The 117983-nt window shown below is 45.7% G+C and overlaps 7 protein-coding genes across 17 annotated transcripts; 2 read left to right on the top strand and 5 right to left on the bottom strand.

Annotated features, from left to right (window-relative positions):
- The first annotated feature begins 14251 nt into the window (after positions 1 to 14251).
- On the top strand, positions 14252 to 20923 carry NDUFA6 (NADH:ubiquinone oxidoreductase subunit A6). Of its 2 annotated transcripts, XM_036864941.1 has the most exons (4): positions 14252 to 14430; positions 16494 to 16538; positions 19855 to 19970; positions 20688 to 20923. In XM_036864941.1, the coding sequence occupies exons 1-4, from the start codon at positions 14292 to 14294 to the stop codon at positions 20817 to 20819; spliced, it is 432 nt and encodes a 143-aa protein (XP_036720836.1). In that variant the 5' UTR covers positions 14252 to 14291; the 3' UTR covers positions 20820 to 20923. The 2 variants fall into 2 exon arrangements, with proteins under 2 accessions (XP_036720836.1, XP_036720837.1); XM_036864942.1 differs by lacking the exon at positions 16494 to 16538 and having other exon boundaries at positions 14259 to 14430; positions 20688 to 20906.
- A 1472-nt stretch (positions 20924 to 22395) lies between these two features.
- Positions 22396 to 25598, bottom strand: SMDT1 (single-pass membrane protein with aspartate rich tail 1). The gene is made up of 3 exons (XM_036864943.1): positions 25317 to 25598; positions 23716 to 23856; positions 22396 to 22648 (listed from the first exon to the last, which is right to left on the bottom strand). The coding sequence occupies exons 1-2, from the start codon at positions 25500 to 25502 to the stop codon at positions 23719 to 23721; spliced, it is 324 nt and encodes a 107-aa protein (XP_036720838.1). The 5' UTR covers positions 25503 to 25598; the 3' UTR covers positions 22396 to 22648; positions 23716 to 23718.
- A 316-nt stretch (positions 25599 to 25914) lies between these two features.
- On the bottom strand, positions 25915 to 31096 carry PHETA2 (PH domain containing endocytic trafficking adaptor 2). Of its 6 annotated transcripts, none has more exons than XM_036864940.1 (3): positions 30580 to 30900; positions 29087 to 29170; positions 25915 to 28275 (listed from the first exon to the last, which is right to left on the bottom strand). In XM_036864940.1, the coding sequence occupies exon 3, from the start codon at positions 28268 to 28270 to the stop codon at positions 27482 to 27484; it is 789 nt and encodes a 262-aa protein (XP_036720835.1). In that variant the 5' UTR covers positions 28271 to 28275; positions 29087 to 29170; positions 30580 to 30900; the 3' UTR covers positions 25915 to 27481. The 6 variants fall into 6 exon arrangements, with proteins under 6 accessions (XP_036720835.1, XP_036720834.1, XP_036720830.1 ...); XM_036864939.1 differs by lacking the exon at positions 30580 to 30900 and adding an exon at positions 30930 to 31096 and having other exon boundaries at positions 25944 to 28275; XM_036864935.1 differs by having other exon boundaries at positions 25944 to 28275; positions 30706 to 30744.
- A 2442-nt stretch (positions 31097 to 33538) lies between these two features.
- Positions 33539 to 42639, top strand: NAGA (alpha-N-acetylgalactosaminidase). Its single transcript, XM_036864933.1, has 10 exons — positions 33539 to 33678; positions 34103 to 34194; positions 35000 to 35135; positions 35684 to 35855; positions 36719 to 36896; positions 37226 to 37320; positions 38083 to 38244; positions 40113 to 40310; positions 41402 to 41545; positions 42010 to 42639. The coding sequence occupies exons 2-10, from the start codon at positions 34179 to 34181 to the stop codon at positions 42070 to 42072; spliced, it is 1164 nt and encodes a 387-aa protein (XP_036720828.1). The 5' UTR covers positions 33539 to 33678; positions 34103 to 34178; the 3' UTR covers positions 42073 to 42639.
- Positions 42640 to 61892: 19253 nt separating this feature from the next.
- On the bottom strand, positions 61893 to 92461 carry WBP2NL (WBP2 N-terminal like). The gene is made up of 7 exons (XM_036866738.1): positions 92400 to 92461; positions 81493 to 81601; positions 81091 to 81232; positions 80831 to 80923; positions 75917 to 76027; positions 67234 to 67684; positions 61893 to 61970 (listed from the first exon to the last, which is right to left on the bottom strand). The coding sequence occupies exons 1-6, from the start codon at positions 92459 to 92461 to the stop codon at positions 67299 to 67301; spliced, it is 903 nt and encodes a 300-aa protein (XP_036722633.1). The 3' UTR covers positions 61893 to 61970; positions 67234 to 67298.
- Positions 61957 to 65213, bottom strand: LOC118902822 (ATP synthase subunit f, mitochondrial-like). Its single transcript, XM_036867483.1, has 2 exons — positions 64961 to 65213; positions 61957 to 61970 (listed from the first exon to the last, which is right to left on the bottom strand). The coding sequence occupies exons 1-2, from the start codon at positions 65211 to 65213 to the stop codon at positions 61957 to 61959; spliced, it is 267 nt and encodes an 88-aa protein (XP_036723378.1).
- Positions 92462 to 94461: 2000 nt separating the features above from the next.
- On the bottom strand, positions 94462 to 117571 carry SEPTIN3 (septin 3). 5 transcript variants are annotated; one of them, XM_036866940.1, is made up of 12 exons: positions 113662 to 113845; positions 108925 to 109116; positions 106524 to 106652; positions 105765 to 105846; positions 104011 to 104148; positions 102594 to 102711; positions 101619 to 101714; positions 100312 to 100335; positions 99562 to 99661; positions 98288 to 98339; positions 97917 to 98010; positions 94462 to 95781 (listed from the first exon to the last, which is right to left on the bottom strand). In XM_036866940.1, exons 1-12 carry the CDS (start codon positions 113669 to 113671, stop codon positions 95716 to 95718), a joined length of 1101 nt encoding a protein of 366 aa, XP_036722835.1. In that variant the 5' UTR covers positions 113672 to 113845; the 3' UTR covers positions 94462 to 95715. The 5 variants fall into 5 exon arrangements, with proteins under 5 accessions (XP_036722835.1, XP_036722836.1, XP_036722834.1 ...); XM_036866941.1 differs by having other exon boundaries at positions 99562 to 99658; XM_036866939.1 differs by lacking the exons at positions 100312 to 100335; positions 113662 to 113845 and adding an exon at positions 116197 to 117571.
- Between the last annotated feature and the right edge of the window lie 412 nt (positions 117572 to 117983).

Genomic DNA, 117983 nt, shown 5'->3' with positions numbered 1-117983 from the left:
ATGATTATCTCAACAGATGCATAAAAAACATTTGACAAAATCAACATCTGTTCCTGAAAAAAATCTTCCAGCAAACTAGGAGTAGTTGGAACATCCTCAACCTGATGAAGGACATCTATGAAAAACAGAGCAAACAATATACCCGATGGTAAAATACTGAAGGTTTTCCCCTTAAATTCAGGAATAAGGCAAGGATGTTTGCCCTCATTGCTTCTATACAACATTGTACTGGAAGTTTTAGACAGTGAACTAAGTTGAGAAATAGAAGTAATTATCCCTACACCATCGGTAAACCTACCACACTCCTGAATGGGGCAATGATGTCAAAGAAAAAGCATAACATCAGACTTCCCTTACCATGCCTCATCTAGTCCAGTAATCAACCTAAAATCTGATTTATTATCACTTGTTGATTTTTTTTCCTGAAGTCAAATTGTATACTTTTAGTAACAGATTTCTAGAGTCAGAACCTCATGACTGCGATGATTCAGCCCTTTACATGTACAACTTACAAAACTACTTGTGTTAACATTCTCTCATCAATTTATGCTGCAAATTGCAAATGAGACAAAAACCTCTCACTTGCATCTATATCATAATTTTGCTCGTTGATTATACTAATGTTTTTCAAATTTGATACAATCAGCCATTAAAGGATGATCACTTCTTTCAATGAACCACAAAGATTAAAATTAAAAAATAAAAGAGAGAAGTAAAAGGTAACCAGATTGGAAAGGAAGAAATAAAACTGCCTTTATTTTGCAGACAACATAATTGTGTATAAAATCCTGTGGGATCATCCAAAAAGCTACCAGAGTTTAGCAAAGTGAAGGATATAAGATCAATATATAAAAATCAATTGTATTTGTTGTGAACCTAAAACTGCTCTTAAAAAAATGTATTAAAAGTCAATTGTTCATAGCACTGAACAACTGGGAATTGAAATTTTAAAAATACCATTTATTATAGCATCAAAAATATGAAATACTCTGACGAAAAATATGTGGAAGATCTGTACACTAAAAACTACAAAACATTATTGAAAGAAATTAAAGACCTAAATAAATGAAGAGATAAACCAAGGTCGTGAATCAGAAGATTCAAAATTATTAAAATGTGAATTCCACATTCAAACTGATCTATAGATTCAGTGTAATCTCAATAAAATTTTCAGCAAACTTTTTTGGTTGTTGAAATTGATATGCTGTTCCTAAAGTCCATATGGGAGTGCCAACGACCTAGAATTTTGAAAAAGTAAAGTTGGACAGTAATCAAGACAGTATGAGATTGCTGATGTCAAGATAGATGGAACAGAATAGAGTCTAGATATAGACACATATATTGTCAGTTGATTTTAGACAAAGGTGCAAATGCAATTCCTTGAAGTGAAGGAAGTCTTGACCCTTAAATCATATAATTTTAAATTGACTTAATGAGGCAAAAGTAACACAAAGGTTTCCATATGTATACATATCCTGGTTAAGATTTTTGAATGTAAAGAACAAGAAGACATTAAGGCAGGAAAAAAAAAAAAGGTTACCTAAAAAGAATAAAGAATCAGAAATCAGAATGGCATAAGAATTACCACATGAAATACTAAATGTTAAAGGACAGTGTAGTCATGTTCTACAGTTTTGAGGAAAAATGATTGTGACTCAAGAATTCTATGCTGAGCCAAGTCAGCTTTCGGGGTCAAGACAACAGAAAGGTTCTCAGGAGCCACTAAGGCCAGACCTCAGACTGCCATCTGTGTACGGTGCCTCTCTCTCCTACCTCAAACAACAGAGGTAAAAGAAAGTAGATCTTTAAATAAATCCATAATAGTGCTGGAAAGCAAAATGTGGTACCCTGTTGAACCAGGAGCCATAAGGAATCTCTCAGAAATGGAAGGCAGGCAGGATGAGGTTGACAGAGGAAACCAAAGAACAAAATATAGGCAGGAGAACATCACTGTGAGAGGCAGAGAGTCCCTGGGAGTCTCTGTCCGTCAGAGTGACAGATCTGGGGAGCAGGAGAGAAACTTATTGGGATGATTGGTTTGGGGATTCATGTGAAGCAAAAAGATGACTGACTTCCTCTCTTTCCCCACCTGTGGCAAGCAGACAAAAATAGATGCATCAACCACCAGGTGAGAGCAATGATTGTGAGGCCCCTTGCTGGATGACTGGTAACACCCAGCAGGAATGGGGACCCCCAGTATCCCAAAGTCTAACCACAAGTGTACCCTTCCTAGCAATGTCTTATCCTGACTCCATAGAGACTAATGCCACTTCACAGTAAATAAAACCATTCAAGGAGAATCCATCAGAGAATCTCAAAGACAGACTTGAGCACTTAGCCAGAACTTGCCAAATATTTGGAGAAAACCAACAGTAGAAAAGAGAGGCACAACACTATACAAACAAAAAAAACCTAATGACTAAGGAAAAGAGTTAATAGAGAAAATCAAAAGAGACTTTAAAGTAAATATTAAAATCCTCAAAAAGATAAGAGAGGATATGGCACCCATAAAAGTGAATTGTCTATTAGGGAAAAGAAACAGCTACAGTGGAAATAAAAATAGAGCTGGTGAAATATCGGCTTCCCACTAAGGCTTTTCAAAGACTTAAAAGTTTCAGCCGTGAGGGAGTAGCTGGTATTGGATTTACCTTCCCACAATAAACAAACACTTTGGCCTGGCCAAAGTGAAGATTTTGGTGTATACTCCAGGCATTCAGTTAAGACTCCAGAAAAGCATCACCCTAGGAATAAGGACTACATCTACAAGTATGGGCAAAACTAAAATACTTCCAATCAACTGAAACCTAAATTCAAGCCTCAAAGCCTGCCAAAACAAAACTTGATGTTCCTTTTTTATTTTTTTGTGGTTTTTAAAAAACGTTTATTTTATGTTGGAGTATAGTTGACTTACAATGTTGTGTTAGTTTCAGGTGTACAGCAAAGTGATTCAGTTATACATATACATGTATCTATTCTTTTTCTTGATATTCCTTTAGAGAAAAATTAACATAATCTACAACATATCCATGATGTCCAGCTAACAATAAAAGTTACTAAACTTTGGGACTTCCCTGGTGGCACAGTGGTTAAGATTCCACGCTCTTAATGCAGAGGGCCTGGGTTCAATCCCTGGTCAAGGAACTAGATCCCACATGCATGCCACAACTAAGAAGCCCATGTGCTGCAACTAAGGAGCTGATGAGCCACAACTAGGGAGCCAGCAAGCCGCAACTAAGACCCAGTGCAACCAAATAAATATTTTTGTTAAAAGTTACTAAACTTATAAAGAAGCAGGAAAAATTAACTGATAATTAAGAGATAAACAGTCAAAGAAGTTGACCCAGGGATAATCTAGATATTGGAGTTAGCAGATAGGGACTTTTAAAAATGGCTATGATTAGCATGTTAAAGAAAATAGACAAAAAGACAAAACAGACGAAGAGCTAGAGTAATTCAACAGAGAATTCAAATCAGTAAAAAATCAAATAGACGCTGTGGTAGGACAGCCTCTAAGATAGTCACTAATAACCTCCACTTCCTAGTATTCATTTGATTGTGGTCTGGATTTATTGAATAAATTTGGTAGAAGTGAGATGTCACTTCCAAAATAGGTTTACAAAAAAGACTGTGGCTTCCATCTTGAATACTGTACTCACTCTCATTCTCTGAACACTTGCTATGGGGGAAAACAGTTGCCTTATAATGAGGCAGCCCTGTGGAGAGCCCCAAGTGATGAGGGCCCAAGGCCTGCCAACAACCATGAAGTGGATACCACCTCACACTCTCTTCCCCAGCCCAGGTGAGCCCTCAATGATACCACAGTGCCAGTTGACTGACGACCACCTCATGAGGGACCTTGAGCCAGAGGCACACAACTAAGCCTCACCTGGATTCCTGGTCCATAGGAAACCATGAGATAATAAATGTTTGTTGTTTTAGCTGATAAGTTTTGAGGTAATTTGTTCATAGCAATAGATAACATAGACATTCTAGAACAAAATACAATATCTGACATTAAGAACTCACTGGACCGGGCTTCCCTGGTGGTGCAGTGGTTGAGAATCTGCCTGCCAATGCAGGAGACACGGGTTCGAGGCCTGGTTTGGGAAGATCCCACATGCCGCGTAGCAACTAGGCCCATGAGCCACAATTACTGAGCCTGCACGTCTGGAGTCTGTGCTCCGCCACAAGAGAGGCCGCGATAGTGAGAGGCCCGCGCACCGCAATGAAGAGTGACCCCCGCTTGCCGCAACTAGAGAAAGCCCTCGCACAGAAACGAAGACCCAACACAGCCATAAATAAATAAATAAATAAAAATTTAAAACTCTTCTTCAAAAATGAAGGCAAAATAAAGACATTCCCAGATACACAATTGACAGTAAATTTGTTGCTAGCAGATGTCTTATAAGATATACTGAGGAAAGGAAGTCCTTCAGGAAAAGACACCAGAAAGTAACTCAAATCCACAGGAAAAATAAAGAGCACTGCAAATAATAAATATGTGGGTTAGCATAAAAGATTCCATAAAAAAAAAAAAAAAAAAGAACTCACTGGACCAAATGGGTTAACAGCAGACACAGCAGAAAATAGAATTAGTGTGGGGAACAGGTACAAGATGCTTTGTGAGTAACAAATGTTCTGTTCTCTGATCCCCATCCAAAGGTCTTGAGTTTCTCTTAGGGTCTGAATATACATACACAGACTACATGTAAAGCATTCTACGTTCCCTGTTAGGAAAACTCAGCAGTATAAAGATGTCATTTTTTTTTTTTAATTTTTTTGGGGGCCACCCCCACAGCTCGTGGGATCTTAGTTCCCCCACCAGGGATTGAACCCACACCCTCAGCAGTGAAAGTGCAGAGTCCTAACCACTGGACAGCCAGGGAATTCCCAAGATGTCATTTCTATATTCAATTATAATCCATATTCAATGCAATCTCAATCAAAATCCTGATGATATTATATTATTTTTTTGTTTAGTTTTTTGTTTCCAGTTTTACTGAGAAATAACTGACATACATCACTGTAAAATTTTAACACATACAGCATGATGGGTTTATTTACATATATTGTGAAATAATTACCACAGCAGGTTCAGCTAACATCCATCTTCTCATATAGATACAATAAAAAGAAAAAAATTTCAGAACTTTCCTATGTATCATAGAGCAGTGTAAGCTATAGTCATGTTGTGTATTACATCCCTAGTACTCATTTATCTTAAAACTGGAAATTTGTACCTTTTGACCTCCTTTCTCTAATTCTCCCTCCCTCTACCCTCTGCCTCTGTGACTTTGGTTTTTTTGTTGTTGTTGTTTTTAGATTCCACATGTAAGTGAGATCATACAGTATTTTTCTTTCTCTGTATGACTTATTTCACTTAGCATGATGCCTTCAAGGTCCATCCACGCTGTTGCAAATGGTAGGATTTCCTGGTTTTTCATGTCTGAATAATATTCCATTGTATATTTAGACCACAACTTCTTTATCCATTTATCCATCAGTGGACACTTATGTTGCTTCCATGTCTTGTCTATTATAAATAATGCTGCTATGAACATGGGGATGCAGATATCTTTTCAAGTTGGTGTTTTCATCTCCTTTGGCTATATTCCCAGAAATGGAATAGCTGGATTATATGTTAATTCTAACTCTTAATTTTTTAAGGCGCCTCCATAGTGTGTTTCATAGTGGCTGTACCAATTTACAATCCCACCAACAGGGCTTCCTTTTCTCCACAACCATGCCATGATTTGTTATCTCTTGTTTTTTTGATGATGGCCATTCTAACAGGCATGACGTGATATCTTATTGTGGTTTTAATTTGCATTTTCTCAATGACTAGTGATGTTGAGCATCTTTTCATGTACCTGTTGGCCTTTCATATATCTTCTTTGGAGAAATGTCTATTCAGGTCCTTCGCCCATTTTTTAATTGGGTTATTTGGTTTTTCTGTTCGTTTGTTTTGCTACTGAGTTCTTTACATACTTTGGATATTATAACTAAAATAAAGGAGAAACCTTGAGAGTATCCAGAGAAAAACAAATCTAGGACCTATATGAGAAAAATCAATTTGAATGACAGCTAATTTCTCATTAGAGGCCATAGAGGCCAGAAGGAAGTGACACAATACCTTTCAAGTGTTGAAATGTCAATCCAGAATCCCATATCCATTGAAAATATCCTTCAGGAATGCTGGTGGAAATCAGGAAATTCTCAGATGAAGGAAAACCAAGAGAATTTGTCACCAACTGATAGGCTCAACTGACTTTTTTTTTTGGAGGTAAAATTGGTATATTACATTTTATGAGTTTCAGTTGTACAACATTATAATCTGATATTTGTATACACTACAAAGTGATCACCACCAAAAGTCTAGTTACCATCCATCACCATACAATTGACCTGCTTCACCCATTTCGCCTACCCTCCAGCTCCCTTCCACTCTGGTAATTACCAATCTGTTCTCTGTATCTATGAGTTTGTTTTTGTTTTATTTGCTCATTGTTTTTTGCTTGCTTTGTTTTGTTTTGTTTTTTAGCTTCTACATATGCGTGAAATCATATGGTATTTGTCTTTCTCAAGATCCATCCATGTTGTCACAAATGTCAAGATTTCCTTCTTTTTTCCTTTTCATTTTTTTCCTGTTCCATTGATCTGTCTGTCCATTTTTTATGCCAATACCATACTGTTTTGATTATTGTAGCTTTTAACTGAATTTTGATAAGGGTGCAAAAGCAATTCAATGGAGGAAAGCTGGCTTTTCAACAAATGGTTCTGGAGTAATCGGACATCCATAGGCAAAAACAAAACAAAACAAAACCCCTCAATCTAAATCTAACAGCTTATATGAAAATTAACTCAAAATGGGCCATGTACTTAAATGTAAAACATAAAACTCTTAGGAAAACAATCATAGAAAATCTTCTGGACCTAGGGCTAGGGTTCTTAAATTTGACACCAAAAGCACAGTCCACAAAAGGAAAAAAAATTATAAATTGGCTTTCATCAAAATTAAACGCTCCTGCTCTGTGAAAGACCCTGCAGAAAAGATGAAAAATCAAGCTACAGAGTGGTAGAAAATGTTTGCAAACCACGTATCTGACAAAGAACTAGCACCTAGAACATATAAAGAACTCTCAAAACTCAACAGGTAAACAATTTAATTAGAATATGGGCAAAAGACATGAAAAGCCATTTCACTAGAGAAAATATAAGATGGGAAATAAGCACGTGAAAGGATGTTCAACATCACTAGCCATAAGGGAAATGCAAATTAAAACAATAATGAGCTATTCCTATACATCTATCAAATGGCTAAAATTTAAAAGTTGCTTCACCAAAAGCAGAACAGGAACTGGGTCACTCATATATTGCTAATCGGAATGCAAAATGGTACAGCTGCTCTGGAAAACAGTTTAATAGTTTCTTACACAACTAAATATGCAACAAACACATAACCCAGCAATTGCACTCCTGGGCATTTATACTAGAGAAATGAAGACCTGTGTTAACACAAAAGCTGTACACAAATACGTACAGTTTTACTTATAATAGCCCCAAACTGGAAACAACCCAGATGTCCTTTAAGGGGTGAATGGCTAAACTGTGGTAAATCCATACCACGGAATACTACTCAGAAATAAGAAGGAATAAACCACTGATACATATATCAACCTGGATGAATCTCAAGAGAATTATGCTGAGTGAAAAAAAAAAAGCCCATCCAAAAGGTTGCATACTGTATGATTTCATTTATAAAACATTCTTCAAATAAGAAAATTATAAAAATGGAGTCCCCTTATTAGGGAGGGACTAAGGAAGGAAGAGGATGACATGAGGGATCCTTGTGGTGATGGAAATGTTCTGTACCTTGATTATAACAATGTCAGTATCCTTGTTGTGATATAATACTATTGTTTTACAATATGTTACCATTGGGAAAAACTGGGTAAAGGGTACATCTGACTTTTCTGTGTTGTTTCTTATACATATGAATCTATAATTATCTTAAAAGTTTAATTTAAAATGTGTAGTATAATACAGGGAAAATTATAAAAGCTGCTTTCCCTTCCCTATAGGGGCCAGAAAGAAAAGGCTGAGTATAAGGCGTGTGGCTGTGTATCTTGGCCCTGATGGATCAATTCCTGATACCTCCCCCTTGCTTTTGCTTCCATCTTGGGACCCCATGATCCCATATACCACTGGAACCCAAAAGACCCTCTGCTCAAATCTCTGACTCTAAGGTGGTGGTCTCAGGAAGAAGGATGCAACCATTTTAGATAGAAGACCTTTAAATCAAGGCCAAAAGTGGGGTGAGAGGAGGGATGGAGTAGAAGAACAACACCGAACCCACGTAAAAAATTCTGGGAGCTGGGACTTCCCTGGCACTCCAGTGGTTAAGACTTTGCCTTCCAGTGCAGGGGGTGTGGGTTCGATCCCTATTCAGGGAGCTAAGATGCCACATAGCTCGAGGCCAAAAAACCAAAACATAAAACAGAAGTAATATTGTAACAAATTCAATAAAGACTTTAAAATGGTCCACGTCAAAAAAATCTTAAAAAAAAAAAAAAATTCTGGGATCTAGTTCTCACTCCACTACCAACAGCACAAGTATCTTAAATGCTGAGGTCTTCAATTCAACCCAATTTAACATTCACTGGGCATCAACGACAGTGGCGAGAGGTGGCTAGGGGTAGTGGTTAGTCCTTAACCTATATGTACATCAATGTCCCCTACCAAAAACAAGTAATATTCTTTTCTACAGAAAATTGACATTTAAAAAAAAATCTTGGGTTAAATGTGCATAAAATCACCTTTAGAAATCTCTATTTGTATTAATCCATAACATATAATGTAAGTAAAAAACGGGGGCTTAAGATGCAAACACAGCATCTAGGCAATCCCCTGGGTGTATTCCAACCCTCCCACCTCAACAAGACTACCACCCTCCACTGGTTCTTGGTCACTAGGATCTACTCTGTAAACGTGTTGTAGGGATTGAGGCTAAAGAAAGTTAATGGGATTCTCATAATCTGATTAGTAGGCAAAGAAAACTGACATTTATCAAACATCTGTGTGAACCAGACACTCTTCCAGGCGCTTCATAGTATATACATTATCTCATTTAATCCTCTCAACCCTGCGTGGTAGCCATTGTTATGCCCGTTTTACAGATGCGGAAACCAACGTTCATGGAGGAAAGATAACATGCAGCTTGTAACTGGTATCAGGGACTGACAAATTCTTTTCACTATATGCTACATCGCCTCTAATTTTATAGAGGATATTTATTTTCTGTACTGTGCTGTCCCGTCCAATTTTCTAAAATCATTGTTTTGTTTTTTTTTTTAATTAATTTATTTCTGTATTTTTGGCTGTGTTGGGTCTTCCTTTCTGTGCGAGGGCTTTCTCTAGTTGCGGCAAGCGGGGGCCACTCTTCATCGCGGTGCGTGGGCCTCTAACTATCGCGGCCTCTCTTGTTGCAGAGCACAGGCTCCAGACGCGCAGACTCAGTAGTTGTGGCTCACGGGCCTAGTTGCTCCGCGGCATGTGGGATCTTCCCAGACCAGAGCTCGAACCCGTGTCCCCTGCATTGGCAGGCAGATTCTCAACCACTGCGCCACCTGGGAAGCCCAAATCATTGTTTTTAATAAGGACAAATAGGGTTTTTTCCTTTCTTAAGGTGATGAAAGGAAGAAGGCATTATTAAAATACACTGGACTTTACACATTTGAAAAATCATCAGACTTTTTTTTTTTTTTGGCTGCGCTGCGTGGCACGTGAGATCTTAGTTCCCTGACCAGGGATCGAACCCGCACCCCCTGCATTGGAAGTGCGGAGTCTTAACCACTGGACCGCCAGGGAAGTCCTGAGACCATTTTTTTCCAACAGCTTTATTAAGATACAATTTTCATACCATAAAATTCATTCTTCACCCATTTTAAGTGTACAATTCAATAAATTTTAGTATATTTACAAAGTTGTACCCTATCACCATGAACTAATTTTAGGGCATTTCCATCAGCCTAAACAGAAACCTTATGCTACATTTACTCCTCATTTCTACTCAGCTCACTAATCTACTTTCTGTCTCTATAGATTTGCCTTTCCTGAACCCTTCATACAAATGGTATCATACTGTATTGTTTTGTGTCTATCTTCTTTCACTGAGCATAATGTTTTCAAGGTTCATCCTGGCTGAAGAGTTTTCTATTGTATGGATGTACCATGCTTTGTTTATCCACTTAAAAAAAAATTTTGTTGGTATATCCAGTTGATAGACTTTGGGGTTGTTTCTACTTTTTAGCTATTGTGACTAATGCTGCTATAACAATTCACATACAAGTCTTTGTGTGGACAAACGTTTTCATTTCTCCTGGGTAGATACTAGGATTGGAATTGCTGGATCATATAGTAAGTCTATGTCTACCTGTTTAAGAAACTGCCGGACTGTTTTCCAAAGTAGCTGTACCATTTTACATTCCCATCAGCAACGTACGAGGGTTCCAATTTCTCCATGTCCCCACCGACACTGACTGTTGTCTGTGTTTTCTATTTTAGGCATTCTAGTGGGTGAGAAATGGTATCTTAATGGTTTTGATTTGCATTTACCTAATGAATGTTGAGTGTCTTTTCATGTATTATTGGTCATTTGTATCACTTCTTGAGAAAAACAGCTATTCAAAGCCTTTGCCCATTTAAAAAAAAAAAAGGCTATTTTTTAAGAGCAGTTTTAAGTTCACAGAAAAACTGAGTGCAAAGTACAGAGAGTTTCCATATACCCCTTGCCCTGCCCACCCTCCAGCCTCCCCCACTACCAACATCCCCCATCAGAGTGCTATATTTGTTGCAATGGAAGAACCTAGATTGACACATCATTGCCATCCAAAGTCCATAGTTTACATTCGGGTTCACTCTGTGGGTACGGACAAATATATAATGACATGTATTCACCATTATAGCATCATTCAGAATGGTTTCTGACCTAAAAACCCTGTGTTAGGCTTCCCTGGTGGCGCAGTGGTTGAGAATCTGCCTGCCAATGCAGGGGACACGGGTTCGAGCTCTGGTCTGGGAAGATCCCACATGCCGCGGAGCAACTAGGCCCGTGAGCCACAACTACTGAGCCTGCGCGTCTGGAGCCTGTGCTCCGCAACAAGAGAGGCCGTGATAGTGAGAGGCCCGCGCACCGCGATGAAGAGTGGCCTCCGCTTGCCACAACTAGAGAAAAAAAACCCTCGCACAGAAACGAAGACCCAACACAGCCAAAAATAAATAAATAAATTAAAAAATTTTAAATTAAAAAAAACCCCTCTGTGTTGTACCTACTCATCCCTCTTTCTACCCTAGTCCCTGACAACCAATGATCTTTTTATTGTCTCCATAGTTTTGCCTTTTCCCAGTATGTCATATAGCTAGAATCATACAGTATGTAGCCTTTTCAGATTGGCTTCTTTCACTTAGTAATATCCATTAAAGTTTCCTCCATGTCTTTTCATGACTCATTTCTTTCTAATGCTCCAGAATATTCCATTGTCTGAATGTACGACAGTTTATTTGTTCACCTCCTGAAGGCCTTCTTTGTGGCTTCCAAGTTTTGACAATCATGAATAAAACTGTTATAAACATCCATGTGCAGGTTTTTGTGTGGACATAAGTTTTCAACTCATTTGGGTAAATACCAAGGTGTGTGATTACTGGATTATACGGTAAGAGTGTGCTGGGTTTTTTTGTTTGTTCGTTTTGGGTTTTTTTGGCTGCCCCTCACAGCATGTGGGATCTTAGCTCCCAGACCAGGGATCGAACCCAAGCCCGCTGTGGTGAAAGCACGGAGTTTTAACCACAGGACTGCCAGGGAAGTCCAGAGTATGCTAGTTTTGCAAGAAACTGCCAAACTGTCTTCCAAACTAGCTGTATTCTCACCAGTAATGAGAGTTCCTGCTGCTCCACATCCTCATCAGCATTTGGTGTTGTCAGCTTTGCTTATTTTTAAATTGGACTATTTTTTTTTGAGTTGTAAGTGTCTTTTATATATTCCAGATACAAGTCCTTTATGGAATATACGATTTGCAAATATTTTCCCCCAGTTGTGAGTTGTATTAGAGACCTTTTTTTTTTCAATGAATAAGAATATTAAACACTAAGCTCATGACAGTGGTTACTCCTAGAGGAGGCAGGAGCATGAACCAGGTTAGAATTACACAGGTAGGTATCAGAGGTAGAGCACAGACTCTGGAGTCAGCTACCTGGGTCTCAACCCAGTATTGTCAAGTAACTTAGCCTCTGTATTTCAGTTTCCTCATCTATAAAATGGGTATAACAGCACTTATCTCACAGGTGTGTTTTGAGGCTTAAACAAGTTAATGTGCCTGGAGAATGTAAAACAGTGGTTACCAGGAGCATGGTACACATTACATAAATCTTAACTGTACTACAACTTCTTGAGGTGGGTACTGAAGTTCAAAAGTTCCCATTCTACCATGCTTTATCACTTACATATGTTACATGCTTTTTTAACTTTTGGGGAAGGCTTTTATTCTTGGTTTCTATTTCTTTCCACTACCCCATCTCACAGTTACCACATTTTTATATTTCAAAAGTGCTTTCTTAACTAATATCTAGTAGATGCCTTTAACAGCAGGCTATAGATACATTGTCTCATTTTTTTTAACATCTTTATTGGAGTATAATTGCTTTACAATGGTGTGTTAGTTTCTGCTTTATAACCAAGTAAATCAGCTATACATATACATATATCTCCATATCTCCTCCCTCTTGCATCTCCCTCCCACCCTCCCTATCCCAACCCTCTAGGTGGTCACAATGTTACACGCTTTCTTTTCATGCATAATTCATTTAAATGTACAAATACATTTAAAAAAATAATACAGGGAAAAAATCCAATTTTTTACCCTTTAAAATGGGTAAGACTGGGCTAGATGCAGGGCCATCCCCCATGCTGGCTGGGGTCCCAGAGCTAAGCTCAGCCCTGACCCCTGCTCCTTCCCCGAAACTCACAAAGTATCTATCAACTGCATTTTCAGAAATGACCAATGGACTCCAGGCAGGAGTCAGTTTGGGGCAGAACCTAAAATGGCAAGTGACCTAGGCTGCACCACCTCAGTTTCCTCACCTGTAAAATGGGGATGCTAACAGTACCTACCTGATCTATGAGATTAACGAAGACTAAGTAGAATATCCACGCATGGCCTGACATGTTGTTAGCTGTTATTTTTCCCTTTACCCTTCCAGGCTTCCCTTGATGTTCAGAGATATCCTCAGTAGAAAAATGCTGGGAAAGGGACTTCCCTGCTGGTCCAGTGCTTAAGAATCTGTGCTTCCACTGCAAGGGGCGCGGGTTCAATCCCTGGTGGGGGAACTAAGACCCCTCATGCCCTGCAGCAAGGCCAAAAAAGAAAAAGAAAAGAAAAGAAAAGAAAAATGCCAGGAAAGAGAGAGGTACCCAGAATGGACGACCTAAGGTTCCTTCCAGCCCCAAAATTCTGGGCTGTTTTTCATGGAGATCCAGAGTTTGGGATGAAAACGTCCCCGTCTAAAATAGGGCTGATGATATAACCCACCTCCCTGGGCTGTGGAGAAGGGCCGAGAAGCTCAGAAGCTCAAGGCCAGGAGAGCGCTTTCACGTCTCTACCGCGCTTCGAAAGAGTTGGTTTATAGGGGGGAAAAAAGTTATTGCGGAAAAGCCGCAGAGGTGCCAGGCCAACGCCACAGCAGCCCAGGCGCCATTATTTGCCTCAGCAGGGCCCACGGCCCGAGCGCGGAAGGAAGATCCACGACGTGCGTGCGGACTGGCGCTACTACACCAGCGCCCGGGGCAGTTCGCGGGCGTGACGCAGTGGACGCCAGACAGCAGGCACGCGCCAACTCGCGGCACAACGGCTGACCTGGGCCCGAGCGTCCCCTGGCGGCGTGGTCGGGCGACCGTTAGGACGTTCAACGGCCGAGCGTACGATTCCGCAGGTGAGCCTGCGCAGCCTCCACCTGCCTCTCACACAGAGAGAGGGAGAGAGAAGGGAGAGAGGAGGGAGAGAGGAAAAAGAGAAGAAAGAGAGAGGGGAGAGAGAGAGAGGGAGGGGGAGGGGGAGGGGGAGGGACAGAGAGGAGCGAGAGGCTTCTCAGCCAATCAGAGAGCCCCATAGCCGTTCTCCCGCCCACCAGTAGTTTAGGGGCGGGACTTTAAGTTTTAGCCAATGAGAAAAAAGATTCGTCCCTCGGCCGGCCTTACGGGTTGAAACGGGGTGAAGTTGGGAGGTGGTTTCTTTCGCAAGATGGCGGCGAGCGGCCTCCGCCGGGCTGGTGCTGCGGCCACCACCTCGGTGAAGCCCATTTTCAGTCGGGACATGAACGAGGCCAAGCGGAGGGTGCGCGAGCTCTACCGCGCCTGGTATCGGGAGGTGCCGAACACTGGTGAGAGGCAGCGGCGCACGCGGGGCCCCGGAGGCAGCCGCCCAAGGTCGCCGCCGTCCCGGCCTCCCATTTCTGCCGGGCCGAGCCGAGGTCACCAACTTGGGCAGAGGTGATTCCGAGCGCTTCAGGGGAGGAAGGTCACACGAGCCTTGGTGGGCCTGACCTGGCGGCGGCGGCGCCAGGGTCAGACCAGTCGTGCTCTGCGTCGGAACCGCGCTGCTAGGCGCCCTTGCCCTTTTGTCCCCCGTAATTCTTCCCGAACCCCTGGGAGGGAGAGCAAGGACTGTCAGTGACAAACTCACTTTATAGGTGAGGCAGCTGAGGCACCTAGAGGCGAAGTGATCCGCGCATGGCCCAGAGCCAGCCCCTGGTGGATCTGGAACCCAGAGTCAACTCTAGAGTTCCTGAATGTGTTTACAGACATCCATTAGGTTATATAAACAAAGGGGCGGTGGGATTTGAGCGATCATCTGGTTCCCACATCCCCCACAGAGAAAGAAGCAGAACCGGAGCAGGGAAGTGACTTTCCCAAGGTCATCCAGTAAGACAGTGGTGTCTTTTCCAGTCCCTCCGGGTGAGGTGGCTCCCTCCCCAGTCTCCGAAGTCTTTTTACCTAGTTCCACAGGCCCCTAGTATTCCTTAGGAACTCCTTCCCCTGCCCCCCCCCAACCCCGGTGTTCGCTTAGATGTCAGAGAACCAATCTGTTCACCCGAAGGATTAAAATATAAGCTCCCCGGGTTCAGAGACTGTTTTTTCATCTTGGCATGCCCCTCAGCGCTGCCCAGTGTACCCGATGAAAGAAAACTTGGGGAAAATCCCATCTGAACTGTCAAGGGCAGTACAGATGTCAGGGACTGTCGATATTTGGTAATTTTGTTGATTTGATTTAGTGTGTTTCATCGTGTTTTTAAGTGAGCTGGAGCACCGTAGCACCCCTTAGGGCTGCCACTTCCTTGCCTGTGTGTGAGAAGCAGTAGAATGTGGTGGTTACTGGACTTGCCTCCACTTTCCCCTTAGTAGCTGTGTGACCGTGAGCAAGTTGTTTCATCTCACTATGCCTCAGTTTCCTCATCTGTAAAATGATAATATATAGTACCTTCTTCAGAGAGTTGCTCTGTTAAATAGGTTTATGAATCTGAAGTGCTTAGGATAGTGTCTGACACTTACTTAGACACTCACTAAGTGCTGGCTGCTACTGCTGTCTTGTTATTATTGTTACTGTTATGTGTAGGGCTTACTCTCCATGCAGAACCCAGCTCTTTAATGTACGGGAGCTGTGTCTGCTTCACAGTGTCACTTGTCTTCAAGCTGACTTTTTGAGAGGTTGCCCATGACCATAACTTAGACCCACAGGATACATGGGAGGGAGAAACCGGAGTGATCGAGGGCGGGTTCAGGGACTACAAACTCACATGCCTTCAGGGGACAGATGGATAATAGGCGTAGGGGAGTGACAGTAGCTTGGGTGTGTGTGTGTGGAGGGTGTATTCAAATGCAGATGTTTAAAAGCAGGTTTGCCTAGCAGAATACTTCTATGATTGCCCAAGAATGCTTTCTTGTTGCAGGGAGGAGCAGGGGGTGGGGAACAAGACCCAGATGGCAGAAAGAATAGTTGGCAAAGAGTAAAAAAATCAGTGACTGAGTTGAGGATAGAACCCAGGTATCTAGCTCATTCAAAATCAACACCCTCCAAGACTTTCCCTCAAATACTGTTTGAGAAGATAAGCCCACAGTCAGAAGGGTCCTGAGAAGAGGAGAAGGCAGGGGGTTATAGGAGCCTGTAGAGCAGGGGGAGGTTGGCGGGGGGTCAGTGGGGTGGTACACCCTTATGGGGAGGATCAGTGATCTGTAGCTTGTCGTTTGCTCAGGCCTGTGTACACTGGTGTCATGACATCCATCATTGGGGATTCCAGCTGAGGATCCAAACTAAGGACTGGAAATAAGTAAAAGTATTGATAATAACTAACATTCATTGAAATGCATACATATGGCCCAGCACTATGCTAAATGCTTTACATTGCCTCATTTTAGGGTGGGTTCTAATTATTTCCCTGTCTTACAGATGAGAAAACTGAGGCACATAAACTTGTCTCACATCACACCATTAGTAAGTGGAAGAGCCAGACTTCAGACCCTGATTGTCCAACTGTTGAACTTGGCTCAGCTTCTGCTGTAGTTTTCCCTGAATCTCACAGGACCCAGTTATGCTGCGCTTGTGGAACAGAGTGCCATTTGCCTGGGTGGTTGCCTCCGCATGGGACCACAGGACAAAACTGCCTTGGATTCCCTCCTTTGAAGAAATACTACATGCTGCTTGCTGGTTCCAACATAACAGGAGACTTTCTATAGAAACTATTCATTTGTTTAATTTCCATTTCATTGGGTACCTCTTGTACTACAGGGTCAGTACTAGATGCCTAGAGAGAGATGAAAGTGACTAAAACACAACCCTGCCTTCAAGGGTCTTATGGTCTAGTCAGGAAGATAGGCATATATAACCAGATCATTAAAACCCAAAATATAATAGAGGTATGGGAAGTAAGTGCTGAAATGTTAAATAGTTAACATCTGTATCGATGCTTTACTGTTTATAAGATGTTGTCACTTGATTTTCGCCACATTCCTGTAAAGGAGTTAGGTAAGAGGTTATCGTCTTCCCTATGTTGTAGATGCAGAAATAGACTGAGGAGGCTGCACCCCAGGCAAGGTGCTAGTTCATGATGGTGTGGAGACCTTACCCAGCTTGTTTGACCCCAGGTCCCGTGCTCTTTTTTCATCACACCATGCTGCCTTCCCATCTGAGGATCTCCCGGCGCTTGGTATGAATGCTGCCAAAATGAATTGGAGCAGACGGCTGAGAACCAGATCAGCGTCATCCTTCCTAACCTGTCAGAGCCTCCCTGACTCAGAAAAGCCTTAACAGTAACTTGAGGAAAACACACAGACTATGGAAGTCACCTTCATCCAAAAGGGGCACTTCCATATCTTCTTTTTGTGCCTCTCAGATTTTTTCAAATTGAAATTAAAATATTCAGGATTCAAAGATTAAGCCAGGAGTCTGAGTTGAGAAAGAACAGTTGGAAATGACTTACACCAGGGCTTCTCAACAGCGGCATTCGTGCTGGATAATTCTTTGTTGTGGAGACTGTCCTGTGCATTGTGGGATGTTTAGCAACATCCCTGGCCTCCACCCAGCGATGCCATTAGCATTCTCCCCGCTAGTTGTGATAATCAAAAATGCCTCCAGATGCTGCGAGATGTCCTGGTGGGCAGAAGTCGTCACTGGTTTGACAACCACTGATTTAGACCAAAGGACAGTTCAGTGGGCTATAGCTTAGGCTGTTCCTGTTTGCCTTCCTGCAGCCTTTCTCACTGGCAGAGGGGGTGTGTTCAGGGGGTTGAGGTGGGAGAAGGATGACTAGGACAAAGCTATGAGTTTGCCTCTTTAGAGACAAGGATTCTTAACCTGGGAAGATGGGCATTCAGGGATCTGTGAACTGACATTGTAGGCAACTTTGCATTTGTGCCTGTGAATATTTTCCTGAGGAGAAGATTCATACAGCCAGTGTGCTGGTGTGTGGTTCAGGAGACCTTGTGGAATGGGAGTAGGTGGACACCAGCTCCCCCAGTACGCACAGAGGCACCTTGCTTTTGTCTCCCAAGGTTGGGCAGGATTCTAATATGAAAACGCAGGGAAGGTAAGCACTGATAGCAGGGGAACATTCCTCATACTCCTTTCCTTAAAAGAGCACAAAATTGTAAATTAAAAAACAATAAGCAACCTGGATTCTAGGCCCATGTTTGCCAGGGACCAGTAGTCTGACTTAAGGCAAGTCCCCACAGGCCTCTAGTGGTAAGATTCTAAATTCCAGGATCCATATTAGTTTGCATTAATTTGTGTCTCTGTCTTCTTATGGTCCCTTTGTTTGCTCTTTTCTAAAATTCCAAATATGATATTGTGGTGTTTAACAGCTAACTCTCTGTCAGGAAATCTAGATTTATAGTGTTTACCATTTTCAATGATGTAAGTACTCCCACCACGGTTGATTTTGAGCTATCAAAGTGAAGTCAGTGACGGCCGATTTGGGAAGAGATGTGTATAATTGGCTCACCATGGCAGCCTGCTCCGGCACACCACTGGATACTGAGTTCTTTCTCATGTGATCCTCTGTCTTCTCTGTTAACACTTACCTACAAAGCTGGGATGCAGTTTCTCCTATTAGATTTCTGCTATTGCTTATTCTTTGGTTGAATCAGCCTGGCATGATCTCTCCCTCAGCAGAAGCTTTATTTTTCTATTGCTATCACTAAGTTATGAGTATAATTAAAGATTCAAACTTGGTTGTTGATTAATTCAGTCACTAGATAGCCCTCATGGTTTTCAGAGCTGGTTGTGATAGTTCCATAGACTAGAGTGGACATGTCACAGGAATGGCCACACCACAGGGTATCCTCACCAAATGAGCCCGCTGCTCTCCTCAACCACAGTGCTCATTCTAGCCTGTGAGTCTTGGTTATGCTGTCCCCTGAGCCTCGTGTGCCCCTCTCTTCTGTCCTTATTCCACATACCACACAAGGCCCTGTTCATGTCCTTGCCATCAGCAAATCCACTGAAGGCCAACTGCCAGAGGATGAGAATAAAATCACCTGATTTTCAAAGGACGTCTATATGCCTTGTCAAACTCCCAGGTCACTGAGTCTGTGCCACTATTTTAGCACTTAATCAGGGATTGCTGAATATTGTGATTTTAATATTTGCACTCATGGATTTAAGACCTAGAGAGCAGGAGCTACATCTTAAACTTCTCTCTTTCCTCCAGGTAACCTGATACGGTAGTAATTGTTTGCTGGATTGATGCCTTTCCCTACCTGCACACTCAGCAGTCTCCCTCAACTCTTAAGTTTGCATGGTGCACAAACCTACACCATATCACTGTACATTCATTTCAACCATGTCATCTTTTGTCAGTTGTTATGCTAACATTTATTGAGAGCTTATTCCATGCCAGGCACTGTTCTCTCATAGAATCCTCACCACAGCTCTGTAGTTATATGTGCTGTTGTCGTCCTTATTTCACTCACAAATAAAAACACTCAGGCATAGAGAAGTGAACATGCACAGAATCATGTAGCTGATAAGTGACAGAGCTGGGATTTGAACCCAGGTTGTTCATACTCTTGAACTGTGCTATACTGCCTCTTCAAATGCAGTGGGCTTGTCTCCCCAAACAAATTTACGCTCTTTGAGAGCAAGTGCCATATCTCACACTTCTTCACATCCTCAAGCACCTAGCTTAAGGTCAGGCTAGTATTTGGTGAATGGAATAGACGGGCAACCTATGTGTTCAGTGACTAGCCGTTGACTCAATTTTTTTAAAAACACGTTTTAACCATCTCTACCCTGAATCATGTTTTCTCTTTAGTGCATTTATTCCAGCTAGACATCTCTGTGAAACAGGGACGGGATAAAGTCCGAGAAATGTTTATGAAGAATGCCCACGTCATAGACCCCAGGGTGGTTGATCTTCTGGTCATTAAGGTAACTGACTCTCCCTGACTGATTTAAAAGAGTAGCCAACTTGTCCAGAGCTTCTCAGTCTTCTCAGATGAACATTTTATCTCCAAGTTTAAAAGCAACTACTAGGTCAGCAACTGTTACATAGTGTTTCAAAGGAATAGTTCAACTTGGAGGTTCTCACCTGGTTAAATAGATTATAAGATTATTCAAGGGAAAATCCACTGGGGCTTACATTTTAAAACTAAAAACAGAGGAAAGTTTGAACTCTTCTTGAACCTCATCCCTGGAAGTTACTGCTTCACCTGGTTGCCATTTTTCAGCCGGAAGAGCAGGCCATGGAGTCAGATCCTGGGCCTGATTCTGTCTCTCTGGTCCACCTCATTAGCGTCAGTGGCAACTTCAGCATGGGCCAGTAAATAACACGGAAAGAATGTTAAGCAGGAATGTAAATTAAGCCAGTCAGGTTAGGCAGTCAGGGGGCAGAGGCCTGGTGACCTAAAGTCTCCTCTTGGAACCAGTCAGCCAGAGAGTTAAGGAATATTTGAAAGGTCTCAGAGATTACTTAGTCCAACCACCTCAGTGTCCAGATGCAGGAAGTATGGTCTAGACACAGTATGTTACTTGCCCAAGGTCACTCAGCAAGTCAGTGCCAGAGCAGAGAATCGAGTCCTGGCCTTCAGTGTTGTATTCCTTCCACTCAACCACTCTGACTGAAGACCTCTCCCCTCACTTGTGCAGGGAAAGATGGAACTGGAAGAAACAATTCAAGTGTGGAAGCAGCGGACACACGTTATGCGGTTTTTCCATGAAACAGAAGCACCAAGGCCAAAGGATTTCCTGTCCAAGTTCTATGTTGGGCACGACCCGTGAAATCACTCAATGGAAAAGTGCATGTTGATATTTAAATATTTTAGAGCACAAATAAACTCAATATATGATGGTCATTTCATGATAGAATTCCATTGGTGAACCAATGAGAAGCTCTACTTCTGCAGTCTCACTTTTTGTCTGAACAAGTTGAACACACCACCTGTTCTTTCCCTTCTCCTGAAGTGTGGTGTTTCTAGTAAATTAGATTCTCTTTTCTCAGAGCCTTGCATGTTGGTAAACAGGAATGGTGAGGCCATCTGCTCAGAAACTGCCGTTCTGGGTATGATGCTGGATGGCTTTGTTAACTTAGCTGTTTCTACAGCCCCCAGGATTGGATATTTTGGTGTAATGGCACAGATCATCCAAAATCCGCCAGCTCTTGCTATTGGAGGAGGATCCGAGCAGCACTAAGAGGCCCAGAAGTAGAGCTGACAAGCTGGGCTGGTTTTCCCTGGGTTCTGAAGAAAATGGCTGCTCAGAGGCCTAACCCCCTATCCGCAACAAGCACTGGTCCTTAAGATGAAGTTAACTTCCTTCTCAATCAGGCATCCTGCTAGGGACACAGCTGTTCAATGCACGCACAGAAGTATTCCCTTTGCAAACTGGAATGTAGCTCTAGCGACGAGAATAAATCTTGACCCAGGTTAAAGACCTGATCTGTTTGCTTTGGATGGTAGTCTTCTCTGTTCCTTCCCTGGACAGTCTAAATGCTGGAGAAAGGGGTTCAGTATCTATAGGTACAGTCACCCTGAGGATTCCCAAATTTTTCAGCACCAACAACCCCTTTATTATTATTTTGTTGTTGTTTTTAACATCTTTATTGGAGTATAATTGCTTTACGATGGTGTGTTAGTTTCTGCTTTATAACAAAGTGAATCAGCTATACATACACATATATCTCCATATCTCCTCCCTCTTGCATCTCCCTCCCACCTGCCCTATCATCCCACCCCTCTAGATGGTCACAAAGCACCGAGCTGAGCTCCCTGTGCTATGCGGCTGCTTCCCACTAGCTAGCTGTTTTCCGTTTGGTGGTGTATATATGTCCATGCCACTCTCTCACTTTGTCCCAGCTTCCCCTTCCCCCTCCCCGTATCCTCAAGTCCATTCTCTAGTAGGTCTGTGTCTTTATTCCCATCTTGCCCCTAGGTTCTTTATGACCTTTTTTTTGTTTTTTTTAGAGTCCATATATATATGTGTTAGCATACGGTATTTGTTTTTCTCTTCCCCTTTATTATTTTCTCATGTAAGGAAACCAAGTTTTGAAAGAATTCTAAAAAGTGGTATTTCTCAAGGAGTTTTAAACAATCAAAAGCTTCTTCTGATTGCATGTAGGATAACTAGCCAGTGTTACTCAACACAAAAGCTTGAGCCTTTAGTTAGCCTGTGTAGCTGTTGGGCTTTTGTAAATAATGAAAATTGGTCCCAGGTCCCCATGATTACCTGTGGATCCATAGGGGCCTGGAGGCCCTGGGTTGTAAATCAAAGACCTATTTGTTCAGCTGATAGAGATAGGACAGCAGCGTGAAGAAACTGCAACTAGAGCCTACTTGTATTGAGAAACTTCAGCCATCACTCAGTCCTACAGAGCTGATGTTTATTATGTAGATTCATAATTTGATTATGCTCAGTGGACAGCACATCTCCAGGAACCTCCCGGAGCCTGGGGATCTGAGCTATGGTCACAGACCATGCAGGAGGCTTCACTGGGGTTGAGAGGCTGAGGGCTTTCCCTGGGCCCATCTGCTGATTGATAGGGAAGGAGGAGAGGCTGCGAGCATCACCATTTCTTAAGTTAGGGCTTTCTCCTTTCTATACTTCTCCATGCCCTGCAAGAAAGGAAAGCAGCAGTGAACTGGGTGACAGAGCCTTCCTCTTACCATATACTGAAAGAATTCCATAGAGTGGTTCTACCAAACATGGCAGGAGATAGGCAGTTTTGAGTACATTCAATTATTCATTCATATATATACTGAACATTCACCAGAGACCAGGCACTGGGGGCCTAAAGGTATAAAAAGACATGTTCCCTGCAGCAAGAATATGGTCAAGTAGAGTTTAGGGTATATCTTAAGCATATAATACTGGCTGTCACAAGAGGTACTGGTCAGGAGACAGAGCAGTCACTTTCAAATGGAGGAAAGACTTCATCAAATATAATGAAGAATTGGTGGAAATGAGACAGAGCAGTGAGAAATAATCTTTCAATTGGGAGGAATAATGGGCCACTGGGAGTGGGTAAGAGTGAGTAACTCAAGAGATAGTGAATATTGGGGATAGGTATGTGGTTGGGAATATGGAAGATAAGGCTGGAAGAACAGGTGTGACCAGATCATCGCAAGCCTTAAACGCCAGACTAAAGAGTCAGGAGGGTCCTTGTTTATAACAGTAATGCAGCCAGCCAGCACATATTAGGGCACAGGAAGTCAGCACAAGAAAGCTGAATGGAACTGGCACAGGGGAAGGGTTTGTGAGCAGTGTATGAACCGGGCGGCAGTGCCTGTGTACAGGCTGTGCTGGTGCAGAGCTTGGTAACCAGAGCTCACTGATGAGGGCCTGCGGTTTCTAAATTTCAATGTGGAGCTGGTGAAATGAAGTTGTTTGTGGTGGGTGTGTAAGGCATATTAAATTGTCAAAATTTGTGGGTTGAGAAAATTGAGGGTACATAAAAGGGCAAATAGAAAAGGCTGGCTGGGATCCAACCTGGTTGGAAGAGACGCCAGTGAATTTGTAAGTCAATAAGATAGTTTCCTTCATCCAGCATAGAGAAAAGGTGACATAAAAACATTAGTCACCAAGAGAGTCAATGCATTAAAAGTCTGTGCTTCTGCTTCGAGTGTCCAGATTCTGCTACCAGGCTAAACTGCATCACAGTTGCATCAAAAGCAAGTCTTACCTGTTAGTCGTCGTCATCATCATCCTCTGGAACAAAAATATCATGCTCCTCAAGTAGAGCAGCAAAGTTCTTGCTAATTAGCGTCCCGACATAGAGAAAGGGGATCACAACGGAGAACACACGGAGAAGGCCGAAGGACATCTGCAGAGGGTCAAAGTGGTGGCTGTGAGCGCCAGAGCCCACTCTAGTAGGACCACAGAAGGCCTGGCCCTCTCAGGGGCATTCCCTCCTGTGGACCTGAGATCCATCATAAGCAACTTGATTTTAAAGTCCTTGGAAAAGTTCAGAGCAAGAAAAAAAATTACAAGAAGAGATAAAGTGATTTTATGGCCATCAAACTGTACACTGGAAAGAGAAGTACAAGGCACTCTTATGGACATCTAAAAGTTAGGGCCCAACCTATTAATTACTTGCAGATACTCATAAACGGGTGAGGAAGTACTAAGAGCTGGACTAGGGAATAGAGTTCAGCTCTCCTTGAAGAAACTACTAAATACATGAAAATAGATTACAAAAAAATGAACATGTACAGTGAAGGGATATTCTATACAGTTCTTTAACTGGTTCCCTGGTGCCTGAGAAATGTGATTTCACTACATTAAATTTTAGAAATATGTTTTGAAAATTGAGCATGTCTTTATATTAAAAGACTAGCTATTTAAATGGACTGGCGGAGTTTCAGTAAAATTTCAACATTTCCTCTCATACTTTCCTACGGAGTTCCAAAAAAAAGTTTTTTTTTTTCTCTTCAGTTGTGCCTCTTTAAAGGCAGCTCTTCCCAACATGACCGTGCTTCTTGCTGTGAAACAACCCTGAACTCACCTTGTGTGAGCTTGCGTCGGCCAGACTAGCTTTAAAAGAATGTTTTGTAACTCTCACACAGCGCTGGAGTCAAAAAGCAAACTTACTTGGTATAAGGGACTGTTCCTATTTTACTGAGAAAACTCCAAGGGTACTGAGGGCATGTGATAACAGTGGTGGGAAAAAATAGGATCTGGTGGGAGTTGTAGCAGCAGGAAATCTGAATTCCAGAACCTAAGTCAGCTGCTAGCTTTGGACAGTGGCTTCACTAGTCTGGCCCCTGATTCTTCATTTGTAAAAACACTGATAGTAATAATTCTCTGCACACCCAATCACATGAATTAAATACTAGGTCAAAACTCGCAAAAAGATAAGGTCTGTCCCACTTACCCTTTATTTACAAAGTCATTCCACAATTCGTTTTTCATCCCATCAACTCTATGGTAGAGAGGTTACATGACTTGTCTATACTGGATGCATAAAGCGGAGTCTTGTGGCTCCGGAGAGTCAGGGCACCGCACTCCTCACGATGAGCTTGTGCAAAGTGCCGTCTTTCTCCGCTCTTGCCCCCCATCTTCTGTCTCCACGCACCCTACTTAACTCCCGGATCTAACCCGACCATTTCCTCCCATTTGTCAAAATTAGCAGCGCATTAGCGCAAAACTTTGTCCTTGATCCGTCTTCCGGTCTAAGGCGGTCGTTCGACTGGCCTTTGCTCCTATCAATCAGCGTGAGCCCGCACACACTCCCCACAATGATAGTCCTCGGCCCCTTCGCCCCGCCTCCAGGCAGACACTCACTTTCACCGGTTTGGGCAAAATGGCGCCGCTGCGAGTAACGATGACTGACCTCGATGGTACCGGACTCCGAACTAAGCCGCCCCGACCGGCGGAGACATCGCCACCTTTCCCCAGGTTCAGCCCGCTCCGGAAAGCCCCAGATCCGACGGGTGCCAGCGCCAGCCAGCGAGCCGCTCCGGACGCCATCTCCCAGCTCCCCTCCTCGTCCGGCAACCTGCACCCCACCACCCGGCCCCCGTGCCGCCCTCTGGAAGAACGCCGCCGGAAGCCTCGCGAGGCTTTAGGGAGCAGACGAGAGGTCCAGCTCACAGACTTGCGCAATGCGCCTAGTTCCTGTTGCGGCCCGACATGGTGACGTCAGGAGGATGACCCCAAAGGCCCGGTACACCCCTCATTCCGGGCCTGGTGGGCGGGGCCACCTGACTGGCGTTGTCCTTGTGAAGCCTTCAGATTTCTGGCATTGTTGCCGCACCCAGGACCGCCAGGGCGTGGCAGAGCAGGGGGTTGAAATGAGAAACCACTTTAATTGAACTTCAAACTATTGTATTTTTTTTTTTAACAATTTAAAAATACAAATTTATTACTCGTGCTACTTGAATGATTTTGGAATTTTATTTCATGCCAAGGTATATGTTATGTATAGCTAAATGGAAAATATATCTGAAAAGGGGGGAAATGGGGGCTTTCACACAAACTGTCCAGGTGATTGCTAAAGTAAACTTGAGCCAAAATAAGTAATAAAAAACCATAATGTTTTAATCGTATAAAAAGCACTGTAACAATAGGAAAGATAACAAAAAGCCAATAGTGTCTGTGTATAAAACAAGACGCATCGGGGCTGTGGGGCTCCCATACAGGGCTGGGAAGGTGGCCCCTCTTCTTGGGAAACAGGCCTGGCTTCCTAGGAACTGGTCCAGGACCCTGGACGGCATGTCAGCCTGCTGGACTTAAGAGGCTCTGAGCCCAAGCCTCAAGCTCAGGCTGTCCAAGGCCCCAGTAAGGGAGAGAGGCTAAGAAGGGGGAGACTGTGTATATTGGAGTAGGGGGATGACTGGACCAGGCTCTGCATCTTCCATCCAGCCTCCGCCACCACACCCCTAGGCTATCAGTCTGATCTGGCCTCTGGCTCTGTCCAACCAGCCACTTTTCCTCTCAGAACAATCGATAAAGCAAACGCTTGGTGCCATGCTGGTGAGAGTAGGAACAAGAGGATCTTGGCAGGTACACACTGGGTGCCGAGCAAGACTGTGAACGAGTTCCTAGGGGGTTTCAGGATCAGGAACATCTCTCTGGGAGTCCAGCCAAGACAGAAGAGTTTATCACAGGGTGCCAGGAATCCTGTGCCCAAGCTCCTAGAATGCCCAGGACTGAAAACCAAAGTAAGAAACTGGCTTTCCCAGGGAGCCTCACTGCCTCCCCACTTCAGCTTCCTACTTGGCAGCTGAGGACAGAGTACAGGAAGGATTTCTGCTGACATATAAAAGCTACTGGCCCTCCTGGGGCAATGGTGACCAAGCACTGTCTGTTGATAGGGCAGCCAGGGAAAGAAGATGGGGCCCTAACACTTTCGGAGCAGGATAAATCCCTCTTGACTGGCTAAGTGCCCTCTCCCTCCAAAGGGTCCTGTCCAAATTGCAGAGTGGGGGTCCCGTGCCCAATCTTCTCATCACTCAGGATGAGCCGGGCCCCAGAAACCCCCATAACACAGTAAACCCACTTTTTCTGACAGTATCAGTCCCTCAAGCCAACACAGCAGTCAACTTCTGGTATTTATACAAGATTCCCCGTGTTGGAAATTGTGTCTGTAGAATCGTGTGTAGGTGAAAGGCAGAGCGGTCTGTGGTCATGTAATATGCCCCACTTCCTCCATTTCATTAATATCCCCTGAGAGAAGGGCAGAGTCAGGAGACCTAGGTCTGTGCCTGCTGAGCAAGCCACCTCTCCTCTCTGGCCCTCAGGAAATAAAGGGGTTGAAAGTTAATGATTCCTCAGTCCCCTCTAGGCGTAAGGGTGGATTTGGAACCTGGAGCAAGCCTAAAAAGCAGGAAGGGGAGAACTCACATCCAACAGCAACTTCAGAAACCAGTAAACATTAAACTCTTGAAAAAGCACTGGCCCTGGTGTCCTGACCAGCAGGACAAGGGCTGAACCCGAAGGGCCCAGGCTCAGGGCCTATCTTGTTCCTCGCAATCTGGCTGGCTCCCCTGGGCACTCTGCAGCCACGCCCGCCTCAGCTCCATAATCTCCTGGCCATACCAGTCATGTAGAGTAGAGAAGCAGGAGGTCTCCGGGGACACAGGGCTCTGCCTCCTGCCTAGGAGGAGGCTGGCAGGGCCCTGCAACTCCCACTCAGCCAAGCCCCGCCCTGCTGGCCTGCTGCCCCCTTCTTCCACCAAGCCCATAGGGCTGCAATCTCTGGAGAGGGAGTGACCATTCGCCAGGCCAAGAGACCAGTGGTCAGGAGCCTGGGGCTTACAGCGGCTGGGAATGGCCTTCCAGGATGAGTGGCGATGCAGGTCCAGGCTGTGGCGGGCATCACGCAACTGGCTCTCCAGCTCACGCACCACCAGGCGCATGTAGCCAAAGCTTGCCCTGGACAGTGCCTTCACCCAGGCCTCCTGGGCCGCTGGCCCATCTGCCGCGAGCAGGTGTGGGCGCACTCCAGGGGCGTCGAAGCGGATGGCAAAGGCAAACTCTTCAGGCACGGGAGCCTCGGCCAACTCCACTGTGCAGCCCTCCAGCACCACTAGGCTCAGTGGGGCCCGGCCCTCTCGACTCTCAAAGGAGAACAGCAGGTTGCCTTTAAGGACAAACCAGCACCTTCGGCCAGTGCCACTGGGGGTGGGTGGAGTCCCTGCGCCCCCCCAAGTGCGCAGGAAGCCTGCGTGGTCTGCTGGGGAGTCGCTCAGGGCGTAGTGGGCCACACTCCTCTCGTTCAGCTTCATGGCTCCCATAAGAACTGTGAGGTGAGAGAGGTGGAGACAGATCAGAGAGGGAGGCAGCCCTTGTGCCCCGGTGGGAAAAAGAGCACTGGCTCTGGAAAGACCTGGGCCCCAGGCCTGTGGGCTCTTCTCATTTGCTGTGCCCTGAGGCTCTCAGTGTCTTCCTCTGTGAAATGGGCTAGTCTCCCCTGCCTTTTCTCTCAAAGCGCTGTTGTGAGGATCATGCAAAAAACTGGACATCAGAGGACTCAGAGAAAAGGATAATGCGACTGTATCAGACCAGGAGGTATGGCAGGGCTTTGACACAGCTGTTTAAAACCCAAAGGAAAAGTCATCAGCTGAGCTGAAATGGACCCCAAACTCATAAAAACCATCGTGCTTAAACCATCCCCTAATCTGAGGGCCCCTTAGCTCCAACCCTGAAGCCAAACATCCAGGGTTTCTGTGACCCCCATGGACCCTTGCTGGCCTTTCATTTGTTAATGGCACAGCTGTCCTTTAGTAGCCTTCAAGGCCAGATAGGGCTGGGGTGGGGCAGGCCTGCCTCATTCCTCCATCAGTGTGGGTTCAGACAGGGACCTGCTCAGTAAATAAGAGCGAAGTACAAACACAGGGCATGATTGAGTAGGATCAACCTCAACCAATGAACGTTGGTGCCCCATAGGTCACAAGTGGCATCTCATCCAACTGTCCTCCTGACTCACAGAAAACTGAGGTCAGGACAGTGAAGGTGAACTGCCCACGGTCACGTGGCCAGTGAGAAGCGGAGCTTGGTCTCCTGATTCCCTCACACCCTTTGGGGGCAAGTCTTGGCAATGACCCACTTACCAGCAGAGCTCACTGGGCAGGGGCAGGGGCCTCTCTTGTCTGGCCACACGGCTCAGCCCTTTGACCACGTGGTTTCCGGGGCACCTGCAAAAGAATTCTCAAACCCAGTCAACCCATCCTAAAGGATGAAAGCTCCTACTCAGGCTCTGGGGCCAAATGAAACCACCACCTCCTCCAGGAAGCTTTCCCTGACCCCTGATAGTTGCCCCCCCCACCACCACCATCACGGGACCACCCAGGCCCTGCACTTATGAGCAATTTAAGGAGCTGAGTCCCATTGTCCTGATCATCACTCTTCAGACCTCATTGCCCTGCCCTCTAATGCTAGGTCAGAGTTAAATGCCCTCATAGCTTCTTGCTTTTCCCTTCTAGCACTTGTCACAGTTTATTTGTGGTCTTTAAGTAACCTAATCTGAGAGGCCTGTCCTGATCACCAAGGTGGTCTGATCTAAGGTGACCCAACTAGCACCCCCTCACTTCTGTTTTCATTTCCTTCATCCCGCAATGATCTCCTTTGTGTTTACACTGCTGTCCCCAGCCCCAGAATGTCTAGGGCAGGACTGGGCTTGGCTCCCAGTGGAACCCCCAATATCCAGCCCCTTGCAGGGCTTGGGAAGGCCCTCTGAAAGGATTTGTTAAAATAACTGTGACTACAACAGTGGACAAAATAAAGTCTCTCCCTCCTGGAGCCTACATTTCAGCGGGGGAGACACGCTGTAAAAAAAAAAAGACAAAAATAAATAATAATTAGTGAATTTTAAAATTAATTAAATAATAACGTAAGGACCGGTCTTGACAAGGGCTATGGAGTGAAGCAAGCAGGGTCCTGAGATGGGGAGGGGCCATTCTCCGATGGTGGTCGAGGAGAAGGAGGGGGAGAACACAGATGTTTCCTCGAGGAGTGGCCTCAGCTCCGGGGCGCGGAGAGGGGATCCGGAGCCCACCGAACTGTCTCCGCACCCCCTCACAGGGACAGGCGTCTTCTCCTACCCACCTCCCCGCTCCGGGGATGCGAGGCCCGGACTTCAACCCCGGCGGGAAGCCGGTGCACCGCGTTTTTCTGAATTCTTTTGTTAGAGGAGCGGCGGGCTGGGGCGTGGGACCCACTGGCCGGTGGCCACCGCCGTGAGCCCCTAACCCGCTGTCGCCCTGAAACAGGGTGGCCTCACCAGGAACTCCTCGGCGAGCGCCGCAGACTCCGGGTGCGGCTGCCGCCTCGGTTTCCCCATCGCGCACGGAGCTGTCCCGCCACGTCCCCGCGGGCCACGCCCTCCCGGAGGCCGCCTCCTCCCGAGCCCGCCGGGCCCGCTCTCACCTCCGCGCCCCCGAAGCCCAGGAGGGCGACCCGCGGGGTGGGCTGCGGCCGCGACCAGGGGCGATTCCGGCTCGGGACCCCACGCCTCCGCCCGTGCCGCTAACTTGGCCACGGGAGCGAAAGACCCCGCTTGGGCGGCTCGAGTTACCGCCCCCGCCCCTCCCCGCCCACGACTCACTAGGCCTCGCGATCAGCGAAGCCGCCCCGCGATCCATGCCCGAGGGAAACTGAGGCCCAACAGGCCGTGACCCGCCTGAGCCACAGTGCTGGTCAGTGGCGGGAGGCCTCGAACGCAGAGTCCCACCTCAGGCCGTCCGGGGCCCTCGGACCCAGTCCACCTCCCAGAGAACTCGGAGACCTTCCCTTCCCCCCTCCAGTCCCCCTCTCCCCGCCCGGCCCACTTCTCCCGCAGAGCCAAGCCTGGGACGGCCTCGGCCCAGACGCCTCCTCTGGGCGGGCTCCTATCCAGCCCGCGAGGCCCGGCCCAGCTTCCCAGCCACCCAACCCGGCCCCTGGAGTCGCCCGGACCTCTGCTTCTGGGGATTATCCATTTCTGCTTCCGCCACTCCCGCCGGCCTGAAACGCAACTTCAGCGGCCAGACTCTGCCTGGAGTCAGTCGACAGCTAGGCCTGCAGTGAAGGTTTCAGGAGTGCACAACCAAACGCAGGAGGCTAGGGTTTCCCAACAGCCCTGGAAACCGGTGAGCTCAGAACATCTGCCCATGAATTTGCTGGTTCCCGCGTCAGAGTTCTGCCCTTGCAGTTCCTGCAGCCTAGAATGCTCTTCCTTCTCAACCCTACCCCTCGGCTCTAACTCCTCAGGGCTCCTTCACATCATTTAGGTCTCAGCTCAAATGTCCCCTCCCTGGCCATGAGAAAGTAGCCTACCTGCAGGTCTCTGTCACATCCATGGGTTGTATTTTCATTATAGCACTAACCACTTATAAAAAAGGCTTCCCTACATTCATGCTTTTATTTCCTGTTTATTATGTCTCCCCCATTAACTTTTATTCAGTTAATAATAGAAACCTTGGGCTTCCCTGGTGGCGCAGTGGTTAAGAATCCACCTGCCAATGCAGGGGACATGGGTTTGAGACCTGGTCCGGGAAGATCCCACATGCCGCAGAGCAACTAAGCCAGTGCACCACAACTACTGAGCCCGCGAGCCACAACTACTGAAGCCTGCGCGCCTAGAGCCCATGCTCTGCAACAAGAGAAGCCACCACAATGAGAAGCCCGTGCACCGCAATGAAGAGTAGCCCCCGCTCGACACAACTAGAGAAAGCCTGCCCACAGCAAGGAAGACCCAAGGCAGCCAAAAAATAAAATAAATAAATAAAAATTTAAAAAGTAATAGAAACCATAATAAATGTGTTAGAAGGCAATAAATTTTGTGGAAAATACAGAGCAGGGGCAAGGAGACTGGGAGTTTGGGGGAGTAGGGCGGTTGCAATTTTAAAAAGAATGGTCAGGGTAGGGCTCACTGAGAAGGTGACATCTGGGAAATACTTGAAGGAAATGAGGGAGCCAGTCGTGCCAAAATCTGGAGGAAGAGTATTCCAGGCAGATGGAACAGCTAGTGCAACGGCCCAGAGGCCTGTTGTGTTTGAGGAACTGCAAGGGCGGGGAGGGGTGCAGGGAGGAGCAGCAGGAGGTGGGGTCAGAATGTGCGGCTTGGGGCTTTGTAAATCTGCGAGAGCTGATTCTCCAGGCTGAAATGAACACGGTCTTGAGCTATGTTTTAAAGCAGCGGTCCCCAACCTTTTTGTCACCAGGGACCGGTTTCGCGGAAGACAATTTACCCACGGAAGTGGGGAGCGGGGGCGGTCGGGGGATGGTTCAGGCGGTAATGCGAGAGACGGGCAGCGGCAGATGAAGCTTAACGTGCTTGCCCGCCGCTCACCTCCTGCTGTGCGTCCTGGTTCCTAACAGCCCGTAGACCGATACCGGTCCGCGGCCCGAGGGTTGAGGACCCCTGTTTTAAAGGATTTCTCTGGCTGCTAAGGAGAGAATAAATGTGGGTGGAAGCAGACCGGTGAGGAGGCTGCTGGAGTAATCCAGGCAAGATGTGATGGGGGCTGGGAGAGTAGAGAGAGGTGGCCAAGTTCAGGATGGGTTTTGAAGGTAGAGAGTGCAAGGTTTGCAGAGAGGTTGGATGTAGGGAGTGAGGGAAAGAGGAGGCAAGGAGGACTCCAACGTTTTGGCCTGAACACCTGGAAGGAGAGTTGCCATTACCTGAGATATGGAAGTGGCAGGTGTCTGGGGCCAGTTATGTTTGAGATGCCCAGTGATCATCCAAGTGAAGGTGCCAAGAATGAAGTGCTTGGTACCTAGCGGTTGCTCAATAAGTATTTGATGAATGAAAGAGGAAGGAATATGCAAAGTGCCTGGATAAGAATAATGGGTGGTCCAAGTGTCAGGTAGGGAAGGAGGGTCTCCTGGCTTTGAAAGAGCTGTGTCCTCCACCTGGTTTGCTTTCTCCCACCCATCCTCCTCGTGGTGCCTATTCATCTTCCACTACTGTTTGTGAGCGGCTTACTACGGGCCCTGCTTCAGGGCATTCTCCCATTTTTCTTAAAAAAGCCCTCAGCAGGGGCTTCCCTGGTGGTGCAGTGGTTGAGAATCTGCCTGCTAATGCAGGGGACACAGGTTCGAGCCCTGGTCTGGGAAGATCCCACATGCCGCGGAGCAACTAGGTCCGTGAGCCACAACTACTGAGCCTGCGCGTCTGGAGCCTGTGCTCCGCACCAAGAGAGGCCGCGATAGTGAGAGGCCCGCACACCGCGATGAAGAGTGGCCCCCCGCTTGCCACAACTAGAGAAAGCCCTCGCACAGAAACGAAGACCCAACACAGCCAAAAACAAATTAATTAATTAATTAATTTAAAAAAAAAAAAAAAAAAAAAAAAGCCCTCAGCAGGTATTCACGCCACAGCTATTTATTGAGCGTCATCTACAGTGCACTATCCTCGCCTTCAGGGAACCCAGCAGAGGTGAAAGGACTAGCTTCACGTGAAGCCGCGGTTGGCTCGTGCCTGCCTCGGGGGCGCGCAGAGCCGGAGCTCGAAGGAGGTGGGGCTTTGGGAGGTTCCGAGGGCTTACTGGGCCGGTAGAGGGCGGGGCGGGACGTTGCTAGGGGGATTCTGTTAGGTTCTCCGGGGAAGGTTAGCCGCAGTGAGGCCCCGCCCCTCTGGAACGCCAGAGGCGAATCAGGTGACTGAGGTGGTGGCTGGTTCCGGAGACCGAGGCAGGCGGCAGTTCTGCGGGAGTTGGAAGGGGTGAGTGTCAAATGTGGACGACTCTGGTTGGGGTCCCCGTGCTGGGCCGCTGGGCCTGCGGTCTTTGGGGACGAGGGGCGGCAACCCAGACTCGGAGGGAATGCGGAGCCTGGTCCCGGCCCGCCGCTTCCGTTCTTCCTGGGCGTCCTCGAGCCTGTCGCTGCCTCTCTCTGACCCCAGTCTGGCAGAGGGCCGCCCTTGGGCGCTCGGGGTTCCCAGCAGTGCAGAGGGGGTGCGGTCTAACGTCCAAGATGCCTTGTTTAGTATTTCCTCAGGAAGAACCCAGGCTCGGGGAAGTGATGGCTGGGGGAGGGGGGGAGCTGTGAGAGGGCGTGGGGACCCAGTGTGGGATCCACACCCAAGGTTAAGGGCAGCAGGGCTAGCCAGGCAGTAGTGACCCCAGTGCTTTTCTAACGTTTCTTAGCTTCCAAAGCCCAACATATAAAGCTGGTAAAAGCAGAGCAGATCTGGTCAGGTCCTGAGACGCTGAGTCCAGAGCGATGTTGCTGAAGACAGGTACCTACACGGACGGGGGTGGCTTTGGGAGGGTAGGTGACCAGTTGGGGGTGGGAGCTACCTGGAGGAAGTTCCAGTCCTGTGGTGTCTGGGCCTCCTTCCCTGATGTGGGTGTGTGGGGAGACATGTTCCTCTCTTATTCTTGGAAGTGGGCCAGGAAAGGAGGAGGTGCTCCCCACCTAGGAATCAGTTCCCCTCCAAAGGGGCCTCTTCCCTGCTCACCCCCTCTACCCCAAAGCACAGAGGCCCTATCTTATTAACATCAATATGTAATGAGAACAGCCCTGTAAAGTCAGTACAGTGATTCCATCTTGCAGATAAAGAAACTGAGGCCCTAGAGGGAAAGTGAGCTGGCTGGGTGCAGGTCCAACCGGCTGACCTCTTAAGCCCTTCTGAAGCCTCTTGGGTGTCTCTGGAGAACAAAGAGCCCTGGATGGGACTCAGGAGACCTGGCTACAGTGTACTGTCAAGTTCTGTGTGAATGGAGTGGGAGGAGCTGGTCAGGGTGTAGAAAGGATATGACCTCAGGTGTTAGTTTTTGATAATTCCAGCACTGCTGTGGTAACAGCACAGTGGGAATCTGGGCCTCAAACACGTCGCCCCACCCCAGGCACCGTCTGGCCCACTCACAGCACTCCTGGAGCCAGGAGTTGCAGGAAGAGCCCATTCCACCTGAAGCGCAAGAGTCTAGTTCCCCTAATGTGCAGGCCAGCAGCCTCTGCAGGGCTGGGCAGCATATGGATGGGGTGGGGTGAGGGCTGGAGCTATAGGAGCCACTCACAGTTATCCTTCCAACCCGCTGCAGTGCTCTTGCTGGCCTTGGTGGCCCAGGTGCTGGTTCTGGAGAATGGGCTCCTGCGGAGGCCACCCATGGGCTGGCTGGCCTGGGAACGCTTCCGCTGCAACACTGACTGTAACGAGGACCCAAAGAACTGCATCAGGTGAGTAGGGTCTGTACCACCCGACAGGCTTGCCTAGGGCCCTCACAGAGTGGGAGCAGGGAGTGGGGGTCAGCTAGGAAAGAGGGCAGGGTTAGAGCCCCACATCCCAGAGAGAAAGCAACCAGAGGTGACTTTTGAGACCTCTGACACTCAGCTTCATGACCAGCTTGGGGCCTCTGTGGTGACCTCAGGCCTGTGGGACAGGGACCCTGTGGTGGATGCAGCCCCTGAGATAATGGAAAGGAGAGAACAGTTAAGGGCCAGGCCAGACCCCACGTGCTTCCCACTGGCCCAGTCCTGCTTCTTGGCTTGGGGGCCAAATCACTCCTCTTGCTCTACCCTGCTCATGGCTCATGACATAATCCTTGGTATCCCTTACACTTGTTACCTGGCTTAGTCTTCAGCTGACAGCAAGGCCATGGTACTTGTAGGCCGGATTCACGCTCAGAGCATCTAAGAAGTTTGAAAAGCTCTGAGGAAGGTGGGGTGGGGTTAAGGTTAGGCCTGTGCTGGGCCACTGAGCAGCCCTGTCCCCTACCCCTCGCCAGTGAGCGGCTCTTCGTGGAGATGGCTGACCGGCTGGCACAGGATGGATGGCGGGACCTGGGCTACGTATACCTTAACATCGATGACTGCTGGATTGGTGGACGTGACGCCAAAGGCAACCTGGTGCCTGATCCCAAGCGCTTCCCCAACGGCATGGCCTTCCTGGCAGACTATGTGAGCCCCACCCCAGCCCTGCCCCTTGGCCTGGGGGCCAGACCACTCTTTCCACCCCATCCGACTTAGGGCTCATTTCTATAATCCCTGCTTGAGAACTCACAGTCTGGTGGAGGAAATAGATTCATGGACAGGTAGTTTTGACCCACTGTAGTGGGTGAGAGCAAGGAAGGACATCTTATTCAGCCTGGGATTTCAGGAAGGTTCTCTGGAGGAAGCAATTCTTGAGCTGATACCGGAGAGATGGCATTCAAGGCAGAGGGAATGGCAGAAGCAAATGCTTAGAGGCCAGAAACAGCCCATGCAAGGTGTGTGTGTTGGAGGGAGGGGAAGTATCATGGTTGGCAGAGGCCAGGCCAGCAAGCTGAGACCCTTTCCTTTGGGCTTTAGGGAGTCATTGAAGGTTTTTTTTTTTTTTTTTTTTTAAATTTATTTATTTATTTATTTATTATTTTAAATTAATTAATTAATTATTTTTTGGCTGCATTGGGTCTTCGTTGCTGTGCGCAGGCTTTCTCTAGTTGTGGTGAGTGGGGGCTACTCTTTGTTGGGTGCGCAGGCTTCTCATTGTGGTGGCTTCTCTTGTTGCAGAGCGTGGGCTCTAGGCTCGTGAGCTTCAGTACTTGTGGCATACGGGCTCAGTAGCTGTGGCTCACGGGCTGGCTTAATTGCTCCGCAGCATGTGGGATCTTCCCGGACCAGGGCTCGAACCCGTGTCCCCTGCATTGGCAGGCAGATTCTTAACCACTGCATCACCAGGGAAGTCCCATCATTGAAGGTTTTAATGGGGCCTGGTCAGATGTGCCTGGGAGGCGGCTCCTTGAGGTCCTGCCTGAGCCCAGTGTGTTCTCAACCCCCCACAGGCTCATTCCCTGGGCCTGAAGCTGGGCATCTACGGGGACATGGGCAACTTCACCTGCATGGGTTACCCAGGCACCACGCTAGACAAGGTGGTCCAGGATGCTCAAACCTTCGCCAAGTGGAAGGTGGACATGCTGAAGCTGGATGGCTGCTTCTCAACCCCCGAGGAACGGGCCGAGGGTGGGTCCCACAGCTGGCTGGGGGCCATGAGGTAGACAGGGAGGGGTGGCCATGGAGGGCCCCGCAGTGCCCATCTGTCTGTATGGCCCTAGGGGGTGGGTAGCGTTTCCCAATTCCCCTCACCCAGGGCCTAGGGGGATCTTGGCTCCCAGACTCCCTAAAGATGGGATGGTACCATGCCCTACCCGGGAAGTGTTTGCAGCTCTGGGTACAGGGGAAGCACCTCCTTGAACCGTAGTTTCCTCCCATTTGGTGGGAGGTTTGGGCTGAGGCCCCAGATTTCATCTTGTGTCTCTTCATCCTAAAACGTGAGGGTTGGACTTCTCCAGGGTACCCCAAGATGGCTGCTGCCCTGAATGCCACAGGCCGCCCCATCGCCTTCTCCTGCAGTTGGCCAGCCTACGAAGGGGGCCTCCCCCCAAAGGTAAGCCATTCTGTGCACCCATTCTGTGCAATGCTCCTCATACCCAGGAATCCTTGCCTTCTGTGCAGTCAGGGCTCCTCTCATCATAGTTGCTCACATGCTGATTTGTAGGTCTAGGAAAGGGTCATAAGTACCTGAGGGGGCCTGAGGCAGCCCAGGGTCTTAGTGGAGACACTTGTCAGGTGGGCTGAAGGGATGGGTATCCAAGGCATGGGAACCATATGTCATGTGCTGACACAGCACCCAACAAGCAGTCAGAATCCTGGGTTTTGCCGAGTAGGCTAGGAGATCCAGAAGGCTGGTGAGGCTAGGCAGGCGGGGCCTAGCCTCTGAAAGGCCTTGTGGGCATCTCACCAGGGACCCTTCAGCATGTAGGGTGCTAGAAAGGGTGGAATCAGACCTGCAGACTGGAGGGAGAACCCTGGCAGAGGGTGGGACTCACTGAGAGAACACGGGGGTGGGTGTGTGGTAGGGAAGGTTATGAGTACACCAGCCTGGGTCCATACCCTGGGCTTGGCCCCAGCTGGCATGAGAGGGAGGGGTAGGCTTCTGGCACCAGCGCGCATGGAGGAGAGGCCTGGGCAGCCCCAGAGCAGAGCCACTCCCTCCGAGGCCTTCCTCATCCTGAACACGCTCAAGGTCTGTTCCCTTCCCCCTTCCCTACCCTCTGTGTCTCCTGCTGAGGCTCCCCAGCCCCTGTGCAGGGCCCCAGGCAGCAGAGTGTGACTCTGCTGTTGGACTCTGCCTTCCCCCCAAATCCAGGTGAACTACACTCTGCTGGCGGACATCTGCAACCTCTGGCGCAACTATGACGACATCCAGGACTCCTGGAGGAGCGTGCTCTCCATCCTGGACTGGTTTGTGACCCACCAGGACATTCTGCAGCCGGTGGCAGGCCCTGGGCACTGGAACGACCCAGACATGGTACCAGCATGGAAGGGGATGGCCCAAGGCCCACTGCCCTATGCTGTCTTCCTGGACGCTCATTGCCAGGTTCTAGATCAGCATCTCAGAAACGTGTCCTTGAACCAGCCATGCTGGACTTGCCTTGGGGGCTTACAATTCTGTTCCCAGGGCCCCACCCCACCTCTTGGCTCAGAATGTTCAGAGAGGGCCTGGGAATGCCCATTGTTAACAGTCTTCCCAGGCGGTTCTGATGTGTCTTGAAACTTGATCTGTCGTGACTCTTGTGTAAGACACTATTCCTCCGTAGGGTGAAGATCACAAACAGTCCACACTCTCTTGCCATTCCCTCCCTAGACGCTTTGCCAGGTCTGCCTCTGACCCCTCTTTCAATGCTCCGTATAGTGTTACTCTCCACAGGCAGAACTGGCCTCTCATACCTACCTCACTCATAGCCCTGATCACTTAAATTTCTTTGCAATTTATCTTACAGTTTTATAGCTATCTCTTCATTTAGTCTACGAGTATTTACTGTCAGTGATGATTATAATAATTACAAATACTAGGCCAGATGGAGAGGTGCCTGGAGAAACAGAAATTGACCTGCTTTAGAGTTCCAGCTCCAGCTCTGCCGCTTACCTTGGGCACGTGACTTAATTTTTTCTGTGACTCAGCTTTGTCAATTGGAAAATGGAAATAATAATAGTAGCTACTATATATATAGGGTTGTTTTGAGGGTTCAAAGGATGACCCTTTATTTTTATTTTATTTTATTTTATTTTTTAAAATTATTTATTTATTTATTTATTATTTTTGGCTGTGTTGGGTCTTTGTTTCTATGCGAGGGCTTTTCTCTAGTTGCGGCAAGTGGGGGCCACTCTTCATCGCGGTGCGCGGGCTTCTCACTATTGCGGCCTCTCCTGCTGCGGAGCATAGGCTCCAGACGCACAGGCTCAGCAGTTGTGGCTCACGGGCCTAGCCACTCTGCGGCACGCGGGATCCTCCCAGACCAGGGCTCGAACCCGTGTCCCCTGCATCGGCAGGCAGACTCTCAACCACTGCGCCACAAGGGAAGCCCCTGTTTTATGTTTTTTTTAGGCCAGCACATGGCTGATATTGCAAACAGGACTCAGCTCCCTGGGGTTGGGGGGGAGCTGACCTTCACTGACCTACTAGGCACCAGGCCCAGGGCCAAGTACTTTTTTAAAAATTATTTTATTTTTTGGCCATGCCACACGGCATGCGGGATCTTAGTTCCCTGACCAGGGATCAAACCCGCTCCCCCTGCAGTGGGAGCGAGGAGTCCTAACTGCTGGACCACCAGGGAAGTCCCCAAAAGGATGACCCTTTAAATGCTTGGCATGGTTTGGCACATATACAGTGCTTAGTTAAATTGGTGTCACTAAGTACACAACAGTGTTGAGTTAGCAATAATCGTTTGTGTCCTGTTGGTGTATTGGTTGCCCTGGGGACAGGAGTGCCCGTTGGTGTAGTCAGCTGTCGTTAGGGCAGGTGGGTGGCTAGTGGCAGGAGCAGAGACTCTGTCCAGGTCTGCTTTACTACCATCCTGGCTGCATTTCTTGACTTGCATATTCCAGTTTATAAACGCTTTTGGCAACAGGATCCATTGGATCCTCTGAACAACCTGTGACATGGTCAGAGCATATTATCACCCCTATATTCTTGATGGAAGAAGAAACCTGAGGCTCTGAAAAGTGACCTGACCCACCCCAAGGCCACGCTGCTGGGGAATGGTGTTTGCAGAACCAGGACCCACACCTGGCCGTCCTCCCCCATCTCTGTCTTCTCTTGCTACAAGTTTAGGGTTGGTCCGCACGCCCACCGCCCTGAAGAGGGCAGAGCTGAGCAATCCTCTTTTCTGCCCCCAGTTGCTCATTGGGAACTTTGGCCTCAGCTTCGAGCAAGCCCGGGCCCAGATGGCCCTGTGGACGGTGCTGGCGGCCCCCCTCTTCATGTCCACGGACCTGCGTACCATCTCCGCCCAGAACATGGACATTCTGCAGAATCCACTCATGATCAAAATCAACCAGGATCCCTTAGGCATCCAAGGACGCAGGATTCTCAAGGTACTGGGGGTGTGGAGCAAGGAAGGGAGGCTGAGAGACTGGGCTCCCCTGGAAACAAGTCTGCAGGCCAGAGGTTCAGGGGTCGGGACTGGGCCTCTGAAATCCGCTCAATCCCTCGTAGTTGCATTCAGTCGAAGTCTGTACTGGGAGCTGCTTCGACTGTCCCTCACTTGCCTGGGTAAGAGCAGGGCCAGAGCAGGACAGCTCGTGGGATTTGGGGAAGGGAGACATCACCACAGGTGCACACGGGATCAGTGTGGCCCCTCGGTTTGGAACTGCAAGACTTCTGCACAAGTCTGTGAGGGCTGGCAGAGAACTAGGGCTTGCCTTCAGAGTTTAGGAGTTGTTTGAGCCATGGAGGACAACTACTAACTAGTTCTAGTGTATACTAGTTGTTGAGCACCTACTGTGTGCTAGACATTCTAGATAGATTTTCTCAGAAGGTCGATGCTCCTTCCCTGTTTTACAAATGAGGAAACTTAGACTTGAAGAGTCTCAGTAACTTTATACCAAGGCCACACAATTGGTAAGTGGTACAACAGGACTAGATGCCAATAGTGTCACCTCAAAGATTGTGCTCGTTGCCCAGATCCTTGCCTCTCTAGTAAAAGGAAATCTACACCAATATAGAAGGCACCTGCTGAACTGGTGATGCCCAGAGGCGATAACTAATCCTGCCAGAGAGGCTGATGGTGGAGCCAGCCCAGGGCCTTCTGGTGCCTGTGGCTTCACCCTCCTGGCTGCTCAGGGCAGAGCTCATCGTTCTAACTGGACGGTTGCCAGGGGCTGTCCACGTCTGTCTCTCCCGTAATCCTGTAAGCTCTCTGAGGCAGGACCTCATGCAGCATTTATCTGTGTCCTGGCCTGGGGCCTGGCACAGAGTAAGTGTCGGGGAGCGTCTGCTGAGTCAGGGAAGGAAGAAAGGAAGGTGAGTTAGACGAGTTGGGTGCTGGAGGGCTGTGGTTCCCCTCCAAGCTTCTGCCTGACACGGAACTGTGGGCTGGCGAGACCCAGAGCTCAAGGGAGGGTGGGAAGGGAGCTTTAGGGCCTGCTGAGCAGGCCCCCAGCCAGTAGCCATCTTCTGCGCCCAGGAGAAATCCCACATTGAAGTGTACGTGCGGCCCCTGGCCAATGAGGCCAGCGCCATAGTCTTCTTCAGCCGCAGGACAGATATGCCGTATCACTACTGGACCTCCCTCGCCCGGCTGAACTTCTCCAGCTCCAAGGTGTATGAGGTGAGTGCCCTGCTACCTGCAGCGCTTTGGGTTTCCCTGAGGGTGTTGCTGGGTCCTCACGCACACAGGGGCCCCTTCACTCACACACTGTCCCCTAAGCCGTGGGCCTTGGGTCCTCTGGCTGGTGCTGTGCTCTGCACTGGTGTTTTCAAGCTACACAAACGAACTACCGTGTGTAAATGAGTCCCGTCAGCCCCCGAGGCCGCGTGTTTCCCCTCTTCAGTCTTGCTGGCACATTTCTCAGGTTCTTGGTGGGCTGGGCCCTCACCACTGCCAGTACTTGGGCATCTGTTGGCTTTGCCAGAGGGGAAGTGATGGGGACTCAGGCTTCCACTTCTGTAGGGCATGCTGGAGGCTCAACACAGGCCAAAGTCCAGGCTCTTACATCCCCTTGGCTGGCGGGTGGGGGGTTGTCCCTGTGCAGCCATTCTTAGGGTGGCATAGTGCTGTCCTCCCCCCTGCAGGCCCAGAACGTCTACACGGTGACATCATCAGTGGCCTCCAGGATAAAACCAACTTCACATTGATCATCACCCTTCCGGGTGGTGATGTGGTACCTGTATCCTATCAGGAAGCTGGGGACGCCCCAGCAGTGAGGAGCTGGGACGTGTGACAGGCTGTGGCAGCACCACTGAGCCCAGACCACGGAGGTTCCACGTGCTGAGGGCCAGTAGGTGGGGTCCTCTGCTACCCATCAGACCCAAAGTGCAATCTCAGGGCCAGGTTCTACGCCCTGCACAAGTGTGAACTCTCTTGGAAACTTGCCTTCGGGAGACTTCCTGTGGCCTTTCTGGCCTCTACCTCATCTGTACAGCCCCACGGATGTTGCTGAACAACTCAGCCAGCCTCCTCAGCCCCCATAGGCAGAGGCACCGATACTTGTCAGGATTCTAGTCTCTGACCTTCTTTTTACTGACTCTGAAATCAGGATTTGGAATTTTCTTAAAATTAGGAGTGGAGCTCTGACCTCTTGTCGGGAAGTCCCATGAATTATGTGGTTGACTTTCCTGCCCGGAGAAGGCCTTACAGGCTGACACTGCCTGAGAGTGGCCTTGGTTCCTTCGGGTCACCAATAAAGCTGTTCTTTAGTCAAGTAGTTGTCATATGGACCTGGGGCCATGGGCTGGTCAGGTGGGGACCCTGGGTGGCACTACACAAGGTGCTGGTTTCCCATTTCACCTCACATGGAAGATGTATGGCCTCTTCTGGCCCCTCATTCCACAGCGACCTGCAGATTGTACTTCTGGCCATGCCAGGCTTGCGTCCCACCCCGGTTATCCCTGCTGTGCCCAGCATCATGGTGGTGGTAACAGCACAGTGAGGCGGACTAGTGATGGTCCCAGGCCCTCTTCCCCACCCCATTCAGATGTTACAGGGTCTGCCAGCCACTGCCCCCACTCAGCAGCCCCTCTGCTGCACAGTGAAAGGCCCTTGACCTGCTAAGGAACGTTGCGTTACTGTCTTCGGCCTCTTTCAGCTCCTCTCCCCCTTTCTGACAGGGCTTCGCGCAGTGACGCTCCTGGGCTGGGTGCAGCCGAGGGCAGTCAGCTCTGCCTTTCTCCCACAGGGCTTGTGTAGCTTGTCCTCTGCCCACCAGTGCCCCCAGCTCCTCCCTTAGTTTCTCCTCTCCTAACCTGGCTGCAGAGGAGTTTCAAATCCCTCAGCTATGTCCAAAGAAAGGTCCAGGGGCTCTTTGTGTCTTAAAATATATATCCTGCTCCTCCTCCTAGGGAAAGGGGTATTAAAGAATGGCAGGTTCTTGACTGCCTTCCTTTGGTTCCTATTTCCCAAGCCCTCTTTTTAGCTACGGCCTCAGGGCACCTGTCTTCCCTAGTGGCTCTTGTTCCCCTTTGGAAAGCTGGCAGCAGACCAGGCTAGGTAAGTTCTCCTTGTGCTTTGAATGTGGGAGTGCCCAGTACCTCAGGCTTTGCATGGTCCTGCCCTGTGGGAACTCTTCTGGGTGGATCTCCCATGTTCCCTCCCTCAGGGTTTAAGGTCGTTGTATTTGGAGTATGTTATAAAGAACTCACAAACGTACATTTTATAGTGTAATTTAAGATTTCTGGAGCTTCACTGATTGAGTCTGGGGTCATCAGAGGAAGCTCCCTTTCCCCAGTTGGTGTCTTGAGGCTGTGGGTCACTTAGGACAGAAGCCTACTTCATCCCAGGCCTCTGCCCTTTGAGGTCTGTCACCCTATGCATAGCTCCAGCTTCGGGTCTTGGTCATAGTGCTGTTCAAGCCAAGAGGAATGGTTTCGGGCAGGAACACTCCTTTCGCTAGCCCCAGGAAAGAAATCTTTTCCACCCCCCCGGGATGTGGTGGAGACCACCAGACTTGGGAGCTGGGGCCAAGGACCAGCATGGATTTGACCAGTCAATTCCTTTGCCTCCCAGACACAGAGATAGTTACATGTCTTTACTTGCTGTATGACTTTATCCTGAGGGTACCTGACTGGTTCTATCACGTTAGCCTTTATTCTCTTAACGCACACTCTGTCTTCCAGGACATTGTTTTACTCCCTTCCGCCCAAGGCCAGTATGGGACTAAATTAATTTTTCCCAGTTCAAGGCAGCCTTGTCTGGACCCAAGGGTACCCCTTCTGTTTTTTAAAATACATTTTATTATAGAAATGTTTGAACATAAAAATAAAATGGTAAGTGAACCTCCATGTACCCATCACCCAGATCCAACAACCATCAACATGTGCCATTATTTCATATCTCTCCTCCCACACATACTTTTTTTGCATGTAAGCTGGAGTATTTGAGAGCAAATCAAAGAAAACTCTAACCACCTCTATGTAGCTCTAAGAGATAATAGGGTCTTGAATATACAATTTTCTTTTCCAACAAAATAAAATTTTTAATCTGATAACCAGTCTGTGTTCAGTTTTTGCCAGCTGTGTTGGTTTTTTGTTTGTTTCTGTTTTGTTTGTTGTTGTTTTGTTTGTTTGTTTGTTTGGCTGCACCCTACAGCTTGCGGGATCTCAGTTCTCAGACCAGGGACTGAACCCGGGCCACAGCAGTGAACATCTGGAATCCTCACCCATGTGGCCACCAGGGGACTCCCACCAGTTGTTTCAAAAATATTTTTCCATAGTTTATTTGAATCAAAATCCAAGCAAAGGGTCAACAAAAATGGTCCCATAAGAACCACCGAAAGTTTGCTCTCTCTATAAGACCAATGAAAAATCTGCCATATATAATCAGAATCAACTTTAAACTCTGGAAATTAACCAAAGGCTTTCAGTAACCCAGAGAGTGTTCAGTCAAGAAAGACAGTAGAATCTTGGTAAGAACAGAAAGCTTTTTAGAGTTTTAAACTTACCCTAGTACCAGATTTTAAGTCAGCTATTTAAAATATGTTCAAAGAGCTAAAGGAAACCATGTCTAAAGAACTAGAGGAGATAAGAATGGTGTCTCACCAGATAGAGACTATCAGTAAAGAGACAACTTATAGAAAGGAACCAAATAGAAATTCTAGAGTTGAAAAGTACAATAACTAAGATAAAAATTTCACTAGAGGGGCTCAGCAGACATGACCAAGCAGAAAAAAATCAGCAAATTTGAAGATAGGTCCGTTGAAATTAACCTATCCAAGGAATAGAAAGGAAAATGAAGAAAAATTAACAGAGGCTCAGAGACCTATGACACACCATGCAGCATAGATATAAGGGGACGAGAAAGGGCAGAAAGAATATTTGAAGAAATGATGGCTCAAAACTTTGCATATTTGATGACCAATATTAATCTATACATCAAAAAAGCTCAACAAACTACCAGTAGGATAAAGTCAAAGAGTTCCGTACCTAGACACATCATAATCAAACTCTCAGAAGACAAAGGGAGAATTTTGAAAGCAAGACAGAAGTGACTCATCACATACAAGGGAATATACTTTGAGATGAATGAAGACAAGTACACAACACCAAAAATACTAAAACAGAACATACCAAAACTTATGGAGTCAAAGTAGTGACCAGAGGGAAATTAATAGCTGTGATTTGCCTATATTAAAAAGAGTGAAAAGACAACCCACACAATGGGAGAAAATATCTGCAATTCATATATCTGATAAGGGATTTGTATTTAAAATATATAAATAACTCATAACTCAGTAAAAAGACAACCTAATTTTAAAACTGGGCAAGGATCCTGAATCGACATTTTTCCAAGGAAGATATGCAAATGGCCAATGCTCAACATCACTAACCATTAGGGAAATGCAAATAAAAAACAACTGAGATACCACTTCACACCCAAAAGGGTGGCTAGAAGAGTCAGATAATAATAAGTGTTAGCAAGGATGTGGAGAAATTGGAACCCCTCATATGCTCATATGCTGCTGGTAGGAATGTAAAACTGGTACAGCTACTGTGGGAAATGGTCTGGCAATTCCTCAATGTTAAGCAGAGTTAACCACGTGACCCAGCAGTTCCACATCTAGGTATGTACCCCAAAAAAATGAAAACATAACGTCTACACAAAACCTTATACACAGATGTTGATAGCAGCATTGTTCATAACAGCCAAAAAGTGGAAACAACCTAAATGTCCTCCAACTGATTAATGAATAAACAAAATGTGGTTCACCATACAATGGAATATTATTCAACCACAAAAGTAAAGAACTGCCGCATGAGGATATTAGGCTAAGTGAAATAAGACAGTCACAAAAAAACACTATATGATTCCATTTATATGAGGTATCTAAAGTAGTCTATAGAAACAGAAAGTAGGATGATAGTTGGCAGGGGTTTGGGGGAGAGGGAAATGGGAGTTCAATGGGTATAGAGTTTCAGTTTTGCAAAATGAAAAAGTTCTAGAGATCCATTGCACAACAATGTGAGTATAGTTAACAGTACTGCAGTGTACACTTAAAAATGGTTAAGAAGATAAACTGTGTTGTGTTTTTTACTATATATATATATATATATATATATATATATATATATCCCTGAGAGTGAACCAGAAGATGCCCAGCATTTTAGGGATGGTGGCTGTGAAAAAGTCCAGGTCATTAAGAGTCCAACATGGCTAGAATACAGTACATGAGCTCGTGGAGAATACGCTCAGTCTGGATTACAGACAGCAGCATTCCTCAGGAAAGCAACAGTATACACAAAAGGGGAATCCAATCCAGACGTGCACATCTTCCAGCCCTGGGATGCCCAAGAGAAGGAATGAAGAACGATGGAACTGGGTGTCATTAGGAATGGACATCTTCTCTACCACTACTGGTGATTGTGTGTATCAGATATATCAGAGTCAGATGTCAGCTTCCCATTAATGATTCTTGCTCTATTTCCTTCTTTTTCCAGACTCCTGGTAAAATGCAGTACAATCTTGTAATATTCCCTTTCTCCCATTCAATGTTATCCAAAATTTTCTGCCGTCTTTACCCGATCAGATGGCTCCAGGAATAGAGCCATCCTCACTCTTTCCCAGATCATTCCCATCCATGAAAGGGTGAACAAGAAGAGGGGGAGAAGAATATCATCTGTCAGTTGGATATTCAGGGTAAAGAGTAAGAATTTTTCAAGTGGGGTGACGTCAGCAACGTGGCTGAATAAGACAGCCCTCACATATCCCTGCACTCAACAACAATTTGGCATCCATCCACAGACAGAAGTGCCTTGTAGCACCTGTGGGATCCAGCACCATGTGCCAAGAGACCCAGGAGAAGTCTCACCCACCCGTGCATCAGGTAATAGGCATGCGGACCTCGGTCCTGGCTGGAGACCCTGCAGTGGCCTGTGAACCGGCTCCAGCCCCTCTCAGCCACAGTGTGGGAGACCCTGGAGAACAATGTCTTAAGACAATCACCCTGGGCTTCCCCGGTGGCGCAGTGGTTGGGAGTCTGCCTGCTGGTGCAGGGGACACGGGTTCGAGCCCTGGTCTGGGAGGATCCCACATGCCGCGGAGCGACTGGGCCCGTGAGCCACAACTGCTGAGCCTGCGCGTCTGGAGCCTGTGCTCTGCAACGGGGGGGGGGGGGGGGGGGGGGGGGGGGACCGCGACAGTGAGAGGCCCGCGCACGGCGATGAAGAGTGGCCCCCGCTCGCCGCAACTGGAGGAGGCCCTCGCACAGAAATGAAGACCCAACACAGCCAAAAATAAATAAATAAATAAATAAATTTATTAAAAAAAAAAAAAAAAAAGACAATCACCCACAGACGAACGAGCCTTTGTGGAAGTCCAGGTTTCCAGTGGAGAAGTTCCAGCACACCACTGGAGAACGAAAATAGAGGTCTGGACACATTGGAGAGGAAAAGAGGAAGAGTTTGATTTTACCCACATCACCCCTCCCCCAAGGCAGCACAGCTCAGTACCGGGTGAGACGTTCTTGGCCGTTGATTTCTCCCACAGGGGAAAGTGAAGCATGCCAGTGCGCACCTGACTTCCCCAGCTGCGTGGGACATTGCCAAAGAGGCACATTTCTCTCTCACTCCATCCAGGGTACGGAGTCGTGAGCTGGCTGATGCGGGGGTGGGGAAAGGCTGGGAGAGTGGCAGATAGGACTCTTGGAGGGCATTAAAGGATGCAGATCCTACTAACTGTGCTGCAGACTCCAAGGAGCCTGCCCAGGAGCTGCTGGGGACACCTTGCTTGCAGATCCCCCCACCTGGCCTGTAGGCACCTCCAGTGCTCCGTGTGCCTCACCCACTCACACCCCTACCCTGTGGCCAGCTCTCTGTGCACACTCCTGGTGGTGGTGAGAGTGAGCTTTGGCAGACAGCTTGTGAGCATAGAAAGCCAGCCTGAGTCTGCAGGCGAGGGAGAGACCACACACTTGAGCTTTAGCTCAGCCCTTGGGAAAACAAAAGGGAGGCTGTCAGCACCTGGCTTGGTGTGTTGCAGGATCAAGAGAAGGTAAACAAGCTTAAGAATTCTGCCACAAGAGGGAGCAAGAAGCATGGTGGAGGTGTATCCATAGATGGTCTGAGAAAGCCTCAGAATCTCTAGCAGGACTGATGGTAGGGATTTCTCTCCCAAAGTCAGTTAGTGAAAATTGGAGAAGGTGCCCGCTACTGCAAGTGTGAAGACAAAAATGTGAGACTCCAAGGAACGTGATAAATCAAGGAAACATGACACTACCAAAGGATCACAACAATCTTCTAGTAACTGACCTCAAAGACATGGAGATCTGCAGTTTACCTGACAAAGAATTCAAAATAGCTGTTTTAAGGAAGCTCAAGGAGCTACAAGAAAACACAGAAAGGCAATTCAACAAAATCAGGAAAATTATACATGAATAAAATGAGAAGTTTAACAAAGAGATAAATCATTTAAAAAAAGAACCAAACAGAAATTTTGGAGCTGAAGAATACAATGAATGAAATGCAAAATGCAATAGAGAGCATCAATGACCAGCAGAATGGAGCAATCAGGAGAAAAAAATCTGTGAATTCAAAAACAGGAACTTTAAAATTACCCAGTCAGAGGACAACAAAGGAAAAAGAATAAAAAAGAATTAAGACTACAGTAATCAAGACAATATGGTACTGGCACAAAAACAGAAATACAGATCAATGGAACAGGATAGAAAGCCCAGATATAAACCCATGCACCTATGGTCAACTAATCTGTGACAAAGGAGGCAAGGATATACAATGGAGAAAAGATAGTCTCTTCAATAAGTGGTGATGAGAAAACTGGACAGCTACATGTAAAAGAATGAAATTAGAACACTACCTAACACTATACACAAAAATAAACTAAAAATGGATTAAAGACCTAAATGTAAGACCGGACACTGTAAAACTCTTAGAGGAAAACATAGGAAGAACACTCCATGACATAAATCACAGCAAGATCTTTTTTGACCCACCTACTAAAGTAATGAAAATAAAAACAAAAATAAACAAATGGGACCTAATGAAACTTAAAAGCTTTTGCAAAGCAAAGGAAACTATAAACAAGATGAAAAGACAACCCTCAGAATGGGAGAAATATTTGCAAATGAATCAACAGACAAAGGATTAATCTCCAAAATATATAAACAGCTCATGCAGCTCAATATTAAAAAAACAAACAACCCAATCAAAAAATGGGCAGAAGACCTAAATAGACATTTCTCCAAAGAAGACATACAGATGGCCAAGAGGCACCTGAAAAGCTGCTCAACATCACTAATTATTAGAGAAATGCAAATCAAAACTACAGTGAGGTATCACCTCACACCAGTTAGAATGGGCATCATCAGAAAATCTACAAACAACAAATGCTGGGGAGGGTGTGGAGAAAAGGGAACCCTCTTGCACTGTTGGTGGGAATGTAAATTGATACAGCCACTATGGAGAACAGTATGGAGGGTCCTTAAAAAACTAAAAATAGAATTACCATATGACCCAGCAATTCCACTACTGGGCATATACCCAGAGAAAAACATAATTCAAAAAGACACATGCACCCCAATGTTCATTGCAGCACTATTTACAATAGCCAGGTCATGGAAGCAACCTAAATGCCCATCGACAGATGAATGGATAAAGAAGTTGTGGTACATATATACAGTGGAATATTACTCAGCCATAAAAAGGAACGAAATTGGGTCATTTGTAGAGACGTGGATGGATCTAGAGACTGTCATAGAGTGAAGTAATTCAGAAAGAGAAAAACAAATATTGTATATTAACGCATATATGTGGAATCTAGAAAAATGGTACAGATGAACCAGTTTGCAAGGCAGAAATAGAGATACAGACATAGAGAACAAACGTACAGACACCAAGGGGGGAAAGCTGGCGGGGGGGGAGGTGGTGGTGGGATGAACTGGGAGATTGGGATTGACATGTATACACTAATATATATAAAATAGATAACTAATAAGAACCTGCTATATAAAAAAAAAAAATTCAAAAAAAAGAATTAAGAAAGCCTATATGATCTATAGGATACCATCAAAAGAAGCAATCTGCAAATTATTGGAGTCCCAGAAGGAGAATAGAGGGAGAAGGCAGAAATAATGGCTGAGAATTCCCAAATCTGGGGAGAGATATGGTTATCCAAGTTTATGAAGCTTATAAGTCACTAAGCAAACCCAACTTCAAGAGATCTTCTCCAGGATACATTATGATAAAAAGTGTCAAAAATCAAAGACAAAGAAAGACTCTTAGAGGCAGCAAGAGAAAAGAAGCTTGTAACTTACCAGGGAATCCCCATAAGGATATCAGTGGATTTCTCCACAGAAAGCTTATAGGGCAGGAGAGAATGGGATGATATATTAAAAGTGATAAAAGAATAAAACTGCCAACCAAGAATACTTTATCTGGCAAAGCTGTCCTTCAAAAATGAAGAAGAGATAAAGATCACCCCAGACAAAAGCTGAGGGATTTCATTACCACTAGATGTGCCTTACAAGAAATGCTGAAAGGAGCTCTTCAAGCTGAAATGAAAGTATGCTAATTGGTGACATGAAAATACATAACACAATGGTAAAGGTAAGTATATAGTCAAATCCAGAATACTCTGATACTGTAATACAGTAAGTCCCCTATATGTGAAACTTCAAGTTGTGAACTTTCAAAGATGCGAACGTGCGTTCCCATGTCCAGTCACACAAGTTAGTTCATGGGTCTGGCGTACATTGTCACATGCATGTATCCTCTATAAGTGGTTGTGCTTTTGTGTACTTTACTGTACAGTACTGTATAGAGTACAGCAGTACAGTATCATTATTTCAAGCCCAGGATGTCTGGAAGCAAGCATAAAAGCAGTGGTGATGTAGCTGGTACTGCTAAGAAGCACCAAGCAATAACGATGGAAACGAAAATAATTGAGGGAGTGGAGTGACAAGAGGAAGAAGTAACTGAAGAACTGAAGAGATTCACGATGCAGGAAATAGCAAGGGGATTTTCTTTATTTGAGGAGGTACTGTTAGTTTTTGAGGCACAGGACCCGAATGTAGAACAGTACACGAAGGTTGCAGCAGCTGTTCAGAATGCAATTCAGTGCTACCGTGTCATCTATGACGAGAAAAAAAAAGAGCTACTACCCAGACATAACTGGATTGTCTTTTCAGGAGGGCAGACAGAATTGAATCCAGCAAGGAACCAGAACCTGTGCCATCAACGTCAGGAGTGAGTGAAATTGCAGCTTGCCCTCCATCTCCTATTGCTGACAATCTTTCAGCTCTACCATCTCCCACCTCCTCTCCCTCCCTCCAGTCAGTAACTCTTCTTGCCTGTTCACTCGATGCCAGCCCCTGTATGCCAGCTATTGTACTGTACAACTGTACTTTTCAAAGTACCGTACTGTAAGATTAAAACTGTTTATTTTTTGTGTTTGTTTGCTTTTTATTTATTACTTGTGTGAAAAGTATTATAAACCCATTACAGTACAGTACTATATAGCCGATTGTGTTAGTTGGGTACCTAGGCTAACTTTGTTGGACTTATGAACAAATTGGACTTATGAACATGCTCTGGAATGGAACTTGTTCATATGTAGGGGACTTACTGTATGGTGGTGTGTTAACCACTTAACTCTAGTATAAAAGCTAAAGAACAAAAGTATTAAAAAATAATTATAGCTACAATAATTTGTTAATGAATCCACAATATAAAAAGAGGTGAATTGTGACATTAAAAACATAAAAGGAGAGAGAGTAAAAAGGTAGAGTTTTTGTATGCAATAGAGTGAAGTTGTTATCAGCATAAAATAAACTGTTGTATCTAGAAGATCTTTATGTAAACCTCATGGTAACCACAAAGCAAAAACCTACAGTGATACACGAAAGATAAAGAGGAGAGAAACAGTGCATACCACTAAAGAAAATCATCAATTCGCAAAGGAAGGCAGCAAGAGAGGGAGAAAGGAAAGAGGGAACTATAAAACCACCAGAAAACAAAAAGATGGCATTAGTAAGTCCTTACCTATCAATAATTACTCTTTTTTTTTCTTTGGCCAAGCCACGCAGCATGCGGGATCTTAGTTCCCCAACCAGGGATCAAACCTACACCCCCTGCAAAGGAAGCATGTAGTCTTTTTTTTTTTTTTAATAAATTTATTTTATTTTATTTATTTGTTTTTGGCTGCGTTGGGTTTTCGTTGCTGTGTGTGGGCTTTTGTCCGGTTGCAGCGAGCAGGGGCTACTCTTCGTTGTGGTGCGCGGGCTTCTCATTGCGGTGGCTTCTCTTGTTGCAGAGCACGGGCAAGCATGGAGTCTTAACCACTGGACTGCCAGGGAATTCTCTCAGTAATTACTCTTGATGTAAATGGATTAAATTATCTAATCAAAAGCTAGTTGGATAAAAAAACAAGATCCAACTGTATACTGCCTACAAGAGACTCACTTCAGCTTTAAGAACACATACAGGCTCAAAATGAAGGGATGGAGGGACTTCCCTGGTAGTTCAGTGGTAAAGAATCTGCCTTCCAATGCAGAGGATGCGGGTTCAATCCCTGGTCGGGGAACTAAGATCCCACATGCCACAGGGCAACTAACCCTGGGCGCCACACTACTGAGCTCATGTGCCTCAACGAGAGAGCCTGCATGCCGCAAACTACAGAGCCCACCGCTCTGGAGCCCGTGCCACAACTAGAGAGAGAAAACCCACACACCACAACTAGAGAGAAGCCCGTGTGCCATACTACCTATACGGTATATCCATACTGATATGTGCTACAACATGGATGGACCTTGAAAATGTTATGCAAAGGGAAGAAAGCCAGACACAAAAGAGCACTTATTATATGATTCCATTTATATGAAATGTCTAGAATTGGCAAATCCATAGACACAGAAAGTAGATAAGTGGTTGACAAGAGGGAATGGGGGGCTTCCCTGGTGGTGCAGTGGTTAAGAATCCGCCTGCCAATGCAGGGGACATGGGTTTGAGCCCTGGTCCAGGAAGATCCCACGTGCCTCAGAACAACTAAGCCTGTGTGCCATGACTACTGAGCCTGCGCTCTAGAGCCCACAAGCTACAACTACTGAAGCCCGTGCGCCTAGAGCCCGTGCTCTGCAACAAGAGAGGCCACTGCAATGAGAAGCCTGTGCACCGCAACAAAGAGTAGCCCCTGCTCACTGCAACTAGAGAAAGCCCGTGCACAACAACAAAGACCCAACACAGCCAAAAATAAATAAAATAAAATATTTTAAAAAAGCTTTAAGAAAAAAGAAAGAGGGAATGGGTAGTGACTGTTAGTAAGTATGGGTTTTTTGGGGGGGTGATGAAAATGTTCTGAAGTTAGATAGTGCTTATGGTTGCACAACTATCCCTCTGTTCAAATAACTGATGTGGTTTCTGTCTCCTGGCTGAACCCTGACAGGTACATAGGGAACCTGGAATCAGCTGTGCAAGGGTCCAGTTGAGAGACAGGGAGACAGGGACAGGGGGTGATTGTAGTGAATATGAAGAAGAGGGACTGGCCAGACCCCCATGACTGAGTGTCAGTGGGAAGGGGACCACTAAGGCGATGTGCACAGCCAAAGACATTGGTGGTAAATAAAGACAGAAGTGTTAGGGGCTGGTTGAAAAGTACCTATTTCACAACACTGTCTCCCACAACAGTCTAACATTTCTAGACTCCCCTGATAAAAACAACAAAACTGGATTCCTGTTTAAAGAAACTCAACCAGTTTTCAGAAACTATTCCCCCAGACAGTCCCTGGATAGGGTGTTTGTGGGAGGGGTCCTACAAAGACTGACCTCCCAGCTGAAAGAGACCCCATACCTCCCCAGGTTGGAACGGAGGTATTTGTACTGACTCAGGATGTGCAGTATAATAAATTGGGGTGTTTTGCCTCATTAAAATAGACTGCCCAGTTTACAGAATGAGAAAAAAGTTGCATGTGGTGATTTAGTTATATGTTCTAATATCTAGATTTAAATTTTGGCTCCACTTGCAGCAATTTTGAACAAGTTACTTAATTTCCCTGTGCTTCTACTTCCTCCCCTGTAAAGTGCGGATGTTAATAGTTCCTACCACATAGGATTGTTGCTAGAGGATTAAGTGAGATAGTATATGTAAAGCACTTAGAATGGCACCTGAATAAGTAATTATTCAGGCCCAGACTTTTTCACATTATGGTTTTTGCCACTAAGCCCAGAAGCCCTCTATAGGAAGCCATGGGAAGTAACAGGCTCTCCCACTTAATGCACTTCCCAGTCTTCATGTCTCCCCCCAACCCCCTTTTTTAACAGAACAGTTTTAGGTTTACTGAAAAATTGAGAAGAAAGTAGAATTTCTATACCCCCTCTCTTCCCCGCAGGCCTCCTTCAGTGTCTCCATTGTTATCATCTTGCATTAGTGTAGTACATTTGTTGTAACTGATGACAGTATTTATATTTATAATTAGCTCAAGTCCATAAGGGAATTCCCTGGTGGCCCAGTGTTTAGGACTCTGCGCTTTCACTACCAGGGCCCAGGTTCCATCCCTGGTGGGGGAACTAAGATCCCGAAAGCCGTGTGGTGCAGCCAAATTTAAAAATAAATAAATAAAAAATAAAGTCCATAACTTACATTAGGGTTCACTCTTTGTGTTGTATATTCTATAGGTTTTGACCAATGTGTGACTTGTGTCCACCATTACAGTCCTGCACACAAGTTTCACTGCTCTAAAATCCTCTGTGCTCCACTTACTCATCCCTCCCTACCCCCACCTCAACCCCTGAAACCACCAATTTTTTCAGTCTTCATACTTTTTCCTTTTCCAGAACATCAGAGGGTTGGAATTATACAGTATGTAGCCTTTTCATATTGGCTTCTCTCACTTGGCAATTTGCATTTAAGGTATACTTTCATGACTTGATAACTCATTTCTTTTTATCGCTGAAAATATTCCATTTTATGGATGTACCACTGTTTATCCACTCAGCTATTGAAGAACAACATCTGGTTGCCTCCATATCTTGGCAATTATGAATAAAGCTGCTATAAACATTCATGTGCAGAGTTTTGTGAGGACATAGATTTTCAGCTCGTTTGGATAAATACCAAGGAGCTCAATTGCTGGATCATGTGGTAAGAGTGTTTAGTTTTTTGTTTGTTTGGCCAAGCCGTCCAGCCTTCGGGATCTTATTTCTCTGACCAGGGATAAAACCCCCGCCCCCTGCAGTGGAAGTGCGGGGTCTTAACAACTGGACCGCCAGGGAAGTCCCGAGTATGTTTAGTTCTATAAGAAACTACCAAACTATATTCCAAGTGGCTCTACCATTTTATATGTCCACCGGCAAATGAATGAGACTTCCTGTTGCTTCACAACCTTGCTAGAATTTGGTGTGGACAGTGTTTCGAATTTTAGCCATTCTAATAGGTGTGTAGTGGTAGCTCATTGTTTTAATTTGCAATTCCCTAATGACATATGATGCTGAGCATCTTTTTATATGCTTATTTGCCATCTGCATATCTTCTTTGGTGAGGTATCTGTTCAGATCTTTTGCCCATTTTTTTTTTTTTTAAGTATTTGTTTATTTATTTATTTATGGCTGTGTTGGGTCCTCGCCTCTGTGCGAGGGCTTTCTCTAGTTGTGGCAAGCGGGGACCACTCTTCATCGCGGTGCGCAGGCCTCTCACTATCGCGGCCTCCCTTGTTGCGGAGCACAGGCTCCAGACGCGCAGGCTCAGTAATTGTGGCTCACGGGCTTAGTTGCTCCGCGGCATGTGGGATCCTCCCAGACCAGGGCTCGAACCCGCATCCCCCGCACTGGCAGGCAGACCCCCAACCGCTGCGCCACCAGGGAAGCCCTGCCCATTTTTAATTGGGTCATTTTTCTTCTTATTGTTCAGTTGTGGGAGTTCTTTGTATATTTTCGATGCCAGTCCTTTACCATATGTGTCTTTTGCAAATATTTTCTCCAAGTCTGTGGCTTGTCTTTTCATTTTCTTAACAGTGCCCGTCACAGAGCAGACTTTTTAATTTTAATGAAGTCCAGCTTATCAATTTTTTCTTTCATGGATAGTGCTTTTTGGTGTTGTTTCTAAAAACTCATCAAAAAGCCAAGGTCATTAGTTTTTCTCCTATGTTATCTTCTAGGATTTTTATAGCTTAGCATTTACATTAGGTCTCTGATGCTTACTGAGTTAATTTTGTAAAATATCTGTGTCTAGATTTTTTTGTTTGCATGTCCATGTCCAGTTGTTCCAGTGCCATTCATTGAAAAGATTATCCTTTCTCCACTGAATTGTCTTCCTTTTTCAAAGATCAGTTGATTACATTTGTGTGGTCTGTTTCTGGGCTCTCTATTCTGTTTCATTGATCAATTTGTCTATTCTTTCACCAACACCACACTGTCTTAATTACTGCATCTTTATATAAAGTCTTGAGGTTGGATAGGGACAGTCTTCCAACTTTGTTGTTGTTCTTCAGTATTGTGTTGGCTATTATTGGTCTTTTGCTTCTCCATATAAAATGTAGGATCAGTTTGTTGATATCCACAAAATAACGTGCTAGAATTTTGATTAGGATTACGTTGAATAGACCAAATTGGGAAGAACTGACATCTTGACAAAATTGATTCTTGCTATCCCTGTACATGGAATATCTCCCCATTTATTTAGAATTTCTTTCATCAGAGTTTCGTAGGTTTACCCCACATAGATCTTGTACATATTTTGTTGCATTTATACCTAAGTATTTCTTTTTATTTTATTTTATTTTTTGTAAATAGTATTGTGTTTTTAATTTCAAATTCCAATTGTTCATTGCTGGTAAACAATTGACTTTGTGTATTAACCTTGTATCCTGCCACCTTGCTATAATTGCTTATTAGTTTCAGAGGGTTTTTTTTTTTTTTTTTTTTTTGTCGATTCTTTGGGATTTTCTACCTAGATCATCATAAAAATCAAGATAAAAAAAGGAAATAAAATGTATACAGATTTGGAAAGAAGTAAAACTGATTTTTTTTTTGTCTTATTGCATTAGCCAGGACTTCCAGTACAACACTGAATAGGAGTAGTAAGAGGGGATGTCTTTTTCTTGTTCCTGATCTTAGGAGGAAAGCACCTAGTTGCTCACCATTGAGTTTAATGTTAGCTATAGAGTTTTTTTGGTACATGTTCTTTATCAAGTTGAGGAAATTCTCTCTATTCCTAGTTTACTGACAGTTTTTATCATGAATGTGTGTTGGATTTTGTCAAATGTTTTTCTGCATCTGTTGATATGATCATATGATTTTTCTTTAGCCTGTTGATATGATGCATTATATTAATTGATTTTTGAATGTTAAACCAGCCTTGCATACCTGGAATAAATTCCACTTAGTCATGGTGTATAACTCTTTTTATATATTGTTGAATTCAACTTACTAATTTTTTGAGGATTTTGCATTTTTGTTCATGAGAGATGTTGATTTGCAGTTTTCTTTCTTTTCATATCTGGTTTTGGTATGAGGATAATGCTGGTTGCCTAGAATGATTTAGGAAGTATTCCCTCTGCTTCTATTTTCTGGAAGATGTTGTACAGAACTGGTATCATTTCTTCCCTAAATGTTCGGTACAATGTACCAGTTAACCCATCTGGGCCTAGTGCTTTCTTTTTTGGAAGGCTATTAGTTTTGAATTCAACTTATTTAATAGATATAGGCTTATTCAGATTGTCTATTTTTCTTTGTGTGAGTTTTGGTAGATTGTGTCTTTCAAGGAGCATTGGTAACTTTTGATTGTTTCTTAGAGTTTCCATCTCTCTGCTTACATTATCCATCTTTTCTTGCATGCTGTCCACTTTTTCGATTAGAGCTCTTTGCATAATAATCAGTTGTTTTAAATTCCCAGTCTGATAATTCCAACATTTTTGCTATGTCTGAGTCTGGTTCTGATTCTCACCCTGTCCAAGCTGTGTTTTTTGTCTTTTAGTATGCCTTGTAGTTTTATGCTGAAAGCCAGACATGATATACTGTGTAAAAGGAACTGAGTTAAATAGGCCTGTAGTGTAAGGCCTTATGTTTATCTGGCTTGGAATTAGGCTGTGTTTATTATTTGCTGTATCTGCAGGTGTGAGAGACTAAAATTTCCTCTGGTGTCCATGTTTTTGTCTCCTCTGTTGTCTTTGTGTTTCCCTAGAGACTGCTTAAATAAGGTCTGAGATGTGCAGTTCTTTCAGTTGTAATCCCCTGTTGTTAGGCAGGGGCCCTGTGGATGTGGTGGTACGGTGCTGGGGGAAAGGAAGAATTCTATAGTCCTACGATTAGGTGTCAAACTTTTAGTGACTTCTGCCCCTGGGCTTTGACCTTCACAAGTGTATCCCAGTTGTTGGGCCCCACCCCCCTTAGTGGAGGCAGAAGACTAATTAGGGCTGGACTTGGACATTTCCCTTCCTCTGCATGAAAGGTTACAGTGGACTGGAGTTGGGTATTCTCCCTCCCTGGGTCAGTTAGGCTCTGGTAAAACCCCAGTCAATTAGACCCTGGTTAAATGATTTCTCTTGAGAACAGGCCATGTCAAGGAGAATAAAAGGCTTTGGGTATAATTTCAAAATAGCTACTATTCCATTACCCCTGCTGGAAGTACAAAGGGTTTTTCTTTTCTCCACTCTTTACTGTGGGGAGCTGGTAGGGCTCCTAGAGGTAGAACTCACAGAAACGTTGGACTCCTCCCAAGGACTGGACCCCTGAAATTTTTAACTCTCAAGCTTGCCTACAAGCTTGAATTGCCTCCAGCAATTCGTCAACTGCAGTTTACATTTTCCTACCCTGATGCTGGCTCCATTGGTGGGGCTTCCTTTCTTGAGTTTTGTTTTCCGTGAATTGTGATTCTCTGTATCCACCTGTCTCTCCAGTTTTGCAGACAGCAGTTTGCCCTGAGGACTTCAATTCTCTGATGGATCTAAGAAGAGTAATTGATTTTCAATTTATTCAGCTTTTTTTTCTTGTTGTGAGGATGGGAATGTTGACTTCCAAGCCCCTTACCTGCTCTTCTCCTTTTCAGGAATCAACCTGTGAAGGGAGCAGAAGGATTTGCAGGCACAAGGGGACAACCGGTCTCCTTACTAAGCTGGACCACATGCCCAGACCAAAGGCCTTCCTGGTTGGGGCATCAAAACGACGCAGGCATCCCCTTCTCCAGGAAGCAACAGAACCAACTTGGGCTGGCCAGGACCCCTCCTCTTAACCCTGTGCTGACCTCTACCACTGCACTTATGTAAGGAATTAGGAGTGTCTCTCTCATTGGTCATCAGGTAAAAGCCAGAAGTCTAATGCCAGAATTGGGTCCAAGGGAAAAACCCAAGCTTGAGCAGAAATATTTCTAAATTAGTTCCTTTATTTATTTATTTATGGCCGTGCCTCGAGGCATGCGGGATCTTAATTCCCAGACCAGGAATAGAATCCATGCCCCCTGCAATGGAAGCATGGAAGCGCAGAGTCTTAACCACTAGATCGCCAGGGAAGTCCCTTTCCAGCTTTATTTATTTATTTATTTGTTTTTATGTATTTATGCCCATATGGAGGTATGCCAAGGCCATATCAGAGGTCTGATGACCAGGGAAGATAAGACCAGCAGAGTAAGCCAACAGGAGGAGGTCTAGACAACCTCCCCACAGGGACCACATAGAGGGTGCGGTACTTACCTGCTTCCATCTTATATTTTAGGGATGGGTGGAGTCCAAGACAAGGTGGACACTTGGAAAATGTAATGAAATTGTCTATCTCTGGAGTAGTCTGTTTACTCCTCGAGATCAGGGCATGTCAGATTCCTCAGAGCACAGGACTGGCTCAGAGCAGCCTCAGTAAGTACTTAACCTGAACTGATCCTTAGGAAGCCCAGGGCACAATGTTGGGCAGTAGAACAAACAAGTGGTCAGCCCACAAGCTCTCACATCAATTTATTCTGGCCCTCCTCTCCATGGAGAGTCAGAGAATAGGTTTCCCTGACTTAGGCAAGTGCTCCATCAAGGGGATTCAGAGACTTCAGCTGAGAAGATCCATCTCTCTTGGAACCAGACAATGAACAGTTGAAGCAGGACAAGTGCAGCACCCAGCCTGAAGCTGAGAGCCTGGGTGCATCCAAGCTGCCCTACTGGGAGGCCCCAAGGGAACAGCACCAGGAAATGCATATCACAGACGCCCTCAGAAACAGAGAGACCCAAGGCCAAGGAGAGGTATGCAACAGAAAGCAGGCTTTAATCAAGGGTGAAAACCAGGGTGGCCCTAGCCTCTTCGGTTACACTGACTTCTCTTTTATCCTCAGGACATAGGCAGGAAGGAGGCCTGTTTTCTAACGACAACCCAAAAATCAGTCTCCATCCCCAAACTGTTTTACGTGGTGGTTCGGATCTCTCTCACTCTGGTTGGCTTGCAGTCTGTTTTCAAGCATTTTCCTTCCTTGAGAACAGGAGTCTTCTCACATTCGTCTGTGTTTTGAGGCACTGGGTATAAGGGAAGGCACCTGGGAATTAAGCTGCCTTTACACTAGCTGTTCCCTCCGCCTAGAGCGCTCTTCCCCAGATATCTGCGTGGCTACCTCCCTCACCTCCTTTACCCTTCAAATCTTTCCTCAAATATTATCTTCTCAGCAAGGCTGTATTACAATCTGCTCCCTCTGCCAATCCCCCAGTTTTCCTAATCTCCCTCACTTTGCTCTATATTTTTTCATAGCTCTTAATAACTTCTGTCTTTGCTTTTCCTGCAGTTTGAATATGATATGCCTAGTTATATCATAACATTATATATATATATATATATATATATATATATATATAAAATATATTGACTGTGTCTTAGTAGAATGTAAGCTCCATAAGAGCAGGAATTTTTGTTTGTTTTGTTGACTGATAAAGTGCATAGAAATGGCACACAAAAGGCACTCAACAAATGAGTGTCTGAATAAAAAGGGAAACCTAAGTTTGGATCCCGCCCTGTCATTTACCAGCCAGCTGTGCGCCTTTGACAATTTGCTCCTCCCTCAGGCCCAGTTTCTTCATCTATGAGATTGGAGTCCAAGCACCCACCTCACTGGATTATGCATGTGAAGTGCCTGGCAGGGTGCTGGGCACGAATAGATAGTTAATAAACAGGCCGGTCAATTGACATAATTACTGCCCCTCTCAAACTCTTCACCTTCCCATCTGTTATGAGTACCCTTTACTCGGAGCCATCACTAAGGCAATTAAGAACTTTAGGTCTGGGGCTGTGATGGGGGATGAGGGCACGAGGCCATGAAAAACCCAAAGATCTCAAGATTCTCGCTTTCTGGTGCCAGTTGAGCTGACTCAAGGGCAGCTGACCTCAGGCTCTCAGCAACCCCTACACCCCAATTACATGGCAGCAGAAGATCTGGAACCAATCTACTGGTCCTGTGAGAAATCTGAGCCCTCCTCTGACCTGCTAAACCACGTTTGACACAGTTGATTTTCTAAGCCCTCTGATCACCAGGGATCAAGCCTGCAGCAGGGAAAGAGACTCAGAGCTCACCAGGACCTCACAGGTGTGTGGAGAGGATCAGGCCACTACGTGCACAGGAAACGCCTCCTACTGCTTGGCACCTGTGGGATGAAAAGAGGAAGCTCAGGAGCAGGTTTCCCAGGCAGAGGTTAGGATTCCATGTCCTGCCTCCATCACTCAACAGTTGTGGATTCTTTCATTTCCTAAGGTCGCCAAGCTTCAGTATGCTTAGCTGTAACATGAAGATATTAACAGATTTTAATCCTCACTGGATTGCTATGGTGAGATACGCTTCTGAAGTGCTTTAGCACTTGCCTGGCACCTAGCTATAGTAATAGTCATTAGGTCATTTTCAAAGGCCTTTAAACACCAGATGAGTTCTATGGGACCCCCTTGCCCCCGGTGGCTTTGGCCAGTAAGAACCATACAAACTGTGGCTGTGAGGTAGGAAGAGGTGAAATATAACCATGCCTTCAGGGCTGTTCAACTCAATCGGCCAGAGAAGAGACAGCTTTCTCCAAAATCGGAAAAAATTTTTTTTGTATGTCAATTTATTTATTTATTTTTATTGGGGTATAGTTGATTTATAATATTATATAAGTTTCAGGGGTACAACATAGTGATTCACAATTTTTAAAGATTATACTCCATTTATAGTTATGATAAAATATTGGCTATATTCCCTGTACTGTACAATATACCCTTGTAGCTTATTTATTTTATACGTAGTAGTTTGAACCCTACCCCTATCTTGCCCCTCCCCCCTGCCCTCTCCCCACTGGTAACCACTAGTTTGTTCTCTGTATCTGTGAGTCTGTTTCTTTTTTTGTTATATTCACTAGTTTGTTTTATCTTTTAGATTCCACATGTAAGTGATATCACACAGTATTTGTCTTTCTCTGTCTGACTTATTTCACTTAGCATAATGCCCTCCAGGTCCATCCATGGATACCACTGGGAGATGGGGATTGACATATATACACTAATATGTATAAAATAGATAACTAATAAGAACCTGCTGTATAAAAAAAATAAATAAATAAAATTCAAAAAAAAGAATAATTAATTAAAAAGTAAATAAAAAGGCATACCAAGTTATGCTCCCACCAATAGTGTATAAAAAATAATCTTTTCCCCACATTCTTCCCAACACTTGAGTTTTTCGGTCATTTTTTAAATTTTATATTGGAGTATAGTTGATTTACAATCCAAAATATATTTTTAAAAAATCCTTATACAACTTAATAGAAAAGCAGACAAACAACCCAATTAAAAAATGGGGAGAGGCTCCGAGTAGACATTTTTCCAAAGAAGACATACAGATGGCCAACAGGCACAGGAAAAGGTGCCCAACATCACCAGTCATCAGCGAAATGCAAATCAAAACCACAATAAAATATCACCTCACACCTATAAGAATGGCCATTACCAAGAAGACAAGAAATAACAAGTGTTGGCAAGGACGTAGAGAAAAGGGAACACTTATGTACTGTTAGAGGGAATGCAAACTAGTGCAGCCACCACGGAAAACAGCATGGAGGTTCCTCAAAAAATCAAACCTAGAACTACCATATAACCCAGCAGATCCACTTCCTGGCATTCATCCTGTCAAATACAAATTGGCACTTGCCATCTACCTCTACAAGGATTAAATCATGTGCTGCTACATCTGCTGACTTTCAACACCCCCTGAAAGGAGTTCAGGGTGGAGAGCAGAAATGAGGTTCTCTGTGCTCTGGGAAAACTGGCAGAACAGGTCTTCAGATAGTTAGATATTTTCAGGAGCTGATTTTATGAGCCCAATTCTTATATCTCCTCAGATCTAGTAAAGCACTAAAATTCTTCATGGTGATGTCTGCTCCTTGTGACTAGCAGTAACCTTCTGCAAAAAAATATGTACTTGATTGCATGTACTCCCCCTTCACCAAAATCACATATATACTGACCTCCCCCACTACCTCTTTGGAGCAGTTTCACAGAGCTATCTGAAATGCTGTCTCCCAGGCTATAGTCCTCATTTTGCCCCAAATAAAATTTAACTCACAACTCTCATGTTGTACATTTTTTCTTAAGTCAACAATCCAAAAGAAACAAAATCACTATCTTGAAAATATATCTGCGGCTTCCCTGGTGGCACAATGGTTGAGAATTCGCCTGCCAAGGCAGGGGACACGGGTTCGAGCCCTGATCTGGGAAGATCCCACATGCTGTGGAGCAACTAAGCCCATGCGCCACAACTACTGAGCCTGTGCTCTACAGCCCACGAGCCACAACTACTGAGCCCGTGTGCCGCAACTACTGAAGCTCACATGCCTAGAGCCCGTGCTCCGCAACAAGAGAAGCCACCACAATGAGAAGCCTGCGCACCACAATGAAGAGTAACCCCCACTCGCCACAATTAGAGAAAGCCCGTGCGCAGCAATGAAGACCCAACACAGCCAAAAATAAATAAATAAAATAAATAAATTTATTTAAAATAAAAAGAAAAGAAAATATATCTGCACCCCAGTGTTCAATGCAGCGCCATCTGCAATAGCCAAGACAAGGAAACAACATGAGTTCATCATGAGATGAATGGATTTTTTTTAAATGTGGCACATATACAATCAAACATTACTCAGTCGTAAAAAGAAGGAAATCCTGCCATTTGAGACAACATGGATGGATCTCGAGGGCATCATACTAAGTGAAGTCAGACAGAGAAAGACAAATACCAATACTGTATGATCTCACTTATAGGTGAAATTTTTTTAAAAAATCAAAAACAAAAAAATGAAACTGAAGCCATAGATACAGAGAACAGATTGATGGTTGCCAGAGGCAGTGGGTGAAATGGGTGAAGGTGGTCAAAAGCTACAAATTTCCAATTATAAAATAAATAAGTCACGGGTATGTAATGTACAGCACGGTGAGTATAGTTAATAATACTGTATTTCATACTTGAAAGTTGCTAAGAGAGACCTTTTTTTTTTTTTTAACCAGTCATCTTTTATTGGGTGTTAATTCTGCATCAGGGTATGAAAGGATTCAGGGGTGCGGGGCAAAAGTCATGGTCAGGAATGCAGAGTGTGCCCTCTTCAGAGGTACTCACTTGGCTGCTCATGTTTAAGTTCCTTGTAAGAACTGCAGTAGCTGAAAAGCATATAAGCTGCCAGCAACATAGAAAGCCCTACGTTGCTCCCTTTCTTCATGTTGAAATACTTGTTGTAATACCAGTAATAACCTCTTTGAAACACTCCAGCAGTTCCTTTAAGGATGAAATCCCGCATTAGTATCCAGCTTGCCAGCTCCCTTAGTTTGACATTCAGGAGCTTCTTCTCCTTCAGTGGTACAACTGATTCCATCTTGGAGTCCTGGCTGTCTGCCCCAATATCAACTTTTCCATGTTGAACAAAGTTTGAGGCATAACTAAAGGCCTTCCCACATTCTTCATCTTCATAGGGTTTCTCACCACTATGAATTCTCTGATGAAGAAGAAGAGATGAATGTTTTCCAGCTATAAACGTTTTTCTATCACTGATTATTTTATAACTTGAATCCAAATCTGTACTCCAGTTTCTTGTTCCTTCCCTCACAACCATCCAGGGTTCTTTTTCTTGCTCCAATAACACAATTATGTCTGGCTTAGAAATGGAATGGCCCAGTGAGACCAAGTTACTATAGTTCTCCATCGTCACACTGCAGTACAACTTCTTCTGAACAAGGTCGAGAAATTCCCACTCATGCTGAAAGAACTCTATGGCCACATACTTGAATGTTATTGGTCCATGGGCCATGATTTTAGAGCTGCAAGAGCTGATCAGTACTCAGGGCTCCTTTACCAGAAAAACACAGAGTCCAGAAAACCCAGACCATCCCTTGCCAGCTTGGGGCTACCTCTGCACAATCATTTCGCAGCAACCTATGCTAGTTTCTCACTTGGATGGATGCCACTTACAGGCAGTTCCCAACAAGGAGCATAGAAAAAGGCCTGAGGTGGAAGTCACCTCGTCAATTGTCTCAATCATTTTTTTTTTTTTAGTATTTATTTATGTATTTATTTGGCTGTGCCAGGTCTTAGTTGTGGCATGCAGGATCTTTAGTTGTGGAATGCAGGATCTTTAGTTGTGGCATGTGGGATCTTTAGTTGTGGCATGCGGGATCTAGTTCCCTGACCAGGGATCAAACCCAGGCCCCCTGCATTGGGAGCGCGGAGTCTTAGCTGCTGGACCACCAGAGAAGTCCCTGTCTCAATCTTTTTAATGTTTGTAAATCTTTAGAGATAAAAATTCTCATTTCAAGTTGCATTTATCTAACACTAGTCAAGTTGAACAAACATCTTTTCAAATGATTCTTGGTCATGCTATTGCCTCAGTTAATTGAGAATTCACATCTTTTGTCCACTTTTTCTTTTTTTTTTTTTAAATTAATTAATTTATTTTTATTTTTGGCTGTGTTGGGTCTTCGTTTCTGTGCAAGGGCTTTCTCTAGTTGTGGCAAGCGGGGGTCACTCTTCATCGCAGTGCGCGGGCCTCTCACTATCGTGGCCTCTCTTGTTGTGGAGCACAGGCTCCAGACGCGCAGGTTCAGTAGTTGTGGCTCACGGGCCTAGTTGCTCCGCGGCATGTGGGATCTTCCCAGACCAGGGCTCGAACCCGTGTCCCCTGCATTAGCAGGCAGATTCTCAACCACTGCGCCACCAGGGAAGCCCCACTTTTTCTTTTGGGTTGATTTGCAGAAGTTCATATAGTCTGACTACAAACTATTTGTTTGTTTAATATATATATTGGAAATCAGTTTCTCCTAGTCTCTTACCTATCTTTTAACTTTGGTCATACAGAAGTTTCAAATTTTGTTATAGTCAAATTTATCACTGTTTTCCTTTATTTCTTCATTGTTTGTGGTGTTCTTAAAGAAGGCTTCCCCTACCTCTAGATATCATTTTCAATGGCTGCATAATATTTCATTGTGTGGATATACCATAATTTGTGAAATTCTCTCTCACTATTGAAAATTTAAGTTGTCCCATCCTTTCACTAATATAAATAATGCTATGAAAAACAATAAAGTGTTCAATTTGATATTTTTAAATATATATCTTAGTTCCTAGCAAAATGAGCATAATAAATGTTTCTTGAATGAGGGAGGGGAAAATGCAGGACATTTTTTCCACACTCACTCAAGGCATGTTAAAAAAAATGCAGCCCAATGTACACCAAATTATTGGAGAATTAGCTCTACAATTCTACTTCTCCTTTAGCCCATCTAATCAAGAGTTGACTCTGCCTCTAAAATCTAGGCATGGAAGTAAAGTTTCATCTTCCCCCTAAGGTTGCCTTTCCAAAGGGTGTGACAACTATCTGAGACAGGCCTTTAACCACATACCTGAGTCATCCTTCTTATTGTGACTTCAGTTTTAGGGTGCCCTTTGCTTGGTGAGTCTTCAATGTTTACTTCTTAGAAGGTGGTAAATGAGCCTGAGAAGACGAGGTAGATGGAAGAGAAGCCTCCGGCTGGGCTGCCACAGATTTGTAAGAGGCAGCTCTATTTCCAGCAGGTGGAGCTTCATATGCTGGAGGTGGGGCTTCATTTCCAGCTGGTGGGGCTCCATATCCTGCAGGCAGGGCTTCATATGTCACTGGTGGGGTTCCATATCCCGCAGATGGGGCTCTGGCTCCATATCCCCCACGTGGGGCTTCATATCCCACAGGTGGGGCTACATATTCCCCAGGAGGGGCTCCATATCCCCCAGGCGGGGCTCCATATCCTGCAGGTGATGCTCCATATCCTGCTGGTGGGGCTCTGTATCCTGGTGGTGGGGGTCTGTAGACCACAACTGGGTATGCTGAGAAGGAAAAAAATCAGTTAGTCATTTTTTAGAGTAGACAAGGAATAAGTAAGAAGGAGGTAGAAGATAAAAAATAATACTGAAGCAAACTGACACAGGAAGAGAATTCAGGCAGAACAATGCAGAAGCCATATTCTTCAGCCATCACCAGCTGAAGGCTTTATCATTCTTGTGGAAGAATTCAAATCAACATGAAAACAACCCTATAGTTATATCTCTATGTTACTTATAGTTGTACCCAGATACATACTTAACTTAATAAAGTTTGTTTTGATGATAAAAAAGTAATAAATGTTCAATGAGGAATATGTATTTGGGAAATAGAGAAGAGATAAATTTTTAAAAGTCATCAATAATTCCATCATCAAAGATAAAAACTTAATATTTTGGTGCATTTTTTGGTAGGATCTCTGTTAATCTTTTTTATACAATCATGATTATAACAAACATACAATTTTTTAAAAATCTGGCTCTTTTTACTTGACATTATGAGAAAGTTCTTTATATTATTAATATATTTCATAAATTAAAAGCTGGACTATATTTTATCATGCTGATAAGTGCTACTTATGATAAGTGCTCCCTGGTTGTTGGAGAGCATGTTGCTTCCAAATTTCCAATTAATATTATAATAAACATGGGTTTTATTTTTTTCCTTGGCTACATTCCCTAAGTGATTTAACTGTGTCAGTGTGAATGGACAACTGTCAAGTTATTTTTCTATAATCCATATTTATGTTTAAGCTATGTAGAAAACACATTAAAAGAACTGTCTTAAAGATGCTCAAAGAACTAAAGGAAAATGTGGAGAAAGTCAAGAAAATTATATATGAACAAAATAGAAATATCAATAAAGAGATAGAAAACCTAACAAGAAAAGAAACAAACAAAAAAATTCTGGAGCTGAAAAGTACAATAACTGAAATGAAAAATTCACTAGAGGGATTCACATTCAGATTTGAATAGGCAGAAGAAAGAATCAGTAAACCTGACTACAGGACAATAAAAATTGTTGATACTGAGGAACAGAAAGAAAAAGACTGAAGAAAAGTGAACAGAGCCCAAGGGACCAGTGGGGCACTACCAAGCAGACCAACATACACATTGTGGAAGTTCCAGAAAAAGAAGAGAGAGAGAAAGTTGTAGAGAAAATATTTGAAGAAATAATGGCTGAAGACTTCCCAAATCTGATGAAAGACATGAATATAAACATCCAAGAAGCTCAATAAACTCCAAGTAAGATGAACTCAAAGAGATCCACACTGAGACACACTATAGTCAAACTTTCAAAAGCCAAAGATAAAGAGAGAATCTTGAAAGCAGCAAGAGAGAAGTGAATAATCACATACAAGAGATCCTCAATAAGAAAGTCAGCAGATTTCTCATCAGAAACGTTGGAGGCCAGAAATAAACTGTCCAACAAGAATCCTATATCTGGCCAAACTCCTGTGAGAGTGGGAAAGAAATTAAGATGTTTCCAGATAAACAAAAGCTGAGGGAGTTCATTACTACTAGACTTGCCCTGCAAGAAATGCTTAAGGGAGTCCTACAGGGTGAAATGAAAGGACACTAGACAGTAATCTGAAGCCATATGAAGAAATAAAGATATCAATAAAGGTAAATCATTGAGCAATTATAAAAGCTAATATTATTATAACAATGGTTTGTAATTCCATTTTTGTTTTCTACATAACTAAAGAGATTAATGCATTTAAAAGAATTATTAGATTATGGTTTTTGGGGCACAATGTATAAAGATGAATTTTGTGACATCAACTGAAAGGGGTGAAGACAGAGGAGCTGTAAAGGTACAGAGTATTTGTATGTTACTGAAGTTAAGATGGTAAAAATTCAAATTAGTGTTATAACTTTAGGATGTTAAACGTAACCCCCATGGTAGCCACACACACACACACACACACAAAGAACAGCTATGAAATATAAACAAAAGGAAATGAGAGTAGTGGGAGTCAAGATGGCTGTGTGGGAAGACATGGAGTTAGCATCTCCCCACAACTAAGGCACCTGCCAGCCGCTGGTGGGGGACTCTGATGCCAAGGAGATGGGAGGAACCCCAAAGTGAGCCAGTAGGTCGTAGGGGGACTGAGGGGGGAGGAGAAGTGGAGGCCAGACAGGATCAGTGCCCCTGAGGCTGGGGAGATCAGGAGAAGCAGGCGGGAGGGACTCTCTGGGAAGAGCAGGAGAGGAGCGGAGAGTGATTGCCTGGCCCACTCGGGCTGGGGAGCCTGCTGAGCTCCCAGACTGGTACCTCCCCCTCCAAAGCCCCATCCAGGCCGCGTGGGTCCTGGGGGCATAGAAGGGAAGTCAGGGAGTTCAGGAGTCAAAATCAACTAAACACAAAAGAAGACAGTAATGCAGGAATTGAGGGACAAAAAAGCTATAAGGTATATAGAAACCAAATAGTGAAATGACAGAAGTAAGGCCCCCATCATCAGTAATTACTTTAAATGTAAGTGGATTAGATTCCCCAATCAAAAGACAGAGATTGGCAGAATGAATAAAAACTCATGATTCAACTACATGCTGTGTGTATAAGATACTTACTCTAGATACAAAGACATAAATAAATTGAAAGTAAAAGGATGGAAAAAGATATTCCACGTAAATAGTAACCAAAAGAGAGCAAAAGTGGCTATACTAATATCAGACAAAATAGACTTTACATCAAAAAGATTATGAGATAAAGAAGGAAATTACATATTAATAAAATGTTCAATACAGCAAAAGGATATAACAATTATAAACATTTACACACCTAATGACAGACCATCACATATATGAAGCAAAAACTGACAGAACTGAAGGAAGAAATAGACAATTCTACAATAATAGTTGGAGACTTCAATATCTTTCACTCACAATGATGGCTAGAACAACCAGACAGAAGATAAATAAGGAAATAGAGGATGTAAAAAACACAACAAACCAACTGGATCTAACAGACATATATATGACACTCTACCCAACAACAATAGAATACACATTCCTCTCAAGTATACATGGTACATTTTTCAGAATAGAACATATATTAGGCAACAAAGTAAGTCTGGATAGATTTTAAAAGATAGATGTCATACAAAGTAGCTTCTCTGACCACAAAGGGATGAATTTACAAATCAACAACAGAAGTAAAACTGAAAAAATTACAAATTTGTGGAAATTAAACACCGCACTCTTAAACCACAAATGGATCAAAGAAGAAATCACAAGGGAGGTTAGAAAATACTTAGAGATGAATGAAAATGTAAACACAACATACCGGGACTTCCCTGGTGGTCCAGTGGCTAAGACTCGGTGCTCCCAATGCAGGGGGCCCGGGTGTGATCCCTGGTCAGGGAATTAGATCCCACAGGCCACAACTAAGAGTTTGCATGCCACAACTAAAAGATCCCACATGCCACACCAAGACCCGGTGCAGCCAAATAAATAAATAAATTTTTTTGAGCTTTTTTTTAAATTTATTTTTTTATACAGCAGGTTCTTATTAGTTATCTATTTTATACATATTTGTGTATATATGTCAATCCCAATCTCCCAATTCATCCCACCACCACCCCCCATAATAAATAAATATTAAAAACAAACAAACAAACAAAAAACACCATATACCAAAGCTCCAAGGATGCAGCAAAAGCAACGCTAAGGGGGAAATTTATAGTTAAAAACACACTAAAAAACAAAAAAGATCCTAAGTCAACAACCTAACTTAAAAACTTAAAGAACTAAGAAAAGAAGAACAAACTAAATCCAAAGCTAGCAGAAGGAAGGAAATAATAACAATTAGAACATAGATAAATGAAAAAGAGAATAGAAAAACAATAGAGAAAATCAGTGCAGCCAAAAGCTGGTTCTTTAAAAAGATCAACAAAATTGAGAAACCTTTAGCTAGACTGACCAAAAAAAAAAGAGAAGAGTCAAATTATTAAAATTAGAAATGGAAGTGGGTACATTACTATTGATTCTACAGAGATAAGAAGGATTATAATACACTACTATGAACAACAGTATGTTAACAAATTGGCTAGCCTAGAAGAAATGGATAAATTCCTAGAAACCTAAAACCAATAACACTAAATCACGAAGAAATAGAAAATCTGTATAGATCTAGTAAGGAGACTGAATCAATAATTTAAAAAATCTCCCAACAAAGAAAACACCTGGACCTGATTGTTTCACTGTTGAATTCTACTAAACACATAAAGAACTAATACCAATCCTTCTCAAACTTTTCCAAAAAACTGAAGATGAGGGAACACTTCCTAACTCATTTTATTACCTATTGTGAATAATGCTTCTATGAACATGGTGTACAAATGTCTCTTAGACCCTGCTTTCTATTCTTTTGGTATATACCCAGTAGTGGAATTGCTGGGTCATTAAAAAAATTTTTAGGAACCTCCATACTATTTTTCACAGTGGCTGTCCCATTTTATATTCCCACCAACAGTACATAAGCATTCCAATTTCTCCACATCCTTGCCAACATTTGTTGTTTACTGTTTTTTTTTTGATAGCAGCCATCCTAATGGGCAAGAAATGAAAACTTATGTTCACACAAAAACCTGTACCAAAACCTGCAACCAACCCAGATATACTTGAGCTGCTGAATGGTTAAACAAATTCTTGTACATCTATACCATGAACTATTACTCAACAACAAGAAGGAACAAATTATTGATACATGCAACAACCTGGGTGAATCTTGAGGAATAATGCTGAGTGAAAAAAGTCTATCCCAAAAGCTTACATACTACATGATTCCATTTATATAACAATCTTGAAATGTCAAAATTATAGAAATGGAGAACAGATTAGTGGTTGCCATGCGTTAAAGAGGAGGGGGAGGAAGGGAAGTAGGTGTAGCTATAAAAAGACAAACAGGAGTGATCCTTGTGGTAATGTAAATGTTCTGCATTTTTATTGTATCACGTCAATACCCTGGTTGTGATATTATACTATAGTTCTGCAAAATGTTACCAGTGGGAGAAACTAGGTAAAAGGTATAAAGAATATCTCAGTATTATTTCCAAAAATGTATGGGAATCTACAATTATCTCAAAATAAAAAGTTTAATTAAAAAACCATAATTATAGCAATAAACAATCTAAAAAGGAAATTAAGAAAACAATTACATTTACGATAGCATCCAAAAGAATAAAATACCTAGGAATAAATGTAACCAAGGAGGTAAAAGACTTGTGCTTTGGGACTTCCCTGGTGGTGCATTGATAAGACTCCGCACTCCCAATGCAGGAGGCCCGGCTTCAATCCCTGGTCAGGGAACTAGATCCCATGTGTGTACTGCAACTAAGAGTTTGCATGCCACAACTAAGGAGCCTGCATGCTGCAACTAACACCCAGCGCAACCAAATAAATAAATAAATATTTAAAAAAAAGACTTGTGCACTGAAAACTACAAAACATTACTGAGATAAATTAAAGAAGACCTACATAAATAAAAAGAGTTCCTATGTTCATGGGTTAGAAGACTTAATATTAAATTAAGATAGCAATTCCTCCAAAACTGATCTACAAATTCAATTCAATCCTTATCAAAATTCTAATGGTCTTTTTGCAGAAATGTAAAAGGTGATTCTCAAATTCATATGGAGCTATAAGGGACCATGGAAGGCCAAAACAATATTGAAAAAGAAATACAAAATAGGAGGACTCACACTTCCCTATTTTGAAACTTACTACAAAGTTACAGTAATCAAAACAATGTGGTACTGGCATAGGATAGACTCATATACCAATGGGAATAGAACTGAGAGTCCAGAAATAAACCTTAACATCTATTACCAACTGATTTTCAACAAGGGTGCCAAGATCACCCAGTGGGGAAAGAATAGTGTCTTCAACAAATGATTCCTGGACAACACATGCAAAATAGGATAAGGGTAGGATAAGCACATGCAAAAGAACAGAGTTGGACCCTAACCTTACTCCATATACAAAAATTAACTCATAGAGACTTCCCTGGTGGTCCAGTGGTTAAGACTCTGTGCTCCCAATGCAGGGGGCCAGGGTTTGATCCCTGGTCAGGGAACTAGATCCTGCATGCCGCAACTAAAAGATCTCGCATGCAGCAACAAAGATCCCATGTGCCACAACTAAGACCCAGTGTAGCCAAATAAATAAATATTCTTTAAAATTAAAAAAAATTAACTCATAATGAATCAATAACTGAAATATGAGCCAAAATTATAAAACTCTTAGATGAAAACATAGGGGTAGATCTTCATGACATTGGACTTGGCAATGGATTCTTAATTTGATACCAAAAGCACAAGTAACAAGAGAAAAAAATAGATAAATTCATCAAAAATTAAAACTTTTGTGCATCAAAGGATATTCTCAAGAATGTGAAAGATGACCTACAGAATGGGCAACATATTTGCAAGTCCCATATCTGATAAGGATATCCAGAATATATAAAGAACTCTTACAACTCAAACAATGAAAAGACAAAGTACCCAAGTTAAAAATGGGCAAGGACTGGAATAGATATATCTCCAAAGAAGATATGCAAATGGCCAACAAGCACATGAAAAGATGTTCAACATCATTGATCATCAAGGAAATGCAAATTAAAATTATAATGAGATATCTCCTCACAATCACTAGGATGGCTTTAATATAAACAACAAGCAAAAAAAAGGAAAATAACAAGCATTGGCAAGGATGTGGAGAAATAGGAACTTGTACATTGCTGGTGAGAATACAAAATAGTGCAGTTGCTGTGGAAAATAGTTTGGTGGTTCCTCAAAAAAGTTAAACATTAAATTACCATATGAGCCAATAATTCCAAACCTAGGTATATACCCAAGAGAAATGAAAACTTATGTCCACCCAGAAACCTATATACAAATGTTTATAGGCGCTATTATTCATAATAACCAAAAAGTGGAAACAAGCCAAATGTTCATCAATGGATGAATGGATAACAAACCGTGATACATGCAATGGAATATTAGTCAGCCACAAAAAATGAATAAAGTACTGATAATGCTACAGCTTGGACGAACCTTGAAAACATTATGCTAAGTGAGATAAGCCAAACACAAAGGTCACATGTTGCTTGACTCCTTTTATGTGATATACACAGAATAGGCAAATCCAGAAAGACAAAAAGCAGATTAGAGGAAACCAAGAGATGTGGGGAGAGGACAATGGGGAATGATTACTTAGTGGGTATGGGGTATTCTTATGGAGTGATGAAAAAGTTTTGTTTTGTTTTTTTGGCCTCGCCACACAGCATGAGGGATCTTAGTTCCCCGACCAGGGATCAAACCCACGTCCCCTGAAGTGGAAGCGTGGTCTTAACCACTGGACTGCCAGGGAAGTCATGAAAAACTTTTGAAACTAGAGAGAGCTGACGGTTGCACAACATTGTGAATACCCTAAATACCAATGAATTGTACATTTAAAAATGGTTAATTGTATGTTATGTGAATTTCAACTCAAAAACTTTTTAATAAAACTTTAGCAACACTTACTTTTAGATTTTGAATATTAGATTTTAGTAACCCTTAAAAACTAAGGTAACTATTAAGACTATAGATAACTATCCTTCAGTTGTATACAAAACTAAATAAGCCAATGGACATGTACGTCATGCTCCAAGGAGAACCCAAGAAACAGCCTGAATTTGGGGGTCTGTTGGTAACCTGTTAGGAGACTTTTTGTGGTCCACCAACAGACTGTGGACCACAGTTGAGAATCACTGATCTATGTCTCCTGGAACATGACTCAGCAGCTATGGACAGGCATGACTGTTAAAGGAAAGTGTACAGGGCATAAAGCCCAGGACTGGAGTCCTCAGTGAGGTTGAAGGGTAGGGCACAAGCATGATGGCTATGCTTGTGTGAAAGGGGAAGGGGGAAGTTGGCAAGAGCACATGTTTCCACTCAGGCTGTAAGCAGAAGTGGCTGTTCCCACTGATGGGAGTTGCCCAGGTATGCTCCATATTTGTACACTATAGTTAAAAGTAAACCTGAAATGGAAGCCTGGTCACTTACTGACTTGCCACTGGGTTTTAGTCTGGAAATGAAGTCATGGACTCAACCATTTTCCAGCCCCCCAAACCTCTGTTGCTTCTCTTGCAGCAGAATTGGAGGCAAGGTAGCAGTGAATAGATCTTTGAGCCCCTGGCATACTTTTCCACCTCCCAGGAAGAACCTCCATGCCATATCTTACCTGGACAAGGCGTCTGTTGGGTGCACATCATGCCCTCTGGTGCAGTAATTATATAGAGTCCTGAAGTGCCGAACCAGTAATTTACACTTCCAAGTGGAATTCCTCTGGCAGCTGAGAAGACAAGTTTGGCAAAATAGGGACCCTTTAATTCTTTTAAGTCAGAGGTACAGCAGCTATCAACCAAATAATTAACAGAGTATTAACCATCACCTTACATGTGTGTCCAACAATGTTCCCAGGATACAAGATTAAACATATATATTGCCCTTGTCCTCAACTGTATGCTTCTTGAAGGCAGTGATTGTGTATATTTGCCTGTGCTTATTGAAGGCCTAGCATAACACCCACCATGATAGGTATTCAGAAAAAATTTCCAAGTGAGGATTCTATCAAGTTGGCAAGATAAGTCCATTAAAGACCAATGTAATGGCAGTACTGAAGAAAGCACTTCTGTTTGTCTCCCTCTGCATCTCTCTTTTTTTTTTTTTTTTTTTTTTAAATTTTTATTTATTTATTTATTTATTTATTTATTTTTATTTTATGGCTATGTTGGGTCTTCGTTTCTGTGCGAGGGCTTTCTCTAGTTGTGGCAAGTGGGAGCCACTCTTCATCGCTGTGCGCGGGCCTCTCACTATCGCGGCCTCTCTTGTTGCGGAGCACAGGCTCCAGACACGCAGGCTCAGTAATTGTGGCTCACGGGCCCAGCTGTTCCGCAGCATGTGGGATCTTCCCAGACCAGGGCTCGAACTCGTGTCCCCTGCATTAGCAGGCAGATTCTCAACCACTGCGCCACCAGGGAAGCCCTGCATCTCTCTTAAAAGGACATTTTTGATGGTATTTGGGGTCCACTTGAATAATCCAGAGTAATCCCCTCATCTCAAGATCCTTAATTATATCTGAAAAGACTTTTTTTTTTTTACAAACAAGGTAACATTCACAGATTCTGAGGATTAGGACACAGATTATACCTTGGGGAGCCATTATCAGCCTGCCACACTAATTTCTGGCCTATGGCATATGATCAGAAGTAATGTACACCGCTTCCAGGCCTGACCCATGAAAACTTCCCAGGTGAGATCTTTACTCTCTTCCCCTCTCTTCTGGCTACCCAAAGAGGTCTTGGAAGCCATGTGTTAACGATGGCAGAGACTCTATTACCCTGGGTCCCTGACGGGCTATGTGGAACAGAGTCCCCTTTCACTCCTGTTGATTGGCCTTTATATAAGTAGTAATATCCATTATCTTAAGCCATTGATAATTTGGGGTTTATCTGTTTCAATAGCTAGCATTATCTTAACTAATTCACTCTGAATCTAAAGTTGTCATCCTTCCCTGTTACCCTCCCCTTCAATATTCTATTAGTATCCCCTTTCAGAATAAGAAATTATTTTATTCACTTACATGTTTGCTTATTTCTTATATGACTCTCACTAGACCGTAAGTTTAACAAAAGCAGGGACTATGTACTTATGTTTCCTTCACTGTTGTGTTCCCAATTGTCTCTCCTAGTGTTTGGCACACAATAGGTACTCAATACATGTTTGCTAAAAACTTAAATCAAAGAGCCCTGACAAAGCAACTCTGCTGAGGCGAAAGGAACCTTTCCTGGTCAAATAATCAGATCATGATGCATGATGGGTGTTTAATTAATTCCAAAAGCCTCAAGGAAGCCCATTCACAAGACCTGACTCTGCCAGGGGAGTAGGCACAGGTTTCCACACCTAAACCATGACATAATCAGACCCAGAGCAGTTCCAGACATTGGGCCAAGTTCATATAAGTTGCCTAAATCCTTTCCAAGTGGCTGTGCAATGGCTGAGACACTGACCTACATTTGCAGGCCAAGAAGCAGAACTTAATGAGAGCACAAAGAGAATCCCCTGAAGTTGCCTGACCCTTATCTCATAATCCTAAAAATAAGCCCCCTCAGTACTGTGAGGCCAAAAATAAGAGGGAACTCAAGACCCAGAATGCAATTGTCCCAAGTTCCCCAGACATCTGTAGCAAAGGGGAACTGGATTTCCAAGTGTCCCCTGACCCGGATTCTTCATAGCTACACTCCCTCTGTCTGTAGGACACCCTGTTATCCAATGTCAGGCTTCCAGATGCTGTCTGCCCTCTGGACCATGAAGAGCTGCTAGTTGGGTACAGCTTGTGAACTCCTTGGCCTTTATATATTTGCACTGTATTTTTAACAGTAACTGCAACAAATTTTCTTACTCCTCAATTTTCTCTAATATGGTTCTTCATCACCTTTCTTCTCCAGCAGTTCACTGAAATCTCTTAATAATTCTGCCAAAAACCTCAAGTTTCCACATGCAATGCACATTTTTCAGTCTTCATTTTACCAAACATCTCTCCAGCAGCTGACAGATGACCACCCAGTAATGCTTGAAACTTTCTCCTCCCTTGACTTCCAGGATAATGAACTCACTTGATTCTTCTCTTATCTCTCAATCAGCCCCTTCTCAATCTCCATTGAAGGTCACCCCTCCCTACCTATCCCTTAAATGCTGAGGACCCTTGGCATACCATCCTTAATTCACTGAATGAGCCCATCATTCACATGGCTACAGAGATGACCTGTGTGCTGAGGATTTCCAAATCAGTGTCTTGATACAGTGCATCTTTGGAGCTCCAAGCTGCATGTCCACTGCCTTTAGCAGCTTGTGTACCTCACACTTAATATGGTGCAGGGGTTAAGAGTGTAGGCTCAAGAGGACACAACATGACTTATACAGTATTCCTGCCAAAATACGTGACCTGAATATAATCATGAGGAAACAGACAAACACAAATTAAGGGATATTCTACGAAACAATAAGGCTGTATTCTTTTTAAAATGTCAAGGTCATGAAAGACAAAAAGAAAGGCTGAGCCCAGACTAAAGGAGACCAAAGAAATAGGACAACTGAATTCAATATGTGATCTGGGATTAGATCCTGGATTGGAAAAAAAAATGCTATTAGAATTAGGAATAGTAATGGTCAATCATTTGAATCTGAATAATCAGTAGTATTGTTTCAATGTTAAATTTTCTGATTTGATAAGCACACTGAGGTTAGATGAGAGAATGCCCTTGTTCTTAGGAGATACACACTCAAATATTTAGAAATGAAGGAAATGATCTTTGTGACTTACTCCCAAATAGTTCAAACAAAAGCAGAAAAAAAAAGAATAACATAAAGCAAACGTGGGGACTTCTCTGCTGGCGCAGTGGTTAAGAATCCGCCTGCCAACGCAGGGGACACGGGTTCGAGCCCTGGTCTGGGAAGATCCCACATGCCACGGAGCAACTAAGCCCATGCGACACAACTACTGAGCCCGCGCGCCTAGAGCCCGTGTTCTGCAACAAGAGAAGCCACCCCAATGAGAAGCCCATGCACCGCAATGAAGGGTAGCCCACGCTCACCGCAACTAGAGAAAGCCTGCGTGCAGCAATGAAGACCCAACACAGCCAAAAATAAATAAATAAATAAATTTATTTTTTTAAAAAAAGCAAATGTGGGAAAATGTTAATAATGGGTTAATCCAGATGAAGGTCCATGGGAGTTCATTGTAATATTCTTAAAACTTTTCTATAGATCTGATTTTTTTTCAAAATGAAAGTTTAGAGAGAGAGAGTAGGTTTAAGGTTCAAATTCCAGCTCCACCACTTGCTAACTGTATAACCTTGGGAAATTATATAACCATCACTGACTCAGTTTCCCCAGCTATACATTGGGGATAATGATAGAACCTACATCATAAGTTTTTGTGAGGATTAAATAAATTAACACATGTAAAGGCCTTGGAACACTGCCCAGTATATGATAAGCATTCAATAAATATTAGCTAGTATTAATTACTATGTCTAAAGTTGAACTCATTTCCTCTCCAATTTAGACTATCTCTTATACTCATTTTTTTTTTTTTTTTTTGGCCACGTGGCTAGCGGGATCCTAGTTCCCTGACCAGGGATGGAACCCGGGCAGACCCCCAACCACTGAAAGCACCAAGTCCTAACCACTGGACCACCAGGGAATTCCCTAGACTATCTCTTATACTCTTGACTATGGTCTATAGCATCATGATCCAGTCAGTCTTCTAAGGTAGAAAATTCACTACATTCTTCTGTGTGTCCCCAGCACTTTGTCCATGCCTCTATTACAGCACATGCCATAAGATACAATAATGTATTTGCATATGTCTATCTCTACTGGACTGTGTTTGTCTCAACTAGATTGGAGTTGGGGGTGGAGAAGGCAAGGGAGAAAGGGGAAGAGCATTCCAGACAGAGCAAATAGCATGAAGGCTCAGAGATGGGAGAGCAAGGCACAAAGAAATCCAGTTGGATTGGAGTACAAAAGGTGAGAGAATGAGGGATATAAAGTGAGGCTAGATTGAATTAAAACATAACATAAAAAGATTAATTGTACCCTCTGGTACATCCATTAGATCAGTGCTGCAGGGCTTGACGGTACCTCTTCCCATGCTTTAGTCCCATGGAAGATGGGAATTAAACCTAAGAGAAGCAAAGGCAAAGTCAGAAAGGAGAGAAGACAAAAAGCCATTCCAGAGGAAGAAGAGCCAAGGCAACCCTACTGAAATCAAGACTACTCAGTGATACATGAGACCGGCACTTAAATGGACAAAAGACTATCAGGTATAATTAGTTGTTCAGGTGTCTGACGGTAAGCTCCCATTAGACTGCAAACTCCTTCAGGACAGGGAGGGACTAAATCTTGTGTTCCTAGCACGTAGTATGTTACTTGGCACATAGTCAGTAGGCTCAGGAAATGCCCGCTGAATACATGTGCAAATATCAACCGCCTGACCACAGAGGCCAGAGGTCTTCACTAGTTAACAGTCTTACTTCAGTTACACAGGCCCCCAAACCCCAAAGCGCTTGATAGTTTTATCAGCATCACTCACCAGCAGAGGCAGCTTTCATCATCAGCTGGGCAAATTCAATGGCACCTCCTTTTCTGAAGGATAATTTAAAAATAGCCTGTCCTTCCCAGCCACCTGGAGGAAGAAATGGCACACACTCACTAAGAGGCTGGCATGCTGTAACAGAAGGACTGCCACAAACACTAAGAGAAGTACTATCCAATGAAGCAGGGGCCAAGTCTGAATCTTAAACCTTCTGGAAGCTTTTGAGAAAAAATACACTTCTGAGGGGGGACACTTACCATCCGGAGCTGCCTGAATGGTTCCTTTAATGTAGTTGGGGGCAAAGATTGGTTGTTGAATGGTGCAATTACTCATCAGACCAAATGGCATCATAAAAGAAAGCATGGGGTCATTGACTAAGTGTGAAGTCACGAAGATCACCTAAGAGAGAAAAGAAACTTTGGAAAAGGAATGCAATTTGTCCATGGATTGAGACATATAAGAGCAACTCTGAAGTTAAGGCTGCTTTGGCATTCTGGCCTAATTGAGAAACATCACCAATTTTCTTCCATCACACTTCAACATGGAAAATCTCAAAGGAGAAATGGTTTAAAATACTTTGAAAGTCAATGTTTAACCACTCTCCATTTTAAGGAAAACAAATGCAGAGTTAATCAGATCAAAGTAGAAGTAGAAATTACCCGGTATGAAGTGAGAAACAGTGTTCCTCTTTTTGTACCATTAAAGAGATCAGATCCCACTGGTTGCTGTAGGAAGGAGAGGTCCACATCCTGACTCTGCTTCAAGACACTGCAGAAAAGACAGGGCAGACAGCACACAATTTAGAATCTATATAAAATTATACAAACAGAGCTCTTAGCATAGATCCTAGCCTGGAGGGAGATTTTAATAAATGTTACTTGCTGCTGCTGCTGCTACTACTATTTTATTAAAATAGAAAGGAATTTAAATGATCTTATTCTCTGACAATTCACACTTCTTCTTCTTCTTCTTTATCATTGGGTTCTTTTTTTAAAAAAAATTGGTTCCCCCACTCTTATTAATTAATTAATTAATTAATTATTTTTGGCTGCGTTGGGTCTTAGTTGTGGCACTCGTTATCTTTCACTGTGGCTCACAGGCTCCTCACTGCGGCACGAGGGCTCTCTAGTTGAGGTGCACGGACTTAGTTGCCCCACAGCATGTGGGATCTTAGTTCCCCGACCAGGGATCGAACCCACCTTCACCTTCATTGGAAGGCGGATTCTTTACCACTGGACCACCAGGGAAGCCCCATTGGGTTCTTCTTTCTTATCAAACCTAATTCTATTCTTAATGTATATTCATTAATTCTTCTACTTCTTGTGCAGTTGGTATAAAGCACTTTGTTAACGGAAATGTTTCTTGGACTCTGGTAAAGAACATAAGGCACACACAGAGTGCTCCCGAACCCTCTGACATGTTCCCTCTGTCTGTCGTGTTCTCCCTGCACTCCTAACCTGAAAAACTTGGACTCATCCTATTCTTACTCATAGAATCCTATTGGGTTTTTTCCCTTTCTTAGTAATTTATATATATAAATTATAAATATATAAGTGGGTGCTACTAAATATTGAAAGAATGAGTGAATGAAAACATGAATATAGGTAATAATGCAAGAAATATATGACATACATCACATAAATGGAACAAAAATACCATGGCAGTTTGGTGGAAGGAGAGATTAGCTCTTGGTTGAAGTAATTAGGAATGACTTTACAGAAAGGTTGACATTTGAGCTGATTCTTTTTTTTTTTTTAGGCCATGCCGTGCAGCATGCAGGATCTTAGCTTCCCAACCAGGGATCGACCTGTGTCCCCTGCATTGGGAGTCCAGAGTCTTAACCACTGGACCACCAGGGAAGTCCCATTGAGCTGATTCTTAAGAGATGAATAGTGTTTCAGTAGGCAGAAGTGAGGGTAGGGGAAAATCCTGATGGGGAGCAAACAGCATTAATGGAGGTATGCAGTGGAAAGAAAACTGCGTACTTGGGAGCAGCCTACCTGTGTGGATTCATCAAAACAGCATGGAAGTGAGACTGGGAGGAATAGTGAGATAAAGCTGGAATCATGCTGGGACTAGAGCTTGGAGACATCATTCAATAGGCAAGGCAGAACTGTGACTTGCAGCTGTCTCAGCAGGGAAGTCACATGATCAAGGAAGTGGTGGTATGTCAGAGGGATCCATTTAAGAGTTCCTAAAATAGTTCTGATATGAGGTAATAAGAACAGGAACTAGGATGGTGGTGTATGGATAAAAAGGGCTTTTTAAGAGACTATGAAAAAACAGGATGTCAGCAAAAATGGTGGAATAAGGAACTCTAAATGTCAGCCTAGAACTCTAGAATTTAATCAAAAGTTTATAGCAACTAGGGGAATGTTTAATCAAGAAAAAAATAGTTGAATGTCAATAAGAGAGCTTTGTGCACTTTAACTTACCCTAGTACTATCCTCCACTCCCCAGTTTGGCAACAGCCTTGACAACAACAACCCACATTCTCAGTATAGGTGCCCACTACTGGAGGGAGGAGAACAGACCTTACTGTGGTTGTCTGTTTTGACCTGTCCAGTGGCTTCCTGGAGGACTAGCTCTAAGGGCATGTGCCTAACTCAAAACTCTCTTAGGACTTAGGCAGCTACCTAGGGCACATTTGTCAAAAACATTTCAAGGCAAATGTGTTAGAGCTGATATCTGGGGCAAAGAATGACATTTTGGGCAAACAATAAAAAAACTGAAAAGTGAGGAAGGAAAGACTGGGAAATGAGCTGCTTTGAGGAATAAAGGCTTTGAAAACCTCTGACATGTTCATGGGAATCTAGAAAGCACCACACATACATTTTCAGGGCTGAGTTCATGCTCAGAAGAAACCTGAGAAGGCCCTAAAACTGTTACCTCTGGCTGACAGTGAGGCTCTGCTCAAGCAGGCAGTGAAAGCTAAGACAGAGTTTTAAACTGCCTAGCTGAGTGATAAAGACAGGCTCCAATACACACACACACACACACACACACACACACACAGTCCATCTGCAAAGGCTGAGATTTTTTTGTTGTTGTTCCAAACATACAAGTAAACTGTCAAATCACTAGCTAGCCTCTAAATTAACATAAAAGAGGCCACACGTGTCATTAGCCACACATGACAAAGAATAGAGACTTTACAAAATTAGTTCAGAAAAATCACTAAACAATAACTACAACATGCAGCAACAACACCCTGTGGAAGAGGGAGAGTCTGATTTCCAGAGTTGCCACATTATAATTTTTAAAAATGTCCAGTTTTCAACAAAAAAAAAATCATGAGGCATGCAAAGAAACAAGAAAGTATGGGATTTCCCTGGTGGTGCAGTGGTTAAGAATCTGCCTGCCAATGCAGGGGACGCGGGTTCGAGCCCTGGTCCGGGAAGATCCCACATGCCACAGAGCAACTAAGCCTGTGCACCACAACTACTGAGCAGGCACTCTAGAGCCCGTGAGCCACAACTACTGAAGCTCATGTGCCTAGAGCCCATGCTCTGCAACAAGAGAAGCCACCACAACGAGAAGCCTGAGCACCGCAACGAAGAGTAGCCCCTGCTCACCTCAACTAGAGAAAGCTGGCACGCAGCAATGAAGATCCAAAGCAGCCATAAATAAATAAATAAATAAATAAATTTATTTTAAAAAATTAATTGAAACTGCCCCTTAGGAAGCCAAGAAATTAGATTAACTAGACAAAGACTCTAAATAAACTATTTAAAATATATTCAAAAAGTTAAAAGAAACAATGACTTAATAACTTAAGGAAAAGGATGAAAACAATGTCTCATCACATAGAGAATACAAAAATAAAAAGATAGAAATTATAAAAAGGAACCAAATAGAAATTCTGGAGTTGAAGACTATAATAACTGAGATAAAAAGTTCAGTAGTGGGGGACTTAATGGCATATTTCAGCAGGCAGAAGAATCAGTGAACTTGAAAATAGGTCAATTGAGATTAATAGTTACTACCTGAGTAACAGAAAGAAAAAAGAATGAAGAAAAAGGAACAGAGTCTAACAGACCTGTGGAACACAATCAAACATATCAACATATGTATTATGTGACTGGCAGAAGGAGAGGAGAGGAAAAAAGGGGGAATAAAGAATTTTTGAACAAATAATGTCCACAATTTTCCCAAATTTAATGAAATACATGAATCTACACATCCAAGCTCAGCAAACTCCAAGTAGGATAAACTCAAAGAGATCCACACCAAGACACACTGCAATCAAACTGCTGAAAGCCACATACAGAGAATCTTGAAAGCAGCAAGAGAAGAAAATTATCATGCACAAGGAATCCTCAATAAGACAAACAGCTGACTTCTCACCAGAAAACATGGAGGTAGTGGGATGAAATATTCAAAGTGCTAAAAAGAAAAAAAAATTGTCAACCAAGAATTCTATATCTGGCCAAACTATCCTTCAAAAATTAAGGAAAAATTAAAACATTACCAAGTGAACAAAAACTGAGAGAGTTTATCACTACTAGATCTGAACTATAAGAAATTCTAAAGGAAGTCCTTCTGCCTGAAATAAAAAGACACTGGACAGTAAATGAAATCAACATCAAGAAATAAAGAACACTGGGAAAGATAATTACATAGGTAAATTAAAAATCAGTATTAACGCATTTTGGGTTTGTTCATTTCATTTCATCCTATATGATTTAAAACACAATTGCATAAAACAATAATTATAAATCTATAATGATGAGCACACAATGTATAAAGATGTAATTTGTGACAATCACAATATAAGAGGGCAGAGCTATGTAGGAGTAAAGTTTTCACATATAATTAAAACTAAGTTGGTATTAATTTGAACTAGATTGTTATAAATTAAGATGTTAAACATAATCTGTGGGGCAACCACAAAGAAGATAACTAAAATACATGCACCAAAGGAAATGAAGAAGGATCGAGATGGTACACTAAGAAATATCTGTTAAACACAAGAAAGCACTCATGGAGGAACTGAGGAACAAACATGATATAAGAAATATAGAAAACAAATAGCAAAAGAGCAGAAGTTAAGTTCTTCCTTATCAATAATTACATTAAATGTAAATGGATTAAAGTCCCCAATTAAAAGGCAGAGAATGGTAGAATTTTTTTTTTAAAACATATTACCACTATAGACTGTCTACAAAAACTCACTTGAGATCTAAAGACACAAATAGGTTGAAAGTAAAAGGATGGAGAAAGATACTCCATGAAACAGTAACCAAAAGAGAGCTGAAGTGGCTATACTAATACCAGAAAAAAATAGACTTAAAAATTATTACAAGACAAAGAGGAATCTTCTATAAAGATAAAAGGGTCAATCATCAAAAAGATACAACAATGATAAGCATGGATACCTCTAACAAAAGTCAACTAGACCTAACATATAAGGACACCCCCCCCCACAAAGGTAGAATACACGTTCTTCTCAAGTGCACATGGAACAGTCTCTAGGACAGACCATATGTTAGGGCACAAAACAAGTCTCACGAAATTTATGAAGACTGCAATCATACAAAATATCTTTTATGACTACAATGGAATGAAATTAGAAAAAAATTAAGTGAAGGATATCTGACAAAGTAACAAATATACGGAAATTAAACATCACATTCTTAAACAACCAATGGGTCAAAGAAGAAATCATAAGTGAAATTAGAAAATACTTCGATCTAAATGAAAGCAAAAGCATACATACCAAAACTATTTAGATGCAGCAAAAGCAGTGCTTAAGAGGGAAATTTATAGCTTTTAATGCCTACATTTTTTAAAAGAGAGATTTCAAATTAATAATCTAACTTTCCACCTTAGGGAACTAGAAAAATAAAAGCAAATGAAACCCAAAGCTAGCAGTAGGAAGGAAATAATAAAGACTACAATGGAGATAAATGAAATAAAGAATAGAAAAATAGAATCAATGAAACCAAAGTTAATTCATTGTGAAGATCAACAAAATGTACCAATCTTTAGCTAAACTGACCAAGGAAAAAAGAAAACTCAAATTACTAAAACTATGGATGAAACTGGGGATGTCAGGCTTCCCTGGTGGCACAGTGGTTAAGAATCCACCTGCCAGGGCTTCCCTGGTGGCGCAGTGGTTGGGAGTCTGCCTGCTAATGCGGGGGACACGGGTTCGGGCCCTGGTCTGGGAGGATCCCACGTGCCGCGGAGCAACTAGGCCTGTGAGCCACAATTACTGAGCCTGCGCGTCTGGAGCCTGTGCCCCGCAACGGGAGGGGCCGCAATAGTGAAAGGCCTGCGCACCGCGATGACGAGTGGCCCCCACTTGCCACGGCTGGGGAGGGCCCTCGCACAGAGACGAGGACCCAACACAGCCAAAAATAAATAAATAAATAAATAAAGTAGCTATTAAAAAAAAAAAAAAAAGAATCCACCTGCCAATGCAGGAGACATGGGTTCAAGCCCTGGTCCAGGAAGATCCCACATGCCGCGGAGCAACTAAGCCTGTGCGCCACAACTACTGAGCCTGCAAGCCACACTACTGAAGCCCACTTGCCTAGAGCCCATGCTCTTCCACAAGAGAAGCCACCGCAATGAGAAGCCTGTGCACCACAATGAAGAACAGCCCCAACTCGCTGCAACTAGAGAAAGCCTGCATACAGCAACGAAGACCCAATGCAGCCAAAAATAAATAAATAAATAAATAACATTTTTTTAAAAAAGCAAGAAGGTGGGGATGTTATCACAGACCTTACAGAGATTTAAAATAAGATTATAAGAGAATATATGAACAATTGTATGGCAACAAATTAGATAACATAGATTAAATGGGTAAATTCCTAGAAAAAAACTACCAAAATTGACTAAAGAAAGAAAATTGGAATAGACCTATAACAGGTAGAGACTGAATCAGTAGTCAAGAAACTTCCAATAAGAAAAAACAGAAAAATACTGATGTAAAAAATCCTCAAAAAAAAATACTAGTAAACTGAATATAACAACACATTAAGAGGATTATACACCATGACCAACTGGGATTTATCCCTGGAATGCACGGATAGTTTAATATATGAAAGTCAATCAATAAAATAAAAATAGAACTACCTTATGATCCAGCAATCCCACTTCTGGGTATATATCCAAAGGAAATGAAAATAGGATAGCAAACAATTATCTGTGCTCCCATGTTCATTGAAGCATTATTCATAATAGCCAAGATATGGAAACCATGTAAGTGCCCATCAATGAATGAACAGATAAAGAAGATGTGAGATAGATATATATATGCACAGAGAGAGAGAGAGAGCCACACAGAGAAAGACAATACTGCATGGAATCACTTAAATGTGGAATCTTTAAAAAGTCAAACTCAAAGAAACAGAGAAGTAGGGTGTTGCCAGAGGCAAGGGGCCAGGGTGGGGGGCTGTGGAGAGAATAGGGACAGGTTAGGAAAAGGATAAAACTTAATATAAAAAATTTTTTTAAATATATAGATTTTTTAAAGAAAATCAATCAATGTAATATACCACATTGACAAAATGAAGGACAAAAAAACCACATGATCATCTCAATTGATGCAGAAAAAGCATTTGACAAAATTTTACACTCTTTCATGATAAACACACTCAACAAACTAGGAATCATAGGAAACTACACCAAAATAATAAAAGCCATTTATGAAAAGCCCACAGCTAACATCATACTCAATGGTGAGAGATGAAAGCATTTCTTCTAAGATCTGGAAAAAGGTAAGGATGCCCACTCTCACCACTTCTAATCAGCATAGAATTGGAAGTCCTAGTCAGTGCAGTTAGGCAAGAAAAATAAATAAAAGGCATCCACATTGGAAAGGAAGAAGTAAAATTAACTCTGTTCACAGATGACATGATCTTATATGTAGAAAACCTTTAAAATCCACACACAGGGGGCTTCCCTGGTGGCACAGTGGTTAAGAATACTCCTGCCAATGCAGGGGACACAGGTTCAAGCCCTGGTCTGGGAAGATCCCACATGCCACGGAGCAACTAAGCCCGTGCGCCACGGGCTTAAACTACTGAGTCTGTGCTCTAGAGCCCATGAGCCACAACTACTGAAGCCTGCGTGCCTAGAGCCCGTGCTCTGCAACAAGAGAAGCCACCGCAATGAGAAGCCCGAACACCGCAACCAAGAGTAGCCCCCACTCGACACAACCAGAGAAAGCCTGCGTGCAGCAGCGAATACCCAACACAGCCAAAAATAAATACATAAATAAATAAATTTATTAAAAAATGAACAACTCAGCAAAAAAATGGAGAACATTTATGAACCAAGAAAATTTACCAAATACATATAAATAGCCAATAACCATAAGACAAAAATAATTTCATTAGCAATTAAGCTTTAAAAAAAGATTTCATTATTCAGATTCCATGATCAGACTGGCAGAGCTATCAAAGATTAACACAGGGTGTTGGCATTGGGCACTCAAAGTATTAAAAGGAATGTAATTTGATATAATTCTGTAGGGTAATTTTGCAATAAATGTACTTCTATTTATAAATATATTAAATATAAAATATATTTAATATTTTAAAATATTTTGACAAGAATTTTCATATTAAAAATATATTTTTAAAATATTTTTTAAAACATCTGTGTCCTCTGATCCCACAATTCCACTTTCAGGAATATATCTGAAAGAAACATTCTGACAGGTGGGCAAAGATAAATCTTTAGGGCTTCCCTGGTGGCGCAGTGGTTGAGAGTCTGCCTGCCAATGCAGGGGACACGGGTTCGAGCCCTGGTCTGGGAAGATCCCACATGCCGCAGAGCGACTAGGCCCGTGAGCCACAACTACTGAGCCTGCGCGTCTGGAACCTGTGCTCCGCAACAGGAGAGGCCGCGATGGTGAGAGGCCGGCGCACCGCGATGAGGAGTGGCCCCCGCTTGCCGCTGCTAGAGGAAGCCCTCCCACAGAAACGAAGACCCAACACAGCCAATAAATAAATAAATAAATAAATGAATAAATAAATAAAATAAAATTAAAAAAAAAAAGATAAATCTTTAAAAAGTTCACTGCAAAAAAAAAAAAAAAAAGTTCACTGCAGCAATGACATTAAAATCAGACTATCTGGGACTTCCCTGGTGGCGCACTGGTTAAGAATCCGCCTGCCAATTCAGTGGCCACGGGTTCCAGCCCTGGTCTGGAAGATCCCACATGCCGTGGAACAACCAAGCCCATGCACCACAACTACTGAACCTGCACTCTAGAGCCTGCAAGCCACAACTACTGAGCCCGCGTGCCACAACTACTGAAGCCCGCGTGCCTAGAGCCCGTGCTCCACAACAAGAGAAACCACCACAATGAGAAGCTTGCGCACTGTAATGAAGAGTAGCCCCCACTCGCCGCAACTAGAGAAAGCCCGCGAGCAGCAATGAAGACCCGACGCAGCCAAAAAAAAAAAAAAAGAAAGAATATATCCTCCTTTTTTAAAAAAAAAAAAATCAGACTATCCCAGATACGGGCTTGAGCAAATATGTATGCATACTGGAGTACCAGACATTGAAAACAATGATGTAGATAACGATACTGGAAAGCATCCCTAATACATTGGTAAATGAGAAAAACAAGTTACAAAGCAGTCTGACAGGGGAAGGTGTGTATATTTCCACAGGGGAAAGTACAGAAGGATGCATACCAAAATGCAAAAAGCACTGGATGTAGGAATTTGGGGTAATTTAAAATTTTTCCCAATTTTTCTACATGGTTTTACCTGCACACATTTTTGAATATGGATTTAAAAGCAAACAAAACTCAATGTCTTCCCTTTTTACCAGTAGAGTCTGGCCCACACATTTATGACTTTTTAGCTGGGATCAGAAAAAAATCTCCACGCAACACAGCCAAGCTGTGATGAATTTCTCAACTGTGTATTGTGAATAGTCCAGAGAAGTCAAAATATAACCAATCTTCTCCCTCTCAAGCTATTTCTTTAAAGTGGTTTTTATCCAGGAAGCCAGAGCACCTACAGAGACTTCTTTGCTGAGAAGAAAGAAGAGAAGCAGTCCTTTTCCTTTCAGAGGGGCAGCCAGAGTAGAGAGTGAATGCACAGTACCTAAGTTCAGAGCTCTCCCACATGCACTGGCCATGTGATTTTAAGCAAATTACTTCTCTTTCAGTTTTCCCACCTGTGAAAGGAGGAAACGAGTACTGATCCTCATTGCAGATAGAGCATTGCAGATAGAGCATTGCAGAGAGCAGATAGAGCCCGTGCACAGTGCTCGGCTATGGTTAACCATTCAAGAGCACGCAAAGGACCCCACAAACGTAATTCAAAGGACCATAAAATCAGCATATGTCACAATTTTTTAAAACCATGCTTCATTCCCTGCCTCCAGCACACAAACAGAAAAGCAGACAAACTCGTAGCCTGAATGAGAAGACACCCAAACACCAGATTAGAAGTGGCTTCGAGGCACAGAGCCACAGGCACACAGGTCAGCGTTCTCTAGGCCAGTGTGCACGCGGTCAGAATGGTGGGCAATCATCTCCTACTACAAAACTGAACAAACGGCAGCGGTCCTTCAGGAGCAAGGGAGAACCTACCGCCTTGACGGCGCGTATAAATCTGTCAAGAAAATATTCTGGGGAAGGAAGCATAGAAAACAGATCTGGACATCAGCAGTTGGTACTGACTTAAAGGGTCTTCCCGACAGATGCATTCAAAGCGACGTAGGTGTGCTCTGCCTCACTTGAGCACAGCCCTGGGTTTCAGAGTCTCACTGCTAGGCGAGCGCAAAGGAAAACGAGGGCAAATCGGAGCAGAGAGGAGCACTTTTAAGAAGTGCCGGGGAGATGGAGCAGGCCTCTGGAAAAATGGGGGCGGGGGATGAAGGAGGGGAGTGGAGCAGAGTCGAGGTGTTAGGTGGGGAGGTGAAAATGGGCGGCTCCGGGCTGAGCCTGACAGAGGCGAGAGGAGAGGGGCGAGCGGCGGTCACCGCTAGCACCACACAGAGCGATCGGTGCAAACCCCAAGGCCGCCATGGGAGGCAAGAGAGCATCCTTCTTCCTAGACGCGTCTTCTTCCGGTCCTGATCTTTTCAAAAAAGTAAGACCAGTCATCTCCTTGGTTGGGGCGAAGACGAGAGAGGGCTTTTCGAAGTTCTGAGAGTGAGGAGAGGCCCCTGACAGTTCAGGATCCTTGCAGAAAGATCCCAAAGACACTCACGCCTCTTCTACCTCCCAGAAGCCTGGGACCTTGTTCCCGTCACTCTACAAAGGTAGCGCACTAACAGCAGCCGCACGCGACCCGGAGGGTCGGTGCGACTCCCCACTCCCACCACTGCACGTCCACCTTTCTTCTGAGGCAGCACACGCCTCGCTCCCTGAGCACGCGCCCTTCACACGTGCGACGGCCCCCCGCTCCCGCTTTCACATTCCGAACACCCGCGAGGCAGCACGCGCCCTAGCGTCGGGGCGGAGCTACGCCCGCTGCGCACGCGGAAAAGGCGGGAAAGTCCCTGAGGCGCTGAGAGTTTGTGAGCCGCCAGTTCCCCGTGCATCTGCTGCCTCCTCTGACAGCTCCGCAGGCTTCCTTTCACGCACCTTTCGCCGAAGGGGATGAGGGCCCCACGACGGTTCTCGCTGTGGCTCTGGTTCACCGCCATCCTGCCCCAGGGCCGCTCCTGCCGCCCCTCAGATGGGAAGGGGCGGGGCCTGCGCCAAGCTGTTGGGTGGGGCTCTGAAGGGGAGCGCGGAGATTATGGCGTAAGGGACTGAGGCGGCTGGTCACGTGAGGGGCCTTAGTCAGAGGACCAGGCGGAGTCAAGGTTGAGACAGCCCTGATGGGGAAGGGGGCGGGTCCAGGGAGTTGACTCCACCCCCGGAGCGCAGAGGAGTGAGTGATGAGTGGCCTCCTCGACAGTGATTCACCATCTTGGCCCCTACGTGGCTGCCCCGCTGCCCACGGGTATGAACTTGAATTGGTCCTGTCGGGAATCAAAATTAAAAGTGGAATTTTCCTACCCCCTCCCTGGCCTGAGTCAGGAAGCTGTTGCTCTTTGCAGAAAGGGTCAGAACGATTCCTCACCTCTCCTAAGGCGAGCAGAACTTTCTTCCACCAGAGAAAGCCTGGGATCAGAGCCGATTTCTTGTGAGGCAGCATCCGGGAAAGGGTGCGTGAGCTGGGTCAGGAAATCAAAGGGGGAATTTCGACCCTGTGTGAGTCCGTTCCAGCTCCAAGATGGAGAGAGCCTTTTGTCTCTGTGGCACGCATCATACCTGCCCTGCCTCCTCCAAAGGGTGACTGTGAGGATCAGGTGGGATACGTTATACCAGAATTGCTTTTAAGACTAAAATGTTGTATGTATTCTTATTTACTTTAAGCTTCACCAATAGCACCAGAGGGCTTTAAACAGAAGGATGTTAACATCTTCTGGACTACCTACCATATTTCATCAAATTTAAGATGTTGTCAGTTGTAAAATGCACCATTTTAAAGCGTAACTCGAAGGAAAAAAAGTTGCCAAATAAAGGGACATCAGTTGTAAGATGTATGCTGATTTCAGAAATATATGTACTTTAAAAAAAATTTTTTTTTTTTAGGCTGCACCAAGCATAATGCAAGATCTTCATGCGACCAGTGATCGAACCCGTGTCCCCTGCATTGGGAAGGTGGAGTCTTAACCACTGGACCCCCAGGGAAGTCCCAGATATATATATACTTTTAAAGCATGATTACAATAGGAATGGCGTGAAGCAGTGGAACAAGCACTGAGGTCTAGGCCCTGTTCTGCCTTGGTAACTAAGTGTACAACCTTGGGCAAGACGATTATGCTTTCTAGACTTGTTTCCATATCTGTTTGAAGGAAGAACTAGAAGAACTCTTAGGTTTCTTTCAGCTGTGATATTTTATGATTCCCACACTGCTGTCACTCAAATCTTCTCACTTCCCTCCATCTTGGTGTGGCCTTGCCGTTCTAGTTCCACTCCTCATCCTTTTACTTGAATGACTCCAAGGGCCTGCTGACCTCTCTTCCTCTAGTCTTGACTCCCCACCATTCATCTATACCTTGTGCTCACCCTACAGAATGTTGAGGACCCAAACACAGTTGCACATGATTGTCACATTCAAATTCAGAGAGATAATATACAGGTAGAGTTGTGTTATTTGCTGGCTATAGAAGAGAGTGTGAACCTCATAGAGAGGAAGGATTGGTTTAAGTTTGAAAAATACAAGCTAGTGCTTTAAGTTTAGCTCTTAAAAGTCTTCACTGCAAAAAAGGCAGGTCTCTAGGCAAGATAGGTCCACTCCTTTCCTAGATTTGGTTTTATGCCTTCTGGAAAAAGGAGGGTGAAAGCTAGGAAATTGAATGAAAATAGACATTGTTTCCATTGGAGGAGACAGGCTATGCAGAGCATAGCATCCCTCAAGGTAAAGTGTGATAGCTCCATCACTCATTTTGGATACAAAACTCCAGGGAATAATGACGGGGGTCCAACTTCATGCCAACTGAAGATGAACTGACCTCACAAAAATTTTTCCATCTCTAATTTCTGTGTCTACTTCTTACCAAGATGGTCCCTGTCTCACCCTCCACACATGGATGAGATGATGTAATAGCTAATTTGGCCAAGGATCGAGGAGCAAAAATAAAACACAGTTCAGTTATTGTTCAAACAGCGATGTTTAGTTGTACAACACATAAAGTCTAGCAACATTTACACAACCAGTTTGAGCGTCTGTTTGCTTACTTTCAATTGGGAAAATTAACCATAATGTCACCAAAAGGTTGGCTGGGACTGGTAACATTTAAGAAATGGGTCGTTCTTGCATCCCCTAGGCTTGGGCCTCTTGCTCCATCAGGACTTGGTTGTAGATGAATGGCCCACAAGTCACCAGCCTTGGAGCAAGTTGTGTCCAGGTGGAAATGGTGGGGCAGTGGGCAAGGGGTATTCCATAAAGACATAGTGTGTGGGGCGGTGGCAGCCGACATTCGCAAACATTCATGCATCTGATGCGGGGCTGTGCCCTCCACTGGGGATTTTCCACTAGCCTATAGTGACCAACTGTGGCCAGGCTGATTCATTGCTCACGTTAACAGAGTGGGGGAGGGGGTGGGGTGGAGTAGTCAGGGTGGGTGGGAAGAGATTCCCTCTTATTGCTAAGTGGACAGAACGGTGCTTTTTTCCTCCTAGAGTTCACATCCTGTGACTTTCTGGAGTTTTGTGTGTGCATTTAGTTCTTATTTAAAGTTTGAGGATAAGGAAGTCAACTCCAGGAATGTCTCAGGAAAACCACGCTCCCTAAGTGGCTGCATTATGGGGCAGGGAGGGTGTGTGACGGCCCTCCGGGCCAGCCACAAGCAGTGATTTTTTAAAAAAGTGATCCTAGCCCTTGCTCCGCCACATCTGTAGTGACCCATCCTTATAAATAAGCTTTGAGCAATGAAGGAGACACCCTCGTCCCACCTTGGGGCTCACACAGCTGACATCAACAAATCTGACAAGCAGAAAAGTTGCTTTCTTGACCCTTTAAGGAAGCCAAGAGTAGCTCATGCAGATGAATGGACAGGGAGCAATGCCGTTTCCCTTGGAGATGGTTACAAGTAGCCGGTATGGGTTTGCAAGCGCAGAAGGAGCTCTCGGTGAGCTCCTTCACCCTACAGATGGCCTAGGACCAGCTGACACAGACGATGGAGGAGGGCAGTGCTGGTGAGAACTCCATTCCACTGGGAGGAGAGGGGTGGTTTGGATGAATGGAAGAAGCAACTGTCCTAAAGAGGCAGCTGGCCCCTCCCACCGGCTGAGGGCTGAGAGGGGCCGTGGTGTTGGCTGGACACGCACAGCACTAAAAAGGGCGTGGCCCTGCAGCAATAACAGCTGAGAGGAATGGAGGGAGGAGCGGCGCTTGAAATGGCCTTCATTCTGCAGTGGGGCAGGGGGTGGCTGGCACAGGTGGAAGGACAGTGCCCAGGAGGCCTTCTCCCTGCAGGGGGGTTGAGAACGGTTGAGGGTGTGGAGACCAGCAGCTGGCAGCAGACATATAAAACAGCTTCTCCAGGGAGGCTGAGATCATGATTTAGGGGCGCCAAGCATCAGTCTCCTACTCAGCCTCTCCAATGCCCCCCCACCCCCCTCACCCCTAGACCTTCCCCGCTAGGCCGTGGTGTCTAGTCCCACGTCTCCATATAAGCCAGGGATCCCTCTTCTGCTGAAATGTAGCAACCTCTGGGCTCTGACCCTGCCGTTCTTCTATCCTGCCTGGAATAACTTTGTGGGTGAGGGAAGATGTGGGTTGGATTGGTAAGGAGCTTCCAGGAAAGATTGTGACCATGAATTTTGGGCCACTGGCAACATGATCACCTGCCGCTTTCTCCTGGTCCACTGAACCTTGGTCTTAAGTCTATGTGTTTTCCTAGCACCTGAGTGATAAGGGACTATAAATGCTTGGATCTGTAGGGGAACCAGTAAAACACCTAGGGTTAGACCAGGAGATGGAACAGGAGGTTGTAAGAGGCTACTGCAAACTGTATCACTTGTTTCCCCAGCCCCAAATTTCAGCCACCTTACAGACTAAAGGAGAAAGAGTAACTTGTTTGTAAAACAACAGGGGAAATATATGCATTAATAAATACAGGGCTGAAGGGAAAGGCAAGAAAAGGCTACATGTATGATTGTGGGTATCACTGGGAATGTCTACAGGGGCCAGGAAGAGGAACTGGGGAAAAGCAGAGAAAGACAGACAAAAATGCAATTAGCTTCAACATGAGAGAGAGAGTGAGACAGAGAGATAATAGAAGAGAAGTAAAGGGGGAGGGGGTCAAGTATACACAAGAAGAAGAGAGAAACAGAAGCCAGCTTTAAGGAGGAAGAATCCTGATGGAGAGAAGGGAGGTGTGGTTTAAGATTGCCAAACTACCAAGAAACACAAATACTGTATAGTGTTCTTGATACTTCTTTAGACTCAGTTCTTCTAGAACTTAATGCCTAAAAAAGGTTGTCTCACTTGACCAGCACATGTGCTTCTTTAACCAGTGGGCACCGCATAACTCGCTGTGTCTCCTCTTTTGCTGGGCCGACCACAAGCTCAGGGCCATTTTCAGCGCTCGACTGCAGAAACTTTCTTTCCCATGCCTCTCTATAAATCCGATTTCTCTTGAAATCTCAGTTTGTACTGTCCCGTGATTTAAGCGATGATTTTATTTTAAGTGGCTTAAAGTCGTTTTTGGAAGTAGACTGGGCATAAATCCTAAATATAGAAATGAAGCTAAAGTGGATTAGGGTAAAAAGAAGTGAAAAGTCAGAGGGGGCAGAATGAAGGAAGGAGGGAAAGGGGGGGAAAGAGAGAAAGTGGAAGCCGAGGGGAGCGAGGCAAGGGGAGTGCGGAAAGCAGCAGTCTTTGGTGGTGACAGGTAGTAGCTTTTGGACGGTGAACGCGACACGGACCGAAGGGTGGAGCTCTCTTCTCCACTTCTAGGTACTAATTCTTTCTGCAGGAGCCCAGCTCTGGCCTACTTCTCTGCTCTCCCCTGACCTTTCTTTTCCCAAATAGTCCTAGCCTTACCTCAGACCACCCCGGACTTACAGGCAGGGTTAAGTCATCAACTCCCCGTCCCCTCCCAGGTCTAGCTCCACAGACTGTCCTGGGAGAATCTCTGCAGTCCCTGTTTGCAGGTGGGTTTCAGAGGTAAGAAAGCATTACCTGTGGCTCACCTGCTCCCATCATTTTTAAATGAAACCTCCCCCAGACCACTTGAGTGAGGTACACGGCTTTGTTCTGGGACACAAGGAAAGGAGACAGATAATGGACAGCCATGGAGGAACCAAACTTACAAGGGACTTTCCAGGGAGGGCAGTAAAAATACCTCACCCCTGCACAGGCACACACACATACACACACACAAGCACACACACACACTCTCTCTCTCACACACACACACACACACTGTAGACAAGATGCTCCACAATTACCAGATAGGCCTGTGGGACAGGAGAGAAAGGAAGAAGGTGGTTGGTGGTGGTTTGGAGATGTGTGTGCGTGGAGAAGTGGGTATGTGTGATGATACAGAGAAAGGGTCGTCATGGGTTACTGTCGTGGCTTTCCTCTGTGTCCACGCTCACCGGAGGGAGGCCTCCATTGTCATTGAGCCGCTTGGCCCTGTAGGTCTCATAGTGGATGTTGTGTGTCACTTCCTTGAGGTCCTGGAGGTGGGTCCTGAAGGACACAGGGTGAGAAGAGAGAGGGATGTGATTAGGGGCGGGAGGAGGAAGAGGGGACCCATGTCTGAGGTCCACACATCGCGTCCATGGCCTGGACCCACTCCAGAGAGCGAATGATACCTCTTGAGCCCCTTTTCCTTTGAGACGGGAGCTGGGACTGGAGCAGAAAGCTCTGTCAGAGAGACCTGGGGGCTGAGGAAGTGGATCTGAACAGACGGCCTCCAGACCCCAAATAATTAAACCTGCCATCTGACGGGAGGGGTGCATCTTACCTGATGACAAAGTCTCGAAGCAGGGCAAACTCACAGTGGTTGAGGTTTTCCACTGTGAACAACAACAAAAAAAAACAGGTGGTCATTTCACTAATGCAGCAACACCAGCAGGTGAATTTCTGTTCAGGTCATGGAGGCATTTAGGAGGGAGCCACGGGTCAGGCTATGGTCATCCTTTCAGAGGTGTGCTCATCTTGGCACTTCAGTGCATTGGATTTTACTCATTGAACAAGTATTCATTAAGTAGCTAAAGTGGCACAATACTACTCTAGACTCTGTGGAATAAGCACTATTATATTTCCCATTTTATAGAAAAGGAAACTAATACACAGGGAGTCTAAGAAACCTGCCAAAGGCCTAAGACACAATGCCTATCTTTAAGGAGCTTATAATCTGACTGGAAGACAGTAACACACATAGAAAATAACTGTGCCATCTTAAAAAGGTCATGATGGCTTGATAAGTTTAATTCAACATAGACTGAGTGCCTACTATTTGCAAATCACTTGCCAAAGACTGTGGAAGCAGAAGAGGATTAAGTCATAAACCCTCTTGTCTCACAATCTAATGGGTAGGACAGATATTCTCATAATTCAAGGCAGATGATGAGAAAATGCTATTTTTTTAAAAATCCCAACAAAGGGTCATAGAAAAATGAGAGACAACACGATAAAATGGGATGAACTTGGTTTTGGAATCAAAATATCTGGGTCTAAAATCCAAGTTTCACCACTAACAAGCCATGTGATCTTGGACAGGACACTTAACCTGTCTGAGACTCAAGTGCCTCAGCACGTGATGTTCTGAGAGCAGCCACGCCTACCCTGCTCCTCTCCGAGGGCATCATAATGAATGTGATCGACTGAAGCGATTCTCTGAGAACTTTCAGAATCACTGTGACCTTCTCAAGGTCACATCGTTCCTAATAAAATGAAAATGGCAACATCTGAACAACCCTTCAGGAGTTTTTCAGATCATGCCCCCTTTCAGGTGAAAACCTTTCTCTGGTTTTTCTGATTCTTATTAATCTCTCCATGTTCTGAACTCCTTTGACCCTCGAGCTAGTGCCTCCTGGGCAGGTGCTAAATCCATCTTTTATTGCTTCCTGCCTGTGAGCCTCATCTTCCCAATTAGACTGTAAGCCCCTTACGGCAGGGTCTGGCTGACATTCATTTTATATCTTACATCCTAGGACTGTGCCTTGACCTATAGATGCTTAATAAATAAGCAAAATTGACCAGCGGCCAGTTCTTCAAGAAGATGCATTGAATTACCTTCAATGATCCCCCAGGGAGTTTTTCTGCCGAGGACCCGCTTGCCATTCACTTGGTACTCCTTGTCACTTCCCACCACAGCGAAAGGCATGCTCTCCTGCTGAGAAACCAGACACACGTGCATGTCATCCTCCTACCATCTGGGCCTCCAAGGGCAGGATGGAGTACGGTCCTGGGCCTCTAGCCTTGAACTGCACATTTCTGAAGCTCAGTAATCCCAGTGATGGCAAGGGCAAGGCTCTTGTCTCTTAAAAAGAGCACTGGTCTGGGAGTCCGAAGGCCTGGGTCCAACCCCGATTGCTCCCCTGCCCAGCTGGTTAACCTCAGTAAGTCAGCTTTCCTACAACTGGAGAATGCTTCATGCTCTTCAGCACTTTATCAGGTTTGGTTTGATTTGGAACAACTCTGTGAGATAGCCAGGAAAGACAGACCTCTTAAACGACACCTACACAACTGACTGCCAAAGTAACTGAAGCTTTACACTGTCTCTCCCACTGGCAGAGGCCCACACCCGCTGACCTTCCAGAGCTCAGAGGCTGCTTTCTGATGTGCGTAGGCCCCTCTGCTCCACCAGGTGTCTGTTCCCAAATCTTTTTGCCTGGTGTGTACTTGTTGTTGTAATTGGATAAATTAACTATTATATAAGCTGAGGACATAGCAGTGTGGAGAGTTGTTTCTCTGAAAATTAAGTTGAATGTTTCAGAAAGACTTGATAAAGGTGAGTTGCTTTTGCATTCAGAGCGGACTTACCTTCAAAGAAGAGGGCTTGTCTCTCTATGAAAAGAATGTTTAATGAATGTATTAAAACATTTAAGATTTATATTAAAACATTTATTTTAAAACATTTAAGATTAATGTGCTTCATTTTTAAAATGATTTCTTCACTTCAATTGACTTTTTCAATTAACTGACCAACTACCTGTCTCTACATCAGGTAAGGGGCTTCTACCAGGTTACCACACTTGATGAAGAAGGAGACTCAAGACCGAAGCAAGTGAGTGATTTGTCCCAGGTTACAGTGGTTAATGGAAAAGCTCAGACTAGAACTCAGGATTCTGATGTAGAATTACGGAATAGTAGAAGTTTAGAATTGAGAGGGATCTTAGAAATCACATAGGTCAGTGGTTTCCAAGCCAGGTTTCATGAAGCCTTAAGATTCCCAGGAGAGGGACTTCCCTGGTGGCGCAGTGGTTAAGAATCTGACTGCCAATGCAGGGGACACGGGTTTGATCCCTGGTCTGGGATGATCCCACATGCCGCGGAGCAACTAAGCCCGTGAGCCACAACTACTGAGCCAGCATTCTAGAGCCCTCGAGCCACAACTACTGAAGCCCATGCGCCCTAGAGCTCGCGCACCACAACTACTGAAGCTCGCACGCCTAGAGCCTGTGCTCCGCAACAAGAGAAGCCAACGCACCGCAACAAAGAGTAGCCTCTGCTCGCCACAACTAGAGAAAGCCCGTGCACAGCAACGAAGACCCAACGCAGCCAGAAAAAAAAAAGATTCCCAGGAAATACCCCAAGGGCTGCTCAGAAGGTAGGGCTGTGCCTGTGTCGCTTAGCCAAAGCAGCTCTGTTTTTGTGTTTTATATATTGGAGTCTGTCTGACATTTAATTTTTTTAAGCGTTCTTCTAGGGAAAAAAAAAAAAAAGAGCCTATAAGCCTCTGAATTTTATAGAAGGGGAAACTGAGGCAGAGCTCTGATAGAGTATAGATACTTTGGACCCCAGCCTGAAGCTTTTCCTGCCTGTGCCCTTCCATCACCCCATACCCTGGTTTTACTTGGCCCTGTGGGGGAAGGCTTTTGTGTGTGAGAGGCTTTTGTGTGGTCTGGGGATGGACGGGAGCGTTGGCTTTCTGGGTGCAGGGTTCACAGTCCTGGCCAGCGCCCCAAGTCCTCATCCTCTCCCATGACACTTCTGGTCTGGGTCAGGCAAGGTGGGGCAGGGAGTATGGAAAGGGAAAAGCAGGTTGAAAAACAGAAGTGGTACATGATACACATCCCTGGGGGACTAAGGCGGGCATCCGTGTGATGAACAGAGTCCCAGGCACCTACCCGGATTTTGTCATTCTCTGTCTTGTCCTCCAAATCCTCATCAAATTCCTTCTGGGGGTAGAATTCAATGCCATTTACTTCAAGCTCCTTTCGAACCTAGAGGTGGGGAGGAGAAGCATGGTAGCCAAGTGTCAGGATAATGGGAGAGAGGGCTGTGTGTGCATGTGCAAGTGTGTGCATGCTGAAGTCAGAGGGGTGAATGCAGTCTTTGATAATCCAGTTATCTCTGAACTCTGAGGCCCTGGGCAGCAGGAGGATCCTGAACATATGGGAGCCCCAATCCTACAATTACCATAGCCCACCCCAGCCTGCGATGAGGAAGAGTCTGGGGGTATAGCTTGTTTATCTTAGGGTAAGATTAGGATTTAGACAAGCAGTACAGCTTGGAACAGATTCCACATGGGCAGTGCTCATGCCATACTTGTTATATTCCTGTTTGCAGGGAAGAGAGGTGCATCGCCCCCACCCCCAGCCTCTCTGTTTATCCTCTTTCAAAGCTCGGCTTAAGTCTCCTCCTCCAGGAAGCCACCCAGTATCTTTTCAGTAATCTACTTGATTGTAAGTTTCTTAAAGGCAGCAACTGTCTTTATACTTCTGCATCTCCCCAACCCCGTCGCCTGTGTGTCCGACACAGGATAGAGCTTATGGAAAATAATAAGGACTAGCAGGCAGTTGATTAATTAGTCCTTCAAGCAGCCTAACAGTGAGGAGTGCTTTCTCATGTTCACGGTGATTTATGTGTTCAGAGGTCTTTGCAGGTAAGTTTGGAGGGCAGGAAGAAGGCTGGAGCTGCACTAACTTCTCTTCACTGTTGGTCCCCAGATACCACCAGCCCAGCCTCTTTAATGGTTGAGTAGGGGCTGGGTGGGAAGCGGGGTAGAGGGTGGATGTGATAATGAAGGATAGGAGAGGGCTTGGACCAGAAGAGGGGAAGGCAAGGAAGGGGACAGGAAAAGGAGGAGGGGGCTTTCTCACCCTTTGCTTGAATTCAGACTTCTCCTCCAGGGTCATGGTGTCAGCCTTAGCAATGACAGGGATGATGTTCACAACTTTGCTGAGGTGTTTCATGAACTCCAGATCGAGAGGTCGCAAGCTGGGGCCCAGAGAAGGTGGGGAGTCAGAGCCACCGTGCCCTCCCCCACTCAGCCACTGCCACCATTCCAGGGGCACCCTTGGGACAGGAGGACTGGGCTGGGAACTGGCTGAGGCCAGGAGGCTGCTCCCTTTCCTATCTGACACGCATCCACCATCTCAATGTGCAGAAGAGACCCCGACTCTCCACCCACACATGGTCCACCACCTGTCTTTCTCTTCTTCGGTTCCCATGCAAATCCTGCCTTCTTTAAGCCCCACTCAAACCACGCCTTCGTGACATCTTTTCTGACCTGAGATTTCTTTCTCCTGGGAACAGCTGTGGACTTCTGTCCCTACCCAAATGTCCTTGTGTCACGGTTACATGTGTGTGTCTATTCTGCCTACAAGACAGCACTTTTTGACAGGCCTCCTCCCAGCCCCCAGTTAGTCCTGCAGGGGTCCATCTGGGGGCCTGACCCCTCCCCCTCTGAGGGGCCAGCTTCCTCTGGACTCTGGGGCCCCAATGTGGCTCTAGTTTGCAGTCCAGGGGACTCATTCAGTCAGGCTATCTGCTGGCTTGCTCTGACCTTGGGTCCAGGTGCTAGGCAGGGGTAGCGCAAACTTTTTGTTGAGTTCCTGAGCTCCTCCATTGAAAACCTGCTGAGTATCTGATTCCTCCAAAATTGGGGGCCTGCCTTGCTTGTGCCATCTTCTCAAGAATTGAACTAAGCTGGGCTTAGTGATAAATTACGAGACAGCCGCCCTCTGCTCGCCTACTTGGATTGCTCCATTCTCTCCTGGTACTCCCTATCATGTAGCCCCGCCTGATACTCAACAACCAGAGTTCCCAGCATGCCCTGTTTATTGCCAGTCTTCATCTCTAGACACCTGGCTCCTCATGCTGGGCTGGCCGCCCTCCAAATGCCTACAGCTGGGTCCCACCCCCCCAAAAACACCAGCCCCAATTCAGTAGCCCAGCCCCCCCCCCATTTCACCCGTCTTACTGCCCCCGACCCCAGGCTTGTGCAAAGCAGGTATCTCTTGAACAAATGAGGAGCATTTTGCGCACATAAACCAACTTCTGTCTGCTGGCACAGTCGTGCTATGGTGCTAGAACACCAATGGGCAGCGTAGGGGCTGATGTTGGTCAGCTTCACTCTCCTGGCAAGAAACTCTGGGGAATCACAGGGCTGTGACTATACTGGGGCCCATCTGGCCCTCCCCAGCTGAGTCCAGGTAACGGTTACCCACTACAGGTTGGGCACAGATGATGCAAACTAAAGCCAGGCCCAGCAATGGGGGTGGGACTGGTACATACGAGTGTCCCGTCGGGGAGATGAAGTAGAGGCAGCAGTGGACACGAGTGTCAGGGATGCGTTTCTTCCTGGCTATGTTCACCTCCTCCTTCAGGAATTTCTCATACTGTTCATTGATGTATTTCTCAATGGGCTCCCAGCTGGGGGGTGGGAAGAAAGCAGATGGATATCCCAGAAGGACAGGACGTGGGAGCTCACCTTAGACATGGTCAGGTAGCAGTCCCCTCACATCCGTCTCATTTCCTACCTCCCCTGGTGGGTCTAGGTTACCTGCTGACTATTCTCCCTCGGCCTCCCATGGATGGCTTTCCCTGTTAGCAAGAGCAGAGCTCTCCTGGGGACCTAGCTCTCTGACTGGGCTAAGGGAACCTGCAGAACCCCATCCCACTCCCGACAGCAGCACACACTTTCCCCACATCCATTACTTATTAGCTGGGCAGCTCTGGGGAAATCTCTGCCCCTCTCTGAAGCTGTTTTCTCATAAGTAAAAAGAGAGTAACAATAGGTGCCTGGAGAGATGCATATAAGAATCAGAAAGAACAGGTATAGTACTTAACAGAGCAATGGCACATAGCAAGTACTCAGTCATGGCAACAATTCATTGATAACAATGAATAATAACCCTTCTCTGTCCAGGAGTGTGTGTATAGCCAGAAAAGAAGGAAACCAGCCACTTCTCTAAGATCAATACAGCCAATTCCTAGGTGTGTTGCTGAGTGGTCCTGTCTGTCTGGGGCAGACCCCAGCTCCCTCACAGAGGCACAACTGTCACCATCCCTGTCTGGGAGCAAACTCCTGCCTGGAACCTTCTGTAAAGTGGGGAATGTCACTTGCCATCTGGTTCTACAAGGATTAAGTCATTAGTCACTGCAGCCGCTGACCTACAATATACCCTGAAAGGAATTCAGGACAAAGAACAGGATAAGGCTCTCTGCACTTTGGGAAAACAGGGAAAACAGGCCCTTAGATAGCTGTATTTCAGAAAAAAAAATTTTATGGACCCAAATCCTTGCACCTTCCCCTATTAGAAAAGCATTAAAATCTTAACTGAGATATCTGATCCTTGTGACGAGCCTTTTGCTGAGATGTTTGCTTGACTCTCCGTATCCCCCAGCCAGAAGTCACACATATATTGCCTCTCCCCCACCTCTTCAGAGCAGGTCCTCAGAACCATCTGAGAGTCTGTCTCCCTGGCTACAGTCCTCAGTGAGACAGTGAATGAAACCCAACTCACAGCTCTTACGTTGTGCTTTTTTTTCACAGTCGACCCTTCCGTCTATGTCTGGGCAGTGTATTTCACCCCTTCTTGGCTGGACGCTGACTGCAGCTTTGCTCTGTGGATTCCCAGAGGCAAAGATTCTCCATGGAAACTCCCCTTCCTCCTGTTTTCCACCCGTTCTCTCTTTGTCCGGGGCTATAACATCTGGCTCTCAGGCCAAGCTCCCTGCCACAGCCTTCAGGCCAGCATGGATTTGCACCCCAGTTCTCCTGCCTATTATGACAGATCCACTCCCATCTCCAGGCAATCCCTCAGCTGACATTCCCTCTATACTGTCCCCCTCCATCCCCGTACCTGGGCCCCATGTGGACCTCTTCCCTTGCCTCCTGACAAACCCCCTCCCCTCTTTCAGCAAGTCTTCCCGCTTAACCCCTCAGCATGGAGGGCGCAGACGGTTTTCAGTGTGAATGAATCTGCACCACATTCAGTATCTGCCTTGCAGAGTCTTTAGGGTGGAAATCTCACAGGCAGACATACCAGTTTTCATTGTTGATCTGGTCTCCAAAGCCTGGTGTGTCGATGACAGTCAGCTTCATTTTGACACCGCCTTCCTCTATCACTGGGGAGTGAACAGAAAAGGCACCAGGATGCCGCAGAGCAACTAAGCCCGTGTGCCACAACTACTGAGCCCACATGCCACAACTACTGAAGCCCGCGTGCTTAGAGCCCATGCTCTGCAACAAGAGAAGCCACCACAAGAAGCCTGCGCACTGCAACGAAGAGTAGCCCCCGCTTGCCGCAACTAGAGAAAGCCCGTGTGCAGCAACAAAGACCCAACGCAGCCATAAATAAACAAATAAATAAATAAATTTCTTTAAAAAAGGCACCAGGAAGGTCACTCCTCCAGCTGACACCAGGTGCCCCTACCAGCCGGGGGGAACCTGGGCGCCTTCCTTCTGCAGGACTGATTATTGGAAAAGTCGAGTTCAGGGTCTTCAACACCTTTGTCCATGCTGTTCCCTGCGCCTGAAATGCCCTCCTTACCCCTTCTGCCTGTCTAAATCCACCCAGCCTTTGTCATCCAGCTCAAATCCTACCTCATTCCTTTCTAATTCCCTCACCCCCTTTTCTGGACTTACAGTGTAAGGAGTTGGCTCCCTCGTGTTTAGGGCTTAATTCTATTCTGTCTTGAGGTTGCCTTTCATCTGTCTCATTCCCCAAGAAGCCCCATTCTTTCCCTTTTCTGGCAGAGGCTCCTCTGAACAATGCCCATCGGGGTCCCTGCCTGGTCCTCACCGTGCCCGATAGCTTTGATCTCCACTGTCTTGGGAATCTTCTCTTCCCGGTTCCAGCTGGAGGCCTTGCGGCTCACTTGGGATTTGAAGAGGGTGTTGACTAGCGTTGACTTGCCCAGTCCACTCTGACCTGCAGCAAGACAGGAGGAGGATGAGAAAGCAGGGAGACCCCATGCCCACCCGCCGAGCCTAGTATCTCTCCCCTGAGCTTACAGAATTCTAGAGCTGTGATCCAGGCCCTTGACTGACGGCTCACTGGGGAGGCAAGGGGCTGAGTAGGGAGAGCAGGTGGGTGGGAACGGTTTCCTACTTACTGGTGAAGGACCTGGGGGAATGTTAGTTGGATTCCACATTCTCTCCTTCTGGAGCCCCAGGACCACTGGGAAAGGAACAACCTCTGCATTTGTCTCGTGTAGTGGTTTTCGGTTTTGTTTTGTTTTTGCTTGACCTAAGTTTTTAATATTTAATCATATTAAAAGTAAAGACAGAGTTACTTTGCATACTGACACTGCAGTTCTGCAGAAGATTTCATTCCAAGGGAGAGTTCCACACTAAAAAATATTTGAAAACCACTGGCCTGAGCAGTGCTTCTCAAACATGCACAAGAATCACACCGGCAAGCCTGGCAACTAATGAGTGGCATTGGCATCACCTGGATGCTGGTAGGAAATGAGGTATCCCAGGCCCCAACCCAGCCCTATGAATCAGAATCTGCATTTTAACAGGACTTCAGATGAATCAAATGGGCAATAAAGTCTGAGGTGTGCTGGTCTAGAGCATTCCTGTCATATATTAGGAAATGGGCCCGGCAGGGGGCTGGAGCCTAAGGTTCTAGACTCAACTGTGCTTCTTCCCTGAAGCCTTGGGCTAGCCATGTTTGCTCCTCTGGGCCTTAGTTTCTCTTTACTGATTGGACTGTGGGGAGGGAGGGAGCTGGATGAGACCAGGGATGGCAAATAAGGTACATTTCTCAATCCAACTGAGCAGCTGGCACTAGCCACCTGCCTAATATGTTTAAAAGGCTACCTCTGGGCTCGGTACTGACTGCGCGCAGTGACTGACCCGTGATGAATGCCACAGGCACTGCCGGGGAGAGGAGTGGCCCACCTTGCTAGAACTGGCGGTAGAGTGGTGAACAAGACATCATCCTCACCCTCAAGGAGCCATTTGGTGTGAGGGAGACAAAACATAAGCGGACAGTGCCAAAGGGAATCTAATCCAGTCTCTCTGGGATCAAGGAGGACTTCTACTAAGAAGTAATAAGTAAGCTAAAACCTAAGAATGACTTCAAATGACCCATGAGAAGCTGGGGGGCGGGTTCTAGAGAGAGCGAACAGCATACACAAAGGCTAAGAGGTAGGAAAGAGCATGGCAAGTCCAGGAGAACTGTTCCTTATAAGTGAGGAGTCGAATGCTACATGGGAAGTGGTAAGAGATGAGTGGAGAGGTAGTACCAGGCCAGGCTAGGAATTTAAACCCTTAAACTTATGAAAGATTTTAAGTAGGATGTGTGACTTGAGTTTTGCAGGTTGGAAAAATTATTCGGTCACTGGTGGACAATGGATTGAAGGAGACAGGAGACAGAGAACCAGGAGAAAAAGAAGTTCGCACCAGAAAGTAAATCAACTTACGTCACCAAGCACACTGTTTAGTTTAGCCGATGTTTTTTACAGCAAGACTTTCCAGATGATTTACACTCTGGCCTAGCTCCTTATGTTTGAGCAGCACTGAGTCAGGTGGCCCTGGTAATCCAGGGGAGAGATCCACTCGGCCTAGGGTGGTAGCAGTGGAGATGGAGAGAGGTGGACAGACTTGAGAGATATTTACCAGGTAAAATTGACCGTATTTGATGATTGACTGGATTGGGGGATAAAGGAGGAGGAAAGAAGGATGATGCCCAGATCCCAGTTTCAGCAACAGAGAGAATATCTCACTGAGATCAGGCAAAGGCCCCTCTCTGCTCTTACATTCTGTGACCCAGTGACCCTACTTAGTGACCAGTGTCCTGGAAATTCTCTCTAAGCTTGAAAGCACACAAAAGATCAGAAAGAAGACCACCTTTCATCCGATCCTCCCCCAGCTCTTGAAGGCAGGGGAGGACACTGGTGATGCCCCCCGTGTGCCACACACACAAAGGCAACTTGAGCACAGCTGCAAGGCTGCCTGTGTACAGCCAGGTAGTGATGAGGCCACAATGACCACCCACCCACAGCTCCCACCCTTGGATCACCCAGCCTTGTGGGGAGAAAGGGGTCAGGCCTTTGTGATCAGCACAGTGAGATCTTTCCTCCGAGAAAGAGCTCATTCTAGAGAAGCCAGGGCTGAGGCCATCCTAGAAAAAGAATCGGGATCCTGGGTGCTGCCCGCCACCAGGGCCTCCAGGGAACCCACGGCCTCCATACCAACGACCATGATGTTGAAGTCGAAACCAGTCTTCATGGTCTTCTTGCGCATCTGCTCGATGATGGTGTCGATGCCAATGTAGCCCAGCAGGTTGGGGTTGATGCTGACGGGCTTCATGGGCACTGCCGGCTTAGGCCTGGGCTCAGGCACCAGCTCTGACATGGCTGCGTCCGTCCTGGTCTCCGGGAGCCCTGAAAAGCCAAGGTGGGTGGGGTGGGCTAGAGGAAAGCAGAGGTCACGTGGAAGGCACAGTATTATTCTCTGGATACAGAATCATACAGAGTCGGGCCTGGAAGGGACCTGACATGTCATCCAGTACAGGTCTCTCATCTCACAGATGAGGAGACTGAGGCCTGGGGGGGAAGGGCTTGCCTAAGAACACAGAGCAAGTCAGATGCAAAATCTGGACCAGTACCCAGACCCTCCAGTTGCTGGGGCGCTTTCATATGCACCTCGCTGCTCCAAAGAACCATATCTGTGTCTCTAACCCAGGGGTTTCTCCACCTTGGCACTACTGACATTTTAGGCCAGATAATTATTGCAGGGAGCTGTCCTGTGCATTGTACGATGTTTAGTGACATCCTTGGCCTCTGCTAGATGCAGGTAGTAGCCCCCCTAGTTTAATGACCAAAAATATTTCCAGACAGTGACAAATGTCTCCTGCGGACAACAGTGCCCCAGCTGAGAACCACTGATCTAAGAGATGTCTGGGGTTATTCCGACCTGAGTCCTGCCTCCCCCAGAAAAAGGGCAAAGACCTTTTAGGATACTGGACCTAACATCTGTTGACTGCCTGTCACTGATCCAGTTGCTTGTCTTTTAGAAGCACATGGGGAGACTTCCCTGGTGGTCCAGTGGCTAAGACTCTGTGCTCCCATTGCAGGGGGCCCAGGTTCGATCCCTGGTCAGGAAACTAGATCCCACATGCCACAACTAAGTGTTCACATGCCGCAACTAAAGATCCCACACACCGCAACTAAGACCTGGCAGCCAAGTAAATAAATAATTTTTTTTTTTTTTTAAAAAAGGAGGAAGCACATAGGGCTGCCCCATCTCTGCAGAGTGAGCATCAGTCCTGTCTCCCAGCCTCCGTGTCCCCCCTGTTCCACAAGCACTGCTGCAAAGTAAGGAGGTCTGTGCCCTGAGGTGCCCCAGACACCCTCCGAGCCTTAGTTTTGAGTCTGAGGGGGAATAAGTCTCCCCTTTTGACTGTTGGGGAGAGGATGAGACCCAAGTAGGGGCCATCACTGACCTAGATGACATGACACAACGTGTTCTTGGGATGGTGGGTAGCAAAAGAAAGGGGAGGCTGAAATCACAGCCCTTCCCCAGTGGAGAAAGGCAAACATCCCTCTGGGTCTGGCAGATCATGGGTATATTCACATACAAGAGAAATCTGTGTGTTTCCTCATCAGGCCACTGTCCACCAGGGTGGGTTTCAGGATACAGCAACTCCATTTCCCTCCCCGTAAAACGGGGGTGTGTGGTGATGTGGAAAGAGCCTGGCTCTGCCGCTTGCCAGCTTTGTGGACTTGGGCAAACCACCCCGCCTCCCATGCGCCTGCTTCCTCCTCTGTACTCTGTAAACTGGTTAGGATGGTGATTAAGGCTGTAGAGAGCACTGCACACGAGGTATATGCCTAGAAGCACCCGCACAGCGCCTCACTGTTCCAGACCCTCTTGCTCCTGTCCCTTTCAAGTTCACAGACTGTCAGGAGGGGAAATGAAGTGGTGCATGTGGAAGCACTTGTTAAAGGGAGGTGCCCCAGACACTAATTACACCGCACAGTTACTGGACTCCACGCTCTCCAAAGGCCCTCTTCCAGCTCTGCCATTCTAGAATCCTATGGTTCATGGTTACCACCCTGCAGAGTCTCAGGCTCACAGAGAGAACTGATGGAGCAGCAGATGGGAAAGAGGGTGAGGGGACAGGAGTACCTCCCTCCCCCACCCCCAAACCCAGCCAGGAGGCTGTTCTTGTACCCCTACCACCTGGTCCTTCCACTGGTCCTGGCAAGACTCTCTCTCTCTCAATTGGAAACCATCCTTTCCTTGTCACTCCCAGACACAGCCAAATCTGACAAAGTCTCAGGACCTCCTCAGGGCCTGGCATGGCTCCCTCCTGCTTCCCAGGAAGCTGTTGCCAGCCAGGCGGCCCCAGAAGGCAGCAAGATTGGCTCAGCCCTGCAGCAGCTGATTCTCAGCAGCCTGGCCTCCACCTCCACTCTGCATGTGGCTCCCGGACCCAACTCAGCACATCTGCACTGGGGGCCAATGCCCCATTTTCCCTGCCCAGCTGCTCGCACGGCTGGCCCCATTCATCTCCCTCATGCCTCTACAGCCAGCCCATTTGGTCTCCACAACCTGCGTTGTGAGATAGATCCATCAGTGTGTATGTGTGTGTTGGGTGGGCGGGGTCTTACCTCATTTTACAGACCTGGAAAGTGAGTCTAGTATTTATTTATGGGAGTTTTGTAAGTATTTTTGTAAAGTGTGTGTCCTCACCATGGCCTGCTCAGCCCTGGCCTGTCAACTGCAGCATCTTCAAAGATCATTCCCAAAAAGACAGACCCTGGTTGCAAGAAGGGGCCGGCCTACCAGATTCCAAGGCAACTTCTAGGGGCTACAGCAGGCCTGCTGCAGGTCCAGCACGGGAGCAGATCTCACCTTCATTCTTCCATCAAGCACCTATGAGCACCCATAGAGCTCCTGCTGGCAAGCTGCCCCTCCCAACCACGTGGCAATTACAACCACCCATCAGCCACAATTACTGCAAACCTGTGGTGGGTCACTGGGTCACAGCCTTTGCTGGAAGACCCTTTGCTCACTCCAACCCTTGGCTAACTCGTACTCTTTTTTCACCATTCAGCCCAAGGGCTACCCCTCAGGAAAGCCTCTGCTTTCCCATCTCATGTGGATGCCTCTCTTCTGTGCTGCCTCGGCCCCCTGACTTTCTAGTCATCACATTCATTCATTCACTCACTCCATCCCATCCATCCCATCCAGGCCATTCCATATGCTGTCAAATGGGAGTCTACTCCAGCCAAACTTTAGATTAAATGCCAAGGACACTTTTGGACCCCAGACAAGGTCCTTGCTCCCAAGGGCCCACTGTTTGGTGAGGGTGCCTGACAAGTACATAAAGCCCTCCAGGGCACAGGACAAATGCAGCTCTGGAGCTGAATTCTGTAGCTCCATCCTCTGCCCTTACAGCTCCCCTGGTCCCGCTATGCCAACTCCAGGTGGCCCATACTTGACTCCCAGCTGGATGACCCCTGTGAGCCTCAGTGTTCTCCTCAGGAAAATAGGTACAGTACCTACCTTGCTGGGTTGCTATGAAGCTTATACAAAAGCATGGACATAAATTACCTGGCACTGAACATATGCCAGTTCCCACCCTTCTTCAGGGCAGGAGCCTCGTCTTATTGATTTCTGTGCCCCAATGAACCTAGTATAACAAGACACTCAGCAATGAATGAATGAATGAATGAATGAATGAATGCAAGCCTCACTGCAAGGCAGATGTTACTTCAGAGCCATCACTTTTCTCCTCGCTCAGATGCTGCTCCCTTGGCAGAGCAGCTGACCTCCACCCAGCAAATGGCTCTTGTGTGGGCCACAGTCACGGAGGTAGACTCTGTTATAAGACTTTCTCCTTCCCCTGCAACAGGGATTGGAGGGGGGCTCCCCAAGGGTGGGCAAGAGCTCAGGATGGGGTCACAGCAGGATGTAGCTCAAATATGCCACCCTACCTAAGTGGTTCTTGGGGCTCCTCCTAAGCTCTCAGCTCTCTCAGGGCCCCTGGAGAGGAGGGGATCTGTCTGCAGCACCCCCTGCCAGGAGCCACCTGCCCATCAGTGCTCCAGGAAGAGACATTGTCCACCCGACTCAGCTCTAGCTTAGTCCCCACAGAAACAGCACCTCCCCCCATCCCTGTGCCAAGCAAGGACCCTGGTGCTTTCTTTTACAGGCAAATGAATGGCTTTGTCTTTGTCTGGCCCAGGGACCCCACCCCTCTGTTGGGAAGGTGGCAGCAGGGGGAGGGGACCTTTCCAGAATAGCACCTTCCTCCCTGGCTTAGTGGGGATCCAGGGGGTGGGGAGGCTCTTCCATGGGGAGCTGGAGATCTTCCCCAGCCCCCAGCCCCTAGCAGCCTTCAAGACACCGCCCCCACCCGCAGAGGCAATTCCAGCCCACCCCAGCTCCAGCCCCCGGCTCTCAGAAAAGGAATCACAAAAGATATCTTAGTACTTTCCCATTCACAGAAGTAAATGGCCCTGGGATACCCCTGCCTCCATCCCAGTCCTCTGGAGGCCAACGAGTTCCCTTGGAGACCACCAGCTGGTGCCTGTCTCAGTGTGCGCCTGTGTGTGGGGGAAGGGGTCTGTGTGTCAGCGCACAGGTCTCTTGTCTCGCTGTAGGTGGTCCTGATACCTGTGCGTGGTGTGCATGTGTGTGCACTTCTTGGTGTGCTCCAGTGTGGAGCTTTCTGTGGGCATCTGGCTGCCTCCTCGCTTCTTCGGGGGTCTCTGTATCTCTCCGCGTTTCCATATGTGCATTTCTCCGGGCTTGTACATCTTGGGGTGTGTGCCACCGTGTATGCGTGTGCCCGTGCGTATGTCACCGCGCATGGGCTCCTCAGCGCATCAACCCTCCCCCTGGTAGCATCTCCAGCCGGGCTTTGGGGGCCGCAGCCTTCTCCCGGCGCGCGCCGGTGGCCCTGCCGGCCTTCCTACCTTTGGACATGAATCCTCCTTTGTCTCCGTTCCTCCGGGAAGATGCTCAGGGCGCGGGGCTGCAAGGCTGAGCTGGACGCGGGCTCCTCCTGGGCCGAGCAGACCCTGAAGCCGGGCCTCGCCCCTCTGCGTTCTCCGCCCACCCGCCAGGCCCGCGGCCCGGCAGCGCCGTCCCCGCGCCCCGCGCTGCCGCGCCCGCCCGGGACTTCGACTCGGCTAGCTCGGCGCAGCGCTGCCCCGGCCCGCTTGCACCGATGCCGCCGCCGCCGCCGCCGCCGCCGCCGCTGCCACCCGCACCACGTGACCCGCCCGCCCCGCCGAGGGCCCCTCCCCCTCCCCCTCCCCCGGCGTCCTCGCCCGCACCGGCTCCCCTCCCGCCCGCACTCGGGAGCGGGCACCCAAGGCCGGCTGCGGGCCGCCGGGGAGGCGCGCGGGGGCGCTGCGCCTGCAGGCTCGAGGTGCCGGGCGGGGCATGGTTCCCGCATCCCAGTCCCGGTCCCTCCCCCTCGATCCTGCTCCCGGCCTGTTACCCTCTAGGCCCGGGCGGGGCGGGGAGCGCAGCGGACCTGTGGGATCGGCGGGAGGCGATGCGCGCGCGTGAGTCACGCGGTGGTTGGGATGCTGGGCTGGTTCAACGCGGTTCTGACCAGATGCGGGTGCCTGTAGAACCCTGCCTGATTCAGGAGCCCGGGTTCCAGGCCTGGCTCTAGGATGATGAGCCCTGTGACCTTGAGCTAGTCAGGAACTTTCCTGAGCCTCAATTTACCCGTCAGAAAAATCATTCTTGCATTCAATCAACTTGAATGGACAGCATATTGCAAGGCCTTGAGGGGACAGGAATGAGGATCATCATTTCTGTCCTCAAAGAGCTCTGGGTCTGGTGGGTCAAGACAGAAAGCTGGACTGTCCTAATGCAGGGGGTGGGGTGTGCACAGGGTACTGTGGGTGCAGGGAGGTGGGCACCCACCGGGTACTGTGGGTGCAGGGGTGAGGGCCCTTGGTGAGGGCCAAGATGGAAAGGCAAATATAGGTGCGAGGGAAGAAGGGAAAGCAGTCTATGGAGAGACCCAGAGGCGAGAGCTGCATGGTGCTAGGGACAACAGAGCTCCTGGGTGCACCAAAGCAGGGAAAAGTCCAGACAGGGATATAGAGCTAAGAGGCTGGAGAAGTCCAAAGCCTTGGAAGCCAGGCTAAGGAGCTGGACTTATCAAAGACGATAACAGTGAGTCACCAACAGCTGTTAAGCAGAAAGTGCTGCCATGAAATATATGAGTCCCTGTGGCAGCTGTGTGGAGGGGCAGGGGGTGGCCTCACAGGGACAGAGGGATGGAGAGGAGGGGACAGACAGCCAAGGACTGAGGAGGTTGATCAACAGAGTTGGAATTAGACTGGATGGGATGAAGGAGAGAGAAAGATGAGGAAGAGGAGGATACCCAGGTTTCTGGTATGGTGGTGCCTGCAGCTGAGGGGGTGAGATCAGGGAGGGCAGAAGTCAGGAAGAAAGGGGGCTGCCTCTAGACATGCCCGGGAGTTGTCTGGGTAGAGGGGTCTGGCAGGCCACTGGCTGTCTACACCTGCATTTTGAGAGAGAGAGCTGGGCTGAAGATGGAGGGAGAGCTGAGGTCCCGTAGGGAGGAGGGAAGACCAGAGCCTGGGTGGGCTGCCCCAGGCTGAGTGTGCAGAGGGCAATGAGAAGGGGGCTGACAACCTCCAACGCCAATTAAGCCACTGGACTGGATGCTTTCCAAGCATCTGCCAGACCCAGAATCTCTGAGCCTTTGAAATGTTGGGAATGAGGCTGCCCAAAGTAGAATTCCAAGATCTGGGTTCCCATTAGCTTACTGCCACCAACCAGCTGTGTGACTTTAGGCATGTCACAGCCTCTCTAAGACCAAATGAACTTCTAGCCCTTGTGTTGACCTGCTTATACTTCTATGTAGGACTTCCAACCTACAAGTCCCCAACTTACCTTTCAGGACTAAAGGGCTGGGGGTAGGGGACCGAGAAAAAATTCCAGGTGAGGCACCTTTTAAGCAACAGCCATCTTCCTGAAAGGCCAACTGGGGATGATTTAGAAGGTCTTGGGTGAGATCACTATTCACATCTAGAGGAGCCTGGCAGTGTCGACTGTTAGACAAATCACCACTTACGGAAGTGCTGGTCTATATTTTCGTGTAGGTGGTTTGCTTTTCAAGCTGGACTCACCTATAGATCACTTGATTATTTCAGCTCTTCAGGGAACAAAGAAACAATCATGGAAGATGCTAAAGGACAGACTCAGCATAATTGCTCTCCCACAGATTACCCCTGTAAACCCTCCTTCTGATGGCTTCCCTCAACCTGACCTCTGACTGGCAGGTTGGGACCCAGTTCAGGGTGCATCCCCTGTGTTCTGCCACTCAACCCCATTCCCTCTTCTCCCAGCTCATTCAACTCTGACTTTAAAGTCCCCCAGATCTATCCAAGCATAATACAGCTCCAGGCTCATACACCCCAGCAGTCCAGCGCATTCCCAGCCCAGCTCTTTGCATTTACCTTTGGTTTCTCTGGCCAGGTCCAGCATGGTGAGCCCTGTGACCCAGTCTGTGGCAGCATCTGCTGTAGCATGGTCCAGGGCTGCGTCTGTGCTTCTGCTTGGCATTGATGGGTAGGTGACAGTGTCTGATCTAGTCAGCTTAATGACACTGTCCAGTGTGGTCTCACCAGTGACTGGGTCTGGGGTGACTGGCACAACTGAATGCATGGCTGTGCCCAGCCTGCTTGTATCCAAAACAAGAGAATCCGTAGTCATGTCCAGCTTGGCTATATTTGCCCTAGCCAACACCATGGCTGTGTCCAGCTTGACTGGATCTGGTGCTGCCACTTCCCTGGCTGTACCCTCTGTGGTTGTATCTGGCTTGGCTGTGCCTGCTGTAGCTATGGCTTTGCCCAACTTTTCTGGGTCTGGCGTCACCACATCCATGACCGTGCGTGGCTTGGTTGTGCCTGCTTTAGCCAAGTGCATGGCAGAGCCCAGTTTGCTATCCAGATGAGGGCACTCAGTGCTTGTGTCCAGTCTAGGTGTGTTTGGTGTAGCCAAGTTGACAGCCAAGCCAGGCCTATTGGTGGCCATTGTGGATAAATGTCTGGATGTGCCTGGCCTCGTTGTATCCAGAGTAGCCAAATCCATGGCCATCGCAGGCCCCGTGGCAGGGATGGCCCTTTGGAGATGCAGCCGGGGTCTCTGAATACCCCTGGACCGGGGCTTGCCTCTTCCTGGAGAAGCTCTGGTAGGCACATGGGCAGTCATTGGGACAGGGTGCCTCTGACCCACCAAGCCTGGCCCTGCAGGACCTGGCGGAGTCTGAGCTAACTGGGATTGGAAAGGCAGGGTCAGGCATGAGCTCACCAGGGGCTTCTCCACTACAGGCATCCTGCTGGGCTTGGCCAGACCTGGGTGACCTGGGCCCTCGGAGTGGACCCTGTCCCCTGGCACTAGGGTCACAGATGGTGAGTCAGGAGAAGGCAGCCTCCCTCCTCTGTGGGTGGCAGCCTCCCTGCCCGGGGTAGACACCTGTTCCCAGTGAGAAGGTAGGGGGCCCAAGGGCCATGCCTGGCTGTGCTGGCGGACTGTTAGGGAGATGGAGCTGAGCTTCCTTGGTGCCAGGCTCTTGCCAGTCTCCTGTGGGGGCACACTCCACGCCCTAGCTCCAAGGCCTGGTCGGCCGGAAGCCTGTGGGATGTGGCTCTGGGGGAAAGCATCCAGATGGACGGCCTTCTTGAGAACAGGGATGAGAGGCGACACCCCTCCAGGGAGCTTTGAGGGGCGGGCAGGGCGCCCCAGTAGGTGGCTGCGGGGGAAGGAGGTTCCAGCGCCTGGGGCTCCGTGAGGCTGCATCTCAAAGTTGTGGTCCATCCAGGTCTTTCGTCTTCCCCTGATTAACAGAGAAAAGGGGCCAAGCAGGGGTGAGGTGCTCGAGACTGCAGGTGCTGGCCTTCCCCCTCCTGACTAGCAGCTAGCGCTCCTCTGAAGGGGCCTTGTTTGGGGGACTGTCAAGTCCTCAGTGGAGTACACATGTCCCTTCCTACAGCCCTCCTACAGCTCCCACCTGCTACATGCCTACACACCTCACACACATGGGCCCTCTCACACACACACACCTACCAAGATACCAGGTGAATGTGGAAGAATGTTCCAGCAATGGGTGGAATCCAATGAGCAGGCTGCCCCGGCATGAGGAAACTTCTCCCTTTGCAGGCGAGTGGCCGTGGCCCCTCTATGGCCAACTCCATGGAGGTCACATATACATGTTCAGGAGCCCCAGTGGAGGGCAGTGGTTATT

Source organism: Balaenoptera musculus, chromosome 10 (assembly GCF_009873245.2).
Source record: "Balaenoptera musculus isolate JJ_BM4_2016_0621 chromosome 10, mBalMus1.pri.v3, whole genome shotgun sequence".
Lineage (NCBI taxonomy): Eukaryota > Metazoa > Chordata > Mammalia > Artiodactyla > Balaenopteridae > Balaenoptera > Balaenoptera musculus.
This window is presented reverse-complemented; position numbering and strand designations above follow the sequence as displayed.

Bases quoted from the DNA above. Each gene is read 5' to 3' on its own strand.
- NDUFA6 (XM_036864941.1), top strand. From the start codon at position 14,292: ATGGCGGCGAGCGGCCTCCGCCGGGCTGGTGCTGCGGCCACCACCTCG. The intron at 14,431-16,493 runs GTGAGAGGCAGC...CCTGTCTTACAG, and splicing joins TCGGGAGGTGCCGAACACTG to ATGAGAAAACTGAGGCACAT. The intron at 19,971-20,687 runs GTAACTGACTCT...TCACTTGTGCAG, and splicing joins TTGATCTTCTGGTCATTAAG to GGAAAGATGGAACTGGAAGA.
- SMDT1 (XM_036864943.1), bottom strand. From the start codon at position 25,502: ATGGCGTCCGGAGCGGCTCGCTGGCTGGCGCTGGCACCCGTCGGATCT. The intron at 23,857-25,316 runs GTGAGTGTCTGC...GACCCTCTGCAG, and splicing joins TTTTGCCCAAACCGGTGAAA to ATGTCCTTCGGCCTTCTCCG.
- PHETA2 (XM_036864939.1), bottom strand. From the start codon at position 28,270: ATGGGAGCCATGAAGCTGAACGAGAGGAGTGTGGCCCACTACGCCCTG.
- NAGA (XM_036864933.1), top strand. The intron at 35,136-35,683 runs GTGAGTAGGGTC...ACCCCTCGCCAG, and splicing joins GACCCAAAGAACTGCATCAG to TGAGCGGCTCTTCGTGGAGA. The intron at 38,245-40,112 runs GTACCAGCATGG...TTCTGCCCCCAG, and splicing joins ACTGGAACGACCCAGACATG to TTGCTCATTGGGAACTTTGG.
- LOC118902822 (XM_036867483.1), bottom strand. From the start codon at position 65,213: ATGGAATCAGTTGTACCACTGAAGGAGAAGAAGCTCCTGAATGTCAAA.
- WBP2NL (XM_036866738.1), bottom strand. From the start codon at position 92,461: ATGGCGGTGAACCAGAGCCACAGCGAGAACCGTCGTGGGGCCCTCATC. The intron at 80,924-81,090 runs GTAAGTGTCCCC...TTCTTCCTCCAG, and splicing joins CATTCAGGCAGCTCCGGATG to GTGGCTGGGAAGGACAGGCT. The intron at 76,028-80,830 runs GTGAGTGATGCT...TTGTCTTCTCAG, and splicing joins GATGAAAGCTGCCTCTGCTG to CTGCCAGAGGAATTCCACTT.
- SEPTIN3 (XM_036866939.1), bottom strand. From the start codon at position 117,556: ATGGACCACAACTTTGAGATGCAGCCTCACGGAGCCCCAGGCGCTGGA. The intron at 102,712-104,010 runs GTATGTACCAGT...TCTGGGCCCCAG, and splicing joins ATCTCCCCGACGGGACACTC to CTTGCGACCTCTCGATCTGG. The intron at 98,011-98,287 runs GTAAGATGCACC...TGTGTCCTTCAG, and splicing joins CTTCGAGACTTTGTCATCAG to GACCCACCTCCAGGACCTCA.